The 144,179-nt window shown below is 44.1% G+C and overlaps 1 protein-coding gene across 2 annotated transcripts; it reads left to right on the forward strand.

Annotated features, from left to right (window-relative positions):
* The first annotated feature begins 44,314 nt into the window (after positions 1–44,314).
* On the forward strand, positions 44,315–105,211 carry Ly86 (lymphocyte antigen 86). 2 transcript variants are annotated; one of them, XM_077802140.1, is made up of 5 exons: positions 44,315–44,465; positions 68,638–68,724; positions 70,060–70,188; positions 99,155–99,207; positions 105,004–105,211. In XM_077802140.1, the coding sequence occupies exons 1-5, from the start codon at positions 44,327–44,329 to the stop codon at positions 105,085–105,087; spliced, it is 492 nt and encodes a 163-aa protein (XP_077658266.1). In that variant the 5' UTR covers positions 44,315–44,326; the 3' UTR covers positions 105,088–105,211. The 2 variants fall into 2 exon arrangements, with proteins under 2 accessions (XP_077658266.1, XP_077658265.1); XM_077802139.1 differs by having other exon boundaries at positions 44,327–44,465; positions 105,008–105,211.
* Positions 105,212–144,179: the final 38,968 nt, after the last annotated feature.

The following is a 144,179-nucleotide window of genomic DNA, read 5'->3' on the forward strand; positions in this document are numbered from 1 at the left end:
GTGAATAACAAATTGCAAACACCCCAGGATAACTCAATGTGGCCCCAGTTTTCACACACTGTAGGATTTAGTCTACCCAAGTTGGATTTAAGATATCGCACCAATGTTCATGGTGAGCTCCTACCATCTCTGCCCAGTTTAGGAAACAAGAGTGTACTAACCTCATGATATAGGATCCCTCTTTTTTATAATTTTAGGAAGAATTTCTGAAATATATTCTCTCTTCCTTGATACATCAATACAGCCAACTACAAAATTATCCAAGCCTGCTTTTCTTCTTTCTGGGAAGATTTTAAGCTACTAATTTTCCTTTTTGATAAATGTTGTTTGTGCTATTTTTTCCTTGATTTAGGTTTATTATATTTTCCTAGAAATTGTCTTTTTATGTAAAGTTGCCAGCTACTGTATATGATTTTTCATAGACAGTTGTTCAATTTTGTGTTTTGTATCTATGATCATATTCTTTTGATTTATTCCTAATTATTTAGTTGTGCTCTCATTTTAATAGAATAAGTTCACTAGGGATTTGTCTGTATTCCTAATGTTTTTCAAAGAACCAACTTTTGACATTGCAGGTTCTCTCTGGTGCATTCACTATTTTATTCATTTTCCCTCTTTGTATTTATTTATTATTTATTTATTACTTCCTTGGACTTCCTCTCTAATTGCTGTTTTTTTTTTTTTACCAAACTTAGTTTGCCTCTTCAAATCACTAATTCTACACCTTTCTTCTTTTCCCATAGAGTCACTTAGACTTTCCTTGAATTTACTTCTTTAGCAATCACCCTTAGATTTTTGACATTTAGTACATTTATTATCATTCTGTTATATCTCTCCAATACTAATTCTTGGAAGTTTTTCTAGACTTGTTTTAAGGACTACTGCATGTACGGTAAAAAGCTACATATAGTCTTGAAAAGATGTGTTCTCCAGTTATTAAAGATTTTAGGTGCAGGGCTCAATATATACCTATAAACTCCAACTGTTAGCTATGTTTCAAATCTTTTCTACACTTGTTTGTGTCCTCTTAATCAATCTAATACTAGAGACATAGCTTAGTAGAGGATTTACCTATTTCTCCTTGACATTTTGTGGATATTTTCTTTCTATATTTTGTATCCATCTTATTAGTTGCATATGTATTTAAAATTGATATGCACTACTGGTGAATTGAGTCCTTCAACATGTCATAGTTACACTATATGTAAATATAGATATAGATATAGATACAGGTACTCTAGGTTGGTTTGGGGTCGAATAGTTGTTTTCTTTGTTTACCTTATTACCTTTAGCCTTTCTATATCCTTAATTTGTTTTTTGTTGTTCTAAAAAGCAAATAGCTAGACTTTGCTTTTTATCTGGTCTGACTAAGCTCTGCCTTTTGATTGACAAGCTTTGTCCTTGTATATTCACTATGACTACTGAGGAATTGAATTTATTCCCACTGTTTCAACTATGTCAAACTCATCCTTTCCAGTCACTGTATATCTTTCATGCTTTTCCCTCCTCTGTTCATTGAACTCTGTGTTGTTGTTGTTGTTGTTGTTTTCTGTCAGAGATCACTCTTGAAATTTTACCATGCAGATTTAATGTCAAACATTAATCCAGTCTCCAGGCCCCTCCTGAGAAACACTTTAACTTCAATCACCTTCTTTGCAACTTGCATATTATTGATATCTGCTACCTGGGTTAAATCTATTTTTTATCCCATAAATATGGCATTATTAACATTACTGATTTAGACAGTTATTGGCATTATTCTGGATTCATCGTCTCTTTTTCTACAGTGGATCTTTTGGAATTTCATTTAGTTCACATCTGTTAGAGGTAAACTCTCTCTGTGCTTGTCTGAAAAATGGCATTATTTTGCCTGTTTTCAGTTACAGTTTTATTGTATATATCCAGTCCCTGAAAATAGTCAGAGCTTTTCGGTTTAATAAATAACTATTTATTTTCGCCATGTTTAAGGTACTTGTTTTATGTTTTTCTGTCTCCTGCTTCCATTGTTGCTGGTGAGAATTCTAACATTAGTCATATATTTCTTCTTTTTTAGATGACCTAGACTTTCTTTTCGAATTAAGACTGTCTTTTATACTACAATGACCAATGAAATACTACAATGGAATGTATTTTACTTACCCTGTTTATTTTTCTTTTATCCATGAAAGACCAACTTTTATCCTTCTGGAAATATTTTAGACAGTGTCTCTTCAAATTTCCCCTCCCCACACCATCATCTTTATTGTCTCATTTAAATTCTGATTAGACATACGTTAGACCTTTTCATTTTATTTTCTAAGACTACATAGCTCTCTTCTATGTTTTTCTCTCTTTGCTGTATGTGGGTAATACCCTCAGATAGTCTCCTCTAGGTCTGAACTCTCTTTAACTTACATATAATATGTTGTTAAAAACATTCATCGACCTTTCATTTCAACTGATACATAGACATACCGATTCTATTCATAGAAGTTCTATTCGCCAGTTTTCAAATCCCTGATTGCATTTATTTCTCTATAAATTTCATATTTTATATCCCATATCTAAGAAATCTAATATCTAGAGTCATTGATGGTCTAAATGCATTTATTTCTGCTGACTCTCACTACCTATGGCTTGTTTTTTATTCTTATTTTTTTTGAGTGCTTATAATTTTTATTTGGAGTTTATATGCAGTTGAATTGAAGCCCTGGGAATTCCCTGGTGTTTACGGAGCAGTGCTCTCCTTGAGGGGTGATTTATGTTTGTTTCTGCAAGGTGCCTGGAGGCCCTGAGACAAACACTTGTCATGACATTTCAGCTCACTCGCAAGTCCCACTGTCACTTTAAGTTGCAAGCACAATCACAGTCCAGAAACTAATATAGCCAGTCCCTGACAATAGTCAGAGCTTTTCGACTTAATATCAAACCTGCTCTCCTCTGGGCACCTGCAGAGGGCAATCTGAGTATGGCTCCTCCTCTTTTTCCTCTTTCTCTCAGCATTTCCTTCCCAGTACAGCTTGCCATCTGCAGCCTCTGACCCCTCCAAGACCAAGGCAGGGCGAGAGGAGATTAAGAAGAAGAGGCCAGAAGTATGGTGGGTTGGTTTTACCTCTTAGGGACAATTTCATGGATACTTCAACAGAGATGCTCCTTCTGGACTTTTCCAACTGTAACTATGAGACTTGAGTGATCTCTCTTTTTTTTTTTTAACATAAAGACTTTTTCACACAAGAGTGTTAGGTTGACAGCAAAATTGAAAGGGAAGTAGAAAGAGTTCAGGGAGCCAAAGAGGCGGCCTCCGGATGCACAGTCCAGCCCACCATATGCACATCCCCACCAGAGTGGTGACAGTTGTCCCAGTCAATGAACCGAAATCGGCACCTGCTGTCACCCAGTTTATGTGAGCCTTCGCTCTTGGTATCATACATTCTGTGGATGTTGACAAATGCATAGGGACAGGAACCCACCGCTGTGGCATCACATAGGATAATTTCACCACCCTTAAGTTTACCTATGCATTGCCAGTTCATCCCTCACTCCCCCCCAACCCTGGCATCCTCTGACCTTTTTTACCATCCCATAGTTTTGTCTTTTCCAGAGTGTCATCTAGTTGCAATCAGGCCGTCCATCCAAAGATGGCTTTTCCGAGTGTCTCCAATCGTTCAACAACATGCATTTGAGTTTCCTCCTTGTCTCCTTTTATTTCCCCTGAGCACTCGACAATGTTCCCTTATCTACATGGACTATAGCTTATTTACTCCTTCACCTCCTGAAAGGCATCTTAGTTGCTCCCAAGTTGAACAAGCTTCCCGCCCTCGGCATCTGATCCACCAGGAGGCCCTCTTGCAGCTTCTCAAAGTTGGGTCCATTATCCCCTCCAATCTGTCCTTGGGAGCAGAGTCTTCCAATAGCTCAGGTCAGCTCTCCGGCTCACAGAGACCAACCCCTGCTCTGGTCCTTCCTTGAGGCAGCAGCGACAGTCCTTTATGCCTACCTTTCGGATTACCTGCTGGTAACAGAAGCTCAAATACAAAAGCTCTCCTGGCCCTAGTACATTAGCTTCCTCCAGAAAGGCTGTGTTTGCGACTATTGTCTGGAGGGCAGTCCCTGTGCATCCCAGTGAGACCTGAGGCCCCTGGCTTCGGGTGCTGCACCTTGTACCAGGACTGCTCTCCTGATTTTTGCTCTTATTCCGGTGGCTTGATCTTCAAGGTCTCAACTGACAAGGTCTCATTCCTCCTCCTTGGAAACCTGAAGTGCAAGTCATGTCTACCCAGAGACGGGATCGTGCCAGCGTCTTGGCTTAGCTTTTAAGCCTCTTAGCAGCTGCTTTTGTTTGATTTCTTGGCATCTCACTTCACATGCACAGCTTAGAGATCAAGAAATGGTTTGCAGAGAAATTGCACGGAGACTCTCAATTTTCTTGGGTTCCTTTTCCTCTCTGTTCATGGTCCATCAAGTCCCGGCAATCTTGTATCCTGAACTCCAATTTTTTTTGACGGTGGCAAGCAATGAGCTGTCACTTTCTGTTTGGTTTCCACACCCCATGACACTACATGAGTCAGCAAATGGTCCCAGGGGACAAGAGGGAGCTGTAAAGGCCTCACTCCAATGCGCTCCTCTCCTTCCCAACATCTTGGCCCTTCCCATCCAGCAGACTTGATTGCTCTTTGATGCTTCCAGGCCACTATTTTCTATTTCATTTTATTCAGTTCTCACAGTGCTTCAGTGCAAGGGTGATTCTGATACAAAGTCCTCCTGTACATCCAGAAATGGAAACCTCCCCCCAAGAAATATACCAGGTGACATATTTTCTCATTTAAGGAAAATGTCCCCCTGTTGATTTTAAACGTGGAAGATAATAGGACATAGGGCATAGGACAGAAATTCTTCATTCGCAAATGCCTTTTTCTTGAAAACTCTGTAAATATTGTTCCATATTCTTTCTACATCTAATGTTTCAGAGAAAAACTTTCGAGTGGGCCTGATGTTTTTTTTTACTCTTTGTAAAAGGTGTTAAAATTAACTTCAATTAATGTTCCCAGCAAGACACAAAAACGGATAAGATCAGCCCCCAACCAATGCTTGCACAAGTTTTTTTGAGAAGGGATTTCATAGACCTTGAACCCTGGCTACAACCAGGGATGGGGCATGATGGGAAGTTGGGAGCAGGAATTTTGTTGGACTACTCAGTCCTCACCCCGCCGCGTTTTTTCACCTCAAGTGTGTGTGTGTGTGGGGGGGGACACTTGGAAACCCTGAGATGTTTTCTACCATGAGATTAAAAAAACTTTCTTGCATAGACTTCTTATCCATGTTTCTTTGAAACTATATTTAGAAAAAGAATACATAGTGTAAGGTCTCAATGAAATTAAACGTGCACAGGAAAAAAAAATATTATTTAAGGAAACACCAAAGGATTATAATGTGTTTGGAATCTGGTAGGTATTTTCTCCTTCTTCACAGATTTACTTATTTTTTTTTATAAATTGACAAAGATATGTACTACCTTTTATAAGGAAAAAAAATAATACTTTAAAAATGCCTCAATATACAATGTTTAACACTGTCATGTTATAACTGTAATGTCCATATGTATTTTTAACATGCCACATATTTTAAAAATCCATATAACAAAAGACCTGGAGAGTACATACACCCCTTCCGGACCCCAGCACCCCCCCCCCCAAAAAAAAGAACCCTGGTGTTTTTCTGTGGGTGGTGATTTCCCCCGCATATCTGTGTTTTCACGTTTTTATAAAAGGAGGTGGTTTAAGAAACCTCCACTTTCAGATGCATGGTGGGCCTACCTGTGCGTTGCGTGGTCGAGGCCACGACTTCAAGATGCCAGTGTTCTCCCTGCCCCAGCTCAAGGTTACCCTGTCCCCCTCCGGCCTCTTCAGGTGGCCACTGCATGGCTTCTCCTCCTTACTTTCTCCATCACCTTCTCTATCACTCAACCTTCCCCCCCAGCCAGCCCCTGAGCCACTCCCAGCCGGTTCTCCATCCCTGGACCCTGGCCACATTCAACTCTTCTCACCCTCAATTTGGAAGTCTCATCTCCCTGGACGCCCATGAGCTCCTGGGAGGAGGGGGGACAGGGATGGGAGTGTCCCCACACTCCTCTAGGATGAGCTCAAGACAGGCTGCGTGCAAAGGCTACTAAACTGGACACGTGCCTTTCCTCACTGGGCCCTTCTCCTGCCTGGAAATTAAACCAGGCCCAAAGGGACCAAGAAGCGCCTGGGGGGAAAAACCCGTTTCCCTCCCAAGTCCGTCATTAGTGCGGTCCGGGAGGGGCTGCCCCTAGCTCAGTCGGGTCCTTAATGGCTCCTGCCCCAGAAACTGCCTTCAGATCGACAGCTCGGGGAATCGCGATGAAAAATTCATCAGCCTCTTCCAGTCCGCGGTCCAGCTGCGCGCGGAGCAGATGACCTCGGCAGGAGAAGTCCCGCAGTCCTGCACCGCCCCCGCTACCGCAGAGGGCGGCCTAGCGTCGCGCCTGCGGGGACCGCTGCGCCACCGAGCTGGGCGCACGGGAGGGAGGCCCCCGAGCCCGCGGCAGTGGGCTCAGGCATTATTGTGCACTTTAGTGGAAACCAGTGGGTCACTCTCGGGCCAGCGCCCACCGACCCAGGAGCGCACGCACCGCCCCAGGTGTGCTAGAGGTTGTCCCTGATGCTTCGCCTAGTATTCTGGAAAATCCAGTGGTACACACACCTGGAGCCCCAGGGACCTTCGAGTTTGTAAATAGGGCGGCCCTAACGGCTGGAACTCCTAACTAGGACCTCATTCCTACCCACTACCAGCTGCGGCCACCATGGAGCGCGCGCCGCCCCTGGAGCTGCGGAGGTGGCCAGATCCAGCAGGTGCCGCAGGCCGGGAGCAGGGGTGGCGAGGGAGGATAACAGGGCCAGAGCGGGGGGGAATGCAACCGAGTCGCAGGTTTCTGGAGGCCTCTCCAGCCCTTGCCATCTGGGCACTGCGCAGACAGACGCTGCGTAGGCCCCCGGAGCTCGCCACCTCCGCGCCGCTCTGCCAGCCACGCCGCTGCGGCTGCAGGGACGCTCCACGTCGGGGACTGCGGAAAGGAACGCTGGCCCGCGGTGCGCTCACTCCCCAATTCTCAACATTTTTTCAAGTCTTTTTCTTGAAACCAAATTTCAAATAACCACCGATGACTTGCCTACGGGCCACGCAAGTACGGTCAGATGCTATTCCCTGGCTTTTTTTGGAGATGCGCAGCGTTTTTCTGCTGTTTTGCTTGGGAATTAAATGTGGTGATTAGGGAAGTTTTCTATTCAGGTCAGGCTTTCCCAGGACCTCCGGGCTGGGGAATGGGCTGGATCTTAGGCCAACAGCGCCATCTGGTGGTTCTGATCCACATGAGCGCGCCAGTGCGGAGAGACTGGGAGGGATGATGTAATGGTTTCACATTGGCTCCTGGAGAGGGTTCTGCGGCAGGCCCCGTGTTACGGGGTGTTTTTGACTCTTATTTTTTAAATTTCTGTTTATTTATTTATTTATTTATTTATTTTTTGGTAAGTGGGCATTGTGCAAGGAGTTTATTCACAGGACCAATGCTATAGGTTGTAACAGAAATTTTCCTTTTTGCAATCTATCCTAGAATTACTGACTTTGAAACGTAGGGGTCAATGGACCTCAAAATCCAAAGACTTTCATTCGCAGCCATAAAGCAGGCTACTTATCTGACTTTCCCTAGGTCCTTCCACGCCAGGACTTGAACCCATGCTGGAATCTAGAGAGATTCCTGCTGGGGAATTGTCTTTTTACTCCTGTGCCCTCTTGCATTCCTGTGACCTCTTCTGTTTTCTCAAGACTGAGGAACAGATTCCATACTGCCCGATAAACTTTAGGGACACTGATTCTCACCAGGGTCTATCTCGCTTCCTTCTGTTCCATTTCTGGGTCGTCTCACCAGGCTCTCCTGAACCTCCTGACACCTCCATTGTCTCTCTGCCCCTGGCCACCATTCTGCAGCAAGCCTCGTTTTAGTCTTGTCCCTCATCTCTCCAAGACTGTTTAGAGATGGTCATCAAACTGATTGGGTCAGCTGTGCATCTAGGCTATTCTGGAGTCTTCAGTCAACTCTGTGTTTTCAGCATTTGAATCCTGCATTGCAGGGCTCCAGACCCTTCCTCCTAATCTTTAGCTCTTGCCCTTGCAGCACCTCACAATTCCAAAACCAAAAATCTCCTACTTTTCAGAGATGCAGTTCCCTTCTCACAAGTTTCCTTGGTTTGCTCCTTAAAACATAGGTTCATCTCCTGTCTTTCCCGCCTCCCTTCTCTTATTTCAAGGGGAAAAACATCCTTTGTCTTTTCCAAGCCAGATTCATTTGATTTTGCCTCTTAACATAAAATCCGTCTGCTTTGAGCTATAACATTTAAAAACAAGAAAAGAGAAAATGCAAAAAGCAAAAGGATACTTCAAGAAATTATGATGGAGGGGAGGAAAAGGGATACCCTTGGAAACAATGTTGGCTGAATTCTATTATTGTGTGTCTGCATGCACATGTGTCAACAAATACCCACCACTGTGTATGTATCAGTAAAAAAAAAAATATGGAAAAAATAAAATCTCAGACATTAAAGAAGAAACTATCATTAACAATCTCAGAAGAATAGATTCCACAAGAAAAGAAATATTCAGCTGGGTGCCGTGGCGCACACCTGTCATCCCAGCAGCTTTGGAGGCTGAGGCAAGAGTATCACGAGTTCAAAGCCAGCCTCAGCAATTCAGTGAGACCCCCAGTAACTTAGGGAGACCCTGTCTCAAAATACGAAAGAAAAAGGTCTGGGTAGGTAGCTCAATGGTAAAACACCCCTAGGTTCAATCACTGGTACCAGAAAAAAGAAACTCATGCCAGGAGGAATCCTCCTCATGAGAGATTAGTGTCACAAGGCCACTACCATGTAGACCACCGTAGGATCTGTGGAGGGCAAGGTGCTAGCTCAGCCCTAAAGGTTTAAGGTCATGCTATCCAATCCAGAACTCTTAAGCACACTGAGTGATTGAGGCTCAGATGTGAAATATGCTGTCATTGTAAGACACACATCCGATTTCATATAATATGAACAGAGAATATTAAGTAAGTCATTAATCACTGTGTTATATTGATTATATGTGGAAGTAGAAATATTTTTGACTCTATTAGATTAAATGAAATTATATTGAATTTAATTTTACCTGTTTTGTTTGACTCTCTTTAAAACGTGGTTACCAGGAAAAAAAAAATTTCAAATGTAGCTTATGTTCCAGTTTTATTGGACCACGTCGGTCTAAAGAGACATATTACTGAGCTGGCACTAACCTTGTTCCTTCTGCGTTTGATTTCTTGCTCTCTGATTACAAGCTTTCCGAGCAGCCGGCCTAGTCCTGGCTCCATCCATCAGTTTTCAACCAAGGGGGAAAAAAAATCCAGCTATTTAAAAGTAAAGGAGATTCAATATGGGTTTGCCAAATTGTTCTAAAGACTGGAAGTTCGAAAAGTAGAAGAGGGTGTTTCCAGAACTCCATATGTGCCAAAAGCCACTACCACCCACTACAGGAGCCAGGGCTGGTGGGAATCCATGCCACCCTGGCTCTGCCTTGCTGTTCAGCTGCTCCAAGTGTCCGTCCTCATGCTCTGGATATCCTAGGCAGGAGTCCATAGCTGCTGTTGTCAGAGCAGGCACTGCTGGCACTGTTGCAGGAGTTGACGGTCACCCTGTTCCACACTGACACTTGCTGAGTAAGGCCTTGCCAGAAACATAATAGCTTCTATCTCTTCACACTTTCCAATTCCGTGAATGCCTCCAGCTGGCAGACAGAAGCCCAACTCGGCTGGGAAAGGCAACGGCAGGATGCAGTTTGTGGGCTTTCAGCCCTCATGGTGAAAAGTAGAGTTTGATAAGATGAAGCATGGAGACCTGCTAAAGAATCTCTCCTAGAAGAAAACGGAAACAAAGAAATAAAATTGAATATACTGAAAGGCAAACCTCTGGTAGAACAGGAATGAATTATGAATAATAACAGAAAAGTAGAAGAGCAGTCAAAATTTAAAACTAAGTCAATTATAAACTCCAGGAAAAACAAAAAGTTGCACAATAAAGGAGATAGAGTCACGGCGCAATACTTGGTTCAGCTATGTCCAGTGCTTCTGTGGTTATACTAACATAAATTATGAATATCAACTTACCAAAAATTACATATAATTTTGTTGAGTTGATGCAGCAAATAGGAGAGTGCATGTAATAGAGGTTAGTGAATTTGCGATCTAACTCTTCATCTCTCATGGTAAGAATTTAATACCTAAATTCAAACTTGATTGGTGTGTGTGTGTGTGTGTGTGTGTGTGAAGAAATATCAGTTTCAGTGGTTATTTAGATGCTTGTAAGTATATCCTCAATTAAAAGTTGAATAGGGAAAACAGGAACAAAATCTGGAAGGAGACAGGGGAGAGGAAACTACATTTTGAGATTGTAAACCCTAGAAAATTATATAATTTCCTTTAATGATATATGCATTCTTGTACATTGTCTTATATATGAAATGCAATATAGACTTATAATAAAATTTTATATACAAATTCTTGTCTATGAAGTACAAAAATTTTGACTTCATCATAAATAAGGAAACCCCTGCCCCACAAAAACCCTCTATTTCTCATAGAATATTCATTATGTACACAAATTTATGGTAATAATGAAAAGCAAAAGTCATCATGGTCCTAGTAAAACAACACTTAACAGCACTGAGTAGCATGATTTATATATGGAAGGAGAAGTTGAGCAAGAAGTCATTGTGATTCTCTTTAGCCAGTATTCTTTACCGCAGATTCATATAAGTGCATTTGTTCTTCAGATGAGTAATTGTAGGTACAAACAGAAGGATATGGAACACTCGTTTCCGACCTTCAGCCATGCCAAGGTGGTTAGGTAACTATGTGAGTCTACGTTGACTCTTTGAAGCAAAATTGTATTTGAACAGAGACAGTTACAGCTTCGTGGTAATGTTAAGCAGATCGCGTGATCTATCCTCATCAACAGGCTGTGAGTGCAAATGATTTGGATCTCTTCTGAGTAACAGCATTGAAGAGCCAGTGCCCAACTTTGCAGCCCTCCCCCTCAGTTTCGTTGACTGCTGAGAGTCACAAGATGGCGGCTCTATCTCCAGGTACTGTCAGCACCTGGAGGTGTCACCTGGGTCACCCATCATTCAGTGCAGTTTGGTTGAGAAATCAGCTTTCATTGGTTTCAAACCTTGTGATACTGGCTTGTGTGTGCTGTTGAGTCTATCCTGATACAACATCCTTTTTTTATTCATGTAATTTTAGTATGTGCTATTTGTGGAAATCATTTTACCAATCCACCACCATAAATTCATAACCACATGCATTTAAGCCTTGGTCCTACGAAGAGCAATGGGCTTGTGCTGAATTGCACATACTAACTAGCAGCTGCGATGACTTACTTTCTTGTTAAAAGAGTGTCTCAGTCAGTTTGCGCTACTGTGACAAAGTCCCACAGACGGGATGACTTACATAACAAAATTATTCTTCATAGTTCTGGACTCTAGGAGGCCGAGATGGGGGTGCCAGTATGGCTGAGTTCTAGTGAGAACCCCTCTTCTGAGTTGTAGATGGCTGACTTTGTATCCTCGTCGGACAGGAAGAGGGTGAGAGAGCTCTAGGGGGTCTCTCGTAAGGACAGTAATCCCACTCAGGAGTGCTCCCTTCTCAGGACCTTTTCCCTTCCTAACAGCACCCCTCCTCCTTCAGCCATCAGCTTGGGGGGTGAAGATTTCAGCATATGAATTCGGGGAGGAGGATACAGAGCCTTCTCTGTGTGAGATTAACCCACCTTCCAGGGAACTGAATCCACAACCCCACGGCCATCCTGTTCTAGCTGAGATAGTCACCAAGGACACAGGATGAGAGCAGTCAGTCTGTTCAGCCTGAGTCACACATTTCAATCATCAATCGGTAACATTCATTGGAGGCCTGCTGAGTTCCGTGTATCGAGCCAAGCACCCCATGAAGCTGAAGAGGAAGGGGAGAGACGCTCGACCCCCCGACACGTGGGGAAGCCACGTTAAACCCGCGGTGAGAACCACAGCCCAACCCATGCCCAAGAGTAGCCTTCAAATCCCAGGCCTGGGCGGAGGCCAAGGGGTAGAGAAAACTGGAGAAGTCGCTGAGTCGGAGCGTTCCCAGGGATGAGTGTCAAGATGGGCTCAGGTGGAGCCAAAGCACAAGTGGTAGGAGAAAGGTGAACATAGTGTGGGCTACCAAGCACCTGCACGTAGGAAAGTGAAGGAAAGAGCAAGTCACAGGCAGATAGGGAGGTGTGGCTGAGAGCTTCTAAAGGGGGTATAAAAATGATCTTGGGATGGAGTGGAGCTCAGAGTTGGTGCACATGCTCAGCACGCGGGAGGCTCCGGGTTTGATCCCCAACTCAAAGAAAAAAAAAAAGATGCAGGGGTGGGGAGAAATTAGCAAGGGTCTTGAAGACCAGCGCTGAACACCATTTAAAGAAAAATTGTTTCAGGAGTTTTACAGAAAATAAATCTGAAAAAAAAAGAGTAAAGACATAAAGAAGACCCACAAGGATTTAATGCAATAATTAACCTATAAATATATTAATTGGGATAATGGTTTGGGATTTGGAAGGGAAGGAGAAAATCCAGAAGAAAACTCAAAAGGGCTTGAAGATGGATTTGATGTCAGGGTGGAAGAAAAGAGGGTGGAAGAAAAGAGAGCGGAAGTGATTGGCCTCCAGGTTCCAAGGTCGGGCAAACCAGAGGGTGTGTGCTTCGGGGCAAATGAGAAGCTTCCAGAGCTAATAGTAGCCCTTCTCTAGAATCTCAGGGGGACCACAAGCTGGAGGCAAGAAAGAGGTAGAGAAGATCGGGGGAGAGGACAATGACCCTGCTCTGCTGGCTTTTCGAAGCTGTTGATCACGTGCTTGATCATCCAGATTGTTTTCCCACTCCTAATACAAGAACTAGCCCCTGGTGCCAATCAATGAACAGTTACTGGGTGAGAGAATATGTTCTGTATCATTAAAAAAAAATTGCCATTTTAAAAAAATCTAAAACTAAATAAATAAATCAAAAAACAAAATGTCTAACTATCCAGGCAGAAACCATTGCACGGACTTCTTTCCCACTCCAAGTTCAGCCTCCCTACCTGTCTTTCATGCTCGGACCTGCCCGACCCACTATGGGATCTCTGCATTCTCTTTGCCAATAGAACCCCTATGTTGTTCTGAGTGGCAAGGTGCACAGAAACTTCTAGCTAATGTGGGTGGAGACAGTCACGTGACACATTCCTGGGAGGATGCAGAAATCCTAGGGTGATGCTCCCCTGGAGACTTACTATAGGGGGCATGCTCCATGGATGCGTACCCCTGTCCTTTGTCCTCTCACCCCCAAGCTAAGTTTCAGTTAGGGGCCATCTTGGGAACACAAAGCTAACATCCTTTAGAACCAAAGCTATGCACCCCAAATGGATGAGCAGAAGGACAGGAGGAGATGGGGGTTCCAACGGCACCACAGAGCCACTGTCCCCCATGCTGGTGTGCCTCCATAGAGATGTTAGGGTTTAAGAAAAAAATTATACTCCCGCCAACATCCTGGGTTTTTGTCACTTGTAGCCAGTGCAGTTTCCAACTGGTCTACTGCCTTTGCATATTTTTTAAGCAATTGCCCACCTGAACATCTCTGTTACCTCTTCTCAGCCACCCTTTCTATCCTGCTGGAGGCCACACCTCCATGGCTGACCATTCCGTGTGTGATCCCTCATCCGGCTCCACAGTACCCACAGGCTCCCGCCAACGGTCAGCCTTTCTATCTCCCTGTTTCTCTAGTTATTTGTGTGTGTGTGTGTGTGTGTGTGTGTGTGTGTGTGTGTGTGTGCATCTTCTCAACTACAACGTTGTAAGATTCTGGTGGCAGAGACCATGGCTGACACATTTTTATTTAGCTTTCCACAGAATCCTTGCACTTGGTACACGGTTCCCACTGAGTCGCTTCCCTTTAAAAATGTAACTCCATGACATTTTTTTTGCAATTAAGTTCGTGAACTCTTTGGTCTCAGCTTCCAACATACAGTACGCTAATTATGATTTATTCAGCACAATAACACCAAACTGGAGCCCACACGCGCAGCACCAGACCCAGCCAGCTAGTCCCAAAGCTGTGAGAAAACACCCCGTCTGGGAGCTTCCTTTAGTGAGGACTCCTGACTCTTCCTGAGGAGACTTCAAGTGACTCAGAGGCTCCCTTCTAACACTGCCACCTCTCTGTCCTTTACCAGGCCCATCTGGCTTCCTAGGGCCAAAATAGCATTTGGGAATGACTGTCCCCAAATGTACCAAAATAGATAGACGGAGAATGGCAAATCCTCTTCAGAGGCTCTCGGGTGTTTTTCTGGAATAGAAAGTAATAGCCATTCCTTTCTGGATCAGAATCCTTTATTTGCTCTTTAGACTAAAGCAGGTTCTGGTATCCCACCCCATCTGTCCCTTTCCAGCACATTATCCCCAATAACAGTCAACTCTACCCTATGTCCAGTGAATACATTGCTCAAGAATTTCCATTTGTTTCATCAATGAGCCTGTCCAAAGTCAGATGAATCTCCTCATGCAACTTGGTGAATGGACACCTCCCATCTATGGAGCAGCACAGTCCATTCTGTTCCCTCACTGCAAAACAATTATTCCAGAACCCTAGGGGCTGTGTGTGCTCCATCAGCCAATTGTTGCAGCAGCTCACACAAAAGCCAGATGCTGTGGAAAAACTCAGTTTGATTAACCCCAGTTGCATCTCCCTACTACGTCTAAATTCGCACTCAAGCAGGACCTGCATTGATTGAAAGGTCTCTAAATTATTCCTGAACTTGACTCTCCAACAGGTTGCTCCAGTTCTGGTAACCTTGTGGGAAACCGCAGACCGGCCAGATGGCCAATAGGGGGCTCCCGACTAACATGTCAGGGCCAGAGGGCTCAGTCCCTGAAGCTTTGTGCTATGCTGCACACAACTCACCAACTTGTTTGTTTTCTCCTCCCCCCCCCCCCCCGAGATTTAGAAAACAATAATAATGTAGCAGGGGCTTTGAAAGAAACTGTTTTTCTTTCATTTGCTTTGTGTTGTTTTTGTTTTTGTTTGGTACCGGGGATTGAACTCAGGGGCATGTGACCTCTGAGCCACATCCTACTGAGAGACAGGGTCTCACTGAGTTGTTTAGCACCTCACTGTTTGCTGAAGCTGGCTTTGAACTCGTGATCCTCCTGCCTCCGCCTCCCGAGCCGCTGGGATTACAGACTGAACCACCGCACCCAGCTTTTATTTACTTTTTGGAAAGAAATACAATTTAAGGTTGGCCAGCAGCATCCAACCTGACTGGGACTGGGCCACAGAAAGCCCTCCCCACTAGCTTTCCCAAGAAAGCCACCATAATGTTCCTCCAACCTGATGAATGCAGGGTGCAGGGCGTTCTGTCCTTGAAGAACAAGGAGTCTTGTTAGACCCAAGCCCAATGTTTCAGTAAGCTAGATGCTTTTATAAAATTAAAAATTTTATAGATCATTATTGCAGATTCATGTGCAGTATTCAATAGAGATTATTAGTATTAATCAAAAATGCTTTATTGACTTTTTAATCAATAACCAAACAATTTCAGGTATACTTTACCTATTTCCCCCAATGTAACATTTTTCAGAATGATAATACGTGATGACTGGTATGTTATCCCTTGAGCTTATTTATACTTCTCCAATTTTATTTATACGCCCCCGTGTGTGTATGTGTGTGTTTACTTCTGTAGAGTCTTATTACCTGTAAATTGTGCATCCACCACAAGCAAGAGATTAGACATTCCCAATGCCACAGAGATCCCTCCTGTTGTCCTGTGTAACCACATCCACCTCCCTTCACATCCCCATCCCTAGACAAGTGTCTGGTAATCTCCCTTCCACCTTCCCTTTTAAAATTTATTATGTAAATGGTTAGGGTTAGGGTTAGGGTTAGGGTTAGGGTTAGGATTAGGGTCAGAGTTAGGTTTTTTACTTGACCCAGTTCATTGAACCATCCCTTAAGGCCGCAAACCTGTCCCCAGTTGTCTCCTTTGGGCTGCCAGGTCTGTTCCACAGTTTGTACTCACTCCCGTGTGTCTGACCTGTTAAAGTCCAAGGGAACTGACTAAAGATTGACCATTAAAACTGATGTGAGATTTCTTGGAAAATTGGGAATGGAACCACCGTTTGACGCAGCTATCCCTCTCCTCGGTCTATATCCAAAGGACTTAAAAAGAGCATATTACAGGGACACAGCCACATCAATGTTTATAGCAGCACAATTCACAATAGCTAATCTGTGGAACCAACCTAGATGCCCTTCAGTAGATGAATGGATAAAAAAATGTGGTATATATACACAATGGAATATTACTCAGCATAAAAGAGAATAAAATCATGGCATTTGCAGGTAAATGGATGGAGTTAGAGAAGTTAATGCTAAGTGAAGTTAGCCAATCCACAAAAAACAAATGCTGAATGTTTCCTTTGATATAAGGAGGCTGATTCATAGTGGGATAGGGAGAGGGAGCCTGGGAGGAATAGACGAACTCTAGATAGGGCAGAGGGGTGGGAGGGGGAGGTAGGGGGCATGGGGTTATTTAATGATGTAGAATGTGATGGTCATTATTATCCAAAGTACATATATGAAGACATGAATTGGTGTGAATATATTTTGTATACAACCAGAGAAATTAAAATTTTTGCTCTATATATGTAATAAGAATTGTAATGCATTCCACTGTCATATATAAATAAAAAAGAAACTTATAATGCTATGCAAATAAAACAATTTGTTTATGAATAACACAGTAAATGGTTTCTCTATACCACTGTAACTTAGCATGACTAGAGAATAAACACCCAACTTGGAGAAAGAAAAAAAAAACTGATGTGAACGTTGGTGCAGTGTTTGGCACCAATGGCTAATGGTATGGAGCATGACCATGTGCCTGATTTCCAATCATAGATTCCCCTTGGTAGAACATCTCTTCATATCTTGTACCCAATTTCTAATTGGATTGATTTTTGACTATGTATTGGGCTTTTTTTTAAAGAGTTCTTTATATATAGTTTGGAAACTCATCCTTCACATATGTGGTTTGCAAATATTTTCTCCAAGACTACAGCTTGTCTTTTCATCTTCACATGGACTTTCACAGAGCAAAAAGTTTAATTCTGATGAGATCCAATGTGTCAATTTTTCCTTTTATGGATTGTGCTGGTTGGTAACAAGTCTCATGATTCCTTGCCTTTCCCTAAGTCCCCAAATTTTTATTTATTTTTTTCTAATAGGCTTTGAGTTTTATCTTTACCATTAAGCCCATAATCTATTTTGAGTTAATTCTTATGTAAGGCATGAGATTTAGGTCAAAATTTATCATTTTGTCCTATTGAGGACCAATTACTCCAGCACCACTGGAAAGAGACCCTTCCTTCATGAAATGTTTTGTGCTTTTATCAAAAGACACTTGAGCAGATTTCTGTGGATCTATTCCCAGGTCCTTTGTCCTGTACCGTTAATCCGTAATGTCCCCCATAAAGATATACAGATATTTTGTCTCAATAAAAAAGCCATCTATCCGCCTGTCCTTCTCCCAATGACTAGTCTTGGCCGCCGTTGCTACATAGTGAAACTGACTGATGTTCCCCTTGTCTTCTTCCTTCTCAGGATTGACTTACTCTAGGGCCTGCATTTTTCCATATAAACTCTGGAATAAGCCTGTTGATTTCTGTAAGAAAAAAAAGTCACCTGGCTGATTCTGATAAGGAGACTGTTAGAATGATAGATCCATTGGGGTAAAACGAGCATCTCTGGCTCCTGTCAAGATTTTTTCTTTATCTCTTGGGTTTTTTTCAAAATTTAAAATGTGTCTTGGCATAGATTTCTCTTAGTTTATTCCACTTGGGTCTTCTCGTCTTCTTGGATCTGTTATTTGATGTCTTTTGCCAAACTCGGGAGCTTTCGACCATTCTCTTTTCAAACCCCCTTACGGCCACCCTCTCCTCCTTGGGCTCCGTGACAGCAAGGCTGAATCTTGTCTCCTTGGCCGTAGAGCCCAGAGGTTCCGCTCATTTTTTTCCCTTCTGTTTTTCTCTCTGTTGTTCATCTTGGGTGAGTTCTTTCTTTCTGTCTTCAGGGTCACGGGTCCCCCCTCTGCTGCGAAAGAGAGCTTCCTGTGGCTCCTGATCGTTGATGGGACGTCTTGCTGCCGGTGGGCACACCTGACAGAGGCAGGGAAATCCCTGGATGGAGGTCCCACCAGTTCTGAACACCTTCCCCAGAAGCCTCACAGGGCTGGGTGGGGGCGAGGGGGTCCAGAGACCATACTGAGGGAGCTAGAGAGTCACTGTATGCCCACCCTTGGAAGGATGAAGCAGAGATTGGAATGAGAAGTGACCCAGTGACCAAAAAGTTCCATGTGACCTATGGGTTACCAGAATAGATTTGGGGAACGATAGTAGGAGTAAACCTTAACTCCATGGGAGGCAAAGGGCATCACATTTATAAACTTCAGTAACTAGCTTGCACTACTTCACCATTCACAACCAGGGAAACTGAGGCTCGGGGAGACCCGTTACAGCTCCTAAGAGGCGAAACTGAGCTCAGAAGCCAGATCTTCCGCTCCCTGGAAACCCATGCTTCTTCAGCTGCATCTCCTGACCCTCTCTGAAAGGGTCCGGTCTCTGTCTCTGAGGTCCTCCGTGGGGTACAATTTTTTGTAAATGGAGCAGAATTGAACTTGCTTCTCACGTTCAGGTTCACCACCTTATTCATATCTGGGAAACAGCAAAGCATTTGGGTTAAAACCAGGAAAGGCGTTGACTAAGGACTGCAGTGTAAGAAAGCCCCAACCCCTCCTGAAAGGAGCAGGAGTGGGGTACTCACCTGAGCAGCACTGACCAGGAGACCCGCCCCCCAACCTGCCCATCCAGCTTCGTCTCTTTGGAGTCACATACTGGAAGCATGAGATTCTCTGTCCCCTATCCAACCTTCCCCACCCTTTATGAGGATCCCCCCACACACACTTTGGGTGCAAGCAAATTCAGGTTCATAAATGTGATTAGAATTGGAAGAAAGCTGGAAGGGGTGGGGGGGGGGCAGGAAAGTGGCTAGCTTGGTGTGCATAGGACTTGGTGGGAGGGCACCAAGGGGAACCTGCTCCTGTTTCTTGTCATTCCACAGAGACAAAGGCTGGAATGCACAGAGACAAAGTCCCCCTCCACTCTCATCTCCCCTAAGCCCAAGCTGAGACATTTATTAAAACTGGATTTAATTTTTTTAAAATCTCTTTCATCCTAGAGGGGAAAAAAAATCATGCATAGCTGGTGCACCCTATAATAATGTATGTAATTAATATGTGAAGGTCTTTGCCATTTGAAATGCAATCGGCTGGAGATAGAGCCGTTCCTTGGTTTTGCAGCCTTTGGCTTCCAAACAAAGTCTGCAGGTCTGAGAGGTGATGATGATACAGCATAAAACCCAAGACCACCTTCTGTCAGCTCCTCTGTTATGTCTCTGGCTACAATGGCCTGTGGGTGTCAACTTTGGGGGGAAATGTTATGTTTTAAATATCAACTCTCCTGAGTTTGGCTATAAATCTTTCATGGAAATTAAAGATGAAAAATACATTTCTTTTTCATTGGTCTCATTTGTCTAATAAATGCCTTAGGGACTCACAGCTCAATCAATGCTTCCAATCTCCCTGAAATTAAATTATCCTCCTTTCAAGAGCTAGATAAAAATGATTTAAGTAGGAGGAATAATTTGGCTCTTATCTTAGTATTATTGAGCGAATAGCATTATCATCAATGTTGTTCCTTGCCTGTGTTATTTATTTCGAAAACAACCGAGGATTTCTGCAGAGAGAAAGAGAGAAAAGAGATTATTCCACTAAGAGGTTTTTTAAAAATAGTTGTCGTCATTAAATAGAAGGTCTCCTATTTACCCTTTGGAATAAAAGTATAAATTCTGGGCCAGTGGCCTTCATCAATTGAACATAGATTTAGTGTCCCCCAATCACAGCAGTCATAATAAATTTATAACTTTCTTATATGAGACAAGATAAGCCTACAAATTAGAATCACAGAAGAAACTTAGCAAAACGTCTTTATGCTTTGATAAAAATAGTTTATTTTGGCATATTTCATCTCTGTGTTGATTGAACACATATTCACTTAACAACCAATATGGACTAGACCCATGGCCAGGATCTGTGGCTACAGAGATAAATAATACAGAAGCCTGAAACTCACACCATTTATAGATGGAGAGGTACACATGGAAATAAAGAATATGGATACAGTTTGACAAGTGCTATGGTAGAAATATACAACTGGTCCCTAAGTGGGAAGGTATTCTAGATGGGGTCAATCTGGATGACATAAGATCCTAGATGACCCATCCAATAGAAGTTTCTGTGCCGATAGATGGTCAGTATCCTCATTGTCCAATATGACATCCACTAACTGCATGTGGCAACTGAGCACTAGAAATTTCCCTTTCTATTTCCTTTTAACAGTGGTTACTGGCTACCATATTGGTCTGCATCGGAACCACCTACAGATCTTCTAGTTCTGGGATGGGTCATTGTGAACTCCAGGTGACGGATGATGTCATTCCACAGATCTCACTCTGAGAAACACTGGGCTGAAGCACTCTGGTCTTCAGTGGTCAGCGTAAGGTGAATATATACAATTGGTCACAAGTAGATGTGCTAGACAGCTTTCTGTGACTGTGACAAAATACCTGAGAAAACTTCTTACAAGGAGGAAAGGCTTATTTTAGTCTATGATTCAGAGGTTTCAATATCTGGTTGGCCCAGGGTTGTTTTTCTTTTCTTGAGGGGGGCGCTTATGGTGAGTTTTAAGAGTTTATTCACTTCATAGAAGTCATGAAGCAGAAGAGAGAGAAAAAGAAAAAAGAAAGACAAAAAAGGTCCAGGAACACAACAACTCCTTTAAGGGCATGCCCCAATGACCTGCTACCTCCAACTGAGTCCTCTTTACTAAGTTCCCACTACCTTCCAGCAGCCCATGGTTATGAATATAGAATGGAAAGCTGATTAACTCGGCAAGTATAAACCAACCACCTCTTTTTCTTTTTACTCTTTGTGAGGAGAATGTCGTTTTTTGGTAAAGCTCAAAGTATTATTTTACCTGCAATTTGGAAGATGTTTTGGAATGTATCAATAAAACAAGTGAGTAAAATGACTGATCCCAACTTAGGTATAGAAAAGAAATATCTATTGTGGCCATCAACAGGTTTATTTCTTAGAAAGTGGAGAGAAAAATTAAGCTGAAAATTAGTGGAATATAGAACAGAAACTATAAAAATGAGCGATTTACCAAGCAGGTATCATTTGATCACTCTTCTTTTTTCTTCTCCTTCTTCTTTCTCCTTCTTCTCCTCCTTCTTCTTTTCCATACTGGGGATTGAACTCAGGGGCACTTTACCATTGAGCTACATCCCAGGTATGTATCTATATGTATATATATTTAAATTTGGAGGCAGAGTCTCACCAAGTTTTTGAGGTTCTCACTAATTTGCTGAGGCTGGTCTCAAACTTGTGATTCTCCTGCCTCAGCCTCTGGAGTCCCTGGGATTACAGGCAGGTACCACTGCCTCTGGCTAAGTAGAAATCATTCTAATAGTGGAAAGTACATTGTACTTAAAAATATATATATTTTTTTAAAACTTTATATTATACCCAAAGTAGTAACTCATTAAGAGGAAGTGATTCATGTGGAGTGGAAGAAGAGGCTCTTTAGGGTGTCTGATATTCTAATTAATGAAGAGTGAGTCATGTAAGCAAAATGGGAAAACAGCGAATGCTCATGGAATTGGCACCAAGGCACTCACAGCAACAGTGACAACCTCAGACTCATAAGAAACTACTGAATGAGGATCTTGGTGACACCGTGGTTGATTGGTGTGACCAACTCAATAGATCTTTTAGAGATTAATCAGCATATTTAAAACATTAAAAAGTCCCTACAGTTTTTGTATGAAAGAAATTCAATACTGAGAGGATAAGGCAGATGGATCGACCTCAGCAACTTTGTGAAACCCTGTCTCAGCATTAAAAATAAAAAGGCTTGGAAATGTACACCATGGTAAAGAGCCCCTAGGTTCAGTCCTGAGTACCAAAGGGGATTGAGAAAAAAAAAAGAGAAAAAAATTCAATAGATGTTTGCTTCAATTTGATAAGAATACCAAATACTTACCAATAACTAAATGGAAAATGAAAAAATAATAATTTTTGCAACTATCAATAACAATAATAATCACAACCAATTCAGTCAATAAAGCTAGAAAAAAGACTGGATTCAACCTTCCTGGTCTCTATGTAGGAAAATACCACAAAACTGCCTTCTTAAGAGAGAGAAGCCCCACACACAAAAATCCAGAGAAACAAGTCCTTATGGAGGAAAACCAGACAGCTAGCTCTTTAAAATATCATTTTTCTGTATTTTGTAATGTCAGTGTTGTTTGTCAGTGCTTTGAATACAATGATTTTAACGTTAATGAAATAGTTCCATCATTTTATATATTAGATTTGAACATTCATTGTGTTTTTTTCAAAGGGTCTATAAATTGTAAATATTCTAACCTCCACAAATCTGGCTTCACTTCTGTCCTGCCCCAAGTAATTGTGATCACATAAGCAAAATAATCTCAGGAAATGATTTCTTCGCTGGCGACCACGGTGCCTAATGCATAGAAGGTGCTCAATAAAAATCGACTACAGAATAAATGAAGGGTAAGGCCCACTGGTTGACTTAGTTTTCGAACCACCCCGAGGAAACAGAGGTCTCCTTCTTCAGGATCCATACAGGGACAAGGGGACTTGGTGCAGGAAAGACGCTCACCTCTAGGCACCAGGATTCAAGCCAGGTCTCTCCAGGGGCATATTCTTTTCCATCTCATGCCACTCTGTCCCTGGGAGCAAAGGGAGAGTAGAGTTAAGAACAGCTCCCAAGTTTGCAGCCCAGAAGCCGAGGTTGAGTGGAAATAGAGAGAGAGCCACCAGAGAGCTGGTTGGGGGTGTCAGAGGAGAAAACCCAAACTCTTTTTCTCTTCCATGTTCTCGCAATACTCAGCCACTTGGTACGACATTTCTGCCGCGGGGCGGGCTTCCCGCACACACCCGCGAAGCAGTTCTTCAGTGGACACCATCTGTGTGTCCTCTGACTCAACTTCATCAGGCACTGCTGACCTGAAGATAGCCTCAGATTCCACGGGTTGAGGGCTCCCTCCCCAGGATTCTCTCCCACTTCAAATGCCAGTTGCAGTCTCCAGGCTGTGGGCTGTGATCAGGGCTCCCATCACCACCCCCCTGAGTTCAGTTCATCTGCTGGGGCAGCTTGTGGAACCCGGGGAAACACATTGACCCATTTGTCATGAAGGTTACTGGGAAGTGTGGCAGGTGACAGGCAGACGGAGCTGCCCAGGGCAAGATATGGGAGAAAGGCCACAGGACCTCCATGCCTCCCCCTGAAGGCCAGCCTCCAGGAACCGCCAAGGTTCAGCTCTCCAGGACCCCGCCCCCCTCCAATCCTGTCCTTTGGGGTTCCTGTGGAAGCTGTATTATTCTGCATGGTTGATGACTCTTGCCGTTGGTGATCAGCTCAACCTTCAGCTTCTCTTCCTCTCCTAGAGGTTAGGGGGTAGGGACGAAAGAGTCAGTGCTCCAGGTACACTCATCCACGGCTGGTGGGACTGAAAATTTGTGCGACCACTCTGGAAAGCAGTATGGGATTCCTTAGAAAACTTGGAACGGAACCACCATTTGACCCATTTATCCCACTCCTTGCTATATACCCTAAGGACTTAAAGTCAACATACTACAGTGACGCAGCCACATCAATGTTTATAGCAGCTCAATTCACAATTGGATCCAACCTAGCTTGGATCAAACCAAGGTGTCCTTCAACAAATGAATAGATTAAAAAATATGGTGCATATATACACAATGGAATATTACTCAGCCATAAAAAGAAAGGAATTATAGCATTTGCCAATAAATGGATGAACTGGAGTCTATCAAGTTAAGCGAAATAAGCCAATCCCAAAAAAACAAAAGCTGAATCTTCTCTCTGATATGCAGATGCTAAGGAGAGTAGAGAGAAGAAGAATAGAAGTCCATTGGATTAGACAAAGGGGAATGAAGGGAAGGGAGTAGAATTAATCAGACATAAGTTTTCTATCCTTGTATTTGAATACACGACCAGGATAAGTCTGCATCATGTGCAACCATGATAGGATCTTAACGAGAATAACTTATACTCCGTGTATGTATAATATGCCAAAATACATTCTACTGTCATGCATGTCTAAAAAAGAGCAAATAAAATAAAATTTCTAAAAAGAGTCAATTCTCTAATCCTGCCTTGGTCTCTCCAGTGAAATTATCTTCAACCCTCCCGAAGCTACACAGGGCTTGCCGGCCTTCAGTTAACACACAAAAGACGCTCATCACTCAGGAGATTCCAAGGGTTCTAGGAGCTGTGTGTACAGAAAGAGAGACAAAAACCAAATATATATACATATATTTCACAACATCCCAGGGGGGAGAGAAGAGAAATAGCCTGATTCAAAAGGAAATCTTGCGGAGGCCACACTTTCTATTTGAACAGCTGGAGTACAGCTTCTCTCTCCTTGTTCTCCCAGGCTGACAAGTATTTTGAGCCCTGGGACTTTGAAAGAATCACTCCCCAGCTGTCCCTGACATTTTAAAATCTGTTCCCAGTTTGAATTAAGTGGAGTCTTCAGCTCTTGCCTACGAAGGCTCTTGCAAAAACGTTTGGAGAAAGCAATTTGTTTCAGCTTTTATATCTTGTCGCAACTGACTTTCTAGGCAAAAAAAAAAAAAAATGCACAATACAAACAGGTTTCCCCTGTCTCTGGTGAGGGCAGATCCAGGAGATACAGTTCAGAGCCATCAAAAATGTGATGGACTCTTCACTGAACTGGTGCCGAGGATTGCACTCGGCCATTCTCCCCAAGGACTAAGCCATCGTTTATCAGATGTTAAGCTCATAAAGTGCAAGTAATCCCTCCATGTGTCTCCAACTGTCTAGAACTCTGTCCTGGGAGAGAATTCCAACACTGAGGTCCCCTCGGGGTGGGAAGAGGGTCCTTTTATTCCATCAAGGAGGAAATATTCATGAATTCCCACACTTTACATTCTAACAAAGACATGGTGACTTGTTGCAGTACTTCCTGACAGATCTGTGTTAGCATCTCAGCATCTGACAAAGATAGCCCACCACAGCTGAAAACAGTCAAATCAAAACAAAAACTGATCACTTCACATTCTCCTCTTTTTCCTCTTAGAAAGCATGAAAATTAAACAAAATTAAAAAAAAATAGGGTGACACTGCCACAAGAAGCTGACTTTGAAGATCCCCGGGGGAAGTTTCTTTCAGGTTTGAGGAAATGACATTTAAAAATGAAAGTGACAGTTTCAACTCCACACCCTCAAATTGAGCTCTCTTTTTGAATTTTCGAGTTGCACAAATGCTATCTGGTCATTGTGAAAGATGCCAATGTGATAGAAGAGTGTTTCTAGAATACTCCTGTCTTCCCTGAAAATCACAGAATATCAGATTATTGTGAAAAAGGACATCTGAATTTCTCAGCATAAAATAACGAGCCTATATTCCAGGGACAATATAAGGAAGTTAGATCACACTGTCGGGCACTGCTCCTGGCTCTGTCACCAGAAAATGACCCTGATGTCATCAACCCTCCAAATACCTTGTCAAGGTGAACAGCCGCTCCAAAATGTCTGCCCACAGATGTGAAGAGGCACAGAAAACATTCTTTATCAGGCCCAAGGAAAATGTCAAAGTCGAAGCAAGGTCACCAACTGTCTGGACGGTGAAGAAGCCATCTTTAGTCTGAGATGCTGAGAATACATCTTTCCTCCTTTGGGGGTGACTTCAACTATTCTTTCTTTAATTACGACCGTGATGGTAGTTTGGAAATTCTTTCCCAGTGTTCTCTCTTGCAAAGTAAAAGTTAGCAATCCCAGTTCAGCTTTAAAAAAAAAAAAAAAGTTCTAACATCTTGAGGTAGACGATTAATTCAGTGGCATTAAAAATGTTCACAATGTGGACAATGATCATGACCCATTCCAGAATTTTTTTTCTTATTCAAACAGAAACTGTAAAAGCTAAACAATAATTCCACATTCCCCTCCCTCAAACCCTGGGGCCTCTACTTACTTTGAATCTCTGTCAATCTGCTTATTCCAGGTGACTGTCAAGTGGAGTCACATGATACTTACATGATACTTGTCCTTTGCTGTCTGGTTCACTTCACTTAGGACGTTTTTAAGCTCCAGACTTGCCATGGTGTATCAGAGTTTCATTTTTTAGAGAGTCAGAAGAGCACTGCGTTGTGTGGATATACAACATTTGGCCTCTCTGTTCATCATTTGGACTGTTTACATCTTTTGACTCTTGTCAAGAATGCTATGAACATTGGTGCACAAATATCTGAGTGCCTGTTCTTGGGAATACATCTATGAGTGGAATTTCTGTATCGTATGGTGAGTCTGTGTCTACCATTTTTTTTTCTTGTCCAGGGGATTGAACCCAGGGGTGCTTAACCACTCAGTCATATCCCCAGCTCTTTGTATTTTTTATTTTGAGACAGGGTTTCAAAATTTAAACGTTGCTCAGGGCCTTGCTTAGTTGCTGGGGCTAGCCTTGAACTTGTGATCCTCCTGCCTCAGCCTCCTGAGCTGCTGGGATTTACAGGTGTGGGCTACCATACCTGGCTGTGTTCTTGAGAAACTGTCAAGTGGCACGTGATGGCTGCACCTTTTTACATTTCCTCAGCATGCGTCAAACCTCAGGTTTCAACTCATCCTTACCAACACGTTATTTTCTGTTGTTGTTATCTTGGTTCTGCATGTTTGTGAGTGTGTAATGTATTCATTCTGCTTTTGATTTATATTTCCCTAATAACTCATGATGTTGATCTTTCCATGTGTTATAGATTTTCTTGGAGAAATGCTTATTCAGGCCTTTTGCTCATTTTTGAGCTGAATTGTTGTTGAGTGGTAGAAGCTCTTTATATATTCTTAATATTAATCCCTTTTCAGATGTGTGATTTGCAAATATTTTCTCCCATTTTGTGAGTTGGCATTTCACTCTGTTGATAAGGTCCTTTAATAAATAAATGTTTTAAATTTTCATGAAGTCCAATGTTTGTACTGCTGTAGCACGGATGTGGTTTGGGTGTTACCCAAGAACCAATGTGTTGAAGCATGGGATTAGGGTTACAATGTCGGGAGATGGTAGAAACCTAAGATGTAGAGCCCAGGAAGAAAAGACGACCTTGGATCATTGGGAGTGTGTGTCAGAAGACTAAAGTAGGTCTTGTGTAACCCTTGCATAGTTCTCATGAGAGGATTGTTAAAAAAAGGAGAAAGCCTGGCGTGCGTGCGTGTGTGTGTGTGTGTGTGTCTCCTTCCTGCTTGGATATGTGATGTGCTCCTCCTCTGTGACCCTTGTAATTGTGACTCTCAACCAGCTTGCACTAAGCTGTTTGGACTCTCAGCATCCAAAACCATGACTCAAATAAACTATTGCACTTTATAAAGTTAATCCACATCAGATACTTTGTCATAGTGTCAAAAATGACTATTATCTGTGCATTTTACATCATATCCATGAAATCATTGCCAAGTGCATTGATGTGAAAATTCCCTAACATTTTACTCTAAGAGTTTTTGTAGTTTCGGCTCTTAAATTTGAGTCTTTGGTCATTTTGAGATGTTTTTTTAATTATATATAGCATAAGCTAATCCTACAACTTCAAACTTTTGTATGTGGATATTTGCTTTTCCAGCACCATTTGCTGAAAAATATTATCCTTTCCCATTGAATGAACTTGATTTCCCTATTAAAATAATTATGTATCTGAGGGTTTACTTCTGGTCTCTCTATTAGGTCCCACTGGTCTATATGTCTATCTTTATGCCATTGTTATGCTGTTTTGATTACCATAGCTTTGTATAGGTTTCGGAATCAGAAGGTATGAGTCCTTCAACTTTGTGATTTTTTTTTGTACTTATTTTTATGTGGTGCTAAGGATTGAACTCAGTGCCTCACATGTGTGAGACAAGTGCTCTACCACTGAGCTACACTTCCAGCCCAAACTTTGTTATTTTTTTTTCAACATTTTTTTGGGGGTCTTCAGGATCTGAGGTTTCACATGACTTTTGGGATGGGTTTTCTATTTCTGCACAACATGCCATTGAGATTCTCCTAGAGAATGCATTAAATCTGTAGATCCCTTCAAGTAGTAGCCACATTTTAACATTTAATCATATTAGGTCTTCCAATCCAAGAACTCCGATCTCTTTCTATTTATTTATGTTTACCTTAATTTCTTTCAAAAAAATGTTGTTTTTTGAGTCTAAGACTTTTATCTTCTTGGTTAAAATTATTCCCAAGAATTTTATTCTTTTTGATGTTACTGTAAATAAAATTAATTTTATTAATTTCCTTTTCAGATTGATCCATATTAGTGAACAGAAATACAATAGATTTTTGCATTTATTTATATCCTGAAATTTTGTTGAATTAATGTGTTTTATTACTTATTAATTAATAGCTTATTAATTTATTAATTTTATAAGTTTGTGTAATGTTTAGTTTTCCACATGGAAGAAGGTCATCTTTAACCACACGGAGTGTTAATCACTCATTTCTGGTTTGTTGGTTGTTCTCACTGTTGTTTATTTTTCTGATGCTGGAGATTGGACGGGGCCTCAGGCATGCTGGATGAGTGATATCTACCACTGAGCCACACTCTCGAGCCCTTTCCTTTCCAATCTGAATACCTTCTATTATTTTTATTGCCTAATTAGTCTAACTAGAACTTCAGGACTAAGTGGAATAGAATAGTAAAAGCAGGAATTTGTATCTTGCTTCTGATCCTAGGGGGCTTTAGTCACCTTTTTTGCTGCTGTGACTAAAAGACCTGACAAGAACAAATGTAGAGGATGAAGCATTTATTTGAGGGCTTGTGGTTTCAGGGGTTTCAGTCCATGGACATCCAGCTCCTTCCCCTGGGGGCTCGAGGTGAGGTAGAACATCCTGGTGGAAGAGTGTGGCCGAGGGAAGCAGCTCACAAGATGATCAGGAGGCAGACAGAGAGGTCTCCACTCACCAGACAGAAAATACATACCCCAAAGCCACGCCCCCAAAACCACCTCCTTCAGCCACGCCCCCACCTGCCTTTAATGACCACTCAATTAATCTCACCAGGTGATTAATTCATGATTGGCTTAAGGCTGTCACAACCCAATCATTTGTCCTCTAAACCTTCTTGCATTGTCTCCACATGAAGTTTTTGGGAGACACCTCACATCCAAATCATAACATAGGGGCAAACTACATTTTATTTAAAATTAAAAATGTCATGTTTGTAATTTCAAATATAAACCTCCCAAACTGAAACACACAGATAAAAAAGATGGAAAAGATGAACAGATTTTCAGTGATCTGTGTGATAATATCAGTCTGACATACAAGTAGCCCGAAAGAAGATAAATAATGGTACAGAAAAAAAAAGTATTTGAAGAAATAATAGCCCCCAAATTTCCAGATGTTAAGTAGTTCAACTCAGAGATCTAACATGCCCAAAGGACTCCAGTCAGGATTAACACAAATAAAACCATATCAAGACACATCACAGTCAAATTTCCAAACACCAAAGATAGTAAAAGCTGTGAAGAAAAAAAGAAATGTTATCTATAGAGTAATTATAATAAAATGATCTCTATCTGCTCATCAATTCAATATTAATCAGAAAATAATGAAACAACATCTATGAAGTGCTGGGTGAATAATTGCTACCTAGAATTTTATATAAAATTAAAGCATCTTTCAAAAATGAAAGTGAAATAAAGACATTTTCAATACACAAAAACTGTCATAAGCACATTTTCACTTCAGCAAATATTAAGGGAAGTCATTCAGCTTAAGTGAAGTAATAGTAGATGCAATTAGATCTCTCACAAAAGAAGAGGAGCAGAAAAAATGGTAAATATGTAGATAAATACAAATGATCATTTCTCCTTTATTTCAAAGAAACTGACTTTAGTTAGAAGAAGCAGTCCACTGTGGGTCATGCATCTGTGTAAGTTCTTGTAGCATGGGCCAGATTACAAGACTTATCTGTCTTCTGATCAGGAGTAGCTTCTGTAGCTGGTCACCAGGTGACTAAGTAGCAAGGCAGGTATGATGACAGGAGAACTTCTCACCATGGTAGAAAGACTCAATTGTTTGCCCCTTTCTACAGTGGTTACTCCTGGCTCCAAAAGTTCTTTGCTCCCAACTCTGGCTTCCTTACCTGTATCGCAAAGCTTCTGCATGTACAGCATCCACCCAGGCCCATCACATTGCCCAGGCAGGACTTGGAGGCAAGGGGAATCAATGTCAAGGTGCTGATGCTCAAGCTACAGATGACATGAGCAGTGAGTAACAAAGTCTCTGACCCCCCGTCTTCTGCCAGCCCCTGTGAAACGATCAACTTGTTAGTTGGCAAGTGGGATACAGTCTCCAAATCTTCATGGTTTTTAACTGATAAAGCAAATGGGAGAGAGAGAGAGAGGGAGGGAGGAAGGAAGGAAGGAAAGAAAATGGACTGGGGTTGTGGCTCAGTGGTAGAGCACTTGCCTCGCTTGTATGAGGCACTGGGGTGGATCCTCAACACCACACAAAAATAAATAAATAAAATAAAGATATTGTGTCCATTTATAATTTAAAAAACAAATTTAAAGAAAAAGAAAGAAAGGTAATATATTGTTGATTTTTATAACTCTTAGAAGTGTCATATATATGTGCAATAGAATGAAGAATAAAGGCAGTTAAATGTGAATGTATCGTTTGAAGTTTCTTACAGATCCTTAACTCAAGAAATATAATATGGATCACAAATGAAAGTCACACAGGTGATTTCAAATTTTCTAGCAGACATATTAAAAGCATAAGAGATAGAAGGCACTAATTTTAGTATTCTATTTTATTTAACCCAGTATTTTCAAAGGATTATCATTTCGACACATAACGGACATAGACATCCTTAGTGAGCTGTGTTACATTCTTCTTACACTAATTCTTAAACAGACAGTGAGTATTTTAAACCATCAGCACCTCTCAATTTCTTTTAGCTGTATTTCAAGTGCCAGCGCCCCTTACAGCTATACCAATGGCAACACAGCCCTGAGTCAACAACTAGCAACAGGAAACAGGAAGCATCACAAAAACGTCAATAGAGGAGATGACATGCAAATCAGAGAAACTCTACCTACTGTATTAATAATCCTGAAGAAGGCAGGAAACTAAAAGACAAAGGATAGATAGGAGAACTCGCATTCCCAGGTAAGATCAAGTAATCTTTTGTCACTTCCAGCCGGGACAGGGCATGAGAACCGTAGGCAAGTGGGTGGGAGTGATAGAAAGAGTCTGAGTCCCAAACCCACCAGTCACACACTTTGTGAGCTTGGACAAGAAACCGTCTTCTTCCTCCTGCATGTACCCTTTGATCCTGTAGCTCATTGATTCTTCTATTTGTTTACTTGGGGCAATATTTTGCTGTGGTGAAGAAAAGGGATTTGGATATTGCTCTCACACTTGAGTCATAGTTCTGCCATTATAAGACCTTGGACAAATGACTTAATTCTCTAAATTTCCGCTTCCTCGTCTAAATGACAAGTATTACACCATACCTATCTCAAGTCCATGTAAAAATATACTGATTTTTTTTTATTATCATTGTTGTTCAGTTCTCTAGCTCTAAAGACCAGATGTCATTCAGAACAGTAAGAATTCAAGAGCTAATGACAAGGTTTTTCCCTCAGTAGGGAAGGCAGACGTATAATATCTGACAGATACCTAAGTGGCTACCATGAAACGGAAGCTAAGAGACAGCAAACACAAGGGTAAAAATATAAATGTCTCTATGCAGATGTTCCTATTATACTTCATAATCTTTTTTCCTTGAGAAAACACCACAACCAAGCAGCCTGAAAAAAAAAGTGGATATTTTTCTGACCCAGCTATTCTGTCCAATAATCAGTACCAATGAGTGGGTAGTCAATTATTCTTATTTAACTTAAAAGAACAGTTATCTACCTGATTACCAAGAAGCTCAAATCTTCCGAAACTTGTTTGATATGGTTAGAAACTAGAGTGCTTTTGTTATATATATTTTTTTCCATTGGCATTCTTTTTCAAAAGAACTGTTTGTCTCCTAATGAGGGCTACCAGGATGTGAGTGTCAGATCCACAGGAAGCATTTTCCATCTGTGCTCGATCGGATCTTGTTTTCAAACCTGAAACTTGTCAAATGAAGCTTCGCTTTTCACACAAGAGTCTGGCTTGCCCAGGTCACACAGCCATCAGTGGTGGGACCAGAATGCAAACACGGATTGCTGGTCTCCACGACCTTTGGCAGTCTTTTCCTTCCCAATGTCCCTTCACTGGTGGAGACTTGGAAGAAAGCATGTGGGAACATCAGCATTGCCTATTTGCTCAAAGGTTAAGAAACTGGCCCCACATTTCCAATTGCTCTTAACACACACCCAGAGCCTCCCAAAGGGACCAAGCCCTCTGAGTTGCAGTTATAACAATAGCAGCTGTCCAGAATGTGTTCACACGGACAAGGGACACAGCTGAAGAAATACGCCCACAACTTCTCTGCTAATCCTGTGCAAATACAGGGAAATGACCGGGACAAATACAATATCTTATGTCAGGTATTATTTTTGTTTTTATGTATATATTATACACACTGTGTTTTACTGATAGTCTGCATCATCCTGAGAGTAAACTCAAGTCTCAAAAAAAAAAAAATCTCATAGCGGGATTTTCTTTATCTGCACCAGATGATAACAATTTAGTCAAGGATAGAGAGCACCAGGAAAAAGTGAGGTGACAATAATGTTTGTGGAAAGGAATTTTCATGAAGGTCTTCATCCATCTTAACTAGTCTCTTAATTTCCATTTCTTTCATTCAAATTTGGTATCATAATGGAAAATGAGGCATTACCATGTGCAAGAATGAGCAAAGGAAAAACGACAAATAAACAGAAATAATAATGCAAAAAAAAATCCTATTGTATTATTGCTAAAAGAAACTTTTAAAAGTATAAGGAGAAACCAATGTTTGTCTGCTAAATTGACCAAAAATCTTTTAAATAATAATGCCTAACTGCTGATAACATTGTGAAATTGCTCAATATAATTGAAAAAAAATATAATTGCATGTATCAAAAGCCTGAAAAATTTGGTAATTCTTTTTACTAAGCATTTTGCTTTTAGGATTTACCCTGAGGAAATAATCATGGCCAAACCAAAATGTAACGATCAGACAATTCACTCTATAATGATCTTCTATTACTTTGCTGTAACAACTGTCTACAAGGTCAAAAGTAAAAACTGATTAAATAGATCATGGTCCATCCATAGAGTAGTATATTACAGCATCAGTCATTAAAAGTTATAGAATCAAAAAATTCTAAAGGACCAATGTGAGCAATGTCAAATGTTACTGTACAGTTCATGCAATGTGTGTGTATGTGTGTGATTGAAAGGACATTTCACAAAGTGACAACAGTAGTGACCTCCAGGTACCGAGATTACTGGTGATGATTTTTTCCCCTTTCTTCCAACTTCCCGGTCCCACAGGGGAGAGTTGGCCTGCATGTCCCAATGGTTCTTCGATTAAAATATATTACTTTAACAATGAGAAGCAAAAAGAAAAATGAGAAACTGGGCTTTGCTTTTGAAAAATATGACAACACTTTGTTAATTTCTTGAGAAAGTTGAGAGAAAGCCCTTGCTTTACCTGACTTGTGATAGCCCCTGAGTCTAGGAGTCCCGCAGCCCAGGATGAGCTTGTTGGGACCCACTATCCTCTGGATTTCATCCATTCAATCTAAAATATCTTACTGAGTCCTTAGCATGTGCTAGGCACTGGGCATAGAAGAAAAAGCAGAAAAGAAAAACAAGGAAGAGAAAGACTCCCTGCTAAACTATGGAGAAGTCTGACTTAGTTTGTTGTTGTTGTTGCTGCTGTAATAAAGCATGAGACTGGGCAATTTGTTAAAAAAAAAAAAAAAGGTGGTTTATTTCTTACAGTTCTGGAAGCTAGGAAGGCTAAGAACATGGTGTCATTTGTGGGGGAAGGGCCTTCTTCTTAGCATGGCACAGCATAACGTGGCAGAGGGTATCACATAGTGACACAGTGCAAGGCTGCTTTATAACAAAGCCACCACCTTATCTTATATGAATCCATAAATGGACCATTTGATGCACGAGAGGCCTCAGGACCCAATCACCTTCCAGTGGTCCCCACTCCAAATACCATTATCCTATTTTTTGGGGGGGGGATTAAGTTTCTAATACACGAATCCTTAGGGACCAACATTCAAAACATAGCAGTGACCCCCAACTGAATGATCGATCAGGAGCAGTGCTGTGAGGAGGTAGGGTCCCGAGCTGAATTTAGAGGGGTCTCCCAGACACAGCAGAGCAGCTGTCTCGGGAAGCAAGAATGAAACCCGGCTCTCGTGGAAGTGTCAGCATCATGACCCGGGAGCGGCTCCGAGCATCCCCAGGCATGTGCTATTGATTCTGGGACAGGAGAAAACAGGCCGGCAAGACTGGAGTGCTGGGTCAGAAGCTGGAGACGGAGGGACAGATCTACAAGGGCCTGACAGGCACAGTCGGGGGATCCCACTGATGGGCATTGGTAGGACATCCCTCAGCAGATTCACAGTCCCACACGATAACGCTGAGTGTGGGCTGGAGAATGGAATTCAGAGGGGCCCTGTCGGAGGCCAGGAGACCATGAGGACCCCTGTTTGGGGAGCCGGCAGAGGGCTGCCCACACACACAGGTGGGAAGAGAGATCCTCACTCAATCACCTTCCCTTTAATTGTAATTTATGAGAAACAAATTATTTTCAGTGACTTCATCTTTGACTCCCCTAACGAGAAGTGTCCAATGTTGCACTTCAACTGCTGAAACAGGGGCAAGAAGTGACAACTTAGAGCAGGGGACTTTAAAAAAAAAAAAAAATGAAGTTGCAGGCGAGTGTAGAAGTCACAGCCATGAGAAGCACCAAGTGTTTTGTTCCTCATTATTTTCTGATAACCTTACAGCTGGAACAGACATATTCATGATGCAAAGGAAGAGCTCAATATCTGAATATTAAGCAGTTTACCATGAACTCTCTGACCCTCTGCTTCACCAGTGCCCAGTGGAGATTGGAAAAAGGTGCCGTTTATTTTCTTCTTCGTGGGCTGGTCATGTCGTCCCACCCTCCAAGGATTCTATCTTCTCTTTCAGAGCCCAGTTTTTCATTGTCATTTTGCAATGCTCATGAGAAGATCCTTAGGCATCGTCTAGAGGTCCGTCCACTTAGTCATTTGCCACAGTGTCCACAACCCAGCATTAGCTGATGACCAGTCTGCAAACTAGAGGACTGAGATGCTTCAGGCCTCGAGGCAGCTACCATTATCTGGTTCCATCTAAAAATAAAAATATTAATACAGTTTCCATTTATTGATTACTATGGACTTTTCCATAGCTATGTAAATTAATATTCAGGGAGATCATGAGACCGGCCAATTACACAGAGTAGAGCCAAGATTTAGCCCAGACCTATCTGACCACCAAGCCCATTTCCTGAGCAATACTACAATTTGTCCACTCCATATGATGGACAGAAGCCTAGGACAAGCCTGCTCCTTGCAGCTACATGGGCCAAGTCCCAATAGTGTCCAAGAAGGGGCATAATTTGCTCTGATATCACCAGGGGGGAAGATAAGCAAGCCTCAATAAGCAAGTTGTAAAGAGGACATTTCTCCAAGGTCAAGAACTTGGGCTCTGGAAACTATATGTCCAACCAATGACCCCACCACATGTAGGATCTTGGATAATTCACTAGCTACCTCAATTTCCTCAACCAGAGAATGAGGATCACCACACAAAAGTCCCAGAATCCCTAAAATGTTATCTTTGGGTTTCAGAAATTAGGATTTCTAAATTTCTTGATTTTAGAGAGGTAATAGAGTCTGCATTTCATTCCACCACCGTTGTGTCTGGTACAGGCCCCAATACATACTAATCAACCCCGTGAATATTTTTGCAGTGAAACAAATTAAGGTTCACCTAGGTGGGCTATATTAAAACTAGAAAAATTATCATCAGTCTAGATGGCATCCTTTCATCCAAAGAATTAACTTAAAAGAAAACCTTTTCTCTTTCAGGGTTTTGGGATTTCAGAGTTGCAGAAAAAGTAGTGTGGGAGGAGTGATTTATGGAGCTGTATCCACCTTTTGAGGTTGTTGTTGTGGGGATTAATTGTGTAAGGGAGAGTGTGTGTATGTGTGTGTGTGTGTGCGTGTGTGTGTGTGTGTGTGTGTACACATTTAAAGAACGGCTGGCACATAACTGGGCTTGGTACATTTGGGCTATTCTTATACATGACCAAAGAGAAAAAATACAGGCTACTTTGAAGATTATTATTTATGAGTCAAAATTACCGTGGGTTGGGTTTACTATCCAGGGACTAGAAAGCTCTTCACGAGACCTTTTCAGAAGAGTTCTAGGTGGATTCAGCCGCCACCAGAAGAGGTCAAGAAAATCCACAGAGGTTATGGGGTGCAGCTCACTGGCAGAGCACCAGCTTACCACGTTCAAACTCCCGGGTACCATCTACAGCTCAAAGAGAGGGGCAGGGAGAGGGAGGTAGGAGGGAAGGAGGCAGAAAGAGAAGGAGGAAGGACAGAATCCCAAGCATCTGACCCAAAGAATAAGTCCTTTGATTCCGACCTTCCAACCTGTCTGTCCAGCAGAACATGCTCTCCAATAATCCGGCTCCATTGTGACGAGTGCTGACTTCACAGTGACAACTGGAAATTCTGGAGCCTGGAGTGGGAGGTGCACACCAAAGCCAGAGCCTGGGGTCTAGCTCTAAGGATGGAGCTCCTTCTTCACACGACATGAAAAATGAAATAATTCTTCCCATTTTGGGCTACATGTCTGGTTTCACCCCCAATGCTTTTCTTTAGTGTATTGAAATCACTTCCACTTCATCCAAATGGAATCTTGAACACAATCTCAATAGGAGCCGCAGGATTTCAGCTGTAAGTAGTCAATGTGTCCCATGCTGTAGAGGATTTTTATACAGTGAGCATCAGCTCTTTCAGATTATACCTCGGTCATGGTTTAGATATGCAGTGTCACCCCAAAACTCATGTATCAAACAATGAAAGAACGTTCAAAGGCGAAATGATTGAGTGACGAGAGCCTTGATCTCATCAGTGGATTAATCCACTGATGTGGATTAACTGTAGACAAGTAGGGTGTGCTGGAAGAGATCCTGTCACTGGGGATGTGACTTTGGGGTTCATATTTTGCCTCTGGAGGGCAAAGCGCTCTCTCTCTCTCTCTCTCTCTCTCTCTCTCTCTCTCTCTCTCTCTCTCCTTGCTTCCTTATTGCCGTGTCCTGAGCTGTTTTCCTCCACGATGCCCTACCACCTCAGGCCCAGAGCGATAAAGTTGGCCGTCTATGGACTGAGACCTCTGAAACCATGAGCCCCAGATAAATTTTTTCTCCTCAATATTGTTCTTGTCATTTCTTTGGGTCACGGCGAGGAAAGAGCTGACCTAAACAACCTCTCTTCCCTGAACTCAGAGCAGTTTCTTCTACTTTGATCAGCTATTGCAATTTTTTTTGCCCTTGAAGTCATTGGAAAATTGATCAGACTGATCTATAGCAGGCCCACCTCTTCTTGGCCTGGCAAACGTGCTCCTCCAACAGAAATCATTTCTGTTTGTTGTTTATCGTAGAATTTATAGACCCATTGAGAAGCCAAATGCTCTGTATATTATGTCCCTGAAATAATTAAACATTAATAATGATAACAAATGGACTAACAACGAGAAGATGGGAAGACAGTAGCGTATCAGATAAGCCTGCCACAGTTTGTTCATGGCAGAAAACAATGTTGGAAAATCCTGATGAGCTACTGGTCTGGGGTTAAAAAAAAAAATTTAAGTTTATTGCCTGTAAGCAAGAGTCTGTTGAAAATATTTCAGTAAACTCAGTCCAATTTTCTGTGTGGAATACAAACAATTTTTCAACCAGCAAAGTCTCTTTTCTTTTATTAAACAATTGTGCTAAACAAATTTGTTTATTGATGTTGCTTCCCATAGAAGGAAAGCTCTGTAAAAATGAGGACTTGGTTCTGGTGAGTTCCTGGGGCTTGGGATTGTAGCTGCTTAATATTTGTCGAATAAATAATTGAATGGATTTGAGGCAAGTCAACAAACAGATGACTTTTTTCCCCCACGTGTAGAGAAAGCAGGTGGCCGTTCTCTGCACATTTCTCAGATACATACATGGGATAGGTGACGTCAAGAGCCCAGGGGACTTCACGGGCATCTTGCACTTTCCATGGGTGGATCCCCAGGAAGGGTCTGAGAGGCTGTGGGAGAGACTCTGAGGAAAGGTTCAGGAGGACAAGATCTTCACAGTTCTACAAGATCGGAACAGAGCCCACGTAATAGAAGGCGTTGAGACAACCGTCCCATCAGCAGGCACCCGCGAGGGCTGCTAAACCGTGTGGGTCACGGACGTCACCTCCTTTCCTCAGAGTCAGTCACAGGGCAAAGGAGCCCAGGAGAAACTGTCGCCTACCACAGAGTCCCCCACGATGGGGACATGATCTGAGAAACGTGTCCTGAGCGGTTTAGTCGTGGTGTGACTGTCACAGAGCGCACTTAGGCAGACCTAGACGGCACGGGAGGTTCGCTCTGGCAAGTAGACCTCTTCCACCCTCGGCTGACCTGGAATTCTTAGTCCAAAAGTCTTCAGCAGCCTTCACAAGAGCGGATCCCTGAGTCATGGAAACCAGCGGTAGATTCAAAACTCATCCCCGAGTTCAGCCTTCCATTCAGGCACTGAAAACAACCTTTTTGCTTTGGCCATGATTGGCGTGGTGCCTACAGGGATGCACTCCTGTGTCTGGTCTTCAATCCGTGGCGGTGCTAGAAGTCTCTCCGCCTCTGGTACAGGGCCCTCTTGCAGTTTTGTTAGCCGACGGCCTGCAGGGAAGCACAGCCTTCCACAGTTCCTGACGCTTTGTTCTTGTTTTCCAAGATCTTAGCTGACTGGTGAGCAAGGAGGTGACATCCGTGACCTTCCCCCTCAGGGTCCTTACCAGGTCCATTGCTCAAGATGGCCTCCTACCAGTGCATTAGCCATGGATTTCGTCTGCTTAGGGGCCATGATGAACAGAAGGGCCTGGGGAGAAACCAAGCTCAAGACAGAATGATGCCATCAGGAGACGTGTTGAGATGCGTGAGGCTGCTGCTGCCCACCATCCCGTGAGCAGTGTGTGTGGACGGAAACACTATTGTGCAGCGCCCAACAGCTTACACACCCGAGGGGGATGCGCGGAGGAGGCCACAGCTGAACACGGATAACGGTGAAGGCACAACTGCCCGTGGAGGCAAAGAGCTCTATGATCAATGCTTGGTGTTAAAGAGCAGCCGGCTACCTGCCCTCTGCTGGCCCGAACCTCCTTCCACGTCCTGGGGAAGTCTGACGCCCACTGAAGTTGAACCACTTTCCCAAGGGGCCTGTATTTCCAGAACCCTGTGTTGCACATCACACCAATGCAAACATGAACACCTTCCCTTTACACACACATGCACACACACACAGAATCCCCAGGGGCGTAATTCTCAGGCAGCTGTCACGCTGCGTATTACACAGCAAACAATTTAGAATCTGTTCTTCAAACACCTTTGCTTCATCCTACCTGCAGACAGGGGCTTCACCCCACTCTGCAGCAACCTTTGGCAACTCCCTTCCCCCTTCTTCCCTCCACTCCTTACTTTTCTCCCTCTCCCTCTGTAACACTTTTTCATGTGGAGAAGGCTCATCCTTAGGCACTTTCATGGTGGGACTCCTGCTCTGAGCCACACCTTTCACTCTCCAAGTCTCTGCAACACAAGAGTCCCTTCTGAAGGACACTTTCTGTTAACGCTCTTACTCTGCAAGAAAAGAAAGACCATCACCAACCTGACTTCCGTGGGAAAAGCCCAGTCTGAGATGCAGGAAGGGGATGGTCCACGTAGAAGATGGATCTAGGTGAGACCAGGGACACAGCTTCTTTAGCCACACCTTGCTAAGGCATCAGCAGTCCGTGTCAGAGCCTGACGATATATTTGGTCAAATATCATAAATGGATTCTAATTTTACTCATAGTTAGGGAACAAGACATTCTCAAAGAATTTTTTATTGTGTTTGTAAAGCTTCTGGTTGAAGAACTCGAGGTATCGTTAGGAATTGATTCCTGAAGATGGGCCATACCTAGGGATTTGAGTCAAACCCTGGTTCTCAGGAAACAGAACAAATAAGTCGAATTCCTTAGAAAAAAATGGCTTACTCTTTTTTTTCCTGTGGATGTGCTACATGCTATTTAAACTTACAGCTATAATAAAATAATCTTTTATTAAGAAGATTTTTAAAATTATGCATTTTCAATGGAATCTTACTCCGCCATAAAAAGGAATGGGATTCCACCATTTGCAGCAGCCTGGATGGACCCGGAGGACATTGTGTTAAGTGAAATAAGCCAGGCACAGAATAATAAACACCACATGTTCTTACTCATATGCAGAAGCTAAAAAGCTGATCTTACAGAAATAGAGAGTAGATGAATAGTTACCAGAACATGGGAGGGGTTGGGGGACAGAGAGAGGATGGCTCACATGTCCAGGGCACAGTGGATAGGAGGAACAACTCCCAGGCTCTACAGCACAGTAGGGTAACGGATGGCTGACATCAATTAGTTGTATTTTTCTGCAAGATAGCTAGTAGGGAGGATTTTGAACATCCCTAGCACAAAGTGATAAATGTTCTCGAGGTGTTGAACGTGCAAATTACCCTGATCTCATCATTACACAGTGTATACATGTACCGACATGGCACAAGGTACCCCCAAAGCTATGTATAATTATTACATCAATTAAAAATAATATATTTAAAAATAAAATAAAGTATATATACATGGATGGATAGATAGATAGATAGTACATTCTATAACAGATCAAATCCTATAACCCAAAGCGAAGTGTTCTCCGGGTGCAGTCGCAGACCAGCAACACCAGATCAGCACCAGGGAACATTTTTAGGAACACATGTGCTTAGGCCCTTCCTCATACCTGCTGAATCAGAAGCTCTGGAGCAGGGAAAGCAGTTGGTGTGTTAATAGGCCCTGCGTCTGACACTGATGCTTGTTTGTGTCTGAGAACACTGTTCCACTGGGTCTCTGAATGGCCATATTGAATATTTCTGAATTCCAGTCCCTTGGATTAGATTATCTTCAGTGTGGAGTCTGCTGGTTAATAAAAATCTAAGGCCCTGTCCTCAGATTACATGCTTTCTACAGTGTTTGCTAGAATTCTACCCCAAGGTGATGGGATTGTGTGAGGAGATGGGCCTTTGGGGAGGTGATTGGGTCCTGGGGGAAGAGACCTCATAGTGGGATTGATACCCTTATAAAAGAGACCCTAGAGATCCCTGACTGCTCTACCCCGAGAGGAGAAGGCGCTATCTGAACCAGGAAGTGGGTCCTCGCCAGACACCACGGCTGGTGCCTCAGAACTGTGAGAAGTGATTGTTCTTGTTTAAGCCATCTAGTCTATGGTCCTTCATTGTGGTAGTCAGAATAGACTAAGGCAGATTCCCTGCCCCTGCTGCCCACCGCTTTCAATCAGGATGTTACTCCCTACCCTGTACTCCAGGATCCTTCCACGGGGATTGGTCATGCCATAATCTACAAGAAAGGAAGATCTTATCCTTAATTGCTCTCCTAATTCACATGCTCAGAGCTAACTCAACAATTCCTAGAACATGCAGTTATCCCAAGGGAAAGCTTATTTGTTCCTGTTCTGGACTTACTGTGGATACAACACTTCCACAAAGGCCCATGGCTAGATGCTCACTTCCTGAGATCTTGCTCAGAGCACTGCTGACCTCCCCTCACTGGGACTATGTGGAGTGTATTAGTCCATTTTCCATAACTGTAACCAAATAACTGAGGCTTGGTAAGTTATAAGTAAAAAGGTTTATTTAACTTATAGTTTTGGAGGCCACAAATCCAAAAAGCACAGTACTGGCTCTGGTAAGGGCCCCCTAGGCTACATAATAACATGGTGAGTGGCATCATGGCAGGAGCACATGCAAGAGGGAGCAATCACACCGTGAAATAAAAGGGAAAGACCAGGGAAGGGTCTACTTCTTCTTTTCTGAGAACCCTCTCTGGAGAGTGAACCAGGGTCCCATGAAAACTAATTAATTCCTTTGGAGGGCAGTGACCTCCTTGACCTAATTACTTTCCACTAAGCCCCGTCTCTTAGTGGTCCCACACCACCTCCCAACGTCACCGCACTGAAGACCAAGCTCCCAAGGGTTAATCGTGATGATCTGGGGAAGCACTGAATCACAGCATGGGGCTAGCTTGTTTCCTTCTAGAGCAACTGACCACCTCTCCTTAGGACTCAGCTTTCTCCTTGGGTTCTGTCAAAGCCAGTTTTTACCTAAACTTGAACCCGAGTCAGACCTTCCTGGAGCACTGGGCCCTTGCACAGTTTCCCACTCAGCATGGCTTACGTGGAGCCCAGAAGGTGCTCTTCTAACAAGCACCCAAGGAAGCCAGTGCTGTTGTCTCCCCAGACCACTGTGAGGACCACTGTTGAAGACCACCATCACTGAACTTATTTGCACACAGGTACCTTTAAAATATCAGTCCAGGCTTGTCCCTTCCCCAAATAACTACTCTTTAATATCTCCCTAAAAAATCCAACTACTCACCAATAAGTTCAATATGTTTGTTTTTCTTCATTGGTGATTAAATCTCCACCTTCTACCAAAAGAGTTGTTTTGGGAGGATTTTGTTGTTTTGTTGTTGTTTGTTTTGTTTTGTTTTGGTACCGGGGATTGAACTCAAGGGCACTCAACCCCTGAGCCACATCTCCAGCCCTTATTTATTTAGAGGGTCTTTACTGAGTTGCTAAATGTCTCCTTTTTGCTGAGGCTGGCTTTGAACTCACAGTCCTCCTGCCTCAGCCTCCCAAGCCACTGGGATGACAGGTGTGTGCCACCGTGCCTGATTAAAAGCAGTTTTAAGGTGACTTTAATTCTTATTTCGCCACTGGAAGAAAGAGTCAACTTTCCTAGTGCACTAGAAGAAATGCCTGCCCTCCCTGGGGAAAGAGTGTCCTCTGTTGCTCCTGACTTCTGTGGGCCTTGCCCCTGTCTCCGGTTCTCTTAAACGAAGGTGGAACTGGGCGTGGAGGCATCAAGTTTGAAGAACTTTGCTATCCGGGCAGGGTAACGGAGGTACATGGAGGAAGGATAAGATGATCTTGGCTTTGAAAAGAGAGCAGGATGCCTATCACATTCATGATCCCAACAAGGACCAGCCAATTAAGCCAGACTTGGAAGGAACACCCTGCATCCCTGCCCTGCAGGTTCCCCCCACCAGGCCAAACCCACAAACAGCACAGCCCTGACTTTCCCCCCAACACTCCCGGAGCCCACCTCTGCTGCTCCCAAAGCCAGGTCCTATTTTCTTCAACTGGACAATGGAGGGCTGAGATCCTAACCCCAACAATGGAGCCCAAACCAGAGAAAGCAAAATGCCAGTAAGGCAAAGCCTCATTCCAAATTCCAGATATCAGTCTGCAGCCCTCAAAATGCCCAGTGCTCCCTGCTGGTCCCAGCCAGATCCCAGGACCACGGCCCACATCGGGATCCTCCAGAGGCCGGGAGCTCCTGATGGGAAACACGTGGAGGCCTGTGGTTTATCGTTCCTGGGTTTACAACTCCACCTGGGGCTGGGGACGCTAAGGAGGGCCGTTTTGAAGGACCCCAGGCACAATGCCAGGCATCCCTGGCTGGTCTGCTCCCTGAGAAAGCAGAAAGTCAACATCCCCTGGATGCCAGACCCCGACCAGCCTCATCCTGACCACCCAAGTGCCCGTGGCCCCCCGGGAATGGACTTCACCTCCTGCTCTCACAGTGCGCTCTCAGGAGCCTGAGATTTGAGAAGTGAAACTCGGCAGGCCTCTCCCTTCGTCAGAGGAGAGGAAGAGCCTCTGGGGCCCTTTTACTGGGCCTATGGGTTTTCTGTTGGTCACACACACAGGCCCTCGCCATGAACCGTCTCGCGGCTGCCCTCCTGGTCTGGACTCTGATTTCTCCCAGCGGCGGAGGCCACCGGGGCAGAGGGGAAATGTGGCCCACACACGTGGCCTGCAGGAACGAGGGCTTGGAGGTGTTCTACCAGAGCTGCGGTGAGTTCTTTCAAATGTCCACCTGTGTTTACGGGGAGAGCAAGCCTCCCGCTGTGGGCTGTTTAAGGGCTCAGTGGCTGTGGGGTGAAGGGAGAGGGGACCAGCCACTTGCTCCAGCTGCAGTGAGTCTGCAGGGGCGACTGGGAGCCCATGGGAGAAGGCGGGGTGGAGGGAAGAGAGCCTGGTGAGAGTGACCCAGAGCGAGAAGGAGAAACCAAGCATCGAGTTGCAGCAGTTCACCAGCAAAACCCAGGAGCCCCCAAAGAACAAAATGACCAATGGGTCTTCCAAATCATGGAACCTCACCCACCGAAAATTAGGAAAAGATGCCTCCGAGAGGCTTCCCCCCGCCCCAGGTTGTGCACCTGGGCTCACCTTCCAGTATGTTTAGTTTGCAAGTTACCCCAAGATCCCCACCCGTCTTCTAGAACTTCCAGAGCTGCCCCCTGGGGCACCATCGATCACCCATCTTAATCAGCAAGCTCTGTGAGAGAAGCTGTGGATGCAGGGTTTTCTCTAGAGCTAAGGATCACGAAAGGGCCATGGTTTGAAGGGGCCTTGCAGACGTCATGTGTTGGAAACTTCTTCCCTGGGGGCAGCTGTGTTGGGAGACAGGACAAAATGAGAGATGACGCTATCAGGGTCTGACCCACTGAATCACAGATCGGCATCATTATCCAGGAATCCAGGAGGAGGGGAGCGACAGAAGAATAGATCTGGTCTCCCCGACCCCTTTGTCCCTCTGCTGCGTTATGACACAGCAAGAAGTCCCCTGGACCCTGGACCTTGGGCTTCCCAGACTCCAGAACAATAAGCCAAGAATCTCTGTCTTACAAATGGCCCAGTGTGTGCTGTTCTGTTACGGCAGCACAGACAGGAGAGGGAGACTGGGCGTTCCCCCAGTGGCCAAACCAGCCCGCCCACAGGAAGGTCACGGTCCAATGAGTAACATGTCTGAACAGCCCCACTAGGGTGTGTCTCGGTCCCCAAGGCTGCAAAGTATCACCCACTTAGTGACTTTAACATCAGGACACCATTGCCTCAGAGTTCTGGGGGCTGCAGGTGTGAGGTGAAGGTGTGGGCAGGTTGGCTTCTCCTGAGGCCTTTCCCCTGCCTTGCAGACAGCAGTCCACTCCCTGTGTCTGTCCACATGTGGGCTTCCCTCCTCCACGTATAGCTGTGTCCTGATCGCCTCCTCTTATAGTCAGATTGGACTAGGCTTCATTTAAACTTAACCACCTCTTTAAAGACCTCCGTTCAAACCCAATCACATTCTGAGGACGGGAGTTAGGACCCAGCACATGAATCAGAGCAGACACAATTCATGGTGCAGGTGCTGATCCAGTCCCTCTTGTTTCCAATGCGATGGGACCCTGGACCGTTGGTATCCTGTCCGTGTAAGATGTAGAATAATAGCAAGACTGGAGATGCCCGGAGCGGTCAGAATGTGTCTTCTGAATGTGTCATCATCATATAAAAAGTTGCCGGGGCTGGTCTGTCTCCATACTTACCTTTCAGACGATAGCCACTACTGCCAAATCACTGTCACCAGAGGCATGAGGACTGGGGACATCAGGGAAAGAACTAGGACCTATAGTCTGAAGATCTGGGGTGTGACTCCCCGCCGTGGGAGGGAGGGGAGCTACTCCACGGAGCCATTAAACCTCAGGTACAAGCCCTGCTCTCGGCTCTGGGAATAAAGGAATGGAGGTGTCAGGAGTGTGCTGTGTCGTTAACGTAGATGAAACACCTTGTGTCTCTCCACAGTGTCAGAATCTATTGAATAATAAATTCACAGGCGACACCACTTTCATCTCTGATAGAGGAATACTTGTGGGTCACCTGGTTGTCACAAGCCAGGCAAACACAAGTTGTGTTTTTTTTATTCCCATCTTAATTTCTAACATCTAAACACTCAAGTCACATGCACTTTACATGATGCTGATCTATATAAATAGGTCACAGAAAGACTAAGAAAGGGTCAAAGTGGCCGCTGGCTTACAGGATGCGATGGAGCCAAAAGCCCACTGTAGGTGGTCAGATGAGGATTTTAACCAATTCCTCAGAATTGTCCAAGCAGAGGGTCCAGATGGACGGCAGTTTCAGTCGAGTGTCAAGTGTCCCTGGGGTGTCAGCTTGGAGCCGGCTCTGTGTGGTCTTTGCAAGCAGGAGAAACCACACTTAGCTGAAGCCCAGTAGGGACAGGAAATTGGAGGTCCCTCATGGTGGCAATCTTTATGGACAAGGCTTATGATGAGTGACCAGGTGACAGGGTCAAGGAGCTACCATGCCCAGTCTCGGGGTGGAGGACTCCTCCTTTTATGTCTTGAGTGAAGGGTTCTCATCTGGTGGGGTTGATAGATTCCCATGTCCCATGTGACTGCTGTGATTTGGGATGCCCACATGTCTGGGTACGCCTGGGTTCAGTGTGGTCAGTTGGCATGTATACATTATCTATCAGTTTGTGCCTTAGGGTGGTGCAGGGCAGGTGGTGGTTGTTGACTTGCACAAACAAGGTATGGAATCATTCGACCTTGGCACTTGAACTCCAAATGGAGTCGCTCACGGCAAGTTACTGCTTGAGAAAATAGAATGACTCAGGTTTAGGCTCAGCCTGAAAACAGATGTTCTCTGCGTCCAAGAGTCATTCAGAGCAGGACACAACCTGATCTCCACAGGGGGACATGCAGTCCTCATCCACGAGCCATGGGAGGATCAGGCAATGGATCCTTTGTATGAAGGGCTGCCACAGAAGCAGGCATGGTGTACCAGGGGTCAGGGTGTTCAGAAAAGTGTCAGGTTGGTGCTGTCCAAGAAGAATTCATTAAACCTAAGTTGAAATTTAGCAAATGAAAAAATATAGCAGAGGTCACATCTCATATTCATTGGAGGTTTGCTTATATGCATCAGGGATCATGCTAAGTGCTTTGTAGGCATCCTTCTCACAGACATGGGAACTGAGGTTCAGAGATGTCAGCTAACTTTTCGGAGGCCACACAGCTAAGAGTGGTGGAATCACACCCCTAGGGGCACAGAGAAGACAAGACATTGAACAAATATTTGTGGAATTAAAACAAATGCATCCCCAGCCTGTCTGACTCCAGAGCCTGTTCTCTGAATGCCTCTGCTGGCTAGAGCTTGTCCAGTAGGCAAGACGGAACAGAGAGGGGACAGGGGAGGAGAACTTGGTCACATAGAACAGCACGTAGGAAGGCAGGGAGACAACGGCTTGAACTGGTTTAGCATTCGGAACGCTGAGGAGGGGCTGTAGGCACTAGGCAGGGGTGAGAAATGAGGCAGGAAATGTGGGCAGAGCCCCAGACCAGGGTGGGTGTGGGTTCCCTCCCTTTAGCAATGAGGAGGTTGAATTTTGGAAAGATCCTTTGGAGAGTGAATAGGAGCATGGATATTGAAACAGAAGCTATTTGTGGCTAGAAATAGGGTGTGTAGCCAGGGAGTATATGATAATTCTGGAAAGACACCATGAGAGTGTGAGTTAACATCATTTCCACAGCCTGAGTATCAGGGGAGCTCTTTGGTAGACTTTTGGGTCCGTCAAAGGGCAAGCTATGTTCTGGAACCTTCTGCAGGGTCGGGTGTACCTGACAGCCATTTTGGTTCAGGCCTGAGTGGTGACATCTCCCTGCCCAGAAGGAGGCAGCACCCCGAGCCCTGGGCATGGATGTCACAGGGCAAAGGCCACACTTCTGTGAAGTCCATACCTCCCGAGTGCTCACTGGAGACTTCTAGATCTCACGGTGGGCCCAGAAGTGGGAGGGCTGTCTGACAAAACAAAGGAGCCATTGTTTCCTAGGATTCAGGCTTCTCTTTTCATCCTGTAACTTCCATGTGTCAGGAGCAGGGAGGAGAATAAGGTCTGTTCTGAATACTACAAAAATCCTTGAGAAAGAAGGAGCTATGTGTGCAGTTTCTGGGCTCTCGATACCAATCAGGAAGTGAGCAAAATTTTTTCTGAAAAAGCAGAAGGAAGTCAAAAAGTCACTGTCTCCATCAGAAAACAAAAGCATCTTCTTTGTTTAATTGTCAAATAATACAACAAGCCCGGGGACAAATGCGCACCAGTATATCGACTTCTCCAAGGCCTCTGGGACACCAAGATGTGAATTCGATTACTGAATACATAAGATTAGAGGAGGAAGTTGGCAGCCGTGGGAGACACAGGGTGTGGGGAAGAGTCAGGGAAGGTGCTAGGGACTGAATGCTTGTGTCTCCCCGCATTCATGTTAAATCCTAACCCCCAAAGTGATGGCATTAGGAGTCAAGATCTGGGAGGGGGGCATGATTAGGTCACAAGGGTGGAGCTGCAGGTATGGGATTAGTGCCCCTATCATAGGCACCATAAGTACAAGAAAATTGTAGGATTCCTTTCAGAGAATCATTGCCATAATAATTTCTCTGTTTTAAACGTCAGTTTAAAATTTAACAAACTCCCTCCCTTTGTAAGCCTCAGTTTAATCCTTATGAGCAGCCCTTTGAGGTAAGCAGGATGTTTATCTCCATATCCTGATGTAGAAACTGAGGCATACGCCTAGTGAGTATGGAAATAAAGAGGCCGAACCGAGCCATGACTCCGTGCCCAGCGATTCAGGGCTGGGCGGGTTGGGCTCCTCCCTCTCCAGCATCCCCTGGGAGCCTGCAGCAGCCGCAGGGCGGGACCTCCCCCTCCGCTCTTTTTAGCCACATGGGCCAAGTTCTCTTCTGCTGTCAGGTGGTATCTGGAAATGCCATCTCCCCATTCAAAGAGTCAAACGAAGGGCCATACTCTAATTATTAAAAGCAGTGTTTACGCCAGTTAGAGCACTCTGTGCAGTTGGCGTGATTATTTCGTATGGAAGCCCATTTCCCACAACCAACAATGGCTTCCTCTGTGCGGTAGTTGGTGAGCGGGGAGCAGAGGGGAAACTGTTGTGGGTGAACCCTATGGGACCTGGCCAGCCCCTGGGAGTTTCCAGAGTCAGGTTACCATGGCTTCTGGTGGTCATCATGCTTCAGATAGCCATTGACACCTGCTCTCCTGTCCTTGAAAGCAATCAGCTTTGTCCACACTGCCTGTCTAGGCTTCCTGTGTCGCTGAAGGTTGCTACGGGGTCTACCTGACCTTCAAAAAGTCCCTTAATTACAAAGTCTATATCAGGTCACTTGGACCTGCATAATCGATCCATCCAGGTGGTCAAACAGGACAACTAATCAGACTTGAAGAATGCAAAACAATGCTGGCAACATTTCCTCCAAAATAGAGAGTGAACTGCAAAGGACCTGACCACAAAAAACAATGAACAAGGCATATTGATAAAATGCTCATAGAAAAAAAAATCTTAAACCATTTTTCCTAAGAACCTAATAATTCTGAAGTAAATGGAGCAAAGAAACAACATTTAAAAAAATCACAGGCTATGTAGTCATGCCTTCAAATACTGCATGCAGAAAGCAATTTCTCTCTTATTTTCCCAGATTAATGGGGCTATAAAACTGTACAATTAAGGAAAAATAGACACATAGCCACAGAGACAGAGATGCAGTTCCAAAGTGATAGCTTTGGGTAGGCAGGACTGAACAGTAGGCTGCTTCAAGAGGGACAAGATTTGGGGTTCAAATTTAAAGACAGGAAGTTGATAAAAGAAACACAAGGTGTCAATGCTAGTTGAAAGTGAATTGCTGTAGGTGTGTGTTGGTGGGGCCCAGTCACCTGGATGGATACTCCTGGTTTCCATTTGGTGGTGACCATTTTGCAGCCAAAAAGCAGTGTTAACTCTCCTAACCACTTTTGAAAGGAGAGGCTGAGTAATCTCGAGAATAGAGACCTAAAGAGGAGAAAAGGCCAAAAGTCGGTGGTTCTAGAGAGACCTCTTGGGCAGGCAGGAACTATCTTCTGAAATGCTGTTCTTTCCAATCTCCAGCTGAGACCCCTGTGGGCAGCTAGCTCTGTTCATCGGTTAGGAGGAGACTCTTTGGAGAGGGAAGGAAGAGGGAGAGCTGTCCTCCAGACTGGCAGCTCTTTTTGTAAAAGCTGCAACACAGACAGCACAATCCCAAGCAGCAGCCCTTGTTGGTAATCCTGGGCTCTGCTCAGACCCAAGCCTGCAGGAGGAGGATGCAAGAGGGCCATCCAGGACCAGATGAGCAAAGGTGAAGGAGCCCACACTGCCCAGGTGGGGCTTGTGCAGCTTGAGCACCTGGCAGAGTCCAGCAGGCACTGGGAGCCCAGTGACCACGGAGCACGCAGTTGGCAGAGATCATCTGTACTGTAGACAACAGCAGGAAGACACAGCGCAGGGGCTGTGCCCTGCTCCTTACAACACCAAGCAACAGGAGGGTGTTTACATTGAAAGAAAAGGGTGATGGGCTCAGAAACAACACGCCATGTAGACTGGGGTTGTTCTTTTTCTGGGACACCCTGTGAGTGACTCTTCCAGGTCCCTGACCAGTAGCTTTGTTCTGGGGTGCTGGGGAAACCAAGTGGGCCACGGAAGAAGTACACTGGGGTCCACCAGGAAGCCTTAGCCCGTGTGAGGCTAACGGGTGATTTATGGGCAGCAGGCAGCATGCATGTCAGCCCTTGGCAGCGCCTGTGTGGTATCCAGGAAAGCGTCATTGTGTGGCCCTTCTTGAAATTCCTAGCCAGTGAGCCCTCCAGGGCCTCTCCGCCTTTAGAACAGAGGTGAGTGGTAACCAACCCAACTGCTAGCAGGGCCAAGGGAAGCATTGCCAGCCCAGAAACCCCTGGTCTTCTTTCCAAGCACAATTCTTCATCCGAAGATTCACACTGGCTGCCTGGTCACCCGGGGAGCTATCAAAGGGCTCCCTTATTTGAAACCTGACATCCATCTCCCTTCTCACAGGGAGCTCCAAACAGCCCAAGCCTCAGTAAGAAATCCAAAATCAAGCCATCAGGATTCCCTTTGCCTCTTAACCATTAGAATCCTTTCCCACGGCGGGGCTCTTTCTTATTCGAAGGGTTTCTCTCTGTTTCAGTGCTCAATTTATTCTCCTTATACTGTATTTTCAATTTATCTCTTTAAACAATTAAATGCCACCTACTACAACCAAACTTTTTTTAATTCAACAAATTATGTACTTTTTGCAGATGGGTAACTTGACCACAGATTCAATGATTGAATTATCTTAAGCATTCATCTAATGAAGCATATTTTTCTTAAATGCTTCCAAATCTTCAATAGTAAAATACACACAAGCTATCACACCATCGTTCCACTTATATTTTTCTCAACCTTGCTTCAAAAAAATATTGATTCCAGTCATTCGCATTAATTTGCTTGGCATATTTATGTTGATATTTATACTTACCTATAACTTTTATACCTTCTTAAAGATGTGGTGACATTTATTTCAGCATTTTACTGAATGGCTAAAGATAAAGATTAATCGCCTCAGATCAAGCTAGGATGAGGGTTTTGAGTGACCCTCAGTGAATTCTGGACTCAGTGATCAACCAGCAAATTGAGATCTCTTTCCTTAATGCTGCCTACTAGATCCTTAAGACCCTTCCTTCTACAAAGTTCCCCCACTGCGGTGCTTTTCCCTCAAATGATGTGCTCTCTCTGTTGTGCTGGGTCATCGTCTTGTAACTCATTGCCCCCCTGTTATTACTCCTTGGTCTGCAAACATCCTTGAGTTTATGCCTGTCATGATCCCCATCCACATATAATCAGAAGCATCACTTAGAGGAGAGGATGGATTTCATCTGCATGATCCAGGCTCATCTTTACCATTTTTCACCAACTCCATCTTAGGCCGCAGTCCTGACCTGTCTTTCCACTTGGACATTCCATGTGATTTCTGGTCTGGATCTGACTGTGGTCCGGCTTTCTACTGAGGTTGTTCCGTGGGACCACCTGTGCTGATGGGTCCTTGGGTTCTGTTCTTCCCAAGACTGTTGGGTTCCTTCACAACTCTTTGTCCTTACTCCTCCTTACTTACAAAGAGAAAAACCACATAGTTCTCTCTGGTCTATCCACCTGGATGAAAACATCCCGAATGTCCAAGTAACTGGGAAGGAGGCTTCATTCTAAGGATCTCGTACTTAAGACGTGACCCAGTTCCCTTCCGTCAGCACCTGGACACACCTGCTAAGTAATTCTGAGAGACAGAGTCACAGGAGATGAGGTCTTGCAGAACTCAGAAAACCAGACACTGTCTTTCTTCCCATTCCCAGCAACTGTCTTGAATGGCTAGTGCCGTCACCCCATCAGCAGAGGATGGGGTGATAGAGTGCATCCTACCGGTCCACCCTCCTGTCACAGATGAAGGGTGCAGGTCACACAGGACCATGGCCACTGTAGACATGGAGGACTGTGGCTGGTTCTGTTACAGTTCTCAGTGGCTCTGGAGGAGAAGGAAGCCTGCCCCAACATGGGGTGAGGGGCCCAGGGCAGCTGCTGGGTATGGGCTTGATGTCCCCTGAGACAGACTGAGTGTGTCTGTGGCCTCTGATGAAACACTCAGGTATGAGGAGAAGCTGCTGTCTGGTGACTCATCTCCCCACAAGCCTGGCGTTCTGCAGGAGGGGTCAGCATTCCGCCAGGCCCTTCCCTTGGGCAGGCTAGGGGTTCCCTTAGAATGTTCAGGCCAGAGGGAGCCTCAGGGCTTCAACCCAAGGGCCCCCCTTGTTCAGAAGAGAAAACTCTGAGCTAAAGAGGCTGTGTGTCTTAACCGTGGTTCCAAGGCCAGCCAATGGCAGGGCCCCAGAGGACCCTCCCAGGCAAGCTCTGCTTCCTCTTCAAGCATAAAAACCACCGTGAGAACTCAGCCAGTTTTAGGTCAAGGATACCACGTAAACTAAAACCAGGCCCCCTTCTTTATACCCACATCTCCAAAGTGCAAAGGACCTTTTTAGGCAGTCCTTCTTTTGAGGTGTTTTACTCACACCCCCCTCTTGCCCAGGACCCTGTAAGATTTTTTTTGTGTGTGTATACAAAAGATCCATGGGGCTTGGTTATAATTTTGAGGTCCAACAATTCCATAAGATTGCTACTAATACAGATTTCATGTGGAATTGACATATAGCAGTCCCCTCTTATCCAAATTCCCAAGACTCTCAGGGGATGCCTAAAATGGTAGGTTGTATCAAAACCTATATTCTATGTTTTTCCAACATATTCATGCCTAGGATAAGGTTTAATTTATAAATCAGGCACAGTAAGAGATTAGCAACAATACTATAACAATACTAATAAGGTAGATAAAAAAATCTGCTGCCACATAAAATTACCAGCATTGTTACTTTTGTGCTTTGGACCCTTTAATACGTCAAATAAGAGTAATTTGAACAAAAGCACACTAGAGTACTGCCACAGTTGACCTGCTAACTAAGACAGCTTCTAAGTGACTAACAGGTGGGTAGTATATACAGCATGGATACTCTGGACAAACTGATGATTCGTGTCTCAGGTGGGATAGAGGAGGATGGCATGAGATTTTCTCATGCTACTCAGAATGGCTGAAAATGTAGAAATTACAAATTGTTTATTTCTGAAATTTTTCATCTAATAATTTTGGACTGTGGTGGTAACTAAAACTGTAGAAAGTGAAACCGCAGATAAAGACTACTGCATTTTCATGAAGCATTGAAAGTTCAAATACTTGTTTAGAGTAAAGGCTGCCGCATTCTGTGATATGAGCTTCATTAAGGATGCTAACAGCCTTCGGTAAACAGAAGAACACGGCGGGGGACAGTTGATGAAAGTATTGCCGGTGACCTGGGACCCTAAACCTTGAAAGCTTGATGCCAGACCTGATTCTTCTGGTCTTTTCTCCATATGTGAAGGAGCTTGCTACCACCAACTTCCACCATCAGAGAAATGTCAAAATCCTCCCTCCCTCTCCACGAGGATCATCTGCCTCAGGTCTGCATCACTGGATGGACGGGATTCCCAAGGAGAAATACTGGGAGCTTCAAGGCTTCAGAGACGAATTTCTAGCCCTGACCTCCACTGAAGTGCTTGGAGCCCAAATAGATTGCAGAGTGGACAGAAAGCTCATTTTTCTAGAGTTTTTCCCACCTCACACTTGGCTTTAGTTTTGACTAAGTTAAAAGACAACTTGTATGTAAATGAGTGTTCAGATTTTCAAAATATACTCAAGGAGAAAACGGCCAGTCACTCTTGGTTTGCTCGAACCAGTGCTTAAACCAAGCACGGGCTTGCATCCACTGTCCCAACAAAAACCCATCTGAGGCTTTAAAGTCAGTCACCATGTGATGAACAGGAGGTGCCTGTGCATGCTACCTGATCTCAGCCTCCTGGGAATTCGACCTTCCGAATTCTAGAAAACAACAGCAGAAGAGTGAGCAAGAGAGAGAAGCCACAGATACTTTTCTGCAAAACCACATCCCCCACATTTCAAAGGCACAAATGCCATTGGTAATGGTGCAAAATAAATGCACATTCAGTAACAACTGCACTTTGAATTTTGAGTCTGGATCTTTTCTCGGGCTGGCAATCTGAGATGTGTAACTCCCTCGGCTGGCAATCTGAGATGTGTAACTCCCTCGTGAGGCTGGCGGTGGCAGTGAGCCACGGCTCCCGTCAGATGCCCTGCTGTGTTGCTAAGCTGTGACTTCAATAGGTGAGGGACATTATATAGATTTTCAACTTACAATGGGTTTATTGGGTCCTAGCCCCATCACGAATCGAGGAGCATTTGTAACGAATGAAGAGGATCAGTTTCAACTTAACAAAATAAAATGTTGGGGACAACAACATTCACCTCCTCTTTAGAGGCAGTCTGTTGTTCCGCTCCATGGAATTTCCATGTGTGATAGTGGGCCAGTGATGCCCCATGTCCTAATTGTTTAAAAGAAGCCTAGAGTTCCTCATCTACAAGCTCAACTTCCCAATTTACACGTGTGGCAACTAGGCTAAGTGCTTTTAAACATTGTTTAGACCCACAAAGTGGATCTGAAAGCCAGGCTCAACACTTGGGCCACCAACTGGCAGTCTCTCCTACAGAGGAGGGGGCAGTGCCATGGGTTTACACCTTTCTGTGCTACTCCCACTCTACCCCTTCTCACCTTGATACAAATCTCCAAGAAACATCTCACTGTCAGTTTTACCATCAACATCCTCAGTATCAAAGTGGCTTCGTCACAAGAATCTCCAAGAGTGCTACATACCTAAGCTGTGTATCCACTTGTTCTATTTTGGAATACTGTATAGTATACTATATACCATTTGGAATGTTCTCACCAAATCCAAAGTCAGGTACTCAGGTATGTCTAGTTCACGCCAACCTCAAGACCATCTGGATGCCTGGATCTTCTGCCCAGAAGTTGCGTCAGTTCTGACCCAAATTTGTTCAAATGGTTCTTGATACCACAAAAGCAAAAAAAAAAAAAAAAAAAAAAAAAACACTTTGTCCATATTACTGTGGAGGTGAAGCCATAGCTGCATACTGTGCTAACAGTACGCAGAATTCATATTCCGTATAAATTAGAGGAACTGATTTAAATATGAAGTTTAAGATTTCCTTAGAAAGGAGGGTGAAGAAGAGACACAGGGAAGAAAAGGGAGGGAATCCAGATAATCACCCAGGGAACCAAGGCTCAGTCCTTCTGGGGACCTTGGCTCACCACTGTGGAATAGGCCTCAAAGACGTCCCATAGGAAGGAGAGAGAAACCAGAGTATTATTTGGTGAGAGCTGTTCTTAGGAGGCCCTGACTCAGCAACTCTGGTGCAACTACACTAATGGGGCAAACTGACTCCTGCATCTGGAGAAAGCCCTCAAGCAGAAATTCATAGTATTCACCAGAGAAATCTCTGGTGAGAATAAATGCCGTGTGCCTCAGTCCATTCAGGCTACAAAAGATCTTAGATCAGGAAATTCATGAACAACAGAAGGTTGTTGCTCACAGTTCTAGAGGCTGGGAAGTTCAACATCAAGGCACCAGGGGATTCCACATCTGATTAAGGCTCACTCTCTGCTTCCTAGATGGTACCTTCTAGATGTGTCTGTACATGGTGGGAAGGACAGAAAAGCTCCCTCAGACTATTATGAAGTCACTAATAGCATTTATAAGGGTGTCGCCTTTGTGGTCTAATCACCTCCTCACGTCCTCACCTTTCTTTTCTTGTTGCTGTTGGTTGTTATGGTTACCAGAGATTGACCCCAGGAACACATCCCCAGCCCTTTTTATTTATTTATTTATTTTTATTTTGAGATGGTCTTGCTGAGTTCCTTAGGGCCTGGCTAAATTGCTGAGGTGGACTTTGAACTTGCCATCCTCCTGCCTCAGCTTCTCCAGCCTCTGGGATTATAGGGCAGTGCCACAGAGCCCAGCTCAAGCCATGTCCTTCTAAGAGTTATAGCCGTGCAGTTTTTTTTTTTTTAATCCCCAGATAGATAAGAAAAAAATACACTATTAGGCAAAACAGAAGATGAGTTATCGAACTCTGCCTGGTCTCTAGGGAAAATAAATGTTTTTTTAAAAATTAGTAGCTCCAGATATGATTCCATATAAGTTTGGTATAATATATAGTATGTATAAATGTACAAATACCATCTTCGTGATTTAAGAAATACAAAGCCTACCAATTAAAGTGGGTTTTTTTATTAGAACATCTGGGGCATATTTGCAGAAAGAAATGTGCATCTTCTCTGGAGGAACTCACACCTTTAATTCATATTTCACAGGATTTCTAAAGATTCAACCATGAACCCACAATCCAAAATTTAAAACCATGCAATGAGGGTGAATTAGCAGAAAATCCAAAGCCAGCCTCAGCAATGGTGAGGTACTAAACAACTCACCGAGACCCTGTCTTTCAATAAAATACAAAACAGGGCTGGGAATGTGGCTCAGTAGTCGAGTGCCCCTGAGTTCAATCCCTGGTACCAAAAAAAAAAAAAAAAGTGGAAATTCAAAACATGAGAGAAGAAAAATATAATATAAAAAAATCAGGAATAAAATAAAACCTCTTAAAATAAAATGTTTCATTGTTGAAATAAAAAAAAAATAACAGCTAATACCCAGATTTCAAAATAACTGAAGAGAGTGAACTGGGTGAACAGTCTGGGCCTATTATTCAAACTGTATCACAGAGAAATGATGCAATGGAAAATTTTAGCTACAACTACAGGAGAAAACTAGTTAGGAGCAATTTCTGAAGAAAAATGTTGGAAATTTTCCAAAACTGTGTAAGATATGAATCTTCAGGTTCAGTAAACAGAGCGACTCCCATGCAGATTTATAAAAGGAATTCTACACCAAATCAATCAAAATAATACCACAAATCACCAGAGGTGGGGGAAAAACAGTTTAGGAGCAAGAGAAATTATATAACAAAAATTTTATTTAGACTGAGAGTGGATTTATAGAGAGCAAGAACAATATCCTCAGAGAAAAATAACAATCATCCTAGAATTGTATATATGGCTAAATGTCATCCAATAATGAGAGTGAATTAAAGACCTTGGCCAAACAAAATGTATAGAGTGTTTACCACCAAAAGACACTCACTAAAGGAACTGTAAGGATATTTCAGAAAGAAATGAAATGATCCCAGAGGTGGGTTCTGAGATCCAAGCCAGAATGGCAAGCAAGAATTGGCAAATCGAACAAGAATGAACACAAAGAGGGCAATATCTAGTTTGGAATGGGAAAGTATCCATTTTCTATTGCTGCATAACAAATCACCCTTAATACAGAAGCTTAAAACAACAAATATTATCATCTCAGTTTTTTAACCGGGGACAGGCAGGAATGTGGGCGTGGTTTAGTTGAATATCTCTGACGCCTGGTGACCCAGGTGGGCTACCGTCATCTGCAAGCTTGACTGATGGACGGGAGGGATGCTTCAGAACTCATGTGAGTGCACTGCTGCAGGCAGGCCTCAGAAGATCCCCTCCCAAGCTCACTGATGAGGCTGTCAGCAAGGTTCAAGTTTTCTGCAGTTGATGGCCAGAAATATCAGCCCTTGCCATGTGAACCTGTCCACCCGGCCACTCACATAGCATCGTGCAGCGTGCTTCCTGAGAGAGGGTAGGAGAGGGAAAGAAAGACAGATGTCACTGTGTTTTTGTAGCCTAATCTCATAAGCATCTTCTCAATACTTTTGTCTTGCTCTACCACTTAGAAGTCACTGAGCCTCTTGAGAGAAAGGGACTGCAAGGGTGCAAAGATCGAGAACAGAGATCAGAGGGGGAACTTATCCAAGGCTGCGCAACACAAGGGAATAATGCAGTACAAAACCGAAGGACAACAATGGCACATGGAACCCGTGATTGAACATGAAGCCTTGAACATAACTTTCCTGTCCTCGTCCTTACATCTTTCAGGGAAGAGAGTGAAGATAAATGTGCCGTTATGCAGGATGAAAAAGTTCTAGGGATCTTTTGTACAACAATGTGAACAGACTTAACTCTAACACACTGAAAAATAGGTATGATGGTCAATTTAAGGCCATGTGCTTTTACTGCACTATAAATAAACCAATGCATATATACATACCCAGGGGAAACTGGTTTAAGATAAATATGAGCTTTAAGCTTCATTATGTAAAACATTCATGCTAAAATTAGAAGGGGAACTACTACAAGACTAGAAATTTATAACTTCCAAACTAGTTTAAAAAAATTTTAAATACAAAAGCATGTTGGAAAGGAGCATAGAAAGATCATGAAAGAAAACCCAAACTAAGCCAGGTGCCGTGGTACAAGCCTATAATCCCAGCTCCCAGCATCTTGGGAGGTTGAGGCAAGAGGATCACGAATTCAAAGCCAGCCTCAGCAAAAGTGAGGTGCTAAGCAACTCAGTGATACTCTGTCTCTCAATAAAATACAAAATTTTGGCTGGGGGTGCGGCTCAGTGGTTGAGTGCTTCTGAGTTCAACCCCGGTACCCTCCCCAAAAAGAAAACCCAAACTAAGATGAGCAATAGTTATAAAGATATTAGAAATCCTATTAAATAAAAAAAATGAGTGAATTAACCTGATTTAAAAACAAAATTTAAAATGCCAGATCAACAGTCGGCTATCTGCTCTCTAAAGAAATGCACCTATGATCAGAGCTAGCTACGGTGAACATTATATTTAGTGGATAAACATTGGACTCATTTTAAAGTCTAGAATGAGGCAGGAAAGCCCACCATGACTTCTATTCAATATTACACTGAAGGCTCAGATGAAAAAAAAAAAAGTCTGAGAATTTGAAAGTAGGAAACAAAAACATTTTTATGTGATTTCAATGTGATTGCCTACATAGAAATACGTAACCCACAATTTACTGAAATTAATTGCACTAACAACTTATTTGGGTACTGATTTATTACATTATTCCAGGAGGTAGCTAGCATGCACTGCCTTAGTTTGTTCATTTTCGTGGCCTGAGAGTACAACATCATAGGACTAGACTCCATCATATGACTAGGCTACAATTGAATCCCTCCTTCTCTGGTTGAACATTCAGGTTCCTTCCAATGCTTTGTCCTTACAAACTACTGTGAACATCTGTTATTTATGCCTCCTGTGTCAGAAATGTTTCCCAGTTCTGGACTTTGCTTTCTCCATCCTTGAAGTTCAAGCCCGGGCAAAGGTGTTTAGAATGATTGCTGCAGCATCCTCGGATCTGTCTGGTAATGTTTCCACACACACGAGCAGTTTTTAAATGCTATATTCTGAAAACACACGAACAGATGGCGAGGAAAGGCTGAACAATATCCAAACAGTTACAGAGGTGGTGTTAGGAGAAGGGTGTAGTGTTGAGTCAGGCTTCTTGCAACTTTTCTGTGCAGCAGATGATGATGAACTCTGGCTTTGTGATGAACGTGGGGTTGGGGCGGCGGGGAGTAGGAGGCGGTGGGGATTCAGCAGGTGCACTGATCCCATTTATTCATCTGAAGGTCACTTTCCCATCTTGGTGTTTTCATGGCTTCTTTCTACCTCTCAATACAATTCTCTTTATATTTTTAGCAAAACCATTTTTAATCCTCTAACGAAGAGGGGAATAATAAATACTAGGGCGGGTTGATTTAGGAGACAGAGAAATGAGTACTTTCCTTGATTAGGTTTTTATTTTGCTGGCAATGGAGCCAAGCCAAGAACAGTTGCTTCCTTTCTCTTCCAGCGTTGAGTTGCAAAGGCTTATAATCCCATGTTATTCATGCCCAAGAGATCCTACTCCCAAATATTCTGGGTTAGAACATCTCTCTTTCCTGGAAAGGAGAGCTCTCTTGCTGAGCTGGGACATCCAGAAGACTCATCAATGAGATGTTAAGAGATGCAAGAAGAAATGGTGAAGTGGCTTTGGGAATGAGGAGTTTTGATTTCCCAGGTTTGGGTCCAAGACATTCTGGAAGCCATTGGACATACACATTGCCTTCTCTGGAAAGCTTTGGGGAGCCGGGGATTCTGTGCTCAGGAGATATTGGGCCTCTGTTTCTCTGCAGAAGACCCAGTCTGTGACCTCTTGCTAGAGTCACTCCTCTGTCCTTAAACCAGAGAAGGCCACATTGGGAAGCAAAGTCGTCCTGGGCCCCCTGAGGCACGCTAACATGGGAAAGAAGGCCCTTCGTGAGTCAGCAGGATTGCTTCCCAGGAAAAGTGGAAATTGATTTTTTTTTTTTCCTCCTGGGGGTTTGCTAGGGCGTGGAGGCAGTGTAAGGAAGTGGAGGAGGAAAAATAATAAATTAAATTGATCTCCTTCAAGAAAGCCTTGTGGAGAGCTCGGGGCGGGGGCAGAATCTCAAGAACTAGCCATTGTCTTTAGGGCTCTGCATGTGGCAAGAATCACCTCGGAGGCCCTGAACGCAGCCTTGGGAAGGAAGGGACGTGGCTAATTAAAGACACCACTGTCCCAGGCATCCAAGCTGTCCCCTCCCCTGCACAGCAGTAACAATTAGCCAAGGCTGCTTTGCTCCGGGTGGTACTAATTAGTTCACAGAGCAAGTCTTGCCAGAGCCCAGAGAGCTGAGAAGGTACAGCAGTTGCAGACCACCCACTGGACGAGGTCCCTCTGACTTCTCCCTGGGGAACTGCCTGCCAGATTCCCCTCACAGTCCCTGTGGGAAACAGTCAGGCTGTTTCTTATAAAATTAAATATACACTTACCACGTGCCCCAGAAATCCCACATTCATGCATTTATCCCAGAAGAACGAAAACTATGTCCGTACAAAATCCTACCCATGGAGAGTCGTGACAACTTTATTGGTTTTAGACAAAAACATGGTCAAATGTCCTGGCCTCGGCAGGATCTTTCTGAAGGGAACTCTTGGAACTTAAGATCTGTGCAGACCCAAGCAAACACCACCCATAAACTATAGCTCAGTTCCAGGCACAGAGCTCCTCCCAAGCCCTGCAAGTGGCACGGGCCTCCTGAGTGTGCCCCAGGCCCTCTCTGGTCCTGGCTCTCCCGGGCTCAGATCTGCCAAAATTTTGCTGTTCTTTCACGTTCTTCTCCAAATTAGGATTTTTTTTTTTTTTTTTAGATAGATGTGCCCTATATTTTACCCCTCTGCCAGTCTCCACTAACCTTTGTTGTCTGTCCTTTTAGCTTTATCTTCTTGGTCCCTGGACACCCATCTCAAATTTTTTCGGGACAAGGATCATGTGCTCAGAAAGTGAAATAGAAAAAAGAAAAAAAAATCTTTTAGGGACTGTGGCAAGACCTGCAGCTAAGGAGAGCCCTGCCTTTCTAGAAAGAACCCTTGAGGAGCCACTAGGGGAGCTGCTGAGGCCCAGGGGTAACTGGGTGTGACTCTAACTCCCCAGCACTGAAGCAAGGAAAAGCATATTGCTTCTGTAGAGACAAAAGGGAGAGGAGAGGCAGAGAGGGACCCCGAAACAGATATCAGCAAGTGGTTGGGGGAGGGGGAGGGGGAGGTAGCCCCGAAATTCCCTAAATCATCATCAACTCTATAACACTTGTGGACTGCTTTGTCAAGACATTTATTAGGAAATTTATAAAAGAGAGACATTTTGAGCTTGAAATGATGCATGTAGATACAGGAGCCCACCTATAAGATAGTAGTATACCCAGGGAATTAGCAAAACACCTGTATGGATTATTGCAATGGTTTTCAAATGAGGTGAGGCAATAAAATCACCCAGGGAGGGGTTAAGAATCTCAATCTGAGGAAGCCTGACATTGGAACAGCTGGAGGGAGACCCAGGCATTGGTATTTTACACTACTCCTCAAGTGATTCCATCCTGCAGCTGTGTTTGAGAACTGGTAGCAAAGATCATCCCTAACCTCAGAAGCATGTCCAGGGCAATCCTATTTACAGTAGTCTCCTTTATCCCCAGGAATATGTTCCAAGCCCCACAGTGGATGTCTGAAACCACAGTGCTAAACCTCTCAGACACGATAGTTCATTCTTACTATAGATCTTAACAACCTCAACATAGGATTTGGTTTTTTTTTTCATTTAGTCAAAAAACCTTCATCCTTTCACTTAGTGGAAGCACATCACAGCTTCTCTTTGGTGTATCCAAATTGATACTATGATTAATCTTGTGCTTTGGGGCCATTATTAAGTCAAATCAGGATTACTTGAACATAAGCACTGCAGAACTACCAGAGTTGATCTGATAACCAAGAAAGTTACTAAGTCACTGTTGGGTGGGTAGTGTATACAGTGTGGATACACTAGACAAAAATGTGATTCATCTCCCAAGCAGGATGGCTCAAGATTTCATCACAGTACTCAGGATGTCACACAATTTGAAAACTTGTGGATTGTTTATTTGGGGGAAATTTCTATTCAATATCTTTGAACTGACCACAAATAACCACAGCAAGCAAAACTGCAGTTAAGAGGGGACTATTGTATTATGACACAAAAACCACCTCCCCTGCTGATGGAGGCCAAACAGGTTATTTGGGGGTGGGGGTGGGGGTGAATTCAAAGTCCAAAGTGTGTGTTTCTACCCTCTTCTGTCAATAAAAGGCTATTAATAATGAATTCCATTTCTTTTGTAGTTGGAAGCAGACAAATGAGGGATCCCAAATTTCAGTTCAGCAACTCAAATATACCTTCACACTAAAAAATTAATTCATCACAGTTACCAGGCAGCCTGCAGGGCTCTGGGGTTCCTAATCTCTCATTTTATAAACAGTAGATACTCCATGGTGATGGTGTTAATTCCATTTTTATTACATTTGCTATCAAGAACCATGTTTAGGCATCTACCATCTCACATATACAACTTTGAATGGGCAAGGCAAGTCCCAGTGAAATCCTGGCAGAGCAGACTTGAATGGGAATTGAACTACTATTATTTGAAATAATGACCCATCAGGGCCATGCTGTGCCGTTCTATAAGTAATAAGATTTGACAAGTGGGAAAAAAAGATGAGGAAATAATATAAAAACATGGCTAGAATACTTTCACCGTATTGTAAGTTATTTCCTTTTGGCAGAGAGAGGAAAGAGGACAGAAGGAGCGTAGTGGAGTCAAAAAATGGAAGACGGGAAGGTTAGTTTTGTGACATGCTGGTAATGGAGAGTCAGCCATGGAATTTCAAAAAGCATGGCCCTCTTTTAGAGATCCACAATGACCTCTGAATGTTATCCCATGCACTCATACAAGAAAATTAAAATACCCCGATCAAAACACAGCTGCCCAAGACACAAACTTTCAGATCAATGCACAGCTAGATGGGAAGTTGAAGAGCAGCTTGCAGAATTGGTCATCAGCCAGCCTGCTCCCTCTGAGCCCAGCTGGCTCCTCCAACCCTGGAGACATCAATGTTGACAGAACAGACAGAAAGCGGGTGTAAGAGTGAGGTCAAGGAAAAATACTCAGAAAGAACAGCGCTTCCATTTCCCTAGGAAGTCTGACTTCCTTCCTCAGCTCATATGCCGCTCTACAATGAAGTGTCTATAAGAAGCCCAGGAACCCTGACTCTCATTAAGCTTTCAATTATATTGTTTTAGAAAATCCAAAATCAGTTGATCAGATTTATATATATTAAAAATCACTCGAGGCAAAGTCTCCCATGCCCAACCACTACTCATCCTGTATGAGAACTATTTAAAAATTATAACCTACTATGTCTTATTTTGGTAGGTGGTCCTGAAGCGTTTTGAGCAGGGGAGTTGCTGTTATCTAGTGAGTAGAAACCAAGGATGCTGCTGAATATCCTATGATGCAGAAGAGACCCACAATAAAAGATTGTCTAATTCAAAAGAAAATCAATAGTGGTGGGGTTGAGAAACCCTGCTTTAGGGTTCTCAGTGAATTGAGAATAACCTTTTATAATTCATTGAGCAAATAATGGCTTGGGGCTTAGTGCCCTTAGGACACGATGCCCCTAGTGCTGGGGAGTCTGATTAGAGATGAGGGAGGTATTCAAACAAATGTAACATGGAGCTTGCTAAGTGCCTAAGTGGAAAATATAAATAAATACCAGGAAGGACAGAGATTTAAGAGGGTGGGATTGGGGGATGGGAGGAACTGAGGTCACTTTTCCAAAACAGTCTGCAAACTGCATGCTTATACTAAAAAAAAATAAAAATAAAAAAATAAAAAAAATCACTCATCTCATATATCAATTTGAAATAACTAGTAGAAAAGTTTACCAAATCCCTAAGTACTTTGTAAGCAATCCATCTTTGGACTTCTATGTGCATTTCCTCGGTGAAAAGCAACCTACTGTTTTCTTTGTGGTTTTGTTCCCTGTTAAGATTGTTTTTCTAACAATGTTTTTCTAATGCCATGGAAAAGCTTCATGTCCTTCCCCTGGCCTTAGTTTATTCTATCTATACTTTTAAAACATTGATAAACATACCGTGGAATTCTGTAACTGCTAATTAACCCAACGATGCGTACTCAGCCTCTTCTATTTTGCCTCAGATGGCAACTTAAATTAATCAACAACCCTGAAGATGGACCTTCGTGAACATCTGTTAGCTGGCCTCCTTGTCTTCCAATATTGAGTGCCAAGACTGTAGTAGAACATTGTCTCCATCCCCCTAGTCCTCTTTTCTGAGTTGAAAGAAGCCCTGAGACAGCATGAAGATGCTTAGGAAGGAATCTAATGAGCCTAAGGAAAAAAAAAAAAAAGATGTTTTCCCCCAGGAAAAGTAGTGACCAGTCCAAAGGGGTTTTGATTGAAGGTGCAGCTGTGTTAAATTTGCAAGACTGAAATTGCCTCCTGATCATTTCCAGGGCAGACACCATAGCCACTGATGAGTCTTCCAGCTCACCAGTGCAGATGCTCAAACTGTCTGGAACACTATCGTTGGCAAATGGGAGCTCATAACTAAGCTGAAAGAGAAATCAGTTATAAACAAGAACTACCCGGTGCCATACGCCTCCACAGAAAATATTCTGGGAAATCTAACAGATCCAATAGTTGACATACAGAGTGGAGGCTCTGCTTTTTGAGTATCACTGCACAATACTAGACATCAAATTGCTTCCTTGCTTGTTTTTAAGTCTGGGTTTGGATCTTGATACTTTCTAATGCTGGGATGTGAGAAATTTAACACAACCTCTCTGAGTCTGTATTTCCCCACCACAGAAATTAAGAAAATCAGACCCCCGACTTCTCCCTCCTGCCCACTTCTCTCTCAATTACTCTATTCTACCAATTTGGATCCTGTTGGGAAAATGGAGACCATATCAGTTATTTTAACAGAAGGAATTTAATATGGGGAATTGATGAATCAGTTGTCAGAAACTAAAAAGAGTAAAATAAGGACACTGGAGGAATAGCACCGCCCCCAGGGGCTAGGAGAGCTAAGAGCAGATGTTGGGGTTATTGGAACCTGCATGCTTGAAAGGACCTGTGGGGCTGAGACCGACTGCAGAGGAAGGGGCAGCCACTCTGAGGAAGAGTTATGGCAGAGGGTTGGGGACCCACAGATTCTGGAAAGTGCAAAAGAGAGCTGGACACTAGAACCAGTGGGTTCCTGTGGAGATGGGCCATCGCTGCTGATGCTTTCAACAAGTGCACCAGAAGCAAGTCCCCTTCTGGCTCCAAGGTCCGTCTCTCTCTGACACCTCAACCTGCAGGTGACAAAGGAGTAACAGGGTTGCAGACAGGCCAGTTTCACAAAGCAAGTGCAGAGGAGCGGATTTGGAGCTGATACACAGATAGGTCAATAGATGCCATCCATCCAATTATTATGCATATTAATGGAGTGATTCCTGTGTGTAGACTGTGCCGGGCGCTGGGTGGTCTGGAGAATGAAGTGGAAACTCTTACAAAGTGCACAGCTCAGTGCTTAGTAGAGGGAGACCTTGACTAAAATTTAGTCTCTTCAAAGGGGGACTCTTAGATACTGTTGGTGGGAATGAAATTAGTGTAACCATTATCAATAATGGTGCGGAGATTCCTCAACAAACTCAAAAAAACAATCCAGTGTATGACCCAGCCATCCCACTATTGGGTCTATACAAAGGAAATTAAATATGTGCAGAGATATTTGTACTTCCGTGTTTTCTGCAGAGCTAGGCACAATAGCTATAATATGAAAACAACCTAGGGGTCCCCCCATGGATGAATGGATAAAGAAAAATGTGTGATAGCACCACAGAATATGATTCAGCCATAAAAATAATGAAGTTCTGTTATTTGCATCAAAGTGGATGAGCCTGGAGAAGGTTAGGTAAGTGAAATAAATCAGGAACAAAAATACAGATACCACATGTACTCACTCATATGTAGAAGCTAAGAAAGTTGGTCTCCTAGAAGAAGTGATTACCAGAAGCTGGGAAGGGGAGAGAAAAGATAGAAAAGTGTTAGATAAGAAGATGGAATATGGTGTTCTATAGCCCAGTGCGGTGACTACTGTTAACAATAATTTATTATATATTTCAAAATATCTAGAAGAAAGGACTTTGGATATTTCCAGTAAAAGAAATGATAAATGTTTGAGGTGATAGATTTGCCAATTACCAACATTTGATCCCATTGCTCATTGTATAAACATTCCAGAATATCATATTATATACCTCTATAAATATGTACAATTATGTGTCAATTTAAAAAAAAAGAATGAGAAAATAAATTAGCTCTCCTCTATTAGAACCAGTGGTAAACATAAAGAAAATGGAAAAAAAAATAGAACAAACCAACAAACCCAAACACTGGCCCCTCCTTTTGAGAATTCTCATGTGTATATGAAGTGTTGTAAGGATCTGGCACAGAGCAAAGCACAAAGTTGTAGATATGCACACACTTTAAAAAGTTTTTCAGACCTAACTATTTTAAGAATTCAAAGAAACGAAAGGCTGTTTTCAGGATTATCAGAGAAGCCTTCACAAAAGCTAGGAATGAACCAGAACTGAGTGTTTAGACAATGAACAAAAAGACTAAGATCATCTGAGATGGGAGAGAGTTCACAAGCAAGTCAGGTATGCTGGGAATTGGCTGAGTGTGTACATGGCCACCCCAGGCTCCAGGGATGCGTGAGACTGAGTCTCAAGGAATAGATTTGTGATGTGCAGTTGGGAAGCTGGAGCCAGTAGAACATTTGTGCACTTACTCTAAGACATAGATGAGCCATCGGAGCCTTTTGAATGAGCATAAGTTATGTTTAAATTACATTATCATCATAGACTCTGTCATATCTAACGCAATACCCTGCACATAGTGGAATATTTGCAGAGGGGTATTATTATAGTGGATGGGAGTGGGTAGGATGGGGTGGGATGAAATGAAATCACAACAGCAGCTCTTAACTTTGATAATCTGCACATTTTTCTCTCTGTTTCATTATAATCATCAATATTTTATGAAGTATTCTCTACAATTAATGAACAATTTTAAAGCCAAAAGTTCAGGAGCCAAAAGAATTCAAGCAAGCTTTTTTTTTTTTTCCTATTTCTCAAAAAAAAAAAAAAGAATTCAGGCAGAGATAAAAATTCAGAAGATAAAGTTTGAATGACAAAATCATTCACCAGGCAAAGATGAAACCCAATGATCAAGATGCTGTCCTAATTCTGTGGCTCAGGACCCTGTTATCTGTGTAAACAGAGCCTTGACCAGCTGAGGTGGACCAGCTCTAAGAGTGGAGCCAACACTGACTTTGGAGAGACCAGGAGTTGCTGGTGAAAACTTACTTTTTTTAAAAGTATTTTTGTAATATTCTTTTGAATAAATTTTAGTGAACTTGGGTTAGTTAACACAATTGTTATACAATATACACATGAATATTCTATTTTTTTTCTTTTTTTCTTCTTGGCAGATCCTTTGCAGGATTTCGGCTTTTCTGTTGACCAGTGTTCCAAAAAATTACAACCGCATCTCAGCATTAGATTTGGCATCATTCTGAGTAAGTAGAAATTATGACCACGAAATAAAGCACGGCACAACTTCCTGCCCCACACACCAACTGACTCATATGATCAATAATGGCTGGCTAGCCTAGTAGTCCCCCACCATTCTCTGGAATTAACTCTGTTTCCACCTTCAATCCTCTTTCTGGGTAATATCCAAGTAAAGTATCACTCTCATTTAATGTTCCATTTTTCTACCAAAAAGACTCTATACACCTCTCTGGATGGGATAAGTACCTGAAATCAGTATACCCAGCGAAAAAAAAAAAAAAGAAAATATTTTTAAAATATATTTTTCAGTTTTATGTGGACACAATATTTTATTTTTATGTGGTGCTGAGGATCGAACCCAGTGCCTCATGCATGCTAGGTGAGCACTCTACCACTTGAGCCACATCCCAAACCCCAAGAAAATATTTTGAGACTAAGTATTTCTATCTCTCTAGGAGAGATCCTTTGCTTAAGTATCTCAGTCACAGACAAATCTATTCCCTTCCCCAAGCAGCATGGTTTGTCATTTGCATTATTTTGTGTCTTGAGCAGCTAATCCAAGTTCTTAGACCTTGACCTGGGCAAAGAGGAGACGTGCAGTCTCTACACAACCCAGTCAATGAGCCACAGCAATTTCTGTGGTGTTTTTTATTTGATCATGCCATTACAATCGGCTTATAGGTTTGCTCTAGTTACTAAATTATCTCCTTTCCTAAAACAGTTTTATCAAAACCAGAGCAAAAGGATTCCATCAACCTAGCGTGTGGGACCATCCAGAGAAATAGAGCAGACGTTCCCAGAGACCGAGAACCCACCCAACTGTGTGTCTCTAGAACTTTGCACAATGTCAGGACTCTAGCAGCATCTCAAGAAATATTTTGTGGAGAGTATGAAAGAGAGAAAAGAGGAACAGGAGTAGGTAGAACATAAAAAGGAAGAGAGAGGAGAAGGCAGAGAGCTGGGGAAACCAGACCACAGAGGTGCCTGCGCCTGCCTGGCAACATCAGGGGGGTGTGTGGGCTGACCACACCCCACATGGCCACTAGGGATAAAGGGCACTATGGAGCTGAGAAGTTCTGGAAGCCCCCTGCAGACACCTCATTAAGGGGCCAGAGCATTGAAGGTGAGCCACACAGCAGAGGAGCCACCTTGCCCCAAAGAGGTAGCACTTGAGAATGGGCCGGTTTTCATACCCAGGGTCATCACAGTCCCCTCAGTATGGTTTCAGTGTTGTTTTACTAGGGAAAAAAAAAAGTTTTCCATACAAAGCAGTCAAAGGGAAATAAGGGTCCTTGTCTCCTGCTGTGGAGTCCTAGTGATGGCCGCCTCCTCTCCTTTAGGGGAAGATATCCGGGAGCTGTTCCTGGAGGTGCTCCTCCTCTCAAAAGGCGCTTCTGTTCTGAATTTCTCCTATCCTATCTGCGAGGACGATCTACCCAAGTTTTCTTTCTGTGGAAGAAGGAAAGGAGGTAAGTCATTGCCCGACCCAAGGCTTACATCCGAGGTCAGAACCCCGGGACCGAGTCCGCTGCCCACCCCCTCTCCCCCATCCTGGGACAAGTTGAGCCTCACTCATCGGCACCTTTTAGAAACAAATCACAAGAAACGCCTCCCCACAGGGCTGTCATGAGCCTCAAAAATGAGACATTGTATAGAAGATGGTCTCCCAACGGGATTGTTCCTGTGAATAGTGGCACCTTAAGAAAAAGGCTAGAAGAAGAAGGGTCCAATCACTTCCCCAAAATCCATGAAAATCCAATGCTGTTCCCAGGTTCGATGATTGGTGCAGTCTTGTTGATAGAGCAATGGACTTCGAAAGAGGAAAGACAGTGAGACTTAACCACATCTCACTGCTTTCCCCTGCGGGCAGTTGATTGACAGGGCCTTCAGGTAGCTAGACTGGAAGCAGAGAAGCCGAAGCCCTATTGCATTAGCTGCCTTTCCTTCAGTTCACTAATCTGCTACCCCTCCTCCATACACAGCCAAGAGCAAGCCTGTCCCCACCCCTCCTGTCCTTGTCCTCACCTGCCAGTCAAACCAAGCCTCCTTGTTTGTTGGGACAAGTGCATTCATGGTGTCTGAGTGGCAGGCCACTCCCCTCGTGCTAGGTGCATGAGCAGCAAACGGCTTACCCTGTAGGCACAGCCCTGGGTGTGAGGCTGCGTGTTGCAATCCCTGTGCTTGCTCCATGGCCCGCTCCTCGATTGGTCACTGCAAGGACAGGTGGCAAGAAATTGCACTGGTGGCTGCCTGTCATCTGCTTAGCTACTGCCTATATATACATGGTAACTGCGCAATGAAATCAGACCTGCTTCCTGCTTGGTCTCCGGAGGTCTCGAATAGTGACCTCACAGCCACACTCTCCTCTACCCTGTTCCGTGGACGTTCTCGCTGGGCGAGAGAGCCCACGCACTTGTTTAATTAAAATGTGGGTCAGCTCTACGGCTGACCTCCTCTGGTTAGTTATTCTCCACTGGCTAGTCCCCCTCCCAGGGACTCCTTCCTATTCTCATTGGACAACGGGGAGCATAACCCAAACCCACACTCCAGAGTCATCCTCCTGTCGATTTTCCCTCTCAAGGCAGCTAGGGTTGTAAAACAGCAAGAATCCTTGCAAAATGCCCAATTTTCTTTTTTTGGGGAGGGGTACCAGGTATTGAACTCAGGGGCACTCAGCCACTGAGCCACATCCCAAGTCCTTCTTTTATTTTAGTTAGAGACAAGGTCTCACTGAGTTGCTTAGCACCCCGCTGTTGCTGAGGCTGGCTTTGAATTGTCAATGCTCCCACCTCAGCCTCCTGAACCACTGGGATGCCAGGCGTGTGTTACACGCCCAGCCCCAATTTTCCTTTCTAAGTGAAAGATCTAGAAGCAATTGGAGTCCCCTTCCTAGACCCAGGGATACAGATAAAAGATGTTTGTGCAAGAAAAGAAATCAGGGAACTTAGAGGAGGGTTGACCAGAAGGACGTCTGCAGAACTTCACTGTGATTTGCAAATGACAGTTCTTGCAGCTCTGCTCCTCAGCCTCCTTTCTCCCATAAGTGTGTGGCAGACAACTCACTTGCAGCACCCACCACATGGTACTATACCTGTTTACCCCTGTCTGTCATCCCCAGCCGACTACGGATTTCCCAAGTGTGAGCAGTATCACCTTGGTTAGCCTCTACAGTGGCCCGTGGGCACCAGTGGAGGACCGGCTCCAGGTCACCTGGTAATTACCAAAGTCTGTGGATGCTCCAGTCCCTTAGACAAATGGGGTGGTGTTTGCACAGAACCTAGGCACATCCTCCCGTATGTTTTAAATAATCTCTGGATCACTTGTAATACCTAATACAATGTAGATGCGATGTAAACTGTTGTTATACTGTATCGTTTAGGGAATAATGACCCAAAATTTTGTGCCTGCTCAATACAGATGCATTTTCTTCCCATTTTTCCCATCTGTGGTCAGTTGAATGTTGGGATAAAAAATCCAGAGATAAGGAACTCACAGACACAGAGGGTGGACTGTATCTCAAATGTGCCTGAAATGTGAGGATCATTAACTACAAATACATGTGTGTGTACATGCACACACACACACACACACACACACACACACTGAAGTGGTAGCGTGCCAGTTATGCATTACATGCACATCTGGAATGCCACACTCTGCCATATATATATGTAATTACCATGTCAATTAAACACAAATATCTTAAAAATAAAGATAAAAGACAACATAGACCTGATTGTATAGAATGTTCTGGAGGAATTCAAATCATATTGAGCTGATGATTAAATAATTCCCACCCAGGAAAGGCTAACCACTTCATAGGCTGTCACCTATGGCCAACATCCATTGTCCTATCTCAAGCCTCTTGATTATATTTTCAGTTTTTTTTTTTTTTTTTTACCAAATAAGGGAGCTTGAACCCAAATGTGGAGATGGGTCACCTGGAAGTCCTACCAACTTAACAAGAAAGTACAGACACTAGATGTCTTTCCAGTCCCTAGATCAAGTCTCTCTCCACCCCTGACACAGCTGCCAGCTAACTCTTCTAGTCAAAGCTCTAGAAATGTCACCTCCTGCCCAAAGGACTTCAAGAGTATCTTTTCCTGTAGAATAAAGACTGTCATTTTATCAATATTTTTAAAATACATTTTTCCATCACATGGTGATCCTACATATTTATGGGGTATACTGTGGCATTTCAATACGAGTACTCAATGTCTCATGATCAAGTCTGAGTAACTGACAGATCTATCACCCTCAGGTACAAAGTAATGCTGGAAACTTTCAAAATCCTCTCTACAAGCTATTTTGAAATAATCAATTAAGTGTCAATCATAGTTCTCCTACTATGCTGTAGAGCATTAGGACCCATTCTCCTATCCAGTAGTATCTTGAGCCCACTAACTCTCCTCTCTTCTTTCCTCAGCCCACATTCTTTTCTGGCTCTAATAACTATTACTCTATTCTCTACATCTTTGAGATCGACATTTTAGCTTCCATTCATAAGTGAGAATAGTAACTATATTTCTGTGCATTATCTCTCTTTACATAGTGTCATCTACTTTTACCTATATTGCTGAAAATGGTAGAATTCCATGCCTTTTCATGGCTGAGTAATATTTCAATGTGTGAATATATGTGTGTATGTGTGTGTGTGTCACATTTTCTTTATCCATTCATCTGTTGATGACCACCTAGGTTTATTCCAAAGCCTGAGTTATTTTGATGACCAAAGTATATCATAAATTTGACTATCCCTCCTCTCTAGCTACATTTCCATCCATTCTCCATATGCACCATTAACAACCACCTCAACGAAATATTGCCATTTTCTGATCAAGGCCTGCACATTAACACATACAACATTGTTTAGGTGGTCCCCTTAGCCTGTAAAGCCTGCTTCCCACTTTTCTTCTTCTGTCCAGATCTAACCCAAGAAGCCTCCTTCAAACCCAGCCAAATGAATTGCTCCCTCTCACTTCTCCCAGAGCATCATGTTCTATTTCTGCCACAGACCTTATCTCAGCTGGAAGTGTATTTGTGAGTGTGTCCCCCATTAACCTTTCTGCAGACAGGGCATAGAGAGCTGACGGAAAAGATTTAATAAATACCTGGATTGTATTTGCATAGGGACACACGACTGCTTTAAACACAGACCTTACCGCCCACCTCAAAATGACCATCTCATGATGCGTATGCACAGCACGAAGACACAAAGCAAACAGTAAATTCACCGGGCCCCTCAAGCTTAAGAAAACCTTATTTTTTTAATTCCTCTATTCATGCCCTTAATAGAATTAATACAACAGGAGAAAGACTGTTCCCTCAAACGATTTGGGGTGTCTAATTTGGTGTACCAGCTCAGAAGCCCTTGTTTACCTCATTTGGATGCTGGGAAGCTCCGCAACCATTTATTTGCTTTATTGCTATGGGGATGATACTGCATAGGCAGCTGAGGAGCTGGCATTTGGGGACCTGCCAGGAAATTTCAGATAGTGCAAAACAATCAGAAGAGCAATATACAAATGTTGCATGCACAAATGATTATGTAAATTACATAAGCCAGAGAAGCTAACATTTTAAATTCAGAGGCTTCTTGGGTTATTAAATTGTTTTAACCCACCCACAAATCCACCACAGGAAGGATTCTGTTCCAGAGAAGTGACTGACACTAGGACGAGGAGGGGAAATGACACCAGAGACACAGGGAGAAGTGAAGCCAGTCCAAACCCAAGCACAGGCTGCTGTGACATATCATGTAGGAAACGGTCCCAGGGACCTGCAGGTTCTTCCTAGCAGAATGGTGAGAAAACTCAGTGTCCACCGTGGGCGGCACACTCCGGTGTCCACTGCGGTTGAGTGATTGCTATCATTGCCACCACATTTCTGTGCCTCCCTCTGCAAACTGCATCCCACTGGCTGTCCTCCAAGGCAGATGAAAACTACAAAATTAGTCAGGCTTAGTGAGACTGCAAGTGTAAAATAATGTCTCCTTTTCCTCTGGGCTTCCCTTTGCTAGCTCTAAAGCAGGAAGTGTATTGGATCCAAAGACCAAATGATGCTCTTCTGGCAGCATTATTAATGGGGTGATTGACAACTGGGGAAAAACAACCTGTGTGTCCAATAATAGGGGATTCATTAAGTAGGTCATTGTTTGGCCAAACCAAGGAGCCCACAATATGCTGTGATTTTAAATAATGTCATAGGGATTATTGAATAACATGAAAATGTAATAATATTATTAAGCAAAAAAGAAGCAGAATATCTCTGTTGGATCCTGTTTTTTATTTAAATGTGTGCAATCATAAACACCAAAAGAACTCTGGATGTAAACATTTAGGAGAGAAGAGTAGTTCTTTCTAAATGGTAGAACTGAAGGCCTGTGTTTTTACCTATTTTAGAAATCTTTGCTTTTATGATGAATTTGCAAGGTTATGCTTTCAAATATTAGTTTATCATTGCAGAAAAGAAGAGAGACAAATTCTCTTTTCCCCATAAAGTAAATCTAAGAGTTTTTAAAAGGGAATCGTAACCTATTTTATATTAAATGATATATGCAGTTGAATACACTTACCTCATTTTATCGTACTTCACAGATACTGCATTTTTTACAAATTGGTGGATTCTGGCAACCTTGCATGGAGCAGGGCTATAGACACAGATGTGCTCACTCTGTATCTGTGTCTCACACTTTCTTGGCCACAAAGGTTTTTTGTTTGTTTGTTTGGGTTTTTTTTTTTTTTTTTTTGGTGGTGCTGGGGGGTGAACCCAGGGCCTTGTGCATGCAAAGTAAGTACTCTACCAACTGAGCTATATCCCCAGCCCCACAAAATACTTTTTATTTAAGGTATTCACATTGTGTTTTTAGCATAACATTCTTACACATTTGATAGACTACAGTACAACATAAATGTAACTTTAATATGCACCCACCAGGAAGCCAAAAAAGTCATCTGTCACTTTATTGTGATATTTGCTTTATTACTGTGATCTGGAAGCAAGCCCATTATGTGGAAGGTGAATGTATAGAAAGTTCTGCATCAAAGACTGGCATAGAATGTCAGGGCAATTATGAAGTATCCACTCTGTATTCTTTCCCTACAATCCCCTTATCCAGGTACTGGGCTCATTGAGAAGGTGACAGAACAGGCAACATTATATCTTCTACTCTGTGAGTATTTCCTGAGACCCTCTTTCCTTTTATAGCATTGAATCATATAGATCTGTTCCACTTCACCTCCGTGTTGTACAACTAAATCCATAAGCTTGGCCTCAATTTTAAGGCTAAAGTGAGATTAATTGAAAGTTTTAATGACCACACCAAATTAGTAAACCTAAGGAAGGAAGCTATAGTCAATTCTCCTGATACTCAAGAACAGTCTAGCTGTAACTAGCTTAGGTCTGGTCCATAGCCACCAACTAATTATAGGGAATTTATTAAATAGGTCATTGTTTAGCTAAACCAAGGGGCACACAATAAGCTGTGATTTTAAATGATATCATAGGAGATTATTGAATTACATGAAAATATAAGAATATTATTAAGTGACAACCAAGCATGTTCTAACAAACAGGATACTCCAGGGCCCTCACTGCACTGGATCTCAATTGCATATTAGTTAGACCCATGCTATTCTCTGCAGGGACCACAAGCTATATGTGGCTCCTGACCCTCTGAAATTGAATTGAAACATGTCATCAGTGTAAACTACAACTCGGTTTTAAAGATGAAACATGAAAAGAAAAATGTAAAAGTCTTGATCATTGTTACATTGGTTATACGTCTGCATCCATCCATTTTCTGTTGCTATAACAAAACACCTGATATTCGGTAATTTTTTAAGAATAGGAGCTTATTTGACTTGTGGTTCTGAAGGTTGGGAAATCTAGGAGGTTGGCACGAGCATCCACTCAGCATCTGGGGAGGGCCTTATAACATGGCACAGGGTGTCCCATGACAGAGCATGTGTGCTAGCTCAAGTCTCTCTTTTATTATAAAGGTACAAATTTCATCACTAGAGCCACATCTCTGTGATCTCATCTAATCCTAATTATTTCCCAAAAGACTCACTTCCAAATACCATTAAGATATGACTTTGCAGTTTCAATAAATACTTAAAACATGGTAGACACATTCAAAACAGCTATGTTGAAATAATATTCTGGATATATTGAGTATGTTAGATTTCTGTCACTGTGCCAAAATGCCTGAGAAAATCAACTTACAATAAGGAAGGTTGGTTTTGGCTCACAGTTTCAGAGGTTGATGTCCATGGTCTCTTGGCTCCATTGTTTGGGGGCCTGTGGGAGGCCCATTGTGGTGGGAACATATGGTAAAACAAGGCTGCACTCCCCATGGTAGCCAGGAAGTAAAAAGAAAGGAGGCCAGAGTCCCAGTGTCTCTTCCAAGGGCACACCCCCAATGACCTAACTTCCTCCCTCAAGGCCCCACCCCCAAGGTTCCACCATCTCCCCACAGGGCCATCAGCTGGGAATCACGCCTTTGGGAGACATTGAATATTCAAACCAAGAAATTGAGTGAAATAAAATATATCAACCTATTATTTATCAATGATAAGACACATTATTAACATATTATTAAAATTGCTTTCAGCGTTTAAAACGTGGTTACTAAAATATCAAATCATATATGTGACTTACTGTATTTCTATTGGACAGTGTTTGCATTGTAAACTCCCTTTAAAATTTCGGAGATCCCAACACCCAGACCAATTACACCCAAATCTCCAGGGTTGGATCCAAGCTAGTTAGGTCCAGTGTCCAGGCAAGGCTGAAGAGCAATATTAGCCTTATCTAAGAAATGATCATAAAAATAAAATGTTGGTCCCCACCCAGACGTACTGAACCAGTCACTCTGAGACCGGGGATTAGCAATCTGTCTTTTACAAACCCTTCGGTCCACAGCTCAGCAAACTTGTTATTGGATAGAGAGAGTCAGTCAGATTTTCATCACGGTGACAAAAACACCTGAGCAGAACAACTTAAAGGAGAAAAAAAATGTATTTTGAGGTCATGGTTTCAGAGGTTCAGTTGATGGTTGGCACATTCCACCATGCTGGGTCCAAGGTGAGGCAGACATCAAGGTGGATGGGCGTGACAGAGGAAAGCCAGTCACCTCCTTGGCAGTTGGGAAGCACAGAGAGATGGGATAAAGCCAGGGAGACAAGATGTAACCTCCAAGGGCACAGTCCCAGGGACCCACCTCCTGGAGCCATGCCCCACCTGCCTATAATGACCACCCAGCACCGTGGTCCTTTCAAGTTATTAATCCATCAAATGGATTAATCCACTGATGAGTTTACAGGTCTGATAGTCTTATCATTTCACCTCTGAAGCAGTCCTCCATTAACACAGGAGCTTTGGGGGACACCTCTTATCCAAACCATAACAAGATGATAGTCAATATGTCAAGCTTCGCAGATCATATGGTCTCTGTGGCAGCTGCTCGACTCTGTCCCTCAGGTTGAAAGTCACCACAGACGAGATGAAAATGGATGGGTACAACTATCCAAAAAGACTAAAACCACGGCACTGAAATTGAAATATCAGGCGTTTCTCATACAGTGAAATGCTAGTTTTCTTTTGATTTTTTTTTTAACCATTTCAAAGTGCAAAATAAAAATCATTCTCAGCATCTGGCTACTCACAGACAGGTATGGGACAGGGTTCGGCCTACAGGCTGGAGCTTGCCAATCCCTGTTAAACTCTTGAGAACCACTACCATAAGGTAGGTCAGAATTCCAGACTTACCGCCCAAATCACTGGTGCTTAAGATAGTAAATATTTGACCCAAAGTTCAACATAAATCGAGATCCAAGTTACTTAGGAAGATGTAACACCTTAGCTTTTTATTCTTGACCAGTGCCCACAAATTAGATTTGATGCCAAGGGGACCTAACAGGAAGAGAGTGAGAATGGTGGTTACGAGGGAGAAGGAGCAGAGAGAGTGAGGGTTTCCTTTCCGCCCACAGCTGCCATCCACAGGCTGGGAACAGAAGCCCTTCTTTCTGGAAGGGCATTTAATTTCAGGAACCTCAGCTCTTCAGTGGGAGTAAACATAATTCTTTCTTGAGCAAATGAAAACTAAATAAGAAAAGATATGCCTGTGCCTGGTCCATTGGAAGTCATGGCAACCAGTCTCTCTGGGCTTCCCCCCACTATCTCAAGGACCTTAAGGTAGGGAACCAAATCATTTGAGGGACTCACAAGGCTGCTCAGAGTGGTTCTCCCACAGGAACAAGGTGGATGTAGGAATTCTGGCTCCTGGAGAAGCCAGGGAGGCAGACAGCTTATCGTGTCTCACTCTGGTCAGCATCCCAGGATTTCCTGACCAGTGACTGTTCCTGCTCTGCTCCTTGCCTCCGGTTAAGGTCAGCCTCTGAAGTTCTCCTTTTCTGCTGGGGACTTGACTTCCTCCCAGAATAAACGCCCATGAGAACGTTTGCTCCCTTTCAAGGCAGTGTGACACCATCCACAGAGGTCCACAACCACAACCCACCAAGACTCCCCCACAACTGCCTCTCCAAGGAAATTCCCCCAAAGTCTCGGTCCGCCATCACTACCCCACCCCACAAAAGAGACCCCCACAGCCCTGCCTCTCCTGAAACGGAGTCACGGTCACTTCAGCCTCTTTCCGTGTTTGATTTATTAAGAGTTAAACCCACCTTGATGTCTATTCTCAGTGGAGCTCCTTCTGTTCAACAAGCTTCTCAGAATATCCCACCTCAGGAAGATGAAAGCGAAGCAAGAAGTTAAGCAGAGCAAAAAAAAAAAAAAAAAAAGTGTAGGATTCATTGTTGACCCTGAAACTAAAGTGTCCACCTGAAGCAGGAACAATCCCCGGCCCATGACATGCTCCACCTAAATTCTAAAAAATGGCGAGAAATTATTCAAAGGAAGTTGGTGGCTCGTGTTTTAGTTGCCTACAGTATATGAAGTAAGGCCAGGAACAAGATTCTCAGCTGGAAATGAACCTTCAGGTCTAAATGAAGGGCCAGATTGAGGCCATAAAGTAAACAGAATGAACATGAGATTCTCAGACTTGCTAAAGAGACACATCTACTGTTAAACCTGGTTCTGGCCAAACCTCTGTGGATTCTGGCCAGGGCAGATCAACTTGGGTGAGGTGGTGTTGGTTTCACAGCACCATGTAAGTAATCACCTTCCAAAAATAATTCACGTATCATTTTATGGCTGGACTTGTGGATATCAACTGTATCCAACTGTAATAGTTTGGATGTTGACTGTCCCCCAAAGCCACATGTATCACAGGCTTAGTCTTCAGGTTGATGCCATTGAACTTTTAGAAAGTAGGATCCTATAGGAGGTCCTTAGATCATTGAAATTTGACCTTAAAGGAGATTATGGGACCTTATTCCCTTCCTCTCTCTCTCTCTTTCTCTTCTGCTGTGTGGTCAGGAAGTAAAATGGTTTTCTCTACCACACCCTTCTGCCATGATGTGTTACCAAAACAATGAGCCAATGGATTGTGAATTGGATCCTCCAAAATTATCAGCCAAAATAACCTTTTCTCTTTATAAGTTGATTATCTCGGTTATTTGTTACAGTGATGCAAAACTGACTAACACACCAACCTACTGCCAAAACCAACTGAAAACAGAAGTCTTGGCAGAGCAAAATAAATAAATCCCGTGTGTGTGCATGTGTGTATACACTGAGCACAGGTGATCACAAACTAGGGATCTGTAGCTCAAGGATTCTTTTTTTGGAAATGTTAACACCTATAATTGGCATGGTGCAGTACAGTGAAATGCAGACACAACTTAATGATGTCAGAATTCAGAGAGAGGCAGAAGTCAGTGATGCCCAGAGGAACTGCTGTCTCATGGTGCCCCTGGCCCTGTGCAGAAACAAATTGTATGAGCCAAATCTATTACAAAATATACACAACAAATATAGGCATTCCTCACCTTATGTACTGTGTAAGCAACAGGGGAAAATTGGGTTTGGACTTGACTTTAAATGCATTAATTTTAAAAGCTTGTAACTTAAAAAAAATACTACAGTGACACCTCTTGCAAATGGAAGAATTCTTCAGTCTAGGAATTAATTGCTCCCTGGTTTATCTTTTGTGTAAATCTGAACTTTCCCACTTTAAGTGTTTTTCCAAAAGTGGAGACTACATCATAATTAAATGAATTTCAATATACAGCAGAGGAGATCTCCTGGGAGCTATCTTTAAATTCTGGCATGATATTGCCCATAAGGCAAATATTATCCCCTGACAGCCACTAAGGGATTTGACTCCAATAGGAACTGATTTTACGTATACAAATTAGTGAAAGTTGTAACTACAGGGGCCACTAGTGTTGGCTCCCTGTCCTCTCTTTCTGTTAGCCAGGGTCTCTCCTTCTGGTCCAGATTTTTACTGCATGCCTGTACCTGATGATCCCCTGAGGGTCACTAACTGCAGAGCCTTCTCCATCTCATTGCCTGTAATTATTCAGAACTCAGTCTTGACAGTTCTTTTCTCTCTAGATGACAACTCAGATTTCAACAGCTGGATTTCTGGGCTCTCCCTATTTCTGTGTCAATGGGTTCCTTTCCATAGGTCTATGAAGGATGGAAATGCAATCTGTTGGTTGCCTTGATTTGGAAAATTTCCCATGAATACTTTCTGCAAAATGCCTTATATCCTGCACGACTATTGTAGAGGACAGGGGACAGCAACCTTCCAGGCAGGCGCTACCTTGAAAAGCACTGATTTATGCTGATGTCCTGACAACGCCCTTAAGGCATGCCCAGAGACGTGGCACCACTACCCTACTTTGGGCCTCATTATTCAGTTGTTTAATGCTCACTACACACACATTAGCAAATGCAAGCCCTGGGAATTCGGCTATTGATTTCTGCCATACCAGAAGGGGATTAAGAGGCTTTATCTGAATCCTCAATTTTAAATACATCACCTCTTTCTACCTATTTGCTCATCTGTGATGTGTGGGCCATATTTTGGACCACCTGCTTCTGCAAACTCCTTTGCCACCTGCCTTTGCCCTGGTGATCCCTTTCCTTTATTCTTGGTTTTTCCCAATCCCACCTCTGGGTCCTGTTATTCAGCAGCAAATGCACATAACCCAAATGACAAGGTATCTTGGTTCCTCCTCCTTGAATGAACCTATGGCTCCCCGGAGGGAGTGGAGGTTCTGTGACATGTGGGACATCATTCCATCTCTCCTGCCATCATCATCCATACTCTCATTTTACGGTTGCAAGGGGAATGTCACCAAAACCAATAGAATGGAAGAAATTTTCTGCCCCCTGCCTCATCACACTGCAGTGTTGTCATTGGGTGGTAGGATCCTTAGTCCCACCCCTATGATTCTCAAAACTGAGCACTCATCAGCGTCACTGGGAAGATGTGCTCCACTGCACATTACTGGACCATGCCCAGAGTTCCCAACTCAGTACATCTGGACAGAAGCCGGAGCACCTGCATGTCTTCCAAGTCTCCAGGTGAAGTTGATGATGCAGGTCCGGGACCTCACTTTGAGAAACACCAGCCTAGTGGATAACACAAGGTTTGAAGACAGAAGAAAGCTGGACTCAACTGTTATTTAGCCACTTATGTGACTTCAGGCAAATTACTTAACGTCTGTGTGCCTCGGTGTCCTTGTTGTACAAAAATGAAAACATTTGCAACCTCATGGGACAATAACGAGGATAAAATTGGATAATGTACTTAAGCCCTCTGAACGGTGTTTGGCAGAATAAGCATTCCATGAGCAATCGATGGTCGCTACTTTGTGCAGCTAATGGCAGATTTCTCCAGCGAAGACTTTGAGCCCCTCAAGTCGTCATCAATCTCAGAGTGGAAGTGTGCATTTTAACGAGGCTCCTGGAGAGGCAGGGGAGACTTTGAGGCTTAGACGTTGAAGAACTTTATCCTGGAGAGTACCAGAAAGAGGACTTTGGTCCCATCCTGCATATTCCCCTGTGGTCCACAATGTGAAGTCTTTCTGGCTTTCTTGCACCTCTGGGGAGACAGTCCCTCTTGCATTCCTCCTGGAATTGCAAATGTGAAGCAGCATCTCCTCACCTTCAGCCCTTTCTTGTCTTCATGTTTTATTCCTTTTCTGCAGACATCAAGCCGCTGCACATTTCCTGCTTGTGATTACCAGGCAAAACCACTGCTGTTGCAAATTCATGGAGAATCAACAAAAACAATGATTTGCTTATTGAATCAGCAGAAAACTCCAACTCTTGAACAGCAAAAGCCAGACCCAGACATAATGACCATAATGATTTGCCATATCTCTGGTCAAGTAAAAGAGGACTCTTTCTTAGAGCTAAACAGAATAAAAGGAAATATAGGGGCTCTTAAGGAATCCGACAGTTCTGGGTGCTTTTCCTCCATTCTCAGTCAAGTGCATTTATAAATGAGCCAATAACGTTGAAATTGTCCTTTGTTGTTCTGTTGTTGAGTCTAGCTTATTAAGAGTAATGTTGACCTCAGCCCAGAAGCAATTTTAATTTTCTAATTCCAGCTTCTTTACAAGTTTTTAGCTTGTTATGAAATTCCAGAAATCAAACCCAGGGACTCATATGCTTTCATGCAATAATCATTTAGGAAGCTAATTAAGAGAGACAACTCATAGCTCCCACATACAAGGAGCAATCTGACCTTGCAGTTCCTGGTATTTGCATCTTAACAAACTAAACATCCCAAGAGCTCTGGTATGCATGGACCTTCAGAGCCCTCCTGTCTGAGAAATGTGGTCCTCTGCCAAGCTTATTTAGCGAGCCCAATCATGTTACTCTTTCCTTAGGCTCACTGCTGGTTTCTGCAAATCAAGTCAAATCCTCCTCTTCTCTTTCCTCCTATCACCATCTTCTTCATCTCCATGTCTGAGAATTCAATCAGCCCACCAATTTACAAATTGTATTTTGAGTGTCATATTAAGTGTTTGTTGGCAGAAATAGGTTGGTAGGAGGAAAGAACAACAACCTTGAATTTTCACTTACTGCCTGAAGTTATGTATCTCTCAGAGGAAACGCAGGCAACAAAAATAAGCAGGGCTTGCAGGAAGAAGAAAAAATTGAAAACAAGTCATTTCACCTTCTCCCCCTCCACCGCCCCTCATCTGTGACTTAATGATTGGCAGTGTCCAGTGCAGTAGGGGCTGGCCACCTGTGGGGGTTGAGCACTTGGGGCACATGATCCAAAGTGAGCTGTGCTCTACGTGTAGAACCAACACTGGATTTTGAAGACTTGTATCAAAAAGGAAAGTATGAAAAAAACATAAATATCTCATTAATTCTTATATTAGTTCCATGCTGAAATGGTAGCTACTTAGTAATTCAATTAAACAAAATGCATCATCAAATTAATATCATTAGTCTTCTTTGCCTTTTAAAATATAAATATATATAGAAACTATACATATAGAAAATTTAAAAATTATATTTGTGGCTCACATTATATCTGTTAGTGTTGACCCAGGATGATAGCCACAAGTCACAGGTGGCTGTTTAAATAATTTATATTTAAGTTAAATTTAAAATTCAGCTCATCTATCACACTATCTGTAATTCAAGCTCTTATTAGCCCCATGTGGCTAGTGGCTACCATAACCGATGAGGCAGACACAGAACATTTCTGTCCTTGTGGAATGTTCTATTGGACAGATCTGACGTAATAGTTTCATACTGTTCTAGATTACTTTTAACAGTCTACCCTGAACTCATTAATTTGAGTTTATATTGGAAATTTTTCTCCCTGGCCCAACCCAAACCCAAATAATTTCTTTACTGCTCAACTCCTAGATTGTGTTTGTGTTGTGATTCTGAAGGGCCCTCTGTAGGAAGCACAAATTCAAACAAAGCAACTACTCATGGCCTCATTCTCAGGCTGATTGCCTGGACCCTCCTCTCTTAATTAGAGATCACTGTATTAGTTTCCTGTTGCTGCTGTAACAAGTTACACAAAGTTAGCAATTTGCAATTTATAACACTAACATATTATCTTACAGTCTGGATGTCAGAAATCTAAAATCAAAGTGTTAATGAGACCATGTTTGTGCTGGAGGCTTCAGGGGAGAATCTGTTTCCTTGCCTTTTTTTTGGTTTCTGTGGGCTACCTGCACTCCTTGGCTCATAGTCACATCTCCCCACTGCTCTCATTTCCACTTGGCTCCTTTTTTGGATTCCCTGCATCCCTTTTATAGACCCCCTTTGATTAGGCTGGTCCACCCAGGTAACCCAGGATAATCTCTCCCTCTCAAAATCCTTAATTTAATTATATCTACAAAGTCCCTGCTGCCATGTAAATTGACACAGTCACAGCTTCTGGGGATAAGGATGTGGACTTCTTTGGGGGACCATTTAATAGTGTGCATAACTCCCACCCCTTAGCTGACTTCTGCATACCATGTGAAGAGGCCAAATAACTGTGCATAACCCAAGGAAACCACAAACTCTACATGTTTTCCACTAAAATGCCCTCACAGAAGTCAAACAACTCTGAGAACTTTGGAGATAATACACTTGCTCATGTGCCTGAGATTCCAGAAAGCTTCCACCTGCTGTGTCCCTCACCCAGAGGAGAAAGTATTTGGCTAGAAGTCAATAACATAACCCATGTGTTATAACCATTCCTAGTTGAAAACCAGCTTATTAATAGGGAGAGAAACCAGCACAGGCAATGAACACATCTCTGAATCACTGGAGAGGAAAAAGTGGAGAAGCATAAACAAACCAATTCTAGGAAGATTCTCACTTTATAATTTTATAGACAATCCATTACAAGTTTGCAGTGCATGTTTTCAAGTTGTCAATACCATTAAAGGTCTCTAAGTAGTGAAATGCCATCAAGATCTCACGAGCCCTGCAGAATGCACAGGGAAAGATATCAAAGTAGCATTGGCCCAGGCTGAGCTAAAATAATTCATGTAGAGGAAAGGTAACCCAAACTCTCATTATAGTTTTGTGCCTTAAAGTGTATTTGGGATCCCAAAAAGGATCACAGCAAGTATACCCAAAACACAATGACCCTACACCCAGCCAAAGGAGCCAAACAAAATGCTGAATCCAAGAAATATTTGGATGTAAAATTGAACAATTTCTTATTACTGAGCTCCCAGTAGCAACAGGAATTATCTTCCCAATACATATGCCAAGAAATCAAAAAGTTTTCAAATCCAGTTTGTTGGAGTTCAGTTTATCCATTGTAAGTTGTACCACACTAGGCCACTATTTAATGACAGTAAAATTCCATCTAAAATAATGAAAAACTGGACTCATTCCAATTGCAAGGAAAAAATAAGAGACCCAGAATAACTAAAGCAATCCTTAGCAAGAAGAGTGAAGCAGGTGGCATCACTATACCAGACCTTAAACTGTACTACAGAGCAATAGTAATGAAAAGAGCATGGTATTGCCACCAAAATTGACTTGTAGACCAATGGTACAGAATAGAGGACACAGAGACTAACCCACATACAGTTATCTTATATTTGACTAAGGCACCCAAAATATACATTGGAGAAAAGATAGGCTCTTCAACAAATGGTGCTGGGAAAATTGGAAATCCATATGCAACAAAATGAAATTAAACCCCTGTCTCTCACCATGTACAAAATTCAGCTCAAAATAGATTAAGGACCTAGGAATTAAACCAGAGACACTGTGTCTACTAGAAGAAAAAGTAGGCCCAAATCTCCATCATGTTGGATGAGGCCCCAACTTTGATAGCATAAGAATTAGTAAACAAAGACGAATGGGGGGAGAGAAAGGGAGAGAAAAGGGAAAGCATATGGAAATGGTAGGAGACCTTCAATGATACACAAAATTATAAGAGGTTATGAGGGGCAAGGGGGAGGGGGAAAAAAGGAGAGAATTGAACAACAGCAGAGGAGGCAGAGAGGGAAGGTGGGAGGGGAGGGGAGTGGGGATAGTAGGGGATTGGAAAGGTAGCAGAATACAATAGTCACTAATATGCCATTATGTAAAAATGTGAGTATATAACAGATGTGATTCTGCAATCTGTATTTGGGGTAGAAATGGGAGTTCAAAACCCAATTGAGTCAAATGTATGAAAGATGATATATCATGAGCTCTGTAATGTTCTGAACAATCAATAAAAAAAAGAATTAATATCAAGAATCAACAAATGGGATGGATTCAAACTAAAAAGCTTCTTCTCAGCAAAAGAAACAATCAGTGAGGTGAATAGAGAGCCTACTAATTCGGAACAAATTCTTACATCAGGTAGAGCACTAATCTCTAGAATTTATAAAGAACTCAAAAATCTTAACACCAAAAAAGTAAATAACCCCATCAATAAATGGGCCAAGGAACTGAACAGACACTTCTCATAAGAAGATATACAATCAATCAACAAATATATGAAAAAAAAATGTTCATCATCTCTAGCAATTAGAGAAATGCAAATCAAAACTACTCTAAGATTTCATCTCACTCCAGTCAGAATGGCAGCTATTAAGAGTACAAACAACAATAAGTGTTGACAAGGATGTAGGTAAAAAGACACACTCATACACTGCTGGTGGGACTGCAAATTGGTGCCACCAATATGGAAAGCAGTGTGGAGATTTCTTGTAAAACTGGGAATGGAATCACCATTTGTCCCAGCTATCCCACTCCTTGGTTTATATCCAAAGGACTTAACAACAGCATACTACAGGGACACAGCCACATCAATGTTTATTGCAGCACAATTCACAATAGCTAAACTGTGGAACAAACCTAGATGGCCTTCAGTAGATGAATGGATAAAGAAAATGTGATGTATATACACAATGGAATATTATTCAGCATTTAAAGATTATAAAATCATGGCATTTTCAGGTAAATGGATGGAGCTGGAGAATATAATGCTACGTGAAATTGGCCAGTCCCCCAAAAAAAACAAATTCCAAATGATTTCTCTGATTTAAGGATGCTGATTTATAATATGCTGTGGGGGGTGGGTGGATTAAATGAACTCTAGATAGGGCAAAGGGGAAAAGGGGAGGGAGAGAAAGGGAGGGGAATAGGAGTAGGAAAGATGGTAGAATGTGATGATCATCATTACCCTAAGTACATGTATGAAGACATGAATGGTGTGACTCTACTTTTTGTACAACAAGAGACATGAAAAATTGGGCTCTATATGTGTAATATGAATTGTAATGCATTCCGTTGTCATATATAACAAATTAAAATTAAAAACTAAAAGATGGCAGGAGATTCTCTAGAAATGCATTTCTAAGAATCTTAAATTATGTTCACTCTATTCTGTACCCAAAACTATAGTTCCTATGCACATATATTTTGCTAAAAATTGTTGAGTTTCACATTTTAAGATTTTATACCTATTTGCATAATTTGATGTTTTGTTTATTTGTTCAAGTCACTAGCAGGTTCACTTTACACAAAAACTACTATCATCTTTTGAAATGGTAAATATAATTATATTTTGAAATTATTTCTATTGAGACATCAGGTTTGTTCATCTTTATGGGTTACACTGTGGTAATGCAATACATGCATACAATGTGTAATAATCAAACCATCATAATAAATATTTTCATCTCTTCAAAAAAAAAGAATGAAAAAGACACTCAGAGAGACTGACTTGCCCCTCCCCCTTCCTCTAATTCCTCTTTTCTTAAACTTTCTGGCTTCCTCTTCTGCCCCTAATTCTGTTCTTCTGTGCACAACTGTGGTCTTCACATCTTTACCATCGCCCCCTCCCCCATTCAACCTCTGTATTTCCCCATAGTGTGAGTTTCACATAATTCACAGGGACCATCCAGGGCATGAAAACTTCCTTCCTGAATTTTAGCACAAAAGTCAAGGAAGAAACAGGTTCCATGACATTCTAGGTAGTTTCTAGACTAGGTAGCGCAATTATCCAAAAAAAAGTCCAAATGTTTTAGCAGCTAAGTTTCTTGGGCCACCACTAGCTCATACATAGCCTTGGTACACATTAAGACAAGAGGTACTGTCTTAGTTTGTTTTCTATTATTATAAGTGAATACCTGACAGTAGGCAATTTATAAAGAAAAAAAAATGGTTTATTTTTGCTAACAGTTCTGGATGCTGGGAAATCCAAGGCTGGGTGGTTCATCTGGTGAGGGCTTCATGCTGCTTTATAACCTGGCAGAAAGGGGAAGGGAAAGGGCAAGAAGGTGCATACAGAGACAGGAGACAAAAGGCAAAATCCACTTTCATGATAACTAATCAAGTTCCTAGAGAGCAAGGACTCACTCCCATGAAATGGCATTAATTTCTTCCTGAGGACAGATGCTTCAGGATCCAATACCTCTTAAAAGTCCCACTGTCTCTCAAACCATGTTACTGGTGACCAGGCCCCAACACGAGTTTTGGTGAAGACAGACGTTCCATATTCTAACCGTAACAGGCAGCTCCCTCCAGGAAGTGTTCTTCATTTGGGTTCTGCCACAGTCTGGCTGGGCACACAATAATCGGGAGGTCACGAGCCACTTGTAGGTTCAAAACAGGAACTACTTTATTGCCAGAACCCCACGGGAACTCTCCAGAACTCCACGGAAACGCCGCAAGAACCAACGGGAACTCAACGGGAACTCAATGGGAACTCCTAGAGAACTCAACGGGAACTCCGCAAGAACTCAAAAGTAGCGGGCACCCTAGGTAGCAGGAGCCGCCTTTTTGCTGGACAGCAGGGGTTTACATACACAACTGAATACACACCTTGCTTCAATTCAGCATCATCCAGTTACAGCAATCAGTCATTATCTTAATAATTATACACAACCCAACTCAATTATCATCATCTCAATGGCTGGCTGGCGTTACTTCTCAACCACTCCTTCCAGCAAAATGCCAGGCGCCATCCTGACCTGGCTGTGGCTCTCAACGTCGTTCCTCACCAAGCAAAGATGGAAACAAGGCCTTGGAGATGGGCCACGTCTTGGGACATGATGCCAGGAAGCAGGAATGAGGGGCAGCAGGAGGGAAAGCTGCACCAATGTGGGGAGCTCAGGCTCCATACCCCTGGGACCCTTGGGGCATTGCAGTGGGAACCTCAGAATTGTCCTTCTCAGGGTCAGAAGGCACCTATGTCAAGAACTTCCTGCAGGAGTTAATCTCCTACACTTCCAGGTTGCTCTCCACGGCAGTTCTGAAGCAGAGACAGGTGCAGAGATAACAGGTCTTTGACCTGAAGTAACATCAGAGGATACACCCTGCCTCCCACCAAGCCACAGATATACACTGAAGGGATTTTCCCTGAGGATCTGTGGCACAGGACACCAAAACTACCTGCCTGTGGGACCCAGCCTAGTCCTGGGTTGCAAAGAGGACCTGGCTTGGATTTCTGCCCGCCCTCCACCAGGCACTCTCTGTGAAACCATATAGGGAGGATCTGCAGGATCTCTGCTGAGAAAAGGCATAACTGCATCCAGTTATGCCCCAGTGAGACTTGGGGATGGGGGTACTTTTCCAGGTGGGACAAAATGGTCCAGAATTGCATGAGGCCCAAATCAAAACCAAAAAGAAAAAAAAAAAAAAGAAAAGAGGCCTAAAAGCTCACAAAGCTGCCAAACAGGACACTAAATAAAATAATGAAAAATTACGAGTGAACTTGAGTTAAGCCTGGAGCTACCTGCCCACATGGCCCAGAATCCACTGAATCCCTGAGGAAGCCTCCAGTCTTTGGGGCCTGCTTGACCTATTGACAGCCTCATCCACAGAAGGTACTCTTGTAAGCCGGCCCCAGGCAAGTTCATCATTTTCTTAAATAGGTACCTGAACCAACAAGCTCTGCATCATCAGGAGACAGGAAACACCAGGCCCTGGAATGTCCAAGACTCAGGGAACAGAGGTGCAGCTCAGGGAGGAGCAGGATAACTATGCTGGGCCTGTGCCATCGTTCAGATTTCAGACTCAGGAGATACCCAGAGGCAGGGAGAGGAAAAGGATGATATTTAGAGCTCATTAAAATGAAGCAACACATTCCCTCCCTCCCACTCCAAGGATGATGCACTTGGCCAGCCTGGAACATTCTCCTACTTCCCTCTTCACCCCATCACCACCCTGTGGCCAGAGCTCGCTCCCGCTGTGCTCCTGCAGGACATGGCTGTGTCCTCCCAGCTCAACAGACCTCCCCAGTGCAGGCATCTCTTCCAGATGGGATTTCTTGTCCTTTGACATATAGACCCGGAAGTGGGATGGCTGGATTACCTTTTGAGGCACATGGATTCTGTCCTCCATGATGGTTGTACTAATTTACATCCCCACCAACAGTGTGCACAGTTCCTTTTCCTCCAAAAAGTATCACTACACTCACGATGTGGGAGCCTCAACAGATGAATGGACAAAGACAATACAGTCTATATGCTCAGTGGAATACTACCACCCACGTCACTGCAACAATTTGAATGAACATGGAGGACAGGATGCTAAGTGACGTGAGTCAGACATGGAAAGAAAAATACTGCAGGAATTCACTCACATGTGGAATCAAAAAAAAAATCCCCAAATTTGTTAACTCAAGGTAGAAGGATTTTCTAGGAATGAAGGAGTAAAGGAAGAGGGGAAGATGTTGGTTTTCCACTATAGGATCAGTTTGGGGGTCTAATGCACAGCATGGTAACTATAGCTCATGCTATTGCATTGTTTACTGGAAATTTGTTGATAGAGTAGATCCCAAATGTTCTCTCTCTCTCTCTCTCTCTCTCTCTCTCTCTCTCTCTCTCTCACACACACACACACACACACACACACACACACACACCACACACACATTTTTAAATGTATAATAAGTGAGGGAATGAATGTGTTTGTTAGCCCTGCTGTGTGCCTCAAGTACATCCATCACTCAATTTAGCAAGTGGCTGGTGGAGATGGCCTCCCTGTCCATCACCCTTACTCTACTGGGTGGTAGGAAAAAAAGTCCAAAATGCTGAGTGAATAAATAAATGAGAACTGGGGGTCAGAGGTCAGCGGTAGAGCACGTGCTTAGCAATGCGCAAGGTCCTGGGTTCCATATATATATAAATTTGTTCTGGATAGACTAAGTGACTGGGAATCATACATTGTTACCCTATGGATTTTTACATTGTTAATCTCCTAATAATGCTTGCATATTGGTGGCATCTTTATAATAAATGTGCAGGACTGGAGGACATTCCAGTAAGGTCCTAGGAAGAGCTAGGAGTAGGAAGAAGGCTGCCTGCAGAGCTGATGCACTCAGCAAGCCCTTCCACACCAGCCTCTGCACTGGGGCCTTTTATTTCCAAAATTTAAAAATTAATGTTCAAGGCTGGGGATGCAGTTCAGTGGTAGAGAATACACCCAGGCCCAGCATGTGCAAGGGCAGATTCTGTGCACACACACACACACACACACACACACACACACACACATGATGAACACAATAAAAATGAAAGGAAATGAAAGAAAATAAAATATATAAATCAACTTCCTATTTCCAAAAGAAAAAAAAAGCTGATTTTTCAGAACTGCTTCCATGCGTTCAAAACCAGGGGGTTGAATTTCTTGCACATTAAAAACTGATAAGAGATTTCAAATGAAGGAAAGGAAGAAATGGGTGCAAATACACTGGGGACCTTTTTATAGTACTGGAGTGTGAGAATGTTAATTAAAGGAATCTCAGAATCAGAGAGGATCTGAGAAAGGAAGGAGTGAAGACTTAATTTTAGGTGTTGTTTCATCAGGTTTAAGGGGAAAAAAAGCAGTTCATGAGCTACTTGCAACTCTTCTCAGGAACTTCATGGGCCTCCGAAAAGCTCCAGTTGAGACCAATTTAATAAAAATCTCTCACCCCAGTGAAGGACCTGTTAATAGTGAAGAGCACAAATTAGCAAATCCTGGGGCATTAAATGAGCAGTGCACAACCTGAGACACCATTCAAATGGTGTTCTTCAAAGAGCCCTACTCAAACAGTTTTCATTTTTTTTTTTAAGGTCAAATTAATTTTTATTTTATCATTTCTCTTCTGTGGTCACATAGTCCAAGTGACCAGAGTATTTATTTTTTTTTTTATTGGTCGTTCATAACATTACATAGTTCTTAATACATCATATTACACGGTTTGATTCAGGAAGCGGTACAGTTTTCAAAACAGAAGATAAGAACTTAACTGTTGTGCACGCTGGCTGGACCAGGAAGTTCCAAAACCTGGCCTAACCGTGTATTTCAGCACCCACCAAGTGAATTAATAATAATTCAACTAATGACTGTGTTCCTACCCTCAGGGGGGCATTCTGCTCAGAGGTTACATACCTGGTCTCCACAGGTCTTCGTGCCCTCCAGGGAGTCATTCCTATTTGTATTTTGCAAATGCAGAAGCTGAGTACAGATGATTCAGCCAATTACCCACTTTACTTGGCTACTGAGTAGGAGAGCTGGATCTTGAACCTTCTGTCTGCTACCCGAGGTCAAGTTGCTTTCACTGTGTCACCAAAGAGCAGACAAAAGAGCAGGAGGTGAGCATAAAAGGAGCCCAAGGGAATCCAGCCAGACCAGTCCAGGACTAGCACACCCCGTCCTCATTCTGGACTCTGCTCTGGAGCCACACTGTGTCCCCAGCCCTGACGACCAGCAGGAGTGATTTCCAATGGCTCATGGCCATAGAAGTCATACCCTCAGATGGAGGGCCACAGAGGCCCATTCAACTAAAACACAGGAGAAATTCTTGCAAGTATATCTAGGAGTCACAGTCACAGACAGGAGCAGCTCTGGAGAGTGGAGAGTGGAGAGTGGAAATAAAATGATCTCTCACCAGAGCAGATCGGGCAGGGGTCTCTTTGTCCCTCAGCTCTGATGGTCCTGGCAGGGACCACCATATCCATTAGGAAGAAGATAATTTTTTAAAAGAACTAATGTGCTGGTAGCTGAACTGGGCCACTATATTGCCCACCAGCTAGGGGCACTTGTGTGTGCACTCAGGTTATGCAAAGCACCAACATTACAAATGGATCCTAATAGGCAGCCCCTCCAGACCCTGTGCACGTAGGTACAATGCCCTTCTATCTGGATGACTCTTCACACAATTAACTTTTTGTATAACATGTTACTTCATCTTCCCCAATTACACTGGAAGGTCCTTACGGATCGGATCTGGAACTTTGACTGCAGTTTCCAAGAAAAGTCTTGCTTCTATCCAGAACCAAATACAGCCATGTGTCACATAATGACATCTCAGTCAATGATGGACTGCACCTTCAACCGTGATCTACAAGATGATGTGACCTAGTGGTGTCATGGATGTCTTGTTTGTGTAGTACACGGTGATATTCATACACCAATGAAATCAGCAAACTATACGCTTCTCAGAACGTGCCTCCATTATTTAGCAACACAGAACTGTAGAAGTTTTCTTTTAAAAATGACTAGATCTGGACACGTGGAGCAGTGAAATAGGACTGACACCCACCACACATGCATGCTCTACTTGCAAGGTACCAGGAATTGCCAAAGGGAGGAAGGTATGTTGAGGACATGGGCATTTAACAGAAGCCAAAATCCATTCTAGGGAACAGGTTTGTTTGTTAGAAGTTGAGGTCTCTGGTTGCCCTTCAGAGGCATTTTTAAAGGGGTACTTGCCCTCATGTCCCCAATACCATTCAATTTGAGTCATGATGTACCAGCCATGATGCCCCTGGTCCAAAGGCCTTTGGAACAGGGACAGTTTGATCTGTTTCCAAGTATTTACTAAGCAGCTGTGAAAGCCAGGTTCTGTGACAGGCAGGAAGTCACTCTGTCATGAAAAGAGTTTAGATCCTAACATCATTAATAACCCAATAAGTGCTTATTTACGCCCTCACCTGTCCCCCACTATCATCACCAGACTTGGGTGCCCTGAATGACTCATTCCCGAGTCCATCCCTCATGTGCCAGCCCCTCCCAGGCCCTGATTCTTCCAACAGACAGGGAGTCACAGCAGAGGGAGCGAGAACGAAGTTGAGTGTCAGACCCATGTCCCAATTCTGGCTCTACTCATCAATCGCCTCATTTGATGACCATACACTGCACCTGCTGAATGTCAGACACTGCAGAGCAGCAGGCCAGAGTCCTAGTCTGACAGAGGGAAAAGCCCTGGGAACAAAGGTTCCAATCCTGGTGGCCAGTGGTTTAAATGGCTCCCATCCTGTTCTTGTCTGCTGTTCTCCTAACACCCTGCACAGTCCCGACCTATGCTGGATGGATGTTCAGTGGTGTCCACGAATAAGCAAACATATTCATAGCAAGCGTTTCTTGAGGGCTCACTGTGCCAGGTGCGTTATGAAAGCATTAACTCATGCGATGCTCACAAGCACCCTCAGAGGGGACGTTGTGATAACCTACCTGCTCAACTTGTAGTCTGACCCCAGAGTCTGTGCAGTGAGCCATTATAATATGCTAAGTTCAGGCAACTGGCAAATCACAGAGGAGGCAGTAATCCTTTAAGGACACCGGCAAGGTCTTGTCCTTCCTGCTGATTTCAATATTGACGTGGATGTGACCACCCAGCACTGTGATGTCTCCATTTCTTCACCTCCTTACCTCCAACAACCATTTCCAGCTTCTGTCTCAACCATCATCTCTCATGCCAACCCTGGGTGTTGTCATAGTCTGCAAAAATGTTCCACTTCCAAACTCTCAGTGCAGGATTCTGCCTCCCAGTTTCGTTGTACCCTTCCAGCTCGCCAGTCCTGGGACCTTATTGCAATAATGGTGATACCACCCAACCACTCTGTTTTCACTAGTAAGTGCCTTCTCCTGCCTTCATTCCCTTCCCTACTCTCCTGAGATTCCGTGGTCTATTATTTTAATCTTTCCTTTGCATCTGTCTCCAATAGACTTGACTTTCTCTATCACTGTCATCCAGCCAAACTACAACATTTTTTAAATGTTTTTTGGTACACAAATGGAGCACAACTGTTCATTTCTCTGGTTGTATACGATACAGTCACACCATTCATGCATTAATACATGTACATAGAGTAATAATGTCTGTCTCATTACACCATCTTTCTCACCCTTATGGCCCAATCCCCTCTGCCTAATCCAAAGTTTCTCCATTCTTCCCTTGTCACCCATCCATTATGGATCAGCATCCACATATCAGAGAAAACATTTGGTCTTTGTTTGGGGGGGATTGGCTTATTTCACTTAGCATGATATTCTCCGACTCCATCCATTTACCTGCAAATGCCACAATTTCATTCTTCTTTAGGGTTGAATAATATTCTATTGTGTATGTGTGTGTGTGTGTGTGTGTGTTTGTGTATAACCATTTCTTTATTCATTTATCTATTGAAGGGCATCTAGGTTGGTACCACAGTTTAGCTGTCGTGAATTGAGCTCCTATAAACATTGACGTGGTTGCATCATTATAGTTTGCTGATTTTTAAGTCCTTTGGGTATAGACCAAGGAGTGAGATAGTTGGGTCAAATGGTGGTTCCATTCCAAGTTTTCTGAGGAATCTCCATACTGCTTTCCAGAGTGGTTGCACCAATTTGTGGTCCACCAGCAATGTATGAGTGTACCTTTTTCCCCACATTCTTGCCAACACTTATTGTTGTTTGTACTTTAATAGCTGTCATTCTGACTGGAGTGAGATGAAATCTTAGTTTTGATTTGCATTTCTTTAAATGCTAGAGATGTTGAACATTTTGTCATATATTAGTTGGTCTATTATATGTCTTCTTCTGTGAAGTGTCTGCCCAGTTCCTTAGCCCATTGATTGACTGGGTTATTGTGTGTGTGTGTGTGTGTGTGTGTGTGTGTGTGTGAAGTTTTTTGGGTTCTTTATATATCCTAGAGATTAGTGCTCTGTCTATTAGTGCATGTGGTAAAGATTTTCTCCCATTCTGTAGGCTGCCTCTTCACGTCAAACTACAATACAACCATCAACTACATCAGAGTTGTTGAATGTTTCTGAGAAAAAATATACATCTGGGATGACAGGGGTATCTGAATTGATGGCCACAGACCTCAAAAAAAAACAAAAAAGGCCCTCAACAACACTAGCAGTGCCTCAAGCCATTCTCTTCCCCACTGTCCATCATGGATAGTATAAACCCGCTTTTGCTCCTCAACACACCACAGACCCCACCCTCCACTTCCCCCTATCTGTCTGCACATGACCTTCATCAAAAATGAAAGGAATCAGACAGGAGCCCCGCCTGCCTGTGGCCTAGTGGCTGACCCATAAATACCTATGCTGACCCCATTCTGCTCCCTTTCCCTCCTACACTATGGGAGTAACGTTGTGCTTCTCTCAAAAGCAAATCCTTCCTTTTCCGCCTTCTTAAACCCTCATTCCTCCATTTACTCCCTCTCTTCTGTGTGTCCACTCTTCTTCTTTCAACAGGATTCTTCCCTTCCCAAGAGGAGTGTGGTGCTGCCGCTGCACACGTCATGAGTAAGGAACCAGGCACCCCCCACACATCCTCCCTGAGAGCACTCATTTCCCCTGCTTTCCTGTACTGCAAAACTCCAGCTCCCTCACCTCCATCCCTCTCTAAACCCACCCCACCTGGGCATTCTCCTCTTCAGTGCTTTTGTCAATGTCACCAAATGATGTCCAGGTTGCCAAAGCCAGTGCACAATTCTGTCCTCACTTTACTCAAACTCTGAGAGGTGGCCTTCAACACAGTTGGTCTCACCTCCTGTTTGAAAAACACTCACCTCTGGCTTCTTTGATGACATTCCCTTCCATCGCGGGTCCCTTGGTCTCTTTGATCAACTTCTACACTCAACCTCCGAGAGTTGAAGGGCTTCTGGGGTGCTTCTAGCCTCTCCCCTTCTCTGCCTGTTGATCTTGTCCCCTGGAGCTAGGGTCTTATCCTGTCCCATGGCTTTATCCCCCCTGCACGTAAATGACTCCAGTATCTATAGTTCCATTCCTACCACTTCCCCAGACTCCTGATACATACATCCAACTGCTTTCAAAGACCATTACACACACACACACACACACACACACGTACACAAACACACATGGCTTTTCCTCCCCAAGTTCCCCCAAATCAATAAATGGCACCCCCACCAGCCCCAAGTCCCCCCGACCCTCACTCTCCCTGTCCACTCATCAGTGAGTCCTGTCTCCGAGTGTGGCCACGATTCTCTAGTGTTTCCTGGCCTCCACCACCTGCACCTCCACCCTTCACAACCTTTCCCTCCTCTCGGCCACGGAGAGGCCTCCCTTTCTGCCTCTCCCCTCCATTCTCCATACAGCAAAACACAAAGAGAGTGTTTTCATTTGACTTTTTAATACCTTTCCCACTGCCTCTGGAGTGAAATCCAAACTTCCTTCTGCATCCTCAACATGCTGAGATATCTGTCTCCCTCTGTTTTTCCAGGGTCTTTTCAACCTGGTCCCTCTTGCTCACTGTGCTCCAGCAAATCTGTCTCCCAATTTCCCACATCAGGACCTTTATCCTTATTCTATGGCCCTAAAATTCTCTTCTCCCAGCTCTATTAGTTGGTTATTAGCCTCCTCTTGGTTTCTTTTGTTTGTTGTCTTGCTTTTTGGTGCTGGGGATCAAACATAGGGTCTCACATATGCTAGGCAAGGGCTCTGACACTGAGCTAAAGGCCCATAGCTCAAGTGTCACCTCCCTAGAGATGGCTTCCTTGACCAGTCACAGCCTATCAAACACAGAATCTCCCGGTTCCTAGTTCTTGTAAATAGGTACCAAGGGGGATTTTAATTCCTCCTAACCCTATGAAGTGGTCCCTTTTATTCACATTATCAGTCCAGTCTTAAAACAAGAAAACTGAGTCTGCCCAGTGTGGTGGCACCAACCTTGAATCCCAAAGGCTCCAGAGGCAAGAGGATCTCAAGTTCAAAGCCAGACTCAGAAACTTAGCAAGGCCCTAAGCAACTTAGTGAGACCCTGTCTCTAAATAAAATATAAAAACAGGCTGGGGAGGTGGCTCCGTGGTTAAGCACCCTTGGATTCAATCCTCAGTTCAAAAACAACAAAACAAAATCTGAGTCCAAAGAAAAAAATGACTATCAGAGGCCAAACAGAAAGACAGGAGATGGTCTCAGTCTGGAACCCCTCACAGCCCACTCCAGGGGCCTCTTCACCCCACCTTTCACATCACCTGCATGTTGCTTTTCAACACTTTTAATAGTATGGATATCATCTTGTTCAGTTATTTCTGCAATGTGAGCCTTCTCATTAGAATATAAGCAAGGTGAGGACAGAGACCATCACTGGATCCCCAGGGTCTCCCACATGGTAGGCACTTGACAAATAGTTGGTGCCTAAATGAATAACTAAATCAAGAGCAGGGTTTGGATCAGAAACTTAAAATGCTTACGTGGATGGCTGCCCTGGGATTGTCCCACCTACCACTGTCCACATCTGTGTGACCACTAACAATGAGCAGATCATTCTCGTGTCGAGGGGTTGAATAATGTTACCTGTGCTGTGTCTATTTTTCAGAGCAAGTTTACTATGCGGGTCCTGTTGATAATTCTAGTTTTGATGTTCCCGAGGTAAGTCTGAGTTTTCTGTCTTACGTTGTTACTTAATTATCGTATTGAACATGTCGTGAAGATGGAGACAGAAGTAGAAGAAGAGGGGGGAGAAAGGAAGAGGAGGAGGAGGAAAAGCAAGGAATTAAATAGTTTGAGACTTTTCCATAGGCCATCACTAAGAAAACCTTTTCTCAATAAAGCTGTGACTCTATATAGTGGACACTTAGAAGTGTTCAATGCATGGCTTTGCCCTTTTGGATGTTCATTTGATGTGTCATTGAAACTTTAGGGATTTCCCAGGCACAAACCCCACTAAGAAGGATGCTGGAGTCTTGTGCACAGGATTGCCAAGGTCTATGGGGCTCCATATGGCTACACTGATTGGGGTGTGGGGGAGGCACCACGCACAGACTGACAGTTCAGAGAAAGGAAGATGCATAAAACCACAAAGGCTTAAATGTCCCCCTTGTAACTATTATCCATGGTCTGTGTCTTAGTTCATTTTCTGTTGCTATAACTGAATGTCACATACTGGGTGATTCATAAAGACTAAAGGTTTATTCAGACCATGGAGACTGAGAGGTCTCTAAGAAGAAGCTGCATCTGGTGAGGTCCTTCTTGCTGGCGGGGACTCTCTGCAAGGTCCCAGTGTAGCCCAGAGCATCACATACTACACAGAAAAGACAGAGATAAACTGCTTTTTTATAACAGACCCACTCTACAGACTACCCATCAATCCATTAAGAATGGATTAATCCATTTATGAGGATATACCCCTCACAAGCTAATCACATCTTGGTCCCACCTGATCTCACCTATTTACTGGGGATTAAATTCAACCCAGGTTTCGGTGGGAACATTCAGACCATACATAGCAGGCTAACTAAATAAAGTGCTCATGTCCTGGACCTTCACTGGCAAGACTCACAACTAACACTAGAAATTTATATTTATTCCATAAAAGTTAAAACTCTGAATAATGTGATTTATGAAATGTCTGGATTCGAGCCGCTCTGGCATAAGCAATATATTTTCAATATGCTACTCCTTCAAGAATCTTACGGAAGAGCACGAAAACAATTGTGGAAATGTAATCATTTAATTTCTTTGTTTTGTTTTGAACTTCATTTTACCAGCCATCCCAAACCTGAAAGAGCCACAAGAGACGAGACTCATCCATAAGGAATCTCCTCCACTTCGCTTCATTTCTGGGTTTACTTCCTTTCTGCCCAGCCTCTGGGTTTCTGTCCCACAGCAGCATCTGGAGAGGCCACCTTGGGTGAAACCCCAGCTTTCTCTCCTGGAATCTGCAGGGTTTTCTCCTTAGGTGTTTCAGTATAATATAGAAATTTTTCAAGAAAGGAAAACTCATCCTCTCTTCACTTCTAGGATCCAGGGCCAAAAAATCTTCCAGATAGCTTTTTTTTTTCTCCTTAAATCTTTGTTATTTGAATTTTTTTTTTGGTCTCATTTTCCTTCTGCTACCCCACAGGAGACTGACATAAAAGTTGCTAACCATTGATTTTCATTTTGCATAATTGGCTTTTTCTTTAACTAGCTGCCCTTAGCAATCGCTGTGAAATAGAAAAGGACTTTTTAAAGTCATAGAACCCTTCTGAAAGAAAACTCACCAGAGATGTAAAAAGCTTTACAGGTGTCCCTTGATTTACAAAGGGGCTATATCCTGGTAAACCTATTGTAAGTTGAAAATAACTTACAATATTCAATCAAAAATGCATGTAATGCACCTAACCTACCAAGCATCCTAGCTTAGCCACAAGTACATTGTAGACTGTTGGTTGCTATCGCTTGGGATTGTGTGGCTAATGGGAAGAAGCCTCAGCTCTCTCTTGGTGCCCAGGATCAAGACAGGATCATACTGCATATCACTATCTAGAGAAAAAAATCAAAATTCAAAATTCAAAATATCTTTTCTACGGGATGCATATCACTCTCAAGTCATCCTAAGTCGAACCACTGTGACTCGGGGACCAAACCTATTGCAGTCATTTGCTAAGCTTAGAAGAAAAGCAGTACCTTGCTTCCTTAACCCAGAGCAATGCTAAAGGAGGCACGGCCTGATGTGAGGGCAAAGCCATGGTCACGTCTCCTGGGCCTGGGCCTCCTCCCCTTCTGAGGCTCAAGCCTGGGACAATGGCAGTCCCTGCTTGGTCAAAAATGTCGCTCAATATTAAGTGCCTTGGTATTACTTTTCATTTATTTTTTAGGTAGAGAAATAGACAAATACTATTTTCAGTTGACATGTAATAATTATACATATTTACAACATATACTATTATATTTCAATGTTTGTATACAATGTACAGTCATAAAATTGGCATGTCTATCATCTCAACATTTATCCTGTTTTGGAAACATTCCAAAACATCCCAAATAGCTTATTTTCCATCTAACACACCCAATTATTTAGCCTAAATTGAAGTCTCGCATGCAATTTTATATCTGTTTATGCCTTCTATCTTCTTAATTAGAATTTAGAGATCCTTTGGCTTCCCAAAGCATATGGACAACAAAGTATAGGTACAGTCTGAACCATGTATTACTAAGGAAGCAAATACACATTCCTAACTCACAAATGCAGTGTCCTCCTCAAGAGCACAAAGACTGCAGCCGTCTGTCCACCTGTCCCCAGATTGTCACAGTTGCCTAAAGACGATTACCATTACCAAAGTATGTGTGCCTTGTAATGCATCATCTAGAGCACCTTCCTCCAAATACTCCATTTTCTTTTCGACTCATAAAGCAATAATGAAAAACTCATTTGGTTTTCAACAATTTTGCAGACTGTGGGCTTGCATGCACTTGGAAAGTTAAACAAGAAGTAGAGAATCACGATGATGATGATTATGGTGATAATGGTGGTGGTGGTGGTGATGATGAAGAAACACCATCGGATAAATTTCAACTGGCCTTTACTCATAATTCATTCTCCAACTTCTACACTGCTTTGGTGAAATTCCTAACACTGCTTCTAATATCAGAGTTGCTTGACATTTGACCTGAAGAATCACAGAATCCTCAAGCTGAATCACCTAATCAGTCCTCACACCCAAAGAATCACCCAGCGCATAGCCTGCTTCTCTCTAATGCAATTTCCACCTGAGCCTTTGCTAATTGCTAGAAAGTTGCCCTCTGCTACCAAAAGCTCCCGATCTTGCAACTTCTATCCAATGGTCTGATTTATTCCTTCCCTCTGGCTTGATACAAATTAAACTCCTTCCCTCCTTTGGGTGACAGGCCGTTCAAAGATGTGCCAGGCATTTCTTATGCATCCTTCTCTCTTGACTTTTCTGCTCTGCTTGCCACTACCTCTCACCACTCTGAGTTTTCTTCTCCAGACTGGAGAGTCTACAGACATGCTACCACAGTGTGCAGAGAACAAGGCAGAAGCATGTCAACCCCTGGGATATTCCCACAATTCCTCATCTAGCATGGCTGTCATGGCCTCTTCCAAGTGGTGGTATGCCACCAGCAAAAAGTCCTGTTGCTAGAAAGGAATCCTGAAAGATGGCACCCTTCTTCGTGATAGAGCATTTTGGTTCTATGCTGTGAAATTTTGCCCCCACCGGGATTTCCTCCATTTCAACAAATGATACTTTATCCTCCCCATTGCCCAGGCCAGAAGGCTTTAATCCATCTCTTGCCTCTCACTCACTTGGGTTTCCTCAGCAATCATAGTGGCTCTTCTTTCCAAATCTATCCCAAACCCAGCCCCTTCTCCCTATCCACCAAGTCATGCTCACCTCTCACCCGGATGACTGCATTCTTCTCCTACCTAATCATAGGCCTTCACCCTTTCCCACTACAGCCTCTTTTCAACATGGCAGCCAGAGAAATTCTATTCACACATAAATCAAATACAACCACTCTTCTGGGGAAAACGGTCATAACCTGAGTCCCTTTTAGACCCTTTTAGACTGGAAGCCAACATCCCCACCCTGACCTGTGAGGTCCTAAGGTTCTGGATTCCTGTGGACTCCCACTCTCCCCTCCTCTCCTTTCTCTCCTGGCAGCACCGCTGGCCTCCTCAAACTCTGAGCCATCAGCCCCAGAGCAGCATGGCGCCCCCCTGCACCTTCTTCAGGTCTTTGCCTAAAGATCTTTCTCTCAGTAGATCCTCTCTTGACCACCATCCTTAAAATTGCAAACCAGTTGAGGGTACAGGGGTAAAGGTGCATTCATACATTGTTGGTGGGACTGCACACTAGAACAACCACTTTGGAAAGCCGTATGGAGATTTCTCAAAAGAGGAGCAATGGAACTACCATATGACCCAGATATCCCACTCCTTGGTATTTATCCAAAAGAACTAAAATCAGCATACTATAAGGATGCAGGCACTTCAATATTTATAGCAGCTCAATTCACAATAGCCAAGTTACGGAACCAACCTAGGTGCCCTTCAACAGATGAATGGATACAGAAAATGTGGCGCAGACACACAACAGAGTTTTACTCAGCCATAAAGAATTAAATTATAGCATTTTCTGCTAAGTGGAGGGAACTGGAAAACTTCATACTAAATGAAATAAGCCAGACTCAGAAAGTCAAGGGTCAAATGTTTTCTCTCATGTGCAGAAGCTAGAACAAAATAAAACAGGAAAGGCAAGTTGGGGGTTATTCCATGAAAATAGAAGGGAAAACAGTGGAGTAGAGGAAGATAATAGAGGTGGAAGGAAGTGGGATGGGATGAAATGTGGAGTGAAATTTACCAAATTCTGCTGTGTATGTATATGAATATTCCAAGGTGAATTTTACCAATTCAAAAAACAATAAATAAATGCAAGGAAGATCAGTAGAGTATAGAAAGGGAAACAGGGAGAGGAAGGAGGGAAGAGAAACAGAAAGAACTGGGGACTGACAGAGCAAATTATATCCACGCATGTATGATTATGTCAAAATGAAGCCTGCTATTTTGCATAATGATGATGCACTCATAAAAACATTTTGAAAACTGCAAACCAACATTAGTCCCACCCTCCCCAGCTCTCCCACCCACTCCTTCCTGCCCTGTTCTCCTTAGCATCAGTATTTAACAAGCTCTCCATGGTCCCTCATGTGTGGCTTGTTCATCTCTCCCAGAAAGACAGAGCCAAACAGGGCAAGGAGTTGGTTTGTCTTCTTCTACTTCATCCCCAGTATCTGGAACCAGGCCTTATACATAAGAGCTGCTCAATAAATACAGTCCATCTGGGGGGTTTGTTTCAGGATCCCTTCAAATACCCAAATCCACAGATGCTCAAGTCCCTTAGATAAAATGGTGTAGGATTTGCATACGACCTATGCACATCATCTGCATATTTTAAACCATCTCTAGATTACATAGAATACCTAATACAATATTTAATATAATATAAATGTTGTATAAATAGGCAGGATGTGGTGATGCATGTCTATAAACCCAGCAGTTTAGGAGGTTGAGGCAGGAGGATGCAACTTCAAACCCAGACTGAGCAACTTAAGGCTCAAGTTACTTAGTGAGAACCTGTCTACATAAAATATAAAAAAGGGCTGGGGGTGTGGCTCAGTGGTAAAGTGCCCCTAGATTCAATCCCTGGTACCAATATATATTTTTTTTACATAAATAGTTTTTATACTGTATTGTTTAGAGAATAATGACCATGATAAAAGTCTGCAGCTGTTCAGTACAGATGCAACTCTTTTTCAAACATTTTCAGTCTGCAGTTGGTTGAAGCTGTGGATGCTGAAACCTCAGGCCCAGAAGGCTGGCTGCTGAATGATTGACTATAGTGTGTGTCCCCTGCCTAATAATTCTCCCTGTATCTCTTGCAGGGAGAATACCAGGTTTTGCTGAAACTATATAATGAAAACCATTCCACAGTGGCTTGTGCCAATGTCACTGTCATTGCCTCCTGACTGTGGCCTGCAGGCAAAAGCACAGTAAGCTCATTCTCATGGGAACTCCAAGGTCCCCAGACTCAACCTGCTTTGTAAGAAGAACCAGTTGATGACAGAGACTCTGAAGAACTTCCTGAGCAGTGCAGCAGCTAAGTTGAGCCTCAGAATCCGATGTCCGCACACTCCAAGATGGAATGAAGCCCTGGAAATTATGTGCTTCCGGGGAGCCTCTCAGTAGTCACTAAGCAGTCTCCAGGGTCATTTCTTCCTTAATTAGTAACTCAGACTTACCTTCTTTTGGATTCCTTAGGAGCTTTTCCTCACAGTTACCCAGAATAAAGAAAACTAGCTCACAAGTCTTCAGCATGAATTTTTCAAAATATCGTAGAACAATACTGTCATTAAAAAGTCATTTTCTCCAGATACAGACAGGTGTCACCTGCTGGCACAGCATAAGTTCCTCTAGGAAATTCAGAAGCATGATGCTCCAGCTACAACTAGAGAACCTCACAAAACGCTCGTTTCCCCTTCATCCTCTGTGTCAGCCAGCTTTCAGTCACCACAATAAATACCAGGGACAATTGACCTATGAAGAGAAAAGGGTCACTTTGGCTCACAGTTTTGAAAGTTCTGTCCACAATCATTTGGCCCCTGCTGCTTTAACCTGTTGCTGCCAGCACATCATGGTGGGAGCATGTGTTAGTGCAAATCCACTCACCACACAGGCCAGGGAGCAAAGAGGAAGAAGAGGGATCGGGGTCCCACAGTCCCCTTTAAGGGCACACCCCACATTTCCTAAAGACCTCCCACTAGACCCCACCTGCTAACGGCTCCCCCACTTGACAGTAGTGCCGCCCCAGGGAATCAAGCCTTCAACATAGGCCTCTCAGGACATTGGAGATCCAAACCACAGCATCCCCCAGAGCATGATTACACCCGACCTCAGCACAGGATGTCACTCGTTCCTACATTCATTCATTTATTTAAGGAAAAAGTGCTCAACACCTAGCATACAAGGCACTGTGCTCCTAGGATACACTGAGAACAAAAACAGGTCCTGCCCTTGTCTCCTAGAGGCAGTTCCTGAAATATTAAGAAGCCACATGACCAGCAGTGAACTACTTCATCTGCATCTTCAATTCCTCAATAAATGAGCAAGTTGCCCATCTTATTTCCAGAGCCAGCCCCGAAGCCCAACTTCTCATCTCCTGGAGTACAGATGGCATGGTAGGCTCTGCAGTCCCTTCAACACGCCGTTCCCTCCTCCCCACTCCTCTCCTGCCATGGTCCCTGGGCCCAGTGTCTGGCTCTCTTGCTCTTGCCACTGGTCTTCAGTAGGATGGGTGGGTTGACTTTGTCATCTAATCATCTTTTTTTTATTGAGAGAGAAATAGAGAGAATTTTTTAATATTTATTTTTCAGTTTTCAGTGGACACAACATCTTTATTTTATTTTTATGCGGTGCTGAGGATCGAACCCAGTGCCCCGCGCATGCCAGGTGAGCATGTTACCGCTTGAGCCACATCCCCAGCCCATCTAATCATCTTTTATATCACAAAAGTGGCACTATGTTAGAGATTAAAAGAGGAAAAATCCCATAGTTCAAAAAAGGCTTATTGTTATTAATTCCTACATGGAAATAATTAAACCACCTGGAATGGCCAGCAGTAAGCTCCTGTTGGCAAACCAGCATCTGAGATTTTCTGGGTAATAGAGAGACAAAATGATAGCAGCATCCCCATCTGGTCTGTAATCCTTCAGATAAGACATTTATGACTGCACCAGGCTCAGGAGCAAACCTCTGGACACAAACCCAGGGAATGGTGCTGTCATACACAAGAACAGCAAACAATTTCTGACCCTTCACTATTCCCTTTAGCTGGAGATATTTGCCCTACTCTCTTCTCAGTAAACAGTCCTACAACTAGCAAAGGGCCTGAGGAGATTCTGTGTACTCACATATCCCAACAACTCAGGACAGCTGTTACAAGATTCCAAAGGCACACACAGAACTCAGCTGCTCCTATCCTTTGCACTTCTCCTTTAATTTGACATCGGGGGTGGGGGAAATTCAGATACCAGTAGGTTTGGATTAAATAGTGATTTCCATACATGGAGCTGACCCTTGGCATGGCTGAGTGACTGCACCAGTAAGTAGCAGTTTCACTAAGGATGTGACTTGAGAGAAACAGAAAGTGTTTCTCTATCCCCAAATACCCTTTTTCTTAATGTCCTGTCATGGGCCTTGGAATAGGCACCCCAGGATGCAGGAGGAGTGAGTACCACAAGCCAAGCTCAAGCCAGACCTCTGGGTGGTGGTCCAGGGGGTGGTAAAATGGTCCAATCTATCCAATACCCTGAATTTACTTCTCTTCTCACAGAGTTCGCTGCTGTTTCAAAAATCACCATCAAAAACTACAAAGATTTGTTCACAATAGACTTGTGAAAGGGGAGTAGAGTTTGGTCCAGAATTAGTTGATGTCCCCAGAACCCAAGAACTCTTGTGAAATCAGCCAGCTCCAGTCATTCTGACACCTACCAGCCTTGCTTTATATTTTGAGGGAAATTTCAATCCCTGTCTATAAAGCATTTTTTAAAAAATATTTCTGAAGGAAATTTCATAACTCAACCTGGATCGAAAGTACTGAGACTTGGTTTGCTCCTGTGACCTCTGAGCCCTGAGGAGACCCAGGCAGCTGCCAGGGTTTGCTGTGGAGGTTCACGCTATCGCCAGCCCTTCCCCTCCATTTCTCTGCCCATCTTCCTTCCGCCTCTGGCCTCCCGGAATATTGGCTTCACACCATCAGGCAGTCTTTCCTGGAACCCTGCCATCTCAGCAGTTGCCAACCTCACACCCACTCTGTCCTCAAGGCTGAAGATGAGAGCCCTGCTTTCTCCTGAAGCCCCGCCCTTCATTTTGATTGGACTAGCTTGGGTCACATGACCACTCCTAACCAATCACTTTAGCCCTTCCCTGATTGGCTTGGCCTCAGTCACAGGCTCCACCCCTGCAGATGAATCAGTGTCAGTTCTAGAGGTGCCACACATTTCCTAAGTGGATGTGCAGGGAGTCCAAAGAAGGTAAAGGGAAAAGATGCTAGAAATTGAGAACAAATCTAGAATCAGGCCAGTTTTTGAGTTCAGTTCCCCAGCTGCTCACTGAGCAAGTAACATGTTTTCTAAGCCTCCATTTCCTCATCTCTGAGTTCCAACTGTAATAACCTTATAGAGAAACTGTGAGAATTAAATGCCAAAATGCATATAGAGCACTTAGTACAGTGCTGGACATCTTATTCAATAAAAGTGAGTTATTAGTGCATTAGGGTGGGTGCTCACCTGTGCAGATAGAGCACTGGGTTGCCTAGTTTCCTTCTCCTACCCTCTTACATCAGGGGGCAAATAATCATAGAAGCCCAGCCCTCACTCATAAACCCATATTCCTTCCTAGGTCCTGAAACGGTTCCTAAGGGTAGCTAGCTTTCTCAGACCTGGGAGGGGGCATGTTCCCTGAGCTGTCTGCATGGACCATAACTCTGCAAAATATATAATAGTAACATTTTATCCCAAAACAGAAAGACAAGTTTCCCCCAAAACAGAAACACTATAACCAGGCCAAAAAAGGGCCTTTGAAATGTGTGTGTGTGTTAATTAAACTTGTTTCCTGCAAATAAAGACACAGAGCCAAGATGTGAAGAACTAAATGTAACATCTGCAAATTTAACAATTACGTCTGCCTTCAGAAAAAAGAACAAAACCCCAAAATAGCTAGTGAGAGAATGGAAAGGGCCACATCCTGATTATAATCTGGACTTGTTAGAGGGGAGACAGTTTACCATCTCAGCAGTTTCATTTCAGATTTGAATTGGCTGAATTCTTCTCAGTTGCCAAAACCAGTGCCCCTGTCTAATTTCCCAGTCACTTATCAGGCAAGTAGGGGTCCTGTAGGAGTCAAGAATGAGTTATTTTATCTCTAGTATTATATATCTTCAGTTTTTCAATTTGGAACTGAAACCTTCAGCTGTCTTCAAATGTAACAGCCTGGATTTTTTTTTTTTTTTCTGTAACACAACTTTCCTTTAACATGTGCCGTGGTTTGGAATAGTGTCACCCAAAAGCCCATATGTCAAAGTCTTGGCCACCAGACTGTGTTGCTTCCTAGGATGATGGTGGAGCCTTTAAGAAGTGGGGCTTAGTGAGAGGTCCCTAGATCATTGTGGATGTGAGACCCCAGCCAGTTCTCTTTCCCTCTGCTCCCTGGCTGATGGGTGAGTCATTTTGCTCTCCTACATTGCCCCACTCCATTTGTGCTGTCTCACCACAGACCCAAAGCAATGGGGCCAATTGATCATGGAATAAAATCTCTAAAGCTGTGAGCCAAAATAACCCTTTTCTCTTTACAACATGATTATCACAGTGATATCACAGTGACAGAAAGCAGACTCTTACAGTATCTTGGTCTCTTCGTTCCTTAGGAAAAGAGTTTATACATCAACTCCTTTGGCCAAAAATGATGACTCCTTCCACCAGGTGATTTCTTTTTCCTGAAATCCAAACAAGAATAGAAAGAGAAAATATCCAGGCCTTCATCATTTTATTGTGAATTTTCTCCTTTTCTCTCTTGCCTAGAAGAGGTAGAAGAGGGGCCACAGAATATTATAAAAATAATGAGAATAGATGCCACCAGGTTTCCACATAAAGATGGACTCAAGTGATTTTAAAAATGTAGGTGCAGAAAGACAACATCTGAGCAGACAGAACAGCAATAATAAAAATAAAGCATTTAAACATTTTTTCCTTTCTTTTCTTTTTGTTGGTGGGGTAACCAGGAATTGAATCCAGAGACGCTTAACCACTGAGCCACATCCCCAGCATTTTTTTTTTTTTTTTGAGACAGGTTCTCACTAAGTTGCTTAGGGCCCCATTAAGTTGCTGAGGCTGACTTCGAACTTGCAATCCTCCCGCCTCGGCCTCCTGAGTCGCTGGGATTACAGGTGTGTGCCACCCCTCCCTGCTAAAACACATTTTTAAAGGCTAACAATAACTCAGGTGTTTTCTCTATGTCTGGCACTGTGCTAGGTATTTCACCTGCATATTAATGCTTAATCTCAATACTTAACAGCCTATGGGTGGCTAATACAAAGATACACATTATAGAAGACGAAGCTGGCACTTCGAGAAGTTGGGTAACAGTCCCAATGTACGCCGGGCTTGTAAGCTCAACCACTCCCCTGGGACTCAACTCTGTCTGACTGAATCCACACTCTTTCTACTTGTTGTGTTATGCCAGATTCGTGGGACCCCAATAGACCTCCAGAGTCTTTATTGCAAGCTCGAGCCTGGACTCACAACCGTTCCCAACACAGCGGTCCCAGGGAGTGAGTCCTGGTCCTTTGTTCAGTGAGATTTTATAGGTTTTGGGGGGATACTCTGTGCGTCACAACATCACACAGCAAATCATTCCATACCGCGGGAAAGTCAAACAACAACTCTTAACATTGATGAGCACATTCATTGGCGGGAACAAGTTGGGTAGGGGTGATTCACTAGTACAAGAGGGGGATTCCTTTGAACTGATTGGTTTAGGCCACGAGGGGAGTACATGCTAAACTACATGGTTTCCCAACATGTTATCAACCACCATAAACTACTGGGGGGTCATCTGGCATCCCAGGTATTTTCCCTGTCTCATGCTGATTGGAGGTTGCTAGGGGGTTGCTATGGGTCCTCACATAGTCTGAGTCAGGGACACCTGGGGCCACCGCAGACCTCTCCTGTTATTTACAGACAAACAACTCAGCAGGGTGGGTATGTGCTTAGGAGTGCTCTGTGGGTTTTTTCAAGGACAAGGGTCATGCCCCCTCCTTGGACAGGCCTTGAGATAGAAGCTGCTGTTATTTATTTATTTTCAAAAATGGAGTCCCATCAGTTTCTCAGTTGTTGTCTTGGTTGTTTGGTGAAAAGCACCCTATGGTTTTAGTTGTGGGCTTGCAGAATTTGCTGACCCAAGCAGAAAACAAGCTACCAACACGAGTCGACAAACAGTGAGACTAATCCATGGGCAAGGTACGGAAGGAAAAAAAGACCATCATGATGCTGCACTTCTGAGTTCTGTGTCTTGCAGGAACTCCCCTGGACTCGTCAACAAAAACCTAAGGTCACTCACGGTCACACCCACCTGGATGAACCCACCAGAAAGTTGTGGCTCCTTCACTTTCTCCTCCCTCCTCTACTTCCCTCCATAAATATATATTCAGCACCTCCGACCCATTCAGTGCTGTATTAAGCACAATACATAGAATCTGAAAACAAATAATATATAATGTAATCCCTGGTCAAAGCTGGCTTATATTTGGGAAAAGAGAAGAAGGAAAGAAAGAAAAATCTCTCATGATGGAGACACCATGTCAATGGAGCACTTTGGCTGCAGGTGGAGAAGGACTGTGCTCTGATCATGGTTGGGAGCCTAGGAGCTGGATCTTGAAGTGTGAATGGGATGTCGTCAGAGGTGCCCGCAACAGGAAGCAGTCCCAGCTGTGCTGCCCTGGCCTGCAGTCCTGGTGTTTCCATTTCAAGTTCTGGGACACAGTGTGTTTCTGCTCCCATTAGGCGATGAACACAATTTAGATGAAAGTATATAAAAGTATATAATAAAGCTTTCCTCCTAATTCTTAGCTGTGATTCTTAATACTTGATGAAGTGGCAAATATGTATGAAAGTCTACAGAGGACCCAGAGCTCCCAAACCCACTCTAAGCCTGTCCCCCAACAATAAGCCCCTGTCATCCTCCTGAACAACTGTTATTCTCACGACTTCCTGTGTCCTCCTTTCTTTTCATGTTTGACTCATGCTCCAAATCCACAGGAGAGTGCAGAGGGTGTGGGGCCGATCCAGTGAGCAGGAGCTCTGTGGAGGGTCCCCTGAGGACAGGGTCAGTCAGGCTGAGAGGGGTGTCAGAAAACAAAGGGCATCAGAACTCAGAACAGAAGCTGCACGGAGAGAGCAGAGGTTGGAGAGTCAGAGAAGCAGGGGCCAGAATCAGCCCTGTCAGAGGAGGATCCAGGACATGGGCCTGATGCAAGAGGACAGGCCAGGGCCAGGTCGTGGCCATCTGGGACTCTGTTCTTCTGCTTTGGTCATGCATTCACTTTTCAGAATGTGCTGCGTTGCCTGTAAAAGGTAAGACTCATGATCTACAACGTCACAGAAACCAGGGTCGTGGTCATTAGTACTTCTCTTCTTCTCTTCTTTTCTCCTTTTATTTTTGCCTTTTCCCACTTCATTTTGGGGCACAAAATGAAAGGAATTGAGAGACAGGCTAACTCCAAAACTCCCCTGCATGGACTTCGGGGCAAAGCTCAACCTGGCCTGATTCTCTAGCTCTGAGGAAGGACTCTTTCTCCAGCCTGGAGGCAAATATCATGACTTTTAGAAGAGTCATTTAGCAAAGTTATTTGGAGGGAAAGAAACCTGTCACCCCTGCCTTTGTGCCAAGTCACAGTTTTTTATAACCATATATTGGATTTGCCCAGCTGCCTCTCAAGAGAGCAAACTCCTTGCCTGTGTCCGTGTCCCCACCCCACAGCAGTCACACCCCGAAGGCCGTCCGTCTGAAGTTGCTCCTTGTTTTGTTTATTTTTGCTTATTTTGGGGATTTCATTGGTAGATGTCGAATGGCTTAGACGTCAGTCGTCTACTGTCATGTTCTGATTTCCCAGAATCTTGGAATCTGAAAGAAATCACCAACACGGAGCTGAGTTGAACCTGTTCTTGGTCTCAGAAAGTTCAGAAGGATCCCCAAATAAGAATTCTAAAAAAATTAATTATTGGGGGCTGGGGTTGTGGCTCAGAGTAGAGCCCTCGCTTCGCACGTACAGGGCCCTGGGTTCAATCCTCAGCACCCCAGAAAAATAAATAAATAAAACAAAGGTATTGTGTCCAACTGCAACTAAAAAAAATAATAAATATTTAAAAACTAAATAAATAAATTATTAAAAATAAGCACGACTTTTGAAGGAAACTGAGTCTCAGCTTAGCAAAAGACACGGTGCCATCTCATCTGGGTGTTTTCAAGGTGGAAGTGATGATGTCAGCATCCTGCGGTGGGCAGACTCCTGGGGTCAGAGGAAGAATGGGAAACACACGCTGGGGTCCCAGTGCCCAGCCCCCCAGATCTGCAATACCGCCATGAGGAGAGAGAAGCTGCACCTGGCTTCACGAGGGATTTGGAGAGCTGCCAGGGCGGCTGCAGCATCGAATGACAACCTGCAGCATTGCATGACAACCTGGTGACAAGATGGCACAAGGCCCAGAGGGTGGGACGTAGCAAGGCTTGTTCCATGAAGCTGGAGAGCCCTGGCACAAAGGGAAGGGAGGGCCAGCCAGACCTGGGCCTTGGCGCCACGCTGGCCCTGGTCCTCCCAGCAGCAGTGAGGACCTGCCTGCCAGGGACCTCATGATCCTGGACAAGAGACTGGGGGGAGGGGAGAGGCTGCAACAGGAAAGGAGGGCTCTTCAGCCGCCGTGAGGCTCCCAGGAATGACCAGGGTAGGACACGAGAAAAGCCTAAAGCGATTCTGTCACATGCCAGTGGGATGACAAGTCAGTGACATTGAATGAAGTTGTTATTGTTCAAGTGTCTTCATAGGACAGACAGTTGGCACTCCAGCAATTCCCAGTGTCGCTGGTGAACGGGATCTCCCTCCCCCAGAGCCACACCAGACCAGGGATCCCATCTCCTTCCCAAGCACTCCACCCCGGCTCCTTCTGTCCGCTCCTCCACAGCCATCTGGACGTCCACTTGGGTCTCCTCGTAACGTAGGCACTGTCCCCCACAGCACCGTTTCCCTCTGCTCTTAGAAAGACAGGGTGCAGCGCCCTGGTACAAACAGGGTCCCCCCTTCTCCCTCCCCCGATGATGAGCACTAGACCCTGCCACCCGTGCACCTTCCGGGCTGAGCACACCCCCCACCGGCCCCATAGCTTATCCACTTACTCCAAAAGTGAAATCTAGGGAAGAAGACACTCCAAACTCTGGGTGATTGACAAAGTATGAGACATTTCATCCCATGATAGGAAGGAGATTTGTAAAGAACATTGTCCTAGAGATATAGGTATATTCATAACTAACATTTTTAGTCAATTACTCAGAGTTTTGTTTATTACTCAAGATCCCATGACTCTTTAGACTCCACAAAAACCCAGATATGACTTTGGGTGCATGAGCCAAAGCTATATAAAAGTTCCAGCCAGCAAGCCGATAGGGAGATAGCAACTTGCTAATGAGACGGGACTGTGATGAGCATCACCATGCAGCCAGGAGCTAATTGTGCAACCAGATCTCTTGGGCAGCCTTCCAACATGCAGCTGGCCTTTGTTCCGATGAGACAATGCTTGGTCATTGACCCTAAGTCCTACCAGCATAGATGGCACCTTTGTACATTAGAAAATGGTGGCCTTTGGAGGCAGAATGGGCGTTGGTGACGTACAACTAGGAAAGCAGATGGTCCTTTTGGACAAAGAAAAGAGGCAGATCAGGACACGTGGCCTGGGCATGTGGGTACATACTGGATTTCAGTCCTCACTCTCCCCTTGACTAGGGGTCTTTCTGCAGTCCACAACCTAGACAACTTAACCAGGAAGTCCAGGTCAAGCTTTGGAACCTTCTTCTGCCTCTTGTCAAATATTAAAGAAAAAAGCTAAATAAAGGGAATATTCTTCCTCTAGAAGACTTCAGACTCTGCTTGTTGATTGACACCCTCTGGTCTCATCATTATGCCCTCCTGCCCCAGCTCTCCGTCACCACCAATCATCACCCCCCAAACTTAATGAGGAAGCATCCCAGCTAAAAGTTATTCCGGAGGCAAAGCCATTGAATGGAACCAACATGTGGCTCCCCCTCTAACTTTGTATGTTCCCCATTGGCTTCCGTGTTTACTGGAAAAGGACTTCTTCAAACAACAAAAAGTCATTAGCTAGATGAGGAACGAAGGGAAGTGAGGGAATAGGAAAGACAGTGGAATGAATCAGACAGAACTTTCCTATGTTCATGTGTCAATCTACAACCAGGGAAACCACAAGAATGTGGTGTTATACCCCATGTATGTATGATATGTCAAAATACATCCTACTGTTGGGGCTGGGGATGTGGCTCAAGCAGTAACATGCTCACCTGGCATGTGCAGGGCACTGGGTTTGATCCTCAGCACCACATAAAAATTAAAGATGTTGTGTCCACCGAAAACTAAAAAATAAATATGAAAAAACTCTCTCTCTTTAAAAAAAAATACATCCTACTGTCATGTGTAACTAAAGAGAACAAGTTTTTTGAAAAGTCATTAGCTTCTGTATTCCCCCATGGTCCTTCTGTTCCCCCATCAGTTTGAAAATGTCACTTCTTCTAAGAAACTGCCCTCCTCTGATGTCCAGACTGGGTTAAAGAGCCCTCCTTGAGGTAGTGAAGTTAGCTATTTCCAAAAAAAACAAGTGCAGAATGTCTCCTCTGATATAAGGAGCTGATTCACAGTGGGGTAGGGAGGGGGGCATGGGAGGAATAGAAGAACTCTAGATAGGGCAGAGGGGTGGGAGGGGGAGGGAGGGGGCAGGGAGTTAGCCATGATGGTGGAATGTGATGGACATCATTATCCAAAGTACATGTAGGAAGACACGAATTGGTGTGATATACTTTGTATATCTTTGATATACATCCAGAGATATGAAAAATCGTGTTCCACATGTATAATAAGGATTGTAATGCATTCTGCTGTTATATATATATGCACCCCCCTTGGCTCCTGGAGCACCCTCCCCTGGCCTTGACCATGGCATGACACTAGCCATATCCCACTGTTCTTGTTTGTGTACTCATGTGTCTCCTCTGCTGGGACAGAAGCAACCTGAGAAGTCAACCCAGGACAAGTGTCCACCATAGGGCCAACACTTTCAGGTGGGTATTTTTATTTAAGCTTCATAGTAATCCATGGGGGGGCGGGTAGTTTACCTTCAATTTTTTTTTTTCTTTTTGGTACTTGGGGTTGAACCCAGGGGTGCTCAAGCACTGAGCCACATCCCCAGCCATATATATATATATATATATATATATTTTTTTTTTTTAAATTTAGAAACAGCGTTTTGCTGAGTGGCTTAAGGCTATTATAAGGTTGCTGAGGCTGGCTTTGGACTCACAATCCTCCTGCCTCAAGCCTCCTGAGCCGCTGGAATTACAGGTGTATACCACTGCACCTGGCTTTTTCAATTTTTCATAGTCTTAGGAAACTGAGACTCAGGGGTCATAGAGTAGTAACTTGTGGAACAGATGCAATGCCCAGGCACATGACTCCAGCACTGGACAGCTGGCACAGCATGGTGAAGACCAGCATGGACTTGAGGTTCAGACGGACCTCTAGACAACCCCACCTTGCCATCCACAAGACATAAGTCCTCTGTCCCTCATCTGCTAAGTAGGGACAATGTCAGAGCCATGTTCTCATGTCCTTTGAGATGCAGTGCAAGTAATTACCACACAAGGAGTAGCACACAGGGTGACAAAGACCAGCTGATATCACACCACGGTATCACTCTACCTAGGGCCTCTGGGGGCTGCGCCAGAATGCAGCAAACCCAAGGCCTGAGTCTCCTCTCTGTCTCTGAGGAGGGTGGCAAAGCATAGCTGTCCTTGTCCTCCATGTCTGGAAGAGCCATCTGTGTCCTCCTCAGCCTCCGCCCCCAGTCACTCTGCTCTGAAAACATTCAGAGCAAAACAGGAGTGTCCCGGAGCAGCTGCCCAGCCCAGACGCCTCCCGACTGCAGCACTCTGTTGACACCAGCTCTCAGTACCCCGTCCCTCCTCATCTGTGTCCCTACTGCCACTATGTCACCAAGACCAGGGAAAATGGGCTGCTTTAACGTGACTGCAAATCACAGAAATGCCTTAGTCAGAAGTCCTTTCAGGCAAAGTATGTCCTGCGCAGGAGAATAGCAACAGAGTCCTTGAGAATCCCTAAGAAAGTGAAATCCGTACTCTTTTTGGAAATGTATTTTCAGCAAGTAGCAAAACTACAGTTTTCAAGTCCAGATGGAACTTGGACTTGAAGTTTCCCTCCGACCTCCCTCCGACCGACCTCCCTCCTCTGCCTCCCTCCCTTCACCCTTCCTCCCTTCCTTGTGCTAATGGTGATCAAAACTTGAGGGCGTGATGTCACTGAGGGCAGGCCGTCTCAGCTCTGCCACTTCCTGGCTGCAGGACTTTTGCCGAGCATCTTGATTTTTCTATGTCTCATCTGTAGCACAGGCTGACCACCCCTGCCTCACAGATTGTGTGTGACATAGGTGACACACTGGGCCTTGGTAGGCACTCCATAAATATTATAATCTTCTTCCTTTAAGTTGTTTTTAAACAGATGCACTAAAAACAAGCATGCGCTCTTTATACAGAACATGATGACGATTTTTAACATAGTCAAGAAGAGCATAGGGGCTCTACGTTCACGGATGCAACTTGTGTCTTGAAAACTAGAAAGTTATGAAGTCTGGGAAGATGAGAAAGTTCTGGAAACGGATCATGCCGGTGACGGTGACACAACACTGTGGGGGTCTTCATGCCAGAGGAAAAGAGTTTGAAAGGTAAATTTTATGCTCTATTTATTTTGTCAACATGTAAAATAGTTAAAACGTTTACATTAGGATGGTTTTAATTGGGAAAATAGAGAGCATTTTATTCTGAGTTTACTTTTTGTGGTGGGGCAAGGAAAAGAAAATGGATCCCTGGCTGTTCCCCACCTGGCATGCCCTTCCCCATCACTTAACGTTTTTTTTACAAAGCCTTTACTATCGTGTAAGTCTATTCAAATTTCTTTGATCCAGAAATGCTGGCAGACATTGACACTAGAATAAAAACTCATTCAAAGGCATTCTTAAAATTTTTCAAAAATGCTTTGTTCTGTTTAAGGGTAACAGCCCCTTCAACGGAGGCCGGGAACAGTCTCGAAACTCTGAAACAGGAAAGTATCTCTTATCAAAGAGACGCAGAATCAAGGTCTTGTCTTGGGGGGGGCCTCATAATACTGAGTAAGTTCTCTCTCTGCTGACCCCCTCTCTCTCTCTGTCTTCCCACAACTCCCACAAAGGGAGGAAGCAGAGAGCCCTAATGCACAGCAAGTACAAATATTGGCTCAAATAAATATTCTAGAAAGAGTAAAAATGGGAGAAAATAACACCTGAGCGAATTCTTGACCCTGACTTTACCGTAAGTGGTTTATTCCATTTACTCCATCCTCAAATGATTTATCACAGGCTTGCGATTAAGGGCCCTGCGCTAGGTACTTTCTCATAAATTAGTTGACTTAAGTCATCACTACCCTGTAAAGAAATATTATCCCCATTTATAAAGAATTTTTTTTCAAAGAAATGAGGTTGAAAGATGTTAAACAAATTGCCCACTTACCATGACCAAAATCAATAGCTGGTCAGTCATTGAAGGAGGTGTGTTCCTAACAAGTTTTTGAGAATTGTGGAGACCAGATGTGTGTTTCCAGGGAGAGGCCAGCCTCCCTGACACCACACACCCAGAGCTGCTGTCCCCAATCTGAAAGTAGAGCCTCACTCATTACCTGTGGATATTTAGGGGGCAGCATGGTGCCCATGCTCAAGCTGACTCGCCTCTTGTCCCTTCTGTGCTGACACACAGAACAACCCAGACATTTGGAATTCCTCAGCAAGTATCCATTAAGCTTCTCCCAGAAAGCCCTTGACAGAGGCTGAGGGTGAGGCATGAACAAGGCTAAGGATGTAATGTGAACAGTGTCTGATCTCAGTGCCTTTTCAGACTGATGGGAAATAATGAGTGCAAGTTATGAACCCAGGACACTACATGTCTTAGCCTGTTTTCTGTCACTATCACAGAATACCTGAGACCTGGTGATTTATTTAAAAAAAAAAAAAAGTTTGTTTAGCTCATGGTTCTGAAAGTTCAAAAACATGGGGCATCCTCTGTTTGACTTCTTGTGAGTTCTTCATGGTGGAAGGGCAATGGGCACCTGCAGGAGAGGGAAAGGCAGGGGGCAAAATCCCACAAAGGCTAACCCATTCCCACAAGGAAAACGTTTCTCATGACTTTGAATTTCTCTTAAAGGATCCACCCGCCACCCCCTTGACACAATTATATCAGGAACCAAGCATCAGTATGAGTTTTCATGGGAACAAATCCTATTTATACCATATCACTATGGTACCCAATTGTATCAGCTACTCATCGCTGCTGTAACAAGTACCACAAATATAATGGCTTACACAACACACATTCATCCTATTCAGTTCTGGAGGTCAGAAGGCTGAAATGGGTCTTGCTGAGTGAAAATCAGGGCATAAGCAACATCACGTTTCTTATGGAGACTCTGGGGAGAATCTATTCCCTCTCCCTTTCCATGAGTCCCTTGGCTCATGGTCCCCTCTTCAACATGTTCCATCTCTCTGTGCCTTTCTCCATAATCATACCTTCCTCTGAATGTCCCCTCCTTCTCTTGTCCACCTCTAAACTCTTGTGATGCCACTGGTCCCATTAGAAAATCCAGGATACTCTCCACATTTGACTGTTCTTTGCTTGATCACACCTACAAACTCTCTTTGCTAGGTAAGGTAATAGGTTCCAGGAAAGGGATATAGACTTTAGGCCAGGGGTCATCATTCCAACTTTCTCACCAATCCAGACTGGCAGACCCAAGCCAGAGAAAGGGATAAACCCAGATGAGACCCAGTCTAGCTCTTTAGAAGAGAAAATGACTCCCTCATTAAATTAAAATATTCAAACTCAGTGCTGTCAAGGAACAGCAAATCCTAGAGGATCTTGACTTGTGCCTAATCAGTTGTGGAAAGGTAATGGGTTTGTCTTAACTCTGTGCATGGTGTGGTTGTCCCTCAAAAAATTAAACAAAGAATTACCATAGGATCCAGCAATTTCACTTCTGGGTATGAACCCCCCCAAAAAGTGAAATCAGAGACAAGAACAGATATCTGTGCACCCACATGCATAGCAGCATTATTCACAATAACCAAAAGGTGGAAACTGCCCAAGTACTCCTCAGTGATGAATAAATACATAAAGTATCATCTGTCTACACAATGGAATATTATCCAGCTGTAAAAGGGAGGGAGACTCTGACTCAGGAATATGAATGAATGGACTGTGAGGTAACATAGGCAGGCAGGCTGTGACCGAGGAAGTACTTCACTGGGGGTGAGCCTTTGGGTTTATATTTCTTGTTTGTTTCTTTGGGAGGCAGGGTTCTGAGATTAAACTCAGGGGCACTCGACCACTGAGCCACACCCCCAGCCCTATTTTGTATTTTATTTAGAGACAGGGTCTCATGGAGTTGCTGAGCACCTTGCTTTTGCTGAGGCTGGCTTTGAACTCATGATCCTCCTGCCTCAGCCTCCCAGGCTGCTGAGATCACAGGCATGTGCCACCGCACCCAGAGGGGTTTATGTTCTACCCGTGATGCTTTCTCTCTTCTTCCTCTGCCTTTTGGCTGTCATGAACTGACAACCTCCCTCCACCACCACCTTCCGCCATGATGTTCTGCTTTACCTGAGGCCCAGAGCGACGGAGTCAGCCCACCATGGGCCGAACCTCTAAAACCCTGAGCCAAAATAAACTTTTCCTCCTCTAAGTTGTTCTTGTGGGGTGTTTTTGTTCCCAGCAATGAAAAGCTGACTAACACTGCCGCAGTCCGGCAGGGGGGGGGGGACGAATAACTTGTGCACGTTGATACAGCAGGAATAGGAGCCGTTTATTGTAGGACAACAGAGCTATTTATACATTTTGCATAGCTTATCTTAATTAGCATAAACTAGATACATCAGTCAACCAATAAGGAATCTCCACACTTAATGGCTCACTTTTGTTACTTCTCAAACCACTCCCTCTGACATTTTGCCAGGCACCATCCAGACTTGTTTACGAACTCTAACATTTCTCTGGCAAAATACCAGGTGTTATTTTGACTTGTTTACAGACCTTAACATAACACAAGTACCAAGAAGAGTCAAATTCATAGAATCAAGTAGAATGATGGTTACCAGGAACTGGGGAGGCAGGACGGAGGGGTTACAGAGATGAATGGTCACACTGTGACCGCACTTCATACCACCAACATGTGGTAGCTTTATATCATGCATTTTACCACCATCAAAAGGGCCTTTGTGGACTTTCTTTTCCTCATGTCAACCTTTGACATCGAGATTTCTTGGATGAGGTGTTTGCTCTTTTAGTCAGTTCCTGGTTTGTTTTTGATCCGTTCTTCTATTTCTCAAGTCTACGGTGGTCCAAATGGTCAGAGCTCGCAGGCAGAGGGGACAAAGAGGCCAGCCTGTCCTCAATGCAGAAGCCAAGCCAGGATTTCTGTTCCTTTCCTCCTTCCTCCTGCGTCTCCCTGTAGCCCCAGGACAGCTCCGGGGCTCCACCCAGGTCTCTTGCTGTACTTTTCCACTCTCTCTGTCCACCTCCCTCACTAGGTGATTTGCCTGGCATTTATTCTCATGAAGGGACCCACAGAGCCCCAAATCTCAAGGTGGAGGCCCTAAATCCTGAGCAGGCAGCTGCAGTTCTCTGGAGGATGTGTGTGACCCCTGGAAGAGCAACTTTCCCATCGTCCCTTTCGATTTCTGTTCCGGGCCTCCATTCTGCCCTCGATCTTTCTAGAAGGCAAGCATGAAGTCTCCCCAAAGTCACCCGCCGGGCTGGCTCACCAGCCAACAAGGACATGAGTCCCTGGGAGATCAAGCCCAGCTTGACAGAGCAGGGTGCTCTCCCAAGGGCACCCAGGGTCCTCAGAGCCCTCCAAAGGCCCAGGGGTGTGGGGTCCCGGGTGGCAGCCAGACAGCTCCACACAGATACATAGAGGGCCACAGATAAGAGGAAAAGACCACATTCTGAGATGAAAACTAGTGTATACCCAAAGAGCCAATTTGTGAGTCCATGTGGAGAAAGTGGCAGAGCCTATGATGTGCTCCGCACAACCCTTGACCAAGCCAAAGCTCAACAACAGAAACAATCATAATGATCTGCATCAGTGTGACTAAGCAACAGAAGACAAAACTCAAATCCAGTCAAGGGTGTGTGTCAGTGTCTTCGTTTTCTGTTGCTATAACAAAATACCCGAGACTGAATACTTACAGAGAAAAGTTGTTTGTTTAGCTTGCGATTTTGAAGGCCCAAGAGTATTGCATCAGCCTTTGCCTGGCCTTAGTGAGTGTGGAAGAGGGCCTCGTGGGGACAGAAGGAAAGTGATCACATAGTAAGATATGAAGGCAGAGAATGAGAAGCAAGTATGTCTCCTTTCTAACAACCTTCTCTGGGGAACTAACCAGGATACTTCCAAAAGCCTGTGCTTAATGACCCAATGACCTCCCATTAGGTTCTTGAAGATTCCACCACCTCCCAACACCAGCACACTAAGGACCAAGCTTCCAAGCCATGAATGATTGAGGGACACGCTCAAGCCAGATCCCTACCATGGCAATTAGGCTTAGCACGTACCTCAAAACCAACACGGCTTCGGTGAGCATATTCTGACCCCAGTGCAAACCCCATAATATTTTTTTTCATGGAGCTCAGACAAAGAGGAGTCAAAATTTGTGTCTCTGAAAAATGAGCCCCTGGAGAATTCTTTGCTTGGCCAGCAGAATTAAATTCTCATTCCAATGCCACGTTCAGGAAGCAGCCTTCCAGGGGTGACTTGGCTTCTCTTGTGTGAGAAAAGGAGAAGGAATGAGACTGAGTCCTCAATTCTAGAGTCTTTGAACAAAATGGCAGGGGATGGGGATCAATGTTTGAGTTCCAACCCTGCGAACGGACAAGGTACCTAAATTTGAGTGTATTTTCATTTCTCTGGTCCCAGGTTCTTGGGCTAAAGTAGATCTAGTTTCTCTTTGTGCATCTCTTACCTACCTGGGAACACTCCAGTCCACCGGCCGTCACTTGTCTCACAACAACTCAAGGAACTCAGCATTCTTTTTTTTTAATCAACCGGCTTCTCCTAAGTTTGATCCTGATTATTCAGGTTGGGCTCCGTGGGGCGCAATTGTAATCCCAGCTAGTTGGGAAGCTGAAGCAGAGAGATCCTGAGTTTGAGGTCAGCCTGGGCAACTTAGTGAGACCCTGTCTCAAAATGAAATAGAAAGAGTTAGGGATGTAGCTCAGAGGTAGGGAGCCGGCCCAGCATGTGCAGTGCCCTGGATTAAATCCCCAATAACACCCCCCAAAAATTGTTTTTAATTTCTGTATTTATTAGCTTGAGAACAAAGTCCCACTTCATGGAGCGGCACACAAGGGTTAGTCCTCATGTGCACAAGCTCCAGTCTCTTTTGAATCTGCAAAATAAAATTGAGGTCAAATTTCAGTTTACAAAAAAAAAAAAAAAAAAAAGTGATCAACTGTTAGAAAAAGAAAAAAAACTTATGAATTATACATTTGAGTCAAACCAAATGCACTTGTTTATTTTATAGTCAACTCTCCTGTCTCTTTCTCTCTAATTTGTCACTAATTATCTCCCAGGATGAAAAGGGAAGAATTCTCCCTCTTTCTTCTACTCAGCACAGCAAGCTGCGTTAGCAAGACAGGTATCTTCTTTACACTAAGGTATGAGTTCTAAGATCTAAGACTCCCGGGCATCATTCTTGAGATACCAAATAGAAGCTAAAAATAGGAGAATATGTTTTCTTTCTCCGCATTCTATTGTCAGGCTGTACAACCAATTTTGAATGTCAAAAATTCTCTATTATTCAGATTAGATCACTTCTATTCATCTATCTTCAAGTTCACTTATTCTTCCTCTGTCATTTTCCAATGAACCCATCTAGTTAGTTTTTAATTTTTTTAAAGAGAGAGAGAGAGAATTTTAATATTTATTTTTTAGTTTTCGGTGGACACAACATCTTTATTTGTATGTGGTGCTGAGGATCGAACCCAGGCGAGCTCGCTAACTGCTTGAGCCACATCCCCAGCCCAGTTTTTAAATTTTTGATTACTGTATTTTTCACTTCTAAATTTTTAATATTTTTTTCCATTAAATATCTTGCATTTGTTCACTGAGACTTTTCTAACATTCTATTCATTTCAACAGGATTTGCCCTTACTGCTTGGAGCATTTTTGTAAAAACCACTTCAAAATATTTGTCAAATAATTTCAACAACCTGTGACATTCTTACTTTAGCATTTTGAGTTTCCCCACTAGGAAATTTGAAATGTACCTTTTTTATTATTATTGCTGATTTGGGATGGTTTTCTGAGTATTCTGTGTCTTAAGGCTCTGGGTCTTATTTAAACTCTATGGAAAATGTTGATATTTTCACTTAGGCAGGCAAACTGGTTTGTTCGGCTGACTTTGTTGGTTATTGGCTGCAAGTTCTGGCTTGAACTTGTCGATGTGATTCCAATATCAGTTCTATATCCCAAAGTATTTTGGTGCTACTTAGAAGTGACCCACATGGGTCACCAGTGGTAAGTCTGTACCTGGGGCTGTTGTCTATCCCGTAGTTCAACTCTCCATGTCTATAATACTGTGCTTGGGGTCCTCTCCATGCATTCGCAGCTCAGGATGAGTCCATAAGTTCATAAATAGTTTTATCAGGTAGTTTTCCTGAGCTCCTCCTCTCCTCTCTTCCCTAACCCTTTCTGGGTCCCTGAGATTTTCCTTTTCAGTCTCCACCAGAAATTTGGGGGTTGCTTTATCTCATTTTGCCACATATTGGCTGCATCTGAGCCCACATCTGGTCCCAGGTTCCGGGGCCAAGCAATGGAAGGAAAACGTTTTAAAGTAACAAGGATTCAGTCCCCCCAGATGAAGAAGTCTCCTCTCCTTCTGGCCCTGAGGCTTTTAGTTAAGTGCCCTTGTTGCCACTGTCCCTGATGCTGTCTCCGGATTCCTTGGGGACTGGATGCAAGAGAATGGAGCCTCTCCTGGATCTTTCTCTGTGCGGAGAACCCTTCTAGGTTTCTGGCTGTGTCGAGTCCAGGGGATACTGGAGGAAAAAAAGAAGGCACACACCATACTGGTTCAGCCATACCTCAAATTCTAGTCCTCTTCCTCAATCCACCTGCGACTATTACTTCTCGGGGTCCTCGAATAAGCTGCTCCATGCGTTCTGTCCAGGTTTTACAGCTGATCTGAGGAGCAGATACAGGGTGGTGTGTATTCCATCCACCTTACCTGGCACCAGAGCCCCATGATGTGATCAGAGAGGTCTTCTAAAACACAAGCTAGGCATAGCTCCCGGTTAAAGTCTGCACAGCCCCTCCTGCCCCTGCCCTTACGCCCCCACATGTGATGCCATCCCTCAGATCACCTGGCCTCACCTCCTCTCTCCAGCCCCCGGCCATCCCACCTCACAGTGTCCTCGGCAACAGCACCAAGCCACGTGTAGCTCCTGCACGCTCAGCACCCTCCCGACCTCCCGGCCCTCCCATCTAGGATGTGTGGCTCCTTCTTTCCTGGGCTCCTTTCCCACAGGTCTTAGTAGTAGAGGCATTGCTTTCTGCAGGAAAAGTTGATTTCCACCCCCCTCCCCCCCCCCCCGTGATACTGGCCCTGGGATTGCTAAGCAAGCTCGCTGCACTGAGCTGCACCCCCAGTCCACCCCACAGTCCTGATGGGTAAATGCATGTTTTGAAAGTCATCAGAGAAGATAACTTCACCCTTCCAGAAAATACAACCCCCCACCCCGTGCCACAACCAAAGAACTGGACTGGGTTGAATGAATGACAAGCCCAACAAAAGTAATATCTATTATGTTCTCAAGCTTGGAAAGCTTCAAAACGGATGAGCGTAGAGAAAGTGTTTTCGACAGATTTGACAGACAGTCACACCCAGCTGGTTTCTCCTTGGTCTTTCATTCCACACACTTTCTTAGCCTCGGGGGAGGGGAGCCAATGTTCTGAGCCTGGCACCCAGTGAGGGGACTTCACCACGTGCCTTCTCAGGGGTGGCTTTCAAAGACCTCACCATGATGAGAATCAGTGGCTTTCTCCTCTCTGTCCTGGCTAAGGAAGAGGGAAGGGACACCTCCTAGCAGCAGGGAGGGGTGACCAGCGGCCACCTCCACCCCAGGGAGCCAGGTATCATCTTCCAGTCACAGTTCCGAGTAATTTTACTTTTCTTTTTACCATGATTTAACAAATGAGAAACATTTGTTCCTTTCACCTTCAGACTTTCCTAATAAAATGTTGATTTTTTTGTTTTCAGTTCAGAGTAACTTCTGATACGACAAAAAAATAAAAATAAAAAATGAAAATGAAATCAAGCACTGGTTTATGCAAGTTGGACATCTATTTCTCTCTCCCGTGAACCTAGACAATCTGTGGGGGGGCCCCACGATCACTTTGGGGGATTGGATTTCTTTTATTTTCTGACTTCGTCATTCTTCACACACAGCTTCTACTTCCTGATCCAAAATGGCAGCTCCAGATCCAGTGACCTCATCACATGCCAGCCAGCAAGAGAGGAAGAAGGACAAGGGAGTGATCAATCTCTTTAGGAACTCTTTCTAGAAGTCAAATATATAACTTACCCATAGAAGAGAAGGCCCTGTCAGATAAGGAAGGTCCCCAGGTCTTTCCTGGCTTCCCTTGTGACACGGGACTTTCCAACATGGCAGCCAGCTTGATGGAAACAGAATTCAGCAAGTGAGAGAGCCACCCAAGGCTCCCGGGAGAATGAGAAATGCAACCTCTGCTCTGAGAGTCTGTGGTGACCATGAGATCATGCCTTTCCGATACCTGATGACCTGAGGGCCCCGAGGGCCCCGGTGGCTTCTCCGAAATCCCTCACCACAGCAGGGCAGGTGGCACACACCACTGGTCCCAGCTGCTAGGGAGGCTAAGGCAGGATGACTCTTGAGCCCAGAAGTTCTGAGCTACAGTGCTGTATGCTGACAGGTGACAACCCAGTTTGCCATCAATAGATGACCTCCTAAGGGACAGGGGAGCAGGAGGTTGTATGTGCTGATCAGTAGTGTGATGGCACCTGGTGGAGGTGGCCGCTGGTCTCCCCTCCCTACTGCTAGGGCACTCCGGCTTGGGCGAGACTCCATTGAGGGGGAGGAGGAAAGAAAGAAGGGAGAGAGAGGGAAGGGAAGGAGAAAGGGAGGAGAGACAAAGGTGAAGGGAAGAGGGAGTGGGGCAGGGAGGGAGGATATCCATCCCGGTATCTACACTGAGCTCACAAGTCCTAAACCTTCCCCTGTGGGCAATACGGCAAGAAAGTCCGGCTAGGTGACCACGTGGAAGTGACATGCCATCACTTTTGCCACTAGAAGCCAGCCACTCAAAGGGAAAGCATGACAGCAGGCACAGGCCATCGGGAGGCAGGGGTCATCAGGGGTCACCTTGGAAATCGGCCTTTCACAAGGATGCTCCACGGTCCTGCCTCACTTCCCGGAACTCCTCTGTAGTCTGGGATGCTCCTGCGGGTCCAGCCTGCCTCTTCCTCCTTCCCTCCATGTCTCCTGCCTTGGGGTCTGGGGCCTTCCTTGCCTTCCTCTAGACCCTCCCCCTCTCCTCTAACAGACGCCCCCCCCCCCAATGAATTCCTTACGTGTCTAATCCCTTGGCAGCATCTGCTTCTCAAAGGACTCAGACTAACAGGGGGGACCCTAGAATCCGGGTCTTGGCAGAAGAAAGAAGAAGAGAAAAGGGTTCTGGGGCGTCTATATCCGTATCCCTAATGTGGTTCTGAAGTCATATGGACCTCCACTCTCTCGAGATTAAAGATAAAAAGCAAATTTTCCCAGAATGAATTTAAAATAGTGGGAAAAGCCTGTTTTTTTTTTTAAGTCTGTCTGTGCGAGTGTGTCATATGTATGCTACAATAATCCCTTACCTGGTATGGAACTTAAATTTTTAGAGGTTAAGGCCCTGTATTTAAAACTAACATGAAATTTTGGAGACAAAAGGTCCCACATCTTTTATCTGTTCCATTACCCAAATTAAACTGTGCCTAAGATTCCACAACCAGACATGGCAATTCTCACTTTTTAATCGATTGATTTTTACACTGCTCATTTAAAAAATAATTCGTATATTTCCCTGAATTTGCTAACGGGGTGGTCTTAAAAAGTCAGAATGGGCTCAATCAGAAGGTCTAATCCATCATGCTGAGGAATTCTTCCACCCTCTAGCCTCAGATGAGCAAATTTTGCTGTAGCTTTATTCTTCCACCTTGTGTCTGCTTTATCACCACGGAAACTAAGAAATACTCTAATAATTGCTATTAAAAAAAAAAAAAAAAAAAAAGCTCTTGCATTTCCCTTTTGCACCATGGAGAGAATTTGTATTCAAGAGCCAGGGAGGGAAGAAAACGTTCCCTGCCATGTAGTTCACAAGTTCCGCCAGCAGATGGCGGTACAAACCCACGACAAAAGTCCGGACTCGCTGCCGGAGTCCACTTCTCCTGGTCCGGAGGACACTTCCTGGACCTAATCGGATGCTTATGAAAATGATTTCCTTCTTTCAAAAACACCGGGTCCAAACAGAAACTAACCTCATCCGGCAGATAAAGAATGTTTGTGGCCTTTCGAGTTGTCAAACTCCCCCCCAGCTATCGCCAGACCTTTGATAAATATTTTCCCAGCAGCAAAACACTCTTTTGTATTCAAGGAAGCCCCGGGAGAAGCTCGGGCGCCCAGGCCCGCACACCCTCCGACCTCCCCCGCGGCTGGTGGGAAGGGAGCAATCCGGGGAGACCGGTCCCAGCTCTGTGAAGTCTAAACTGGGAGCCTCCTGCATCCCTAGGAGAAGAGGTGACAGTCACTGAACCCAGACGCTTTCCCAGCTGCAGCCAACGGCCTTTCTCATGCAAACGCAGGTCCTTCCAGAGAGACTTGGGTCAAAATGGAAATACTGCTGACTTTGAAACTGCATCACAAGGGAAGTCACCATGAGGTCTGCAGACCTAACCCTAAGAGGAACCAGGAAGGTCTTAAGCAGGGGAATAACTGTCTAAGTGACTTAGAAGTGACCCTGAAAAGAAGACTGTTGGAAGGTCTCCAGTTGCATGTTTTCCGTCTTTGAATCTCAGCCTCCAGCCACGTTTCCTGAATTTCTGAGAGTACTCCTTGAAGGATGTTACAGAAAAGTCTAGAACGTGCCCCTGGTCTCCTTTCTCTTCTGCAGGCGGGAAGCCCCCTCCATTTCCCTGTGACCCCCAGGGAGATGCATGGTGGCAGAACAGCTCAGGGGCCCTAGCATCAGAGGGACCCGGCTTCCGGATGTGGGTGAGCAGGGAAAAACCCTGGAGCCTCCACCTCCTTATGGGAAAGAGAGACAATAGGCCTCACCTGGGCAGAGCTGTGACAAGTAAGTGAGACCGTGTGCATGTGTCAGTGCCCAAAAAGCAGTAGGATCGCAGGCAGAGACTTGCTGGGAAATGGTCAGAGGGCAGAGGAAATGCCCAGAAGATGCAAGTGAGACAGAGGCTCATCACACCCACCAGCCTACGCACCCCCCAACACACACGTGTACACACACACACACACACACACACACACACAGGGAAGATGTCCTGAGGCTGTTGTTTTTCATCTGCTTGAAACTTTTCACAAGGCCCCTTGAGGATCAGCCACCTCCTACTCTGCACCCCTGACTCTGGCCCCCATGCCTGGCTCCCCTGAGCAGGCCTGTGCTTTCATTGTGGTCAGAGAAAAAAACACCTGCTGATTTCAATAAGCGTCATGGGGAGTCCTTGGCTTCCGTGGCACCATACACCAGAGGCTGGAGCTCCTGTTTGAGCTCCAGGGAAGGGAAGGTACCCTGCCAAGGGCAGGAACAAGGTGGGAACTCATGAAAAGCCGCGACTAATAACACCCATTCCACACCTGTTAATCACTAAGAAGGAGCTCGCCCCAGCCCCGGGTGTCTTGCCAGGGAGTGTGAGTGCCATGTGCCTGTTGTTGGGGGCTCGGGGTGTAATGGCCTTGTCCCTGTCTGCAGTCACATGGGAACTTGTGCTCTTTTCTACCACTGTCCACCCAGACCGATTCTAAATGACTACCCAGGCCCCAGCAGGCAGGAACAGAACGGCTGAGCTACCTGTGTGGAAATTTCCAAAGCTCTGAACAGGTCCCTGGACCAGGAAGGAGTCAGCTGCAAGGCCTGGGCTGGATTCTCTTCCCAAAGCCTGTGCAGGTCCTGCCCTCCAGGCTCTGACATGGCTCTGGGAGGTGTTTTGCCATCAAAATCATGAAGCTCATGGGGGTCGCATTTCCAGGACCACCTCAAAAGCCAGTGGACCCCCACACCAGTCTTTGTGCGGAGATGGCAAAGCCTGGTACGTTTGAGGGAAGCGAGCGACATTCAAGGACTAAAGAATCCACAGGGAGAACCAGGGAGAGAAGAGGAGAGGCAGAAACCCAATCAGATGGTGAAGGAGGAGTTAACCTCACCCTGAGGACAGTAGGGTTAGGGTTAGGGTGAGGGGTGGGTTCTCTGTTCAAGAGGCCAACGGGGCTCTGAATCCCCAGTCAGGGAGCTCTCTTTTAGGGGCGGACTTGATTGAATGCAAATGTTTATAAACTTGGAGAGCTCTGCATTCTGCTTTCTTGGAAATGCAATTTCCTCCAAGCCTAGAAACTGCTATCCGCCCAGGTAGGTCTGTGGTCCACATGGCAGTGGCCGTTCACAGAATGAAAAGAATGACTCTCTTATACGTGGGGCATTTCTTATCTGGAAAAGTGTGGCAGAAACCAAAGTCCACTGCCCTTCAGACGATATCGATTTCTCTTTACGCCCAGATAGGAGCCGCAGGAGACTTGACTCTTGTGGGAAGAAATTCAAGGTTGGAATATTTTTATGATATTATAGTGCTTTTCTAAAAGCAAAGATAGTATAAATAAATACACCTGCTGCACCGATGATAAAGTGAAAAACGTACTGTGTATTTCAATATTTTCATTATTACAGCCATTGGACAAACTAGCAGAACTAAAAGGAGCAAAGGTGTCTGATCAAAAGTCAGTCGACATGGGAGCAAATAGGAAAGCCTTTTAATCTAAAATGTTTTCACAAAAGCCTTACCAATTTGACACCATTAACTTTTTGTTCCTGGGATTGCATTTTTTTGTGTGTGGGGGGGACAGGGGTTAATTGAACTCAGGGGCACTCGACCACGGAGCCACATCCCCAGCCCTATTTTGTATTTTATTTAGAGACAGGGGCTCACTGAGTTGCCTACCACCTTGATTATTGCTGAGACTGCCTTTTAACTTGAGATCCTCCTGCCTCAGCCTCCAGAGCTACTGGGATTACAGGCGTGTGCCATCCCACCTCGGGGGTGCTAGATTGCTATTCTATCATGCAAACATTTGTAATGCACTTACCTTTCATGTATTTAATTATTTTTTTGCTCTAGACAATGGCAGGATCAACAAAAACCTTCCCACCCAAAATAAATTGAGAAATACAGCCTTACCCTACTGGAAGGTCCCCCCTCACATGCAAGTAAGTTTCTTAGCCAACAGAGAGAACCTTGGCAGCCTTCCACCAGATTTCAAAAACTGTTTAATGGCAAGATGGCTCACATGTTTTGCCACGAATGTATTAGAAACAGATTGGCCACCGATGAAACATAAGGCATAAAAATCACCATTCCGTGCTCTCTGGAACTCCATCTGGGCTGGAGGCAGGATGGAGAAATGGAAGACGGAGAAAGGAGAAGCTCCACCCCGTCCCTGTACGTGTGCTCACGTGTTCTCTCTCTCAGAACTTTTCTGCAAAGAGCTCTTCTGGACCCGCTTCTTCTCTTCTAGTCTCTCTTCTGCATGGGCGAAAGGGAAAAGTCGGTAAATCGACGGATTCCGGCCTAGAACGCTTTGGCCTTCGGGAGCTGACCCTTGGAGTGACTCTTTGACTGGGGGTCTTTTGCATCCCGGACACTGTCCTCGGAGCTGTCCAGTGATTTCTCAAGAGTCTGGGGGAGGCCCTCTTGCTTTGGGACGTGGTGCTCCACGATTGTGGCAGGATTCCCTCCAAGCCACTGATGCCCGCTCTGGGATGTTGCCTTCGATGCTCCCAGAGACGCACCGACTAGGTCACAGGGCTGCCCCGCCAAAGCCAGGCGAGTCCTGGAGATGAGAGCCCGCCAAGCACTCCCCATAGAATCCATGAAATAAGGGCACGAGGCGTCACCGTGAGCGCCACTGTCGCAGGCCTCTGCTCGTCCCTGGAAAGCCCTCCAACCCATACGTTTGTTTATTTTCAACTTTTTAGTTATATTTTTCTTTCCTCGTTTTTTATGGGTGCATTATAGTTGCACATAATGGTGGGACCTGAAGCCAATATAACAACAACAACAAAAATTGGCCAATATCACTCCCCGGCACTCACCCCTCCTTTCCCCTCCCCCCTGCTGGTTTCTCTCCCCTTTGATTTTCCTGAGATCCCCACCCACCCCCACCTTTCTTTTCCTTTTTCCTCTCCAGCACCCACATAGGAGAGAAACAGATCACCCGTAGCCTTCTGAGTTTGGCTCATTTTGCTTAACATAATGGTCTCTAGTTCCAACAACTTACCTGCAAAAAAAAAAAAATCATTTCATTTTTCTTTATGGCTGAATAAAACTCCATGTGCATATCTACCACATTTTTTTGGTCCATTCATCCATTAGTGGACACCGTAGTTTGGCTATTTTGAGTTGTGCTGCTATAAACAAGCCAATAGAGTGTGTGTGCGTGTGTGTGTGTGTGTGTGTGTGTGTGTGATTTGTTATAATATATTCATCCATGCACACAATAAAACAGTATAATTTGATCAATTTCACTCACTTGTACCTCCTCTTTCCCTCCTCCCTCCCCTGATCGCCTTCTTGTATTCTACTGGTCTTCCTTCTATTTTTTTTTAAATTTATTCTGCTTAGTCATATATGACAGTAGAAAGCGTTCTGATACATTGTCCACCAATGGAGCACAACTTCTCATTCCCCTGGCTGTACCTGATGCCGATTCACACCACTAGTGTAAACACACGTGTATATAGGGTTGTCTGCCTCATCCTACCGTCCTTCCCATCCCCCACACCCCACCCCCACTCCCCTTCACATAATCCACAGTTCCTTCATTCTTCCCTATCCCCTCCCCTGTGGATCAGCATCTGCTTATCAGAGGAAAACATTCGGCTTTTGGTTGGGGAGCATTGGCTTATTTCATTTTGCATGATTTCCTCTAGTTCCATCCATTCGCCTGCAAAGGCCATAATTTCATTTTTCTTTAAGGCTGAGTAATATTCCATTGTGGACATGTACCACATTTTCTTTATCCATTCATCTCCAACGAGTATATTTTACAGTTATCCAAAGATGACTTTTAGGAAAGGAGAGAAATCTGGCATCCATAATAAAAAATTAGGAGAAATAATGCATGAAGCCAAAAAATGAGAAGCCCATGATTTGGGGTTATTGTTGCTGTGGACTCTCCAGAGCACCCGAGGCTGGTGGGCAGGGTGAGTCAGCCATGCTGGGAATGAGAGGCGTAGGGTTAAGAAGCCTGGGAGGCTGGGCCATTTTGGAACACCAAGTACATTGTGAGGCCCCCATTATTCTCAAACTCCAAATGCAGGATGGAAACTCAGCAGACCTTCTTCTGCAAAGAAACCCCGGAAGAAGAAAGACAAACAACTTTGAAACCTGCTCTTGCCTGTATTCCCCTGGGATTCCTAGGTAGGGACCAATTCTCTTGAGAGTCCTATTTTTCACCAACACATACAAAACAACAGCTTAACACTGAGGGTGATTTTTATTTTATTTCATCTTTTGTTGTGTTTTGCTTTGCTTTTGCATCCAACCACAAACAGTATTCTTTTTTAAGAAGAGAACGTGAATATGACTCACATCTGTTGAGATGAGTCCAGTCCTGCCCTACGGTGTGCGTGGATGGAGTCTAAGGCTCTCCCTCCGCAGGGCAAGCACAGTCACGGGAAGACGGGCGATGACGCAGTCCAGCTTGCTCTGAGGCTCTCCCGCCCCACCCTGTGCTTTCTTTGAGCATCACGGACCTGCGTCTCTCTCCTGCACCCAGACGAAATGCACAGCATACAGAGGCAAACCTCTGCCTTCCAGGAAACCCAGCAGACCTTCTTCCCAGGAGCTGGTTCCAGTAAAAGGTGTGGTCCAAGCACCCTGGGCAGGAGGCCCAAAGTGTAATCCCCAAATCAGCAAGACTGGCTGTCAGGCTTTACAGGTCGACTGATGATTTCACCTTGGTTTCCCATCTCTGCAATGGGAATGGTGGGCTACCTCCTCTGCGAGTGTGTTATGGGGATCAGTAATCTGAGATCAATAATCTGTCCTCTGGGTGCTGATGGCACATGGAGGGATATGGAAGATCCCTAGGCCACAACCGTGGGTAAACCTCCAGTCCCACCCACGTCCCTAGGAGTCTGGTCTCCACCATTACCTACGTCCTTTAGAAAAACGGTGCATGATTTCTCTCTCCCTCTCCCTCCCTTCCTCCCTCTCTACTATCTCCCTCCCCCCACTCCCACTTTGGTCCATGCAGGTTTGTCCCCCCTCTGCTGTCACATGATGGACACAGAGCCATGGTCCTGAGAGGCCAGAGTCTTTTTTTCCCCCCTTTTCTCTTCCCCCGCCCCCACCCAGGACTGGCTCCAGAGTTGGCAGTCCCAGTGCCAAATGAACATGTGGTCTCTTGGCCATCTGTGTCCCCTTCACTCTTCCTCCCCACAGTACCCTGTCCCCCCTCTCTCTCTCCTATTTCAGGACCCCAGTCAAACACCCTGGTCTTGGATCTGGCTGGACATAAGACTCCTTTTGCCTGGGATGGGGTTTACGCAACATTAGAACAGGAAGCTTGTTTGGGAAGACCCTCGGGAAGCAGGAAGGAGAGGAGGGGAAGGTTCCGTGTCTGGATGTGTTGCCAAGTCGGCCACCGAAGAACTGTTCAGAGGAAGCGCGTGGGAGTCGTCTGCCGGGGGGGATGAGAGGCAGGACCTTCTCCTACTGTGGCACTGTTTGGAGATGTGGTCACCAACGGTGGCACTGTTTGGAGATGTGGTCACCAACGGTGGCACTGTTTGGAGATGTGGTCACCAACGGTGGCACTGTTTGGAGATGTGGTCACCAACGGTGGCACTGTTTGGAGATGTGGTCACCAACGGTGGCACTGTTTGGAGATGTGGTCACCAACGGTGGCACTGTTTGGAGATGTGGTCACCAACGGTGGCACTGTTTGGAGATGTGGTCACTAACGGTGGCACTGTTTGGAGGTGTGGTCACCAACGGTGGCACTGTTTGGAGGTGTGGTCACCAACGGTGGCACTGTTTGGAGGTGTGGTCACCAACGGTGGCACTGTTTGGAGATGGTGGAACTGTTCGGAGGTGGGGCCTAGTGGGAGGGAGTCGTGTCCTTGGGGAGTTGTGCCCTTGAACAGGATGTTGGACCCTGGGCCCCTCCTAGCTCTCTTTTTATTCTTGTTGACCACCATGAGCTGAGCGGCCTCTTCCACTGGGATGTTCTGCCTCACCCCAGGCCCCAAAGCCATGAGGCCAACGGACCACAGTCTGAAACCTCCAAAACTGTGAGCCGAAATGAACCTTTCCTCTTCATAAGTTGTTTTATCTCGAGGATTTTGCCACAGTGAAGGAAAGGGGACTAACCACATCGGGTCACAAAAGCTATCCAATATGCCATCCGTGAATCTCCTTCTTTGCCCCTCCTGTTCTAAGACAGAATCTTTTCGTGTGATGCCCAAAGAATTTGGACTAATGGAGTGTGGATGTTTCACCCAAGCCGCTCCACCCAGGAAGGACACAAAAGGCAGGACCATGCACACTGGGAGGATTATCTTGGAATTGACAATTAAGAAGGAGCTTTTTTAAAAAAACTTGTGTTTCTACACCTAGATCATGAGTTTTGACTTATTATGACCTAACACCGGTAAACATTTCGACACTCAAGACCCCAAGTAAAACCTTACTACAGCAAATATTTTTATCTCTATTTTACAAAAATGGCGGAGCTCTTTCCTACTCTCTATTCACCAGCCACTTCACCATTTTGTATGAAGCGTGATCCACAGAATGCCCCTTCGACGAGATGACTTGTGAAACGTGTATCATAAGTCAAATGAAGTTGACAAATAGTGTGTCTTACTGCATCTTCTTGATTCTATCGCTCGCTTTTCCCCCACCTTCAATGCTTCTGAAATCAGAGTCACCTTAAAATCTGTGTGCCGTGTTTCCTCACTGCCTATCCCAGAGCGGACTGTGTCCACCCTCGAGATTCACATGTTGGCCTCCCAACTGCCCGGACCTCAGAAGGAGCCTAATATCCTGAGGTCTTTAAAGGTCCTAAGAGTCTCTAAAGAGGTAATTAAGTTAAAACCAGGGCGTGACGGTGGGCCCTAATCCAATCTGACTGGTGTTTTAAGAAGAAGGAATTTGGACCAAGAGACACCAGGATGCTCCTACAGAGAGGAAGGACCATGGGGGACCATAAGAAGGTGACTACCTGTAAGCCAAGAGGAGAGGCCTCAGGAGAAATCACCCCTGCGCCATCTTGATCTTGGATTTCCAGCTCCCAGAACGGGGGGCAGTGAGTGTCTGTGATCTATGACCCACGGTGTGCGCTACTCACTATGGAAGCCCTAGCAAGCAAAGGCACCGCGATAGTTTGGACAGGTGACCGCCAAAGGCCCATGTCCTAAAGTTTGGTAGCCACCCTGTGGCATTATTGGGAGGCAGTGGAACCTTAAAGGGTTTGGGTCTAGTGGAAGGATAATAGGTCACTGGGTGGGGATGCCGTTGGAGGGGACTTGGGGTACCAACCCCTTTCTCTCTTTGCTTCCTGGCACCATGAAGTAAGCACCTTCCTTTGCCACATGCTTCCATCATGATGTGCTACCACAGGCCCAAAAGCAATGAGGCCAATTGACCATGGACTGAAACCTCCACAACTGTGAGCCCAAATAAACCTTTTTTCTTTATAAGTTGATAATCTCTGGTATTTTGTCATGGTGATGGAAAACCAACACAAACACCTTTTAAATGATAGTAATTCAGACTCTAAAGAACAGGGTAGGTCTCAGGGAAGCTCGAATAGTGTATATTTGAGCTTCAATGGTCTATTTAAAGGCCCACATCTTCTTTAACTCAAATGCTTGCTCTTCATGCTTACTCACCATGTAAAACCACATTCTGGGTGATGCTTCAGGAAAGTTTTTCTATAGAAAACGCCAGGTAAACAAAATTTTCTCATTCATATCTTTTGAACAAGGAATTCAAAGAAGAGGATTAGGAATGCCATTTCTTGTAGGAATAAAGCTCTTTCACGTATGAACAACCTGATACCATCCATAAGAAATATAAATATCAGGTTAAGATTCATGGAAAACCTCAGTGATAATATATGTGACATCTATCAGACACACATCACATATGGAATGCTCAGGCAATGGCACATTTCCCAAATTCATGAATTTCCATGACTTTGTGGTAACTAAAATTAATTAACATTGATCCCCAACCACAGGGTTCCAATTTCAGTTACCAGGGCACATTCACAGGAAGCAACTGTATAAACACCACTGCTTGATCTTCAAACCCCAAATCACTCTGCAAATGACAAATACACATCATGAGCAGTGACTAATCTTTGAAATCCATCAGTGAGTGACTGGCCACTGTGCCTTTGTCTTCTGTTCATGCACAGACAGCCAACAGTGTAGTTGTGCTACCTACTCGGCTCCCAGTGATTAAGCCATGTGACAGTTTACAAAAAGGGACAACCAAAAAGAGGGAATTTGCCGACAGAGACACGAAAATGTGGTAATGCATGCTGGAAGTAAAAGTTGAGTCAGGGCTGGGGATATAGCTTGGTTGGTTGAGTGTTTGCTTTGAATGCACAAGGCCCTGGGTTCAATCCTCAGCAACACACACACACACACACACACACACACACACAAAAGTTGAATCAGATGGGGATGAACTTAGAGAAGAAATCGTCCCTGGGGGATTGTGGATGCTGCTGTCCTTTGAGAGATTCTGGATGTGTAGCCAGATTGACTTAGGATGAAGATGTTGTCAAAAACTTCATATTAAGGAACTCTTGGAGATACTTCATGGTATTGAAAGTATGAAGGATAAAATGCTGGAAAACTTACCCAAATTTAGAAACAAGTGCTACAGTTTGCCAAGTTATATAAAAGACACTCAGTCCCTGGCTGCTATTATTTTTTTTTTGACAAGAAGCAGGCAAACACTGTTCAATTCACTCTTGATCATTTTTTTAACAAAGAAATATAACAGTACTGAAACACAGTTAGATGGAAAGAATAACTTCTGGTGTCCGAGAGCCCAGCGGGATGACCATAGTTCGCAATAACCTATTTTGCAGTTTATGAAGATCTAGAAGAAAGGAACATAAAGGCTTCAAACACAGAGAAGTGACAAAGAGACAGAAATGCTAATTACCCTGCAGGCTGTATGCTTGTGTTGAAATTTCACACTGTAACCTATGAATATGTACAACTATTAAATGTCAATCAAAATGAAAATAGAATTCTTCAAAGGGAATCGCAAGTTTTGTAAATTCTTATCAATAGGGGTTGAGAAGTAACTTACCTGTTGGGAAAATTTAGAAAAAAAAAAAATTCTAACAGAACACGGATGGCCCAATTCATTTCTTTCTCTATGGTGTACCTGCCTGTTCAGAGAGTAGGATGGTATTACCAGCTCTTGTTCCATTTTTGAGGATATGGAGCCAGATCCCAGCTACACATTCTTGATTCAAGATATACATTATACCTGCCAGATTACAGACATGCGCTATACATTCCAGATTCTACATAAATGTATTTTCTAGATTCTAGATCTGGAGGCCAGTCCTCTCTGTCTCCCCAATGTGTCGAGTATGTTTACATAAGGCAGCACCTTGGGGAATTGTCTGTGCTGCATTTCCAAGCATTCCACCAGGTACGCCATCTAAGAGACAGAATTGAAAAGAAATATAAGGGGTCTTGGTTCAGTACCATAGCCAGGCTGCATTATCTAATATATTATTCTCAAAAATAAAGCTGACTTTTAACCTTAAAAATAAATAAAGTTAAACTATTTCTCAATATCTCTAATGTTTCAAATGACAACATGCTAAATAAATATTAGTTTTTGAGCTGGGTGCAGTGGTACACACCTGTCATTCCAGCTACTTGGGAGGCTGAATCAGGAGGATCTCAAGTTTGATGTCAGCCTGGGCAAGTTAGCAAGCCCCTGTTTTGAAACAACAAAAAGACCATATATGTATAATATGTCAAAATACACTCTAAAACAGTCATGTATATTTAAAAACAACAAAAATTTTTAAAAAATAATAAGACCTGGGAATGTTGCTCAGTGGTAGAGCACTTGCCTAGCGTGTGTGAGCCTCTGGGTTCAATCCCCAGTACTGCAAAATTAATAAAAAAACAAATAAGTATCAATGTTTCTTTTATTTCCTTATATCAACAGTAAGAAAGGTTTAATATTTTATCAAAATTTTGAAAATTACCACAATTTTTATTTTATTCTTCATGAAGTTCATACATAATTTTCCTCATTGCTTTTTAAAGTTGCTTTATACAGTTTCAATTCCTATAGCCACTGCTACAGTCCCACACTGTAAAGGCAAAAACTAACACTGTGACATCATAAAGTAAACTCTACAATCCTTTGAAACGCTGTTGACCCTTCCATGACAGACTAGTGTAGGGGATGCAACACCAAGGTTGCAGGAATCTTTTTCTGATGAGGCTTGCCATGGGGAAAGAGAGATGGCAAGATTATAATGATGATTAATGCCAGCAGTGACCCATGGCTTATCTATATGCTGGGTACTGTGCTAGCCCCTTTCCAACAATGCCTCGTCTTCCAATAACCTAAGTACAGGTGGAACATTAGGAAGGGAAGGACCAGCGAGGCCTTTGTAGATCAAGGAGACTGCGCCCTTGGACTCGGTTTCTGCTCGTGTGCAGAGCAGGAGCTGGTGCATGGGTTTCGGCGCTGCTCAGCCTTCGTAGAACTGGGTCCGTCCTTGCGTTCCATAATTGCAGGCTCCCAAGGAGGGCTGAAGGTGAGGCTTAAGATGCACTTTTTATACAGCTGTCCCCAGTCATGAGGGCCTTTTGAGATGATGGCCACCTCTGCTTTAGCATTGCAAAGATCCAGATGTCTTGGGGATGCTTCTGGTGTGAATGGTGAGCAGATGTACTCAATACCTTTTCCCTGCCTAATTTCATAAAGGCACATTCCGAGGGAGTGAGTCCTGCCAAGGACGGGCGTTCGGCTTTGGAAAACCCCTTGAACATGAAAACTATAAATGAATCATCTAAATTACCTTCATCTTCCAGAAATCATCACAGCTAATATGATGTCTTTGTTGGGTCACTTGCCTCCAGGCAGTCCCTGGGAGCCACGATTGCCTAAATACCACTTCCAGAAAGATACCATTAGGCATGGTTTGCTTTGCTATAGGCAAAGATATTAATCCATACCCATACATGCATGTGTGTATGTATGTGTGGGTACGTGTTTATGGATACCTATGTGTATGTATTCAGGTGTAGATATGGATATGGGATTAGTTTCCCAGGGATGCTATCTTAAAATAGCACAGCCTCGGTGGCTTAAGCCACAGATTTATTTCCTTACAGTTCTGAAATCTGAGACCAAGGTGTGAGTTTCTCCAGAGGTCTCTCACCTTGGCTTATACCTGGCCATCTTTTCCCTGAGTCTTTATATAGTCTTTCTTCTGTGTCTGTCAAAATCTCCTCCTCTTACAAAGGACATGAGTCAAATTGCATTGGGGACCTCCCTAAAGACCCCATCTCCAATTATGGTCATATTCTGAAGTACAAGAAGGTTGGGCCCTCAACATATGAATTTGGGGGGAACATGATTTAGCCTGTAAGATATACACCGCGTATGTATGTATGTATGTATGTGTGTGTGTTTATGTGCATACATAACTACATAACCAACCAATGAACATGTCCTAAATGTTTTATTGACTAGTGATGCCTCAGAAATCTCATCTCCAATTTTCAGTTCCAATTTTCACCTCTGAGAGGAGATGCTCCTATGCACACCTTCAGCCCAAATCTCGCTCCTGAAGGTCATCATGACATTTGCTGTGTCAGAGTGGACATTTTCTCCCAGGCATGCTAGGGCACCTTCCACTCCCCACCTCTGAGACAGGATTTACCCTCATCTGGTGAATCACTCCTTGCACCTGACCTTCTTGTCTCCCTCTCAGGCCCCACCCCTTTCCAAACCTCACCCTTCTTGCTGGGAGCTGATTCCTTTTTCCTGGACTCCTGATCCCTTCAAGAATGAGTCACAGGCCTCTGAAATGTCCTTCCCATCTGTCTGCACATGGCATTGCCCTGCGCCCCTGCAGTTCTGCCTAAGGATCCCCAGCAGCTGCCCCCTGTGGAGGCCTGCACCTGGGCTCCCTCCACACCAGTTCAGCCTGCGCCTGGCTTCCCCGTGTGAACATCTACTGCTCTTCACCATCCATCAAATGCAAACCTCTTATCCTGCACTTCTCAGGAACTGGTACCCTATCCTGCCAATTCTGTCTTTCCCAGATCACCCCAACCAGCCAAAATCCTCATCAGCCTCTTCCACCTCGGCACTACCTTAGAAAGCTCTTCCTAGGATACTTTATCCATAAAGTACTGGCAGAAATTGCTGGAGCAAATTATCTTGCAATACTGTGTGTATGTATGAAGATGTAACAACAAAGCCCATCATTATGCACAACTATAATGTACCAATATGAAAAATGTGGGAAGAGAGAAAAATAAAAGAAAGGAATTGCTGATCAGTGGAGTGTAAGCAAACCCTTTCTTCCCCTTTCTCTCCCTCCTTCCTTCCTTTCCCTTACTACACACACACACACACACACACACACACACACCAATAAGAACAACAACTACTACTACTACCTCTTGAAATACAGAAGGGCCTTTATATAAAATAATTCAAAGAAATCGAGATCATGAAGATATCCTACAAGGAGGAAAGAGAAGCATGAGAAAAATATACAAATCTCAATTTTTAACCAAGTAACTATTCCCTACTGAGGAAGGCATCTGTGATACAAACTGTTCTTCTGAAGGAAGGATCAGGGCTAGGAAAAGAGATTTTCCTGAGACTGTCGAAGACCAGCCAGGTATTTTTTCAAGGTCAACAGGCATTAGACACAGAAGGCGTGTAGGCACCAAGATTTTAGAAATTCCCTTTCCTTGACACTAAAGAGTTAAACAGGGAAATGTGTGTGTGAATAACAAATTGGGGGGAAGGGGGCAGGAAAGAGTAGATAGTCCATTTCCTCCCTTGGTCAAAAGAAAAATATGGAAATAAAACAATAAGATGGTGTTGTTATCAGATTCCGCGTGCTCCTGTGCATGCAGGCCAGCGGGTGAACTATTAATACCACCCCGCACAGCCTGGGGCCTCTCCGACCAGGGAAACACTCCAGGGCCCTTTGCAACACCATTTGTAGGAACCCTACTAAAAACACTAGGGTGTACCTGTGTGTGCATGGGTGTTCATGGCCAATGCATGTGTGTGTGTGTGTGTGTGTGTGTGTGAGCATTTGTCTTCAGAGACCCCAACACAGACTCCTCTGAAGAGAATCTATTCACATTGTACCCAGAGGAGCCCGAGGCTAGTCTGGTTGGTGGAGAGAGTAAAAGAGAAAGGAGCAGACAGAAATTTCCCTTCCCCTCCATCTTCACTCTGTGCCTAAAAACAAGTAACTCAGGACTGAACACCGGGATGTAGTAGTACTTCCCAGCCTCCACTCAGTTGACAGGGACCAGTGACCCTGTGGGGCCCTTGGAGAGGTACAGGCCTTCTCCCTCAGCTTCTAGAACAGCAGCCCCTCTACTGTCCACGCCTCCACCCCAACCCTGGGTCTCCACACACAGCTAACTCCCTCCTCTCTCACCATGGTTACCAAAGCCTCCACCCTTCACTTCCCTCAATCAAAAACTGGCAAAGAACCCAAGGAAATGAACGTCGTCCCATGAACTCGGGTTCTGCTTTGCACTGTTTGGATAAGAGCGTCCGATCAGAATACCTGGAAGTCACAGAGAAGACTCATTCAACAGAGCTGCCAGTTACTGAACCGGCCCTGGAAGGGCCTCGGGGCTCCCAACAAAGAGTGTTCTGGAGACAGAGGGCCGGACTCCTACCTAGCTTAGGAATAAGATTCCATTTCGGAGACCACTTGCTCTCCTGTCTTGAGAATGTGTCAGGGGCTGAGTCACTCCCCCCACAAAGGACAAAGGCAATTGTGAAGAGTGTCCTGCGCTCATTTGCCACCCACCATCCTCAGTGGGACTCACACTCAGGCCTTGTCTCTTGCAATCCGAGTGGCTTCCGCACAGTCTGTCCGAATTTCACCACTTTATAAGGAGGAGGATCCGCCCTGATGACCTCATCTTCACTAGGTCAAATCTGCAAAGACTCTGTTTCTCAACAAAGTCCCATTCTCGGGCACTGGGGGCTAGGACTTCAATGGACCGACCATCTTTTGGGGACACAATTCAACCTACAATAGTCCTTACCCAAAGGAACCTTTGACATTTGCTCAGGTGACTGATGACTGGGGGAAGGAGAGGACCCAACCATTCAAAGACTCCTGGACACAAAGTCTAAGTTGACATCGACACATGGGCACCCAATGTGACACTGTGCTCTCGCCCATTACAATGGAGGCCCCCCCAGGGCCAGGAACTAAGTGGAGTCCTGGATAATGCCCAAGCCACAGCTGGGCTGGTGACACACGGGGGACATTTCCCTGTGTCCTAACAGCACATTTGGAATTAATATGCGGAGAGTTAGATGAGCTTCAACCCCCGGTCCCTGGCCCACAGTATAAGACCTATTATGGAGAACACCAAAGAGAACACTCTGGAAATATCCCCATCCCTCATGGAAGTGAATAATGAGCAGTATTGCATTCTGAGGAAGACAGGAGATATCTGTACTTACCGCTAAAGGCCTCAAGGATACAGGGTGAAAACAGTGATCATATCTCCACTTGAGTTCACCAGTCTGGCCCCTGCAGAAACTGG

The sequence above is a fragment of the Urocitellus parryii genome, chromosome 8 (assembly GCF_045843805.1).
Source record: "Urocitellus parryii isolate mUroPar1 chromosome 8, mUroPar1.hap1, whole genome shotgun sequence".
NCBI classification, from domain to species: domain Eukaryota; kingdom Metazoa; phylum Chordata; class Mammalia; order Rodentia; family Sciuridae; genus Urocitellus; species Urocitellus parryii.

Coding starts and splice junctions, on each gene's coding strand:
- Ly86 (XM_077802140.1), top strand. CDS start 44,327: ATGAACCGTCTCGCGGCTGCCCTCCTGGTCTGGACTCTGATTTCTCCC. Junction 44,466..68,637: donor GGTGTTCTACCAGAGCTGCG/GTGAGTTCTTTC, acceptor TCTTCTTGGCAG/ATCCTTTGCAGGATTTCGGC. Junction 70,189..99,154: donor CTGTGGAAGAAGGAAAGGAG/GTAAGTCATTGC, acceptor TCTATTTTTCAG/AGCAAGTTTACTATGCGGGT.